Here is a 115,500-nt window from a genome sequence, read left to right on the forward strand (position 1 = left end):
TGCCTATCATGGTCATTTCCAGGCCTGGAATTTGGGGCCTGGTTAGTCTGCTCCCAGAAATTTATAGATTTGGTGCATCCCTACAGAAGAGTTTAAAAACCTTTTGATTTATAGTGAGAAGTCCTTTAATTATATGCAAAGCGGAAGGTATCCTGGAAAACAACTTCAAGTTTTACTCATTAGTAACCCAATTCTTTGGCAAATGATCAGCTGAAATGAAATGTTGTTGATGTTATGTCGCCATCTACAGTCTGATCATTGAAATGTAGCATCACTGTTGGTCAATGTCACTCAGTTTAAAATGGACATTATCTATGGGGGCTGTTCACTAACTGTCAGATTTTTTTTTTCCTGATTCAGATTTTTTTTTTAAACCTAAAAATGCCAAAAAAAAAGTTGCCACTTTTTTGACAATTACTATGCAAGATGATTCTGAATACATTAATAGCAGATGTCCCATCCCTTCCCTGGAAGATCTATCTTTGCTTCTAAACTTTGGATTATGACATTTTTGCAACTTTTATGCAACTTTTTCCTGCATGTGCATGTTCAAAATTTATAGTGCAATAACGTTTTATTCAGTGAATTAACTACAGACTTAGCATATTGAAATTAAATGACTGACATGTTTCGCATAGAAATACACCATGCTTTCTCAGGAACCAAATCAATCATATTCAAATAATTATAGGGATTTTTGACAGATCTGGTTCATACTTAAAATCATAGCAGCGATGCCCAGGACGATAAATAATGCCAAACGGTAGATTTTGCTGGATATCCCTACATGACCAGTTCTCTCTCTACAAGTCAGACATAGCTGGTCAGCGTCTCCTGGTGGTGCAGTATATAGAGACAAGTGGGCCAAATACGACTGAGATTTGGTGTTAATACTTATTTGCTGTGCTGGATAATGCTTGATATTTAGCAGGATAACATCTACGTTTCTTGTAACCATGACATGAGCAGGGACAGAGTAAGTTAGGCCACAAAGAAAAGATTTAACATAACTAAAAACCTCTAGTCTATGGAGTGATGAATTTTAAAGGAAAACCTAGACAGATACAGCATTAAAATATTTTCTTGTTTATTATTTTCATTATAGTGGTACTTCACTTTTAAATGAACCATTAGTATGATGTAGGGCAGGGTTGTCCATCTGGAGGCCCATGGGCTAGATATATGGCGCGCACACACACACACACACACACACACACACTCTCTCTCTCTCTCTCTCTCTCTCTCTCTCTCTCTCAAAGTTTAAACACAGATAAGCAGTCACAGCAGCTAGACAGGTGGGGAGGCCACACGTAGGGGGGAATGGGCCGTATATGGCCCGCTGTCCATCAGTTTGATAGCACTGTCATAGAGCAATAGTTTTTCGGCTGCTGAAGCTCAGTGACCCCAATTTAAAAGCTAGAAATAGACAGAAGAGGGCAATACTGTGTTTATGCTATTTTCTCTTTAACACTATATGTGCCATGGAGTCTATAGTCCACAGTGCTGATAAGTATTTATTGGATATTGCAGATGACAAGCATGAGAAGGATGTACAGGTATATTAGAAGGGCACCTGATTTTCCAGGTGATATAGTAAAATAACACAAGGGCAGGGGCAGTATAACCCCCCTAATCATCATAAATTCAGCGGACAGGGCTTGTGCTGAACATACTTTTAGCCTATTGTTTAAATTAAGAAGGAAACAAGGGCACTGACTTTATGCATTGTTTCCAGTTTCCTGGTTCATGAAAGGTAAATAATCAGATTATCAGTGCACCGACAAACTCCCTACATAGTGAACTTCTGCTTATCTGTAAGCCAAAACAGTGACAACAGAAGGGTGAAGGGAGGGGTTTGTTTATACGGAGTTGGTTACTCAGCTAATTACATGAGAAGTAGGAAGTATAAAAAAACAAAACAATTCTCCATTGCTGCTTTATAAAAAGAAATACAATAAACAAGAAAATGTTTAGTGTACAGGTATGGGTATGGGAAACCCGTTATCCAGGAAGCTCCATAGATGCCCTGTTAATCAAATAATTCTTTTTTTTTTTAATATTTCCTTTTCCTTTGTAATAATAAAACTGTATCTTGTATTTTATCCCAATTAATTTATCAAACCATAAAGTAATTTCTTGCCCAATAAAGAAAACATAATTCTAAGCAACTAAATGTATTTATTTGTTTTTTGAAAAATAGTGCTTTAAAATTTATTTGTAAATGTAATTGCTATTGAAAGCAGCATTTGCTTAACTCTTGGCTACGACTTTGTAAACAAGTCTGCTGCCTTGTGTTACATTGTTTCAGTCAGAGCCACCAGGGCAGAGAATAGAAAAGGACAGACTAACACTTTATACTTGAAATAGCAGCTATATATAGAAGTTACGTAAAATCCATTACAAATTTGTAAATACTGTATATTACAAAGTTGCTTAGAGTTACATTTTCTTTTATTAGGCAAAATTTTATTTTTGTGGTTGACATGTCCTTTAAAGTTTATTGGAAGCAAAATAATCCTATTGGGTTTATTTAATGTTTAAACGATTAATACCTCACTTTTCCAATTTTAATACAGTATCTGTTTCTTCAGGTTATCATCTTGGAGTTTTGGGGGGACCTAAAAAGGTTTACAGTAAGATCCAATAACTTCAAGTTGAGTAAGAGGCTTGTTAGGAATCCCTATGTATTATCGGTGGAAGAGTCAGATCTATTGCAGTGTGAGCAGTAGGAAATAGATTCTTTGCTGTCTGGCCACACTCTGCAAGCAAAGAACAGGCCTTGGGCAAAGATAAACAGGAGCCTGCTTACCCAGATGGAAGCACTGCTAAACTGCACCCATTACAGTACCTGCATAGCAGCTGGGAGGCTCGGCTATCTGTGCAAACATAATATCTTGGCAAGCGCATCAGCCAATAAAATTACTAAATGATAGCTATAATTTACCTTAAAGCTAACATCAACATGATCACTTTGTTCTTAACCCTTTCCCAGTAAGTTTCTCAGAAGCTGAATGATTGGAAAAAAGTAAAGAAGAGTTGCAGTGGATGTTAATGGAAATTGCTTCAAATAAAGCAAGAAAAAAGGCAGCTCCCACTTTAAAAATATAAAAGCAAATATTTTGTTTAGTGTATGAAATAAGATAGCCCTCATATTCTGCTACTTAAAGGTATGTCTATGAGCAGTACTAGTGATAAGAAAGATTTGGAATTGTTTTTAAAATAAAAGGTCTGAACAAGGATCCTATATTGCACAAGTGCAGTTGCCAATAGCAACAAGCAATCTAACTGCATATTATTGGCTGCCACTTTCAACAGCACTTGTGCAATTTAGCACAGATGGTAAGGCAACATGGATATCGGCACCAAAACGCTAGCTTAGGCATTTTGGGACTGTCACTATTTCAAATGCATCGAGCAGCACCCTTGTCATTCACTAGCATAAAGAGCAGTAACAAGCAAAAAGGTGAGGGGGCTTTTGTCCACCACTGTTTTATGCCCCATTTGCCAAATGGAGCTTCAAGATGCTGCAACTCAGGGCTGGAACTAGGAGGAGAAAGGGTAGGCACGGGCCTGATGAGCAGGATGGGGTGCAGTTCTCATTGGCAGACTGACTGATGAAAAAAGCAAACAATTGAGAGACAGATAGGGAACTGTGACTGTGTGGGCAGGGGGGGCTGCTTACAGGTGTGAATGGGTAAACTGCAGGCTGGCAGGGCACCGGACTTATTAGCAGTGCCATAAGCAGCAAAACTAAAAAAGGTATAGGATCTGTTATCCATCCAGGGGGTATTCCATAATTTGGTTCACCATACCTTATGCCTGCTTAAAATCATTTAAACATGAAATAGGATTGTTTTGCCACAAACATACTGTAGATTCATGCAGCTTAGTAACCATCAAAAACAAGGTGTTTTATTATTACAGAGAAAAAGGAAATAATTTATAAAAATTGGAATCATTTTATTTAGTTTTAAATCCCTCCTTCTTATACCTACCCCTACCTTTCCTTTCAAGTTCTTTTGTCACTTTATTTTCTCATATGTCTCTTGCCCCCCTCCCCAGGTTCTTACTACTAATAGCTTGAATTATGCTCTTTAATTCTGTTCAACTATAACTTGTCATCTACCGATTGTTAAGACTGCTGTTATCATAAGAACCTGTTATTGCCTGTATAAGTCACAAAAAAAGGACTCTGTGGGAGATAGCCCTCCCATAATCCAGAGCTTTGGCCCCGCTTTGCTGCAACTTCAGTCTAACCTGAAAAGTCTTATAAGTGATCTCTCCTCTTTTTATCTCTATGCAGACAAACGGGGCTCATTACAAAGATAGTGCAAGATTCCCAACCTGGTTCTTATTTCTCTAAATTTCGGCAGAGAATTCTTCATGGAATTCTTGCAAGTGATGCTTTTGGTTGCAGAAATGGCTTTAGAATGCAATTCGTAAGGTGCAAGTAAGTTTGATGTGTAGAGGTAGCATTGAGTAGGAGCCCTGGAAGTAACTGTTCAATGGGGTGTAGTGATGAGCGAATCTGTCCCGATTCGTGAAACAGCGAAAAATTTGCAAAACCCATTTGTTGCGCAATTTTACTTTGTCGCCCACGGCTTTTTTGTTGCCCACGCTTTTTTTTGTTGCCCACGCTTTTTCTTGTTGCTCACCCTTTTTTGATGTGACATGCCCTTTTTTGACGTGACTGCGCCAAATTTGACATGACCGCGCCCCTTTTGATGCGTGACAACATTTTTTTACGCAAGGCGAATTTTTCCACCGTGAAATTTCATGGAAGTTTTGCTACACAATTCGCTAATGGCGAAATGCGGATATTCGCTGCGAATCCACGCCTGGCGAAAAAATTCGCTCATCATTAATGGGTGTTATTTCCTGGTTGTTACACAGTACTCCTTATTCAGCAAGGTAAAAATAACTGGCATTTAGGCTCAAGATGCAAGTGAAGAAGCATGTATAGACATAAGAACATTTATAGTGTTTAAATAAATGTGATTTTGTGTGCAATTTTAGTCTTTGGACTTGTGCTTAAATTCATAATAGAGGCCCCATAGAGCCTTCTGAGGAGTGGGGAAATTACACCAAGCATATCAAAATGTCAGCTTTCTTCTGGCTTTGGACTCTTTTCCCCTGTTAAATACTGCTAGTTGCAGTTTAAAACAGCTGTAAGGCAACAAGCAGCAAGTTTGTAATGTATATTCTGAAAATATATATAGTCCTTTTCATAAAATATGCCCTTTGTACTGTTATGTTTACTAGCCCTGCTGTGTATGAGGCCTTAGGCATTTTACAAATATATTTAGCATTCCAAATGGATATAAACCAGATACAAATATGCATAGACCTATTTTAAGGATTCTGAGCTAATATTTCAGCATTTTGAATACCAATGAAGATCAAATATACTGGATAGTAATATAGTGAATACTATAGTAATATAATAAGCACTATAGTAAAATAGTAGGCATTCTACCAATATAGTAAATACTGTAGTCCATTGATTTAATGGATATACTATCCTATCCATTAAATCAAATATTAAGCGTTATAGCAACATAGTAAGTACTATAGTATTATACTAAGCACTATTGTATTCTTGTTAGCACTATAGCAATATAGTAAGTACTATATTAATATAGTAAGCAATGTAGTAAACAACTAATACATGTGCCCAATTATGGTTGCACATTTTTATGAATTAGATGCAATTAAGCTCAAATAGTTGGACAATGGTTGCATAATTTCAGGCACTCATCACAAGGAGCATGTTAAGGTGCAATGCCTTAATGAATGGCATCAATACTCACAATGATTGTGTCCATTTTTGTGTGACCCTTAAAATTTATTGCAGATAACACCTGGTCAGACACATTTCTTATGACAACTCCGCCTTCCAAAAGCCACAGACATGTCTGGTATTTATTAAATGCAAAAAAAACAAAAACACAAATGTAAAACTTCGCCATTTAAAAGCTTGCGAGTTTCTATAGAAGTCAATGGGAGCTGTCCTAGGCAAAGTCAAGCCATAAATAAGCGAGCATTCCATATGCGTTTAAGCATTTTGATAAATAAGCCCATAAACATAATGTCCCAGCTCTTGCATGTTATGCCCATAACACAACTCTGGTAGGGGAAACAATTTTTTGATGAAAGGTGCCCTTTAACTATGTAACTGCTAGAGGTGTAACTCACAAACACATGTGAAGCCATACATATGAAACTGGAGGAAAGTTTTGTTACACAGAGATGGGGGAACATAAAGCAATGGATTACTTAGGTCTTACAGTGCCAAGCACTAATAAAACAGTGACTTTTTGTATCACACTGGTAATCAGTAAATCAATCTGTCATTCCATACGATACTCTATTAGGGATCACAGGTGGTATTACTGGTTATTCCAGCCACCCACACACCCTTGGTTTTCAGCATCTGACGAGTGGCTGGTACATTTTATATTGGTTATATTGCATTTTATATTGGTGTAGAAAGAATGTGGCATATGCAGTTTGCACTGTTTTACTTTCTATACATTTTGCCAAGATGATGTTTCAAATTAAAGGGGGTTTTCACCTTTAAGTCAACTTTTTGTATGATGTAGAAAATAATATTGAGACCATTTGCAATTGTGGCTCATTTTTTACTATTTGTATTTTTTTAATTATTTGACTTTTTGTTCAGCAACTCTCCAACCTAGAATTTCAGCAGCTATACAGTTGATAGGGTCCAAATTACCTTAGCAACCAGGTAGTCATTTCAATGGGAGCCTTAATTATGAATAGAAGAGGGTATGAATAGAAAGATAAGTAATACAAATTAACAATAAAATTGTAGGCTCAAACAGCAATAGTTTTTTGGCTGCTGGGGTCAGTGCCCCCATCTGAAACAAGCTAGAAAAAGAAGGCATCTAATTCAAAAATGATACCAAATAATTTTCAAGACCAATTGAATTGACCATTCTATAACATACTTAAAATGACCTAAAGGTGAACCACCGCTTTAAAAATTTAACCCCACACAACCAGCCCCCCTTTTCCATGTGTGACAGATGATTAATGGTTGCTGATGAAGCCAGGAAAGCCCAGTATTACTTGTTTAATACAGCCCATCATCTATGGTTTACAGATCACCTGGAAAATCAGGGTTAACTAATGAATTGAAATTGTTGGAAGGCAATGATTGGAAGCTGCAGATGTATTAACTACAATCAGTGAAGCCCTCTTCATGATTTTTCATATGATCTTGTAACCTTACCATATGCTGCATTTCCATTATGACAGGACATGTAAAAAGGAAATCCAAGGTACAAAAATAATTGCTCTTCCAGCCAGTATTGTCATGGTGACCATTGTAGTGGCAGTGACCATCGCTGTTTCACAAACCTTCTACAATAAATTCTCATGTTTAAGTAAGCTTTTCTGGTGTCTTTGAACTGCTTTTTACTGCTCTAGGACCAGAGATTCCAAACCTATACCCAAAGTGTTCCAGGTACATCTTGGCCTTGCCCCTCTTCTGCCCTGGCCCCACCCTCCGCCACGTTCCCTAGTTCGGACAACAGTGGAGCACACTGGGTGATGATTTTATAAATTTCAATACTGCTGGTGAGTTAAAATTTGGGTGCAATTTACAGTTGGTGATGAACCTGTTACTGTGGGTGACTGGATAAGGGGGCATAAATCTGGATGACTCCTGAAAAATACAGGTGATTTGACATGTCTGCAGTACACACCTACACAAATATAAAAATGGCCATTTACACAAGTGCAAGGAGACCAAGGGGTGCAAACCACACCTACATGAAGCTACTGGGGGCATCTTTGTATTTACAGATCTTTACAGCTAATGGGCTGGGGTGGTCTATGGTTGGTGGAGAAACCCAAAACATAAAGCAGCATTTGTAGCCTGTTTATTGCTTTTTAGGTATACTTTGCTGTTTTCAGAGAATCCATGGTGTGTCAGTGGATCTTTTGTTATCAATTTACTGTTTGGAGTGCAACGCAGGAAATGCCAGAAAAGAGTTGATTAAACTCTCACCTCAATGACTTCAGTCATTTACACAGGAGAAAGGTGTGCTAAATATCTTATGCCCCCCAAGCCTTTAAAGAGACATTTCCATTGTATACAGTTCCACAACCAGCAGGCAGTTCTTCATGGTCTAACAGCTTCCCTGTTTTAGTTACAAGTCTATTAAAAGAGGCAAATAAACATTAAACCCACATCTCACTCTTACTTGCCTTCAGGCTTGGCTTCCAAACACCATAACAAGGTTATATAACAGAAATGTACAAGCATTGGGTTAATAATCACCCTGCTAAAGCTCCAGATCAATTAAACACTCACCCCGGATTTTACTCTCTGGTCTTTAGGCTGCCCCCCTTAGCTTAATAACAAGGTCCCACAAAAACTGGATGGCCTTAATTATTTTCATGATGGTGCACTATAGTGACAAATTATTATATTATGAGTATTATTATATTAAAGGAACAGTAACACCAAAAAAATTAAAAGTTTTTTAACATAAATATAATGTACTGTTGCCCTGCAGTTGTAAAACTGGTGTTTGCTACAGTAACACTACTATAGTTTATATAAATAAGCTGCTGTGTAACCACGGGGGCAGACGTTCAAGCTGATAAAAGAAAGAAAACGCACCGGTTACATAGCAGATAAGCTGTGTAGAATATAATGGGGGTTTATCTGTTATCTGCTAAGTAACCTGTGCCTTTTCTGCTTTGAATGGCTGCCCCCATGGCTACACAGCTGCATTCCTTATATAAACTATAGCAGTGTTTCTGGGGCAAACACACCAGTTGTACCAGTGCAGGGCAACAGTACATTATATTGGAAATGCTTTTATACAATGTTTTGGAATTTCTGTTTCTTGGGAGAGTGGGCATCTTAACATGAGTCTAGCCAAACTAACGTTAATTAAGTCAAAATCAATCTATTTCTTTAATATTGCATGTTTACTTGAAGCTACTTAGTAACCCTATCCATACACCTACGGTAGGTGTGACAAATTCGTTGTATGGCTAGGGTTCCCGGGTTCCAGACGGTACACATTAGTGTCTATATACGCATTACCACCTAAAGAAGCATAAGTGACGACAGGCGTTTTGTATATATACGGAACGCGTCAGCCTCCACGTACGAACTGCGCTCAGAGCGTCACATGACGTCACTTGTCAACGTTCCACGGATTACGTCGCTGTCGCCGGAGCCTGCGCAGCAATGTATGCGCGATGTAATAAAGTTTATTGAGACGAGGTAGGGCTGCGGCTTAGTGACAGCGCTCCGACCGGGGGTGGGAGGAAATGAATGGAAGGGGCGGGGCTGGGTATGGAAGGGCGGGGCTTGTTTGAACTCTCGCGACACACACCCCATTCCCAGGCTCCTCCCCTCGCCGGCCTTGCTGGGAAAGGGATGTTTGTCCGCCATCGCGGAGGAGTTTAGTCAGCGCTGGGTGTTAGGGCGTTCGTATAGTTTTAGACCCCCCTGCAGCCCCGGGGGCCGCATTGAAGGGAGACCAGACTGCCGTAAAGGAGCTCCCGCCGGGTCGCTGACAGGCCGGGCCCGGGGCCTCCTCACACCTACACCCGCCGGGGGGAGACAAGGAGGGGCCCCGGGGCCGAGTGTGAGCGAACAGCCGCCAACATGTCGAACCTAGGGAAAAGCACCGGCAGCCGGAAGGATACCAAGATGAGGATCCGAGCCTTCCCGGTGAGACTCATAGGATACTTGTGGGCAAATCCCCGGGGGCCACATATGGATGGCAGTGTAAATACAGGAGGCGGGCTATAAGTGTCACTAGCTGTGACATCCAACCTATCATCCTGTAGCTCCTCTTCTACCGGATATCCCAGCATCCTCTCCGAGCCAAGTGCAGAGCTGCTAGTGTTTGTGCACAGGTAGCACTGCATTGTAAACATTGGCTGCAATGTGCTTCCAATAAAGGCTCTGTGAGCTGTATGTATGGCATGGAAAGCCCATTGCCTCTGTACAGCTGTGCTAGCTGTGACTGGATCATTTCATCTAGCTGCCTGACATCTGTATGGCCATGAGTATGGGATGCCCAAATTCACACATTATTTATACTAAACTACTACTCCCAGTATCATCTGACAGCGAGCCCCATTGCAGTTTACCATATAGATGTGTATCATGAGCCCCCACTTAAATAAACTAGACAGGGATACCCAAGTAGCCATCCTATAGCCAATACATGGAGCATATCAATGCCAGCTGGAGTTGTGCTTCAGCAGGTGGGCTGCATTAGTTGCCCTGACCTGTACAAATGCATGAGGCCGCTTGCCAAAAGATATATAGACTTGAGTTAATAAAAAGCAGTTCCACCCCAAAACATATTAATAAATGAAGAAGTCATTGTTAGAAACTTGCCATTAGGGTGAAGACACATGGAGCAACTTAGTAGCAGCTACTAGTCATGGCTAATACATGTAAATGTAAATGATCAGCATTGTCTGTTTCTGTAGCCATGACAAGTGGCTGCTACTAGTAGGTCTGTGTGTCTTCACCCTTATAGTTTTCTGTTGTTTATAAGGGTGAAGACACATGGAGCTAATAGCTGTTACTTGTCACGGCTACAACAATAGACAATGCTGATTATTTACCGATACATGTCTCTACGTGTGGTTTAGCAGAGGCAATTCTCAGTATTGTCTATGGCAGAGTATTTTCTGGCATTTACTAGCCATGACAAGTAGCTGCTACTTAGTAACTCATTGTGTTTTCACCCTAAGCTTTTTTTAATCTTGGTTAAAAGTAGTATTTGTTAAGTCCTTTGTGTAGCCTAGTTCTGACTCTTGAACAATGTAGCAGAAGTCTGTTTTCCAGGTCTTTTAATCAACTACTTTCTGTTGAATTATTTCAGGTGTCCAGCAGAGGAAAGAATATAAACTGAAATAGAAAATACTTTACAAACGCAGAAAAAAATTTAATATTGGAAAGTTGCCTCAAAATATAGTTATACAAAAAGCTGTTTGTTTTTTTTTTGGGCATATTTCCACTTTAATAATGTGTACTTAGTTCAGGACTTATGCAGTATATAAACAAGTATTGTACATCCCAGGTAACAGCATATTACAAGTTAGTCATTTATTTCCCTGTTATGTTCTTCTTAAAACCAAAAATTGCTTGGATGAATATGTATATTCTAAGCATGTAAAATATATATGCATTATCCCAGCAGATCATCCACTGTTCTCTGACAGTGTTTCCACAGCTCCTTGTAGCTGCACTGATGGGCAGTGTAGCTACGGAGTGTAAATCAGACTGAGAAATGCAAAAGCCTACATTTTCAGGCTGTTCTTTGCTTGGTGTAGCTGCACTTGGTGGATACACTGGCTGTCACCATAACATTAGCAGTCAGTAAATAGACATTCAGGTTAGAAGATTTGTATGGAATGCAGTAGTGATTTCCTGCCATTTGTTGTTGGTCACTGATCTATGGTTTCGCCAAAGAGAGTGGAGTATTATCCAGTCTGGTGAATATCCCTACACATAAAGATATGCACAGTTATGTATAATGCCGCTTTACAGTCATTCTAATCAGAAGCCAAAACAATGCTGATGGTGGGAAACTGCAGTCCATGCATTTGGCACCTATTGCCTCACTCGCTGTGGACCCTTTACCTGGATAGTCAGGCAGTGAACTCCTTGGGGCATTTTTGTAATGGCCTTCCCAGCCCAATCTGTCCCTCAGATGTCACCTGGGGACACAGGTATAAAGGCATAACATTCTGAGTACATGCTTCCAGTGTTAACTTGGTGTGCAGAGACCTGAGAGTTTATATTGATTTCAGATTTGGAGCTGCTCTTATAGCAGCAAGGTTGTAAATTGGTTGTTAGATGAAGGAAAGGTATTTAATCCTGATCTGCTCATGAAGATATGGGAATGCCAGTGCACACTAAACTAGGCAGTGCACCTGTATGCATGCTTAAAAGAACATTGTACTGGCAGTTCTACAATTAGTGATTCATACACACAGTTGGCAGGCAGTCTCACTGAGCTAAGCAAGCAAGAGAGTTTCCATTCTAAATCTATATCTTGGTGAAGCCAGCCAATTACCTGTTGCCTGAACGTTCATTTACTGTTTATTTAAATGTTTATTTAACATTTAAATTATTTTTGGTATGACTTTGTAGCAGACCAAAGGTATGGTGATCCAAATTATGGAAGAACCTTATCCAGGAAACTCCAGATTCTGTGCAGGTTATATCTTGGTGAAGCCAACAAATTGCATTCTTCCTGTTGCCTGAAAGTTACAAACAGCATAATTTATAATCATGTATAATTTTATCAGTTGTTTATAACTTACAAATTCTATAATACTTTTGTTTTGCTTCCACCACTGATATAATGAAACTGATTGCCTTACTGTGCACTTTTTAGATTAAAGCTGCATGACTATGTCATTTGATTGGCCCAGTTTGTATTTTCTAGAATTGGTACTTAATAATTACATGTATATGACATCTGGAAACCAAATATAGACAGAAGAATCAGATCTTTGTGGACTAGGTAAACTAGAACTGTGCATAGGTTTTAAAGAGTAAGTCCAGGACAATTTTCTGCTTTAATCATTGCTTTATTCACATGTGCAGGAAAAGTTCATAACTCGCTTTATTGATGTCCACACTTGAGGCACATAAAAGTTTGTTTGCACAGCCAAGAGCAGTCTATCTGTATATATTTTATATTTCACATTCATAAGTAAACAGTGATATTTATGTGCTAATAGTGAACCCCTGCGCTTATGACTTTTGAGAAAATATGTTTAACATACAGTTATGATGATCCAGCTATTCAGCCATCTAACCAACCTGTTGGGCCAGAATCCCTTAAAATAGCTGATTGTGGCCTTAAGCTGGTTGTGCTTATGTATGTATATTAAAGGAACAGTAACACCAAAAAATGAAAGTGTATAAAATTAACTAAAATATAATGTGCTGCTGCCCTGCACTGGTAAAAGTTGTGTGTTTACTTCAGAAAGTCTACTATAATTTATATAAGTAAGCTGCTGTGTAGCCATGGGGGCAGCCATTCAAAGGAGAAAAGGCACAGGCACATAGCGGATAACAGATAAAACACTATTGTATTCTACAGAACTTATCTGTTATCTGCTATGTAACCTGTGCCTTTTATCCTTTTTTCCAGCTTGAATGGCTGCCCCCGTGGCTACACAGCAGCTTATTTATATAAATTATAGTAGTGTTACTGTAGCAAACACACCAGTTTTACCAGCGCAGGGCAACAGTGCATTATATTTTTATTACTTTAAAGCTCTTTCATTTTTTAGTGTTACTGTTCCTTTAAAGGGGTAGTACAGGTATTGGACCCGTTATCCAGAATGCTCAGGACCAAAGGTTATTCCAGAAAAGGTGTCTCTCTGTAATTTGGATCTCCATACCTTTGGTCTGCTACAAAGTCAACAAAACATTAATTAAACCCAATAGGGTTGTTTTGCATCCAGTGAGGATTAATTAAATCTTACTTGGGATCAAATACAAGATTCTGTTTTATTATTACAGGAAAAAAGTAAATAATGTTTAAAATTTGTAATTATTTCATTAAAGTGGAGTCTATGGGAGACAGGCTTTTAGTAATTCAGAACTTTCTGTATAACGGGGTTCCGGATTATGGATCCCACAACTGTACAATTTAAAATTATCTTGATATATTGTAGAAAATAGTATTCTAAGATCTACAGGTAATCACCATTAGTTTTTTTTGTGGTTTTCAGTTAATATTTTTTGACTGTGTAGCACTCAGGCTTTGAATTAAGACTTATATCTGATTCATTATCCTCACAACCAAGCATCAACATGAAAGTTGAATTGGAAGATAAAAAAGATAAGCAGTAAAATAAAAGAATAACAATAAATCTCAAGCCTTGTAGTCTTTTTGCTTTTTTCATTGTTGTGAGGTCAACTGACCCCAGCAGCAACCAGAAAGTATTTTCAGTTGCAGGCTGGAAAAAAGCAGGATATGGGTGCTAATAATTCAAAAGCCAAAAAAATCCTAGAACAGTTCTATCGATAACATGCTAAATTTAATTTGAAGGTGAATGTTCCCTTATACTAGACAGATTTAAATACCATTAATTTAGGTTTTGCTGCGGGAACTGAAATATAGGCAGTTGTTTTTTGATTTTTTTACAGCCATTGAAATGTTATAGTTGTTAGAATATAATTTGTCGCAGATTTAGTACATCTCTAACAGTTAAAATAACCTTAAGTACTACAGGTATGGGATCCATTATCCAGAAACCCCTTATCCAGAAAACTCTTAATTAAGGGAAGGCCATCTCCAACAGACTCCATTTAAATCAAATAATTTTCAATTTTTAAAAATGATTGCCTTTTTCTTTGTTATAATAAAACAGTGTGTTGCACTTTATTTCCAACTAAGATATAAATAATCCTTATTGGAGGCAAATAAAATCTGTTGGGTTTAATTTAATGTTTGAATTATATTTTTAGTAGACATTAGGTATGGAGATCCAAACAACCGAAAGATCCCTTATCCTGAAAACCCCAGGTCCCGAGCATTCTGGATAACAGGTCGTATACCTGTATTGGAATCAAACCGCTTAAGCTGGCCATACACGTGGCGATCTCACGATGTTTCGTACGACCGTCGGTCGCACGAAACATCGTCAGATCCGCCACACACCATTCAGGGCTGAATCGGCAGGTAAGGAGGTAGAAACAATAGGATTTCTACCTCCTTCTGCCGATTCAGCTCTGAAGGGAGAATTTTGGTCAGGCGCCTTCTATGGCGCCCGATCAAAATTTTCTAACTTGGCCGATCGGCGAGCCGACCGATTTCAGCAGCTTCCTGCGATATCGGTCGGCTCGCTGACATGCCATACACGCACCGATTATCGTACGAAACGAGGTTTCGTACGATAATATCGGTGCGTGTATGGCCACCTTTAGACCTTTTCAAGCCTAAGTTGTCTGACAAGCACTGAAACAAGCAGTGGGGTTGTAGTGTTTGGGTGTTTTGACTTTGTCTCCTGAACTACAGGTATTTAAAGTAGGGGATACTAGGGTACCTGTTATATACCCATGGCTGTTTGGGGTCTCATTGATTTGTTTCAAGTATTTTTTCACTAGTGATCAATAGTGGCAGACTGCTGCTTAGATATTGCCAATATAAGGCTAACTGGTGGAAGTAAAGGCTTCAGTCTTCTTCTTTGTGTTGATTTTATGCTTATTTTATGTTTGATATGTTTCTCAACCACCCATTAATAATATCCACCCTCCCAAATATCTAGCTCCTATGATTAACTGAAAAATAACATAAATGTACGTAGGTCAGCTGGACTTAAATGCCCCAACTGGCTTTTAGGCTAATGTCCAATGGGGAGATTAGTCGCCCCCGATAAATCTCTGCTCCCATTGGTTACTAATCTCCCCAAAAATAAATTACATTCGATGCCATGGGCAAATCACAGAATCGACTGATTACTTGATCCAAACTAAGCTGCATTAATCCATATTGGTGGCAAAACAATCCTATTGGGTTAATTTAAAGTTTAAGTGATTTTTGCCAGATTTTAAGGTTTGGAATCAAAATTATGGAAAAGACCCCTTATCCAGGAAACCCCAGGTTCCATGCATTCTGGATATTAACTCCTATATCTGTGCCTGTTGGTGGTGGTGGCATTGTATAGGAATGTAAAAGCAGCTAGTTGCTCATTTAGTTTGGCAAAGTTCGATAGAGCACCCGTAGCAGTTATTTTCAGGGACAACATGATCTGCCTGTGCCTGTACTTGGCACATAGCTGCCCAAGGGCTGCAGCTCTCAGATTTGTTTAGGTGGTACAAGTACTCAAAGTCTACCGGCCGGCTCCTCAGTTTGTCAAGATTTCATATCCATTAAAACATGGCACTGACTTCTATCCCTAGCTCTATTCACTGATGTCCCTAACTTGGAAAATAAGGCTTTATTTTTAATAAGTTTAAGCAATCAACGTTGTATCCGTAGTATAATTGCTTACATAAGGTCTGTAATGTAAAGGCACTTGGGTTCCATGCTTAGCAATGTGGAATAAAATAGCCTTATCTTGTTTGTTCTAGTAGAGCCCTTTAGCCTTGTTCACACAACAAACACAGGATTAATGCAGAACATTTGCCCACTGATCTGTTGTAAGATTCAAAGCATTTTTGCAAAGTGCACAGCAGCTTTGGTCAGAGCTGGAGATAGGTGCATTGGGATGGCAAGATGGTCAACCTTGCTGCCTTAAAGGAGAAGGAAAGGCTAAGTCACTGCGGGTGCCAAAATGTTAGGCACCCCCCAGTGACTTCAATCATTTACCTTTTACCTACCATTTGGCACCCCCCAGTGATTTTTACCTTTCCTTCTCTTTTAAGGTGGCCATACACAGGCCGATTTCAGCCGCCGATATCAGTCCTTTAGACCGATTCAGCAGCTTATCTGCCCGTGTATAGGCACCAACAACGAGCCTGAAATTGGCAAGATCTCGATCGGGCAGGTTTATTTTTTCTGTTGGATCAGGGACCGCATTGGCTCGTTGATGCGGTCCCCAAACCGATGACACCTATGTCCACTGTTTTAACTCTCCAAGCGATAAGGCCAGACGATTAGCCCGCTATCGCCCATCCGTACATGGGCATATCGGGAGAAGATCCGTTCACTCTGCGACATCACCAGTATATGCCCACCTTTTGAATTCTGGATCTTGGAACCAGGCCACTATATGTATGTATGTATATTTTTATATAAATGCAACACTGTAGAGTAGAACAATGTATCGTTAAAACTAGCCAGGGTAAATACAATAAATACAACATAAATACAAAATATAGCTACATTCATGCATAGGTGTTAGATTGTTAGCTCTATGGGGCAGGGAATTCCTTCCTCATCACTAAGTTTTTTGTGTTCTACCTGGGTTTATATTGGTTTCTATCTGTCTTTTCTTACAGACCATAAACATATATTGTCTTCACATAAAATTGACCAGATAATTACAACTAATCTCAGTTGCAACTTTTCCTGTAATTTTGTGTGTCTTTAAAAAAAAAAAAATGTAAAGCATTGTAAAAATAGCAGGTGAAGTCGCAATAACAGGTTTTTATGCATTTCAAGCCCATTGTGCAACAATCATTGCATTTTTGAAAAACAAAAATGGATTTTTTTTAAGATACTTTTATATGATTGAGTTAGCATCTTGACAGGTTAAAACTGGAGTGGTGTTTTTTTCTGTTAGGTGTGGGCTAATGGGGGTTTTCGAGAGTGCAGGCACGGCAAAACAATCTTTAGGTGATAGGTTAAGCATTCTCTGAAGTTCTGCGAAATGCATCGGCATTATAAATGATATAGTGGTAACTTCTGCCTATGGTATTCTGTTGCTATTGAAAATGTAACTTTATTGTCTTATGCTGAAAAAACTGAATACGTATTTAAATGATGCAGATTTCAAAGGGCAAAGCTTGATTTTCTACTGGTGTTCTCAAAAATGTACTTGCAGTTTTAAAAATCTAGTAGCGATTGGGTTGAATGAGTACTGGTAATCCATTATCCAGAAAGCTCTGAATTACAGGAAGGCCATATCCCATAGACTCCATTATAATCAAATTATTTAAAATGATTTCCTTTTTCTCTGTAATAATAAAACAGTACCTTGCCCTTGATCCCAACTAAGATATAATAAATCCTTATTGGAGGCAAAACAATCCTATTGGGTTTATTTAATGTTTAAATTATTTTTTAGCAGACTTAAGGTGTGGTGATCCAAATTACAAAAAAACTCCTTATCCGGAAAACTTCAGGTCCTGAATATTCTGGATAACAGGCCCCCTATGTGTGCTACACTTTTTGTTTTTATTCTGTTTTCTGTGCATACAGCAGTTTAGTGGAGAAGTGCCCAAAAGTTCCAGTGCGCACAACGCAGTAGTGCCAGATTGCTGAATTCCAGCACTTGTTATATTCTCTGGTCGTGTTTTGGAGTTGGTTACAAATATATCCTAGTACCGTAACTTCCGCAGCCTACATTTTATTATTAAAAATAAAAATGCAAATCTATTTTTTTTTTTCTTTTATTCTAGCATAATTATTATCAGCCATCTGTTGTCTAAACAAAGCCCTGTCCAGTCTGTGTTCAGTGAAGCCTTAATAATGGCTATTAAAGGGGTAGTGTACCCTTAAATTAACTGTTAGTATGATGTTGATGATCTTCATTTTTTATGTTTTGTGGTTTTTAGTCATTTAGCCTTTTGTTCATCAGCTCTAGTTTAGAATTTTAACCGTTATCTGGTTGCTAGGGTCTTGTTTACCTTAGCAACCAGGCAGTGTTTAAGTGAGGGCATGGGATATGAATAGGAGAGGGACTGAAAATAAATTTGTGAGATCACAGAGCAATAGTTTTTTGGCTGCTGGAGTCAGTGATCCTCATTTGAAAGTTGGAAAGATGTAGAAGTGGAAGGCAAATATTGTAAAAACTATAGTTAAAGTTAATCTAAAAGGTGAACAGATCTTGAGCTAAAGGCCTGTGGTAACCTCGTGCTGGCACAGAACGCCAAAATGTAATGTGCAGAATTCCAGCCTACCTTTTATTTATCCTTTATGGGTGAAGACACACAGAGTAATTAGTTGCTGCAACTTTTAATTAACTCAGTTGCGGCGACTAATCGCATTGACTAGCCGCCCATAGAGTATAAGTGTGTTGCCGCGACAAATCACAAGTGGATTAATCGCTGCAAATTTTCAAAAAGTCACGGCAACTAATCACCCTGAGTGTCTTCGCCTTAAAGGTCTGGTAATTCTAACTCTGTGTTCACTGCAGCTTACCTTCTGTACATCCTTCCCTTCATATATCAGCCATATTACCTGGTGCCTCCCTACTTCCTGGTACCCCTACTGCCAAAGTCTCTTAGTTCCTTCCTGGCATTAAGCACGGAATTATGGGAAAGGGCTGACATGTCAGGTACACTACTTTATAGCAGTTACTGCCATACACTTTTATGGTACCTCTGAGTACAGGCTATGAGCTAGCATAAAGAGGTTATGACTTGCTGCCACCTGTTTTCATCTGGGAAAATGCAGTCTTTTGTATGGACATGATAAATGGTTATAGGAGGAAATAAGGACTTAAATTTTAGTATATAAATATGAAAGAGCTATTGGTTATGTATTTTGCATTTAGCATAAGAAATGTCTGATGCCATAATTATTGTAAAGCAGATTAGTGTTTTAGCTGAATCCTTTAAATGGGTCCTGGTAAAGTTATTCCTGATTGCATATCAAACAATAACTTATTTATTGAGCACCTTATGTGTGTAAAAGGCAGGAGAGGAGAGGAGGTAGTTGTCACTGAATGGCATCAATGTAACGTCCAAATGGTGCTTATGCCTACTAAACTTTGTGAGACGGCAAGAAGTGGTAGGAGCTATAGTTCAGCAACCACTAGGGTTGTTATCTTTTCTGGTAAAAATACGGACCTTTCTATATATTTACTTTTTCTCTCAATAATAATGCTATGAAGCACCATTTTTTTACCAGCCAGGCCAGTAAAATTCCGTCCAGGTGGCAACCTTACTGACAGCCCTGCAGTGAAATAAGTGTTGACTTTACTTAGAAAAATTCACAGTATAGCTAGTGCCCAAGGACTTTTGTGCATTATATAAGCCCCTGCCTAAAACTGGATGGAAGGGGTAGCGGCACCTTTACCAACACATGTATTTGATTGGGAAGAGACAATATATTATCAAGCAGAAGCATATTTATATAGCACCAACCTATTCTGCAGTGCTTTACATAAATTATACACCCTGACCTCAGTCCCTGACTCAATGGCAGTTTTATCAGGAGCCAAGTAAACCTGCCTGTATGTTTCTGGACCCTGGGAGGAAACCGGAGTATTTAGTGAGAATTCATCAAGCGTGGCGAAAACATACAAACTCTTTGCAGATCTCTTTTGCAGTCATCTGATTTGAAATCAGACCTAGGCCCTGGGATGGGAAGGCAACATTGCTCACAGTTGTGCCACTGTGGTGCCCATATTATCAGTTGATATCTGGATATTACCTATTTAAATGACCAATACCCCCCCCCCCTATAAAATACATGTTTTATTTGTTATGGCACTCAGTTTTTCTAGTTAGCGCATGTCAAGTATTTTCTTTGAAGTAGTTGTGGTTCTTACTGCATTTGGGTGGAGACATGGGGCATTAAACCCTTTAAAATGAAGTGCAATACTAATTTATTATGAAATATGGACTGTTGTCCTTTAAAAGAATATTGTTCAAATATTTAGGGACAGATTTATAAAAATTTGAAAAGCAAATCAGATTGTTTTTGCCAAATATTTTAATTACCTATTTTTTAATTCATTTTTACTTTTGCAATTTTTTTAATATTTCTCTGACTTTTCTAATGATGTAACCGTAAAGAAAAAGTACTACACCCAACCAAGCTCTGTTGAAGCAGATTCCCCCACTGGTTGGAATAGATTTCAAAAAAGTTGATTTTCTGGTGAAAAATTATTATTGACTACTTTAAAAATAATGATAAATGAGAATTATTCTTTTCTTTAAGATCAAGTATTTGGCCCTATGTCTCCTTCAATTTCCTCTGGGCCTACAAGCACCAATGACGTATGGCTTACTTTCAGGGTCTGTACATTGATTATCTTTGGCTCTACCCTGACATGATGGCTTTATAAGACAATATTATTCAGCTTGCACCTCCTTAATCTCTAGCACATTTAGGAAAATATCATATGAAGCAACACTGTAGGCTGATAGGATTATATGGTGATGAGTAAGCAATTGCTGATTACTCAGCCTGTTTGTTATACTTTTCTTGGCTTTTTCCTTCTTGCAACTTGATGATTTTGCATGAAACCTTTACTTGTTGATGTTCACAAGCGAGTGTGTTGTTATTGCTAAGCCAAGCTTACTTGCATTAATGGAAGACTATTCACATTTTGGGAGAGCACTCTCGGCACTAAATCTTTAGTCTGCGCTCACTCGTTGGGTGTGCATGAACTGTCATTACACAACATACCCTAATATGTTTTTTCCATGGTATTTAAGGGCAAGGGGATTGTGCCAGTCCCACATGGGCCCGGGCAAGTCACAGTAACGAAACATAAAGTTGAATCCTGGCTGTTTGGGTTGAAACCTATAATCACAATCTGCTTGTAATCAAATTCATCTGATTGGATATTTCTGGTAAATCCCTGTTAACAAGTTTTTTGCTAATGACTGCCAAATGACTGGATCAGCACCTGAACCATCTTTTCTTTCTCTTTGCTCTTGAACTCAACTTTTCATTAGTGCATACCAGTCGCTACTGGGAGGTTTCAGCCAGCTCTTACTGGCTTGAGGGAAATGACCTGTATCAGATTATTACTCTGAGTGAAGTCTATGGATATGCTTTGCCTTCTAGCCTGCCTGGCCCGGGCCCTCAGTGACTGCAGGTGAAAATGCAGCATGTCCAGTTATGTCTGCCCATATTGTAGTACAAGTAAATAATCTGTTCAGGGCAAGATATATATTTTATAAATGCCAAATGTTGCATCTTGATGCACAAAAGGTTAATGGTGGTCATTTACCAATACTGAGCTAAATTGCCCATTGGCAGTAACCCTTGGCAACCATTAAAATTGTTGCATTCATTGTTCTACCTGCAGCTGACTAGAAAAAGCAAATCACTAATTGGTTGCTATGGGTTACTGCCCATTGGCAAATTTGCCCAGTGTTGATAAATTAGCCCCAGTGTTGATAAATTAGCCCCAGTGTTTATCATCTGTTCAAAAATAAATGCAAACCACTAACCCCCATATGTAGTAAAAGGCACTAAGTTTACCCAGTAGCAGTATCCCATAGCAACTAATAAGATGTGTGCTTTTAAACAGGTGACCAGTAAATGCTGCCTGCTTATTGGTTGTTATGGGTTACTGCTCTTGGGCAAACTTAGTGCCTTTTATTACATAACCCCACAAAGGTTACTGGTGTATTTGTTTTACTGCAGGTATGGGATCTAATATCCATAATGCTTCGGACCTGGGCATTTGGGATGCAGTTTTATTATTTTTTTTTTTTTTTTTTTACTTTAAAGCTGTGAAATCAGGCCACCGCATTTTTGTATGTATGTATATCTTTATTTATAAAGCGCTACTTATGTACGCAGCGCTGTACAGTAGAATTCATTAATACAGACAGGGGGGTTAAAGATAATGGATAAATACAAAGTACAACAATAAATACAAATAAATACAAGGTACAGTTGCAATAAGAGTCAGAAACACAAGATGAAGGAGGTCCCTGCCCCGTAGAGCTTACAATCTATATGGGAGGGTAACTAACAGACACAAATAGGCAAATATAAGTGCTATAGGTCACAGTGGGTGACATTACAGTATAGGTGCCAGTTTCCAGATCAGGTGCTGGGCGAGTGCTCCATAAGGTAGTCTTTAAGTTTAGTTTTAAAAAGACTGAGGGAGGATTCTCTCCGGAGGACATCAGGGAGGGAATTCCAAATGTAAGGGGCAGCCAGGCAGAAGGGTTTAAGGCGGGAAACAGCAGTAGTAGTGGGGGGCGCAACCAAACGGTTGCTCTGCGAGGAACGAAGGAGACGGCCAGGAACGTGCGGAGACACCAGGGAAGAGATGTAGTGAGGAGCAGAGGAATGGAGGGCTTTGAAGGTTAAGAGAAGGAGTTTTTAAGAAAATTTTTAATGAGTATGTAAAGCAGTGCTGATACCACCTTGTATTTCTCTTGGAAGCAGAGTTAGTATCTGTTTGCTGCTCAGGTTTATACCTTTTCTGGTGTTTCTTTCTTCATCCTTAATTTAAGCCGTTAGCAGGTGGTGATATATACAGTGCCTTGCAAATATAGTCACACCCATGACAAGTCCTTGTGTTTTACTCAATAACTACCCTTTTACAGAGAATTTTTTACATGACAGCTGAAATATGTTTAAGTATTTTGGCCTTGCACTTGAATATTTTTAGGGCCACCTTTTGCAGCAATAATAGAATTAAGTCTTTTAATATTAGTTTCAGCAGTATTTTTGGCTTATTAACCCAGGCAGATTTTGCTTGTGAATCTTAGTTGCTATCAAACTGATCTACCAAAAAAATATAAAGTGCCGAAGCTCTTTAACGCTTTATACTCTCTTTATACTAGATTAAATCTATTAAATTTTTCCCTTAATAAAAAACAAAAACACCTGACTGCTATAGAATTCCCATCTATTTGCTCTCTTCCTTTCTTCCTGGGTGTGCCTGATATAAGCATCATTTCCTCCTACATAATTATTTTGCCATATTCTCAAATTCTCATTTTCATATTTTTAAGTTTGCCTTTTCTCTCTAATAGCAAGAATAACAAGAAGATGAAAATGAAGCGAGCATAAGTCCACATTAATGCCAAATTCATTTTTGGGGTTTTTAATACCCAGTTGTAGAAAACTTCAGATTCTGTGTTCTGGTTAATTAATCCCATGCCTGTACAGGTTTTTGACCCATTATCTAGAATGTTCGGGACCTGGGGTTTTCTGGACAAGGGATCTTTTTTCGTAATTTGGGTCTGCATACCTTAAGTCTACTAAAAAGTAGTTTAAACATACACTGCTCAAAAAAATAAAGGGAACATTTAAACAACACAATGTAACTCCAAGTCAATCACACTTCTGTGAAATCAAACTGTCCACTTAGGTAGCAACACTGATTGCCAATCAATTTCACATGCTGTTGTGCAAATGGAATAGAAATGGAAATTATAGGCAATTAGCAAGACATCCCCATTAAAGGAGTGGTTCTGCAGGTGCTGACCACAGACCACTTCTTAGTTCCTATGCTTTCTGGCTGATGTTTTGGTCACTTTTGAATGCTGACGGTGCTTTCACTCTAGTGGTAGCATGAGACAGAGTCTACAACCCACGCAAATGGCTCAGGTAGTGCAGCTCATCCAGGATGGCACATCAATGCGAGCTGTGGCAAGAAGGTTTGCTGTGTCTGTCAGCGTAGTGTCCAGAGCATGGAGGCGCTACCAGGAGACAGGCCAGTACATCAGGAGACGTGAAGGAGGCCGTAGGAGGGCAACAACCCAGCAGCAGGACCGCTACCTCCGCCTTTGTGCAAGGAGGAAGAGGAGCACTGCCAGAGCCCTGCAAAATGACCTCCAGCAGGCCACAAATGTGCATGTGTCTGCTCAAACGGTCAGAAACAGACTCCATGAGGGTGGTATGAGGGCCCGACGTCCACAGGTGGGGGTTGTGCTTACAGCCCAACACTGTGCAGGACGTTTGGCATTTGCCAGAGAACACCAAGATTGGAAAATTTGCCACTGGCGCCCTGTGCTCTTCACAGATGAAAGCAGGTTCACACTGAGCACATGTGACAGACGTGACAGAGTCTGGAGACACCGTGGAGAACGTTCTGCTGCCTGCAACATCCTCCAGCATGACCGGTTTGGCAGTGGGTCAGTAATGATGTGGGGTGGCATCTTTGGGGGGCCACAGAGCCCTCCATGTGCTTGCCAGAGGTAGCCTGACTGCCATTAGGTACCGAGATGAGATCCTCAGACCCCTTGTGTGACCATATGCTGGTGCGGTTGGCCCTGGGTTCCTCCTAATGCAAGACAATGCTAGACCTCATGTGGCTGAAGTGTGTCAGCAGTTCCTGCAAGACGAAGGCATTGATGCTATGGACTGGCCCTCCCGTTCCCCAGACCTGAATCCAGTTGAGCACATCTGGGACATCATGTCTCGCTCCATCCACCAACGCCACGTTGCACCACAGACTGTTCAGGAGTTGGTGGATGCTTTAGTCCAGGTCTGGGAGGAGATCCCTCAGGAGACCATCCGCCACCTCATCAGGAGCATGCTCAGGCATTGTAGGGAGGCCATACAGGCACGTGGAGGCCACACACTACTGAGCCTCATTTTGACTTGTTTTAAGGACATTACATCAAAGTTGGATCAGCCTGTAGTGTTTTTTTTCCACTTTAATTTTGAGTGTGACTCCAAATCCAGACCTCCATGGGTTGATAAATTTGATTTCCATTGATAATGTTTGTGTGATTTTGTTGTCAGCACATTCAACTATGTAAAGAACGAAGTATTTAATAAGAATATTTCATTCATTCAGATCTAGGATGTCTTATTTTTGTGTTCTCTTTATTTTTTTAAACAGTGTATAATAAACCCAATAAGATTGTTTTGTCTCCAGTAAGGATTAATTATATTTTAATTGAGTCTATGGGAGATGGCCTTCTCGTAATTCTGAACCTTCTGGATAACGGGTTTCCGGATAAGGGATCCCATACCTGTACTTATTTTGACTGTGACTTATGCACTGTAAATGTATTCTACAGAATTCCAGATGTAAACTAGAGAACTTGAACTTTCCCTTCAGAGGAATTTTCTTTTTACTAGCTATTTGTGTATGTGTGTTTTAGAAAGAGGCATTCTTATTTTAAAAAGTTTCTTTCCCCTAACCTGTGTGGTACCACTCCCTGGTTTGCCTGCTTTAACCAGCACCTTACTAGTACATGTATGGTATCCCTTATCCAGAAACCCATTATCCAAAAAGCTTTGAATTACAGCATGGCCATTTTCTGTAGACTGCATTTTAAGCAAATATTTTCACTTTTTAAAAATGATTTCATTTTTTCTCTCTAATAATAAAACAATACCTTGTATTGTACTTGATCCAGCTATGGTGCATGAATCCATATTGGTGATAAAAACAATCCTATTGGGTTTAATGTTTAAATTATTTCTTACAGAAAGATACATTGTCTTGAAAACCCCAGGTCTCACGCATGTTGAATAATAGATCCTATATACATGTAGTACTTCTCTCAAAATCACTTGCCATCACCTTGTGAATATGGCATTTCCATTAATAAGTAACAGAGAATCATAGAAGTAAAAGCAGGTAATATGTGCCCTATGCTTTTCCTGCTGTATTATATTCAGAGTACCAGACTTTGCAATTAGCTTCCAAAAAAAGTTAGAAAAAATTTAGGGAGTGGTTCTTCATTTTCTTGAACCAACATAAAAAATAAAGTGCAAAATGATTTACCAAGGATAGATTTCCTTGAGGTTTAAGAGTTGAGTTCCTTGGCAGTGCATTATGCACAGTTGGTTCCCTGGCATTTGATTGAAAGCATGGTTGCGGGTCACATTTATAGCCGGTAGCTGTTAGAATGATTCCCCCGTAATGTTTTGCTCGTGACCTGCTATTACTTATTTAGTCGTTTTGCTTTGCAAATGTTGATGTCTTACCCCAGGGGCCACATTCCTGCATTATTAACATGATCTCAGATTAACAGCTTGATTTGGAAACTGAAATGTGCTGTCTTTGCCCTCTTTCTTTATTTTGGCAGCTTCTCTTTTGCTTTTTGTTCACATGCATTTAAAAATGTGAGATACATTACTGTCTAGTGCTAGGAGGGGGGCATAGTGGAGCAGTGGCAGGCAGTCCTAGCCAGGGGGTTAATTTAGGCTAGATTTGTGGAGAATGTCTATTTGTTCTCCGAGATACACCTGAAAGTCTAGCTTGAAGATCAAAAAGACCACAATTTGGGCCAAACAGTTTTATACTCTCCTACACTTATCACCATCCTATAGCAACCTATCAGCGGGTAGCATTTACTGATCATCTTTTTAAAAGCAAGCCTCCCATTGGTTACTGCTCCTGGGCGAGCTTTGTGCCTTTTATTACATATGGCGGTTAGTCTTTTGCTCATCACTCCATTGCACAAGTCCTGAAATGGCATTATATTGGTTTAGTATGCCTGAAAGCATTGGCTTTCCAACTCTAACACGAGACTACAAGGCTGTTTCTTGTGTAGTAGTGGAGTCAGGTGCTGGTGGTCCAGTAGTTGCATAGCAGATAACTGATTCTGTTTTTAGAATACAGGGGTACCTAGCGACAGTCAAAAGTTGTTCATGGCTCTCAACACAAATGTAAAGGCTTGTATACCTTTGTTACAGAAAGTAAGACCTATTGGCAGTAAATGTATGCAATTGCTGAACAGTATAAGCGAGAGAAAGTAATTTGACATTAAGAATTTTGTCTTTTTGGAACTGATTTATTTGGTTTTGCTTTTGTGTTTGCTGCAGGAGATTACAATGTGCGTGGTGTCTGTTGAGAACATGCTAGGTAGCATTGAGCTGAGCGCTGATTTGGGTTTGAAAGCACGGCTGTATGTGGGCTTAGGGTTGCCACCTGTCCTGTTTTGACCCAGACAGCCCAGTTTTTGGAAAGGCTGTCTCCAGGTCAAAACCTCCTTCCTGGTTTTCCAAATTAGGAAAAACGGGGCAGGACTCGCAGGCATTGACAGCCTCATCTCTGTGATGTCACGGCCCACCTCTTCCCCACTCCCATGATGCCACAGTCCCACCTTTTCCCCGCCCCCCACCTGGCGAAGAAAGCCAGCAGAGGTGGCAACCCTACGTGGACCTTAGCTGCTACGCAGTCTGGAGCAGTGCAAACCCTAGCCTATAGCTACTATTTTAAAGATTTAGGGGGTTATCTAATAAAAGGCACCAAGTTTGCCCAGGAGAAGGAAGCATTTATAGATCTTGTTTAAAAGCAAACATCTTATTGGTTGCTGTAGGTTACTGCTCCTGGGCAAACTTAGTGCCTTTTATTACAGGCACTAAGTTTGCCTCTAATACAGGACAAGTGGATTTTGTCCACAGGACAAGTGGATTTTTGCTTTATGCAGCCTCCCAGGTATTGGATTAAAACTGCTAAACCAAGGGATCATTAGTTGAAAAAACCCCTACATCTGAGCAAAAGTTATTCACCCATGCTGATCTTAACAAATAGCTTAACTTTTCATACAAAGCAGTAAAACCCCTCTTGCAGCAGCCCATGTGTGCTCACACAATAATGATTGTGAGAATTTGACAAAAGCAGATACCACACAGGAAATAACAAGGTTGCTTCTAAGGCCAGGGGTGCAACTCTGTGTTTTCTCTGATGGCGAACGTATGCCTACAAGATGGCTCTGGTTTGATTTTGGAAGAATAGAAATATAGTGGTAAAAGGCCATTATTTCTTAACTTTTTTTTCATGAATTGGTTCACAGGTAACATTGTAATCATGCATGTTTCTTTTGCAGCATGCCATTGTCTCTGGCTGGCAGGGTAGAGCCTTACTTATTCCATTGCCATACTGTTATAATCCTTCTGTTGGCTGGAATATTGTTTCCACTTATAGTGCACTTTGTAGGATGGTAGTGCCCACCCAAGCTCAGCATTATTTGCAAATCTAATGGTGGCCATACATGGTCTCTTAATATCCAGCTAATTTGATTGTTTGGACTTAGGAACAAATGTTCAATTTAAAATGGCGGGTATATGGGCCGTCACTGATGCAGTCCCTGATCCAACTGGAAAATCAAACCTACCCGATTGAGACCTGGGCAATTTTAGACCAGATATCGGTTGGGTGGGCCCATCGGTAGTGCCCATACACAGGCAGATAACCTGCCGAATCGGTCATTTAAATCGTCAGTTGAAATATGTTTGTGTATGGCCCCCTTTACTCTTCGTAAACTCCTGAGTTTAGTATGTTCAAATGTTAGTGCTGTGCTGGGAGGTTGTTTTGGGGGGTATAAAAAAAGGTGCAAGAAAAAAAAACTGGGTGCATGTTTGATACTAATACTGAAATTATTCCTTTTGTCGTTTCCTTTTTTCACAGATGACTATGGATGAAAAATATGTGAATAGCATTTGGGATCTCCTAAAGAATGCCATTCAAGAGATTCAGCGTAAAAATAACAGCGGGTTAAGCTTTGAAGAACTTTATAGGAATGCATATACTATGGTGCTCCATAAACATGGGGAGAAGCTGTACACAGGACTGAGAGAAGTTGTAACTGAACATCTCATAAATAAGGTAACTATTCCTATAATTCACAAGTAACTACACACCGGTATCAGAAGTTAAAACTAAACCTGTATGAGATCATTGTTTCTTAGGGCCATAGAACAGCGAAACTTATAAACTGACGGCATTTAAAAAAACGATGTTTATCAGAAATAAAAAGTCTCTTAGGGAGTTGGTGCAGCGCTCTGTTTATTTGCATTGTGGGCTTTGCGGGAGGGCTAAATGTTTGTGCACCTTCAGTTGATTAATGGTGCTGGCCATGACAAGGCACACAGCAGCTAGAAAGATACTAAAAAAATCAAAAAACTTTTGTGCCATTAGTATGACAACCATAGACATACATTACAACTAGTGTACTGTATTGTGTGTTCTTTTTGGTGAAGAGCTGTGCAACTTGTATTGCGTATACCTCAAAATTAAACAAGTGGTTTGAAACTTTACGAGATGGCAATCGTACATTCCCTCTCTCTTTCAACCAACATTTTAGCTCTTAGGTTAAAATGATTTTAATATTGTTTTACAAGATCATTTTAAATATTTAGGAAGGCTAAAATGCATTTGCTGGACTGTGCTGTACCCAAAATGCATTTATCACCTTTAAATTTAATCATTTATTTAGCTCCATCTCCCACAGGACTTGCAGTGTAAGACATTACAGTTCTCACATACACACTGATACACATTTACACATTGTTGCAGTGGTATAAGGGCTCTGGCACACAGGGAGATTAGTTGCCCGCAACAAAACTCCCTGTTCGCGGGCGACTAATCTCCCCGAGTTGCCATCACCTGCCATCCCACCGGCGAAAATGTAAGTCGCTGGTGGGATGGCACACGCGGCGGCGCGATTTCGGCAAATCGCCGAAGTTGCCTCGCGAGGCTTTTTCGGCGATTTCCCGAAATCGCGCCCTAATGAGCTTCAAGTTACTGTATAAAAAAGTAATCCATAATACTCGTGATAGCTGCAATAATTGACATTAAATGCTTCTCATAAGTTTGTGTTCATCTTTCACATGGGTGTTGATGAATGTTAGTCCTTTTTTCATCATTGAACTGCTTTAAGTCAGACATATTGGCTTTTGTGCATGACCTACTCGTTTTAAAATGCTGCCACAGGAGCTCTGGTTGAGATCAGGAATTTAAATAGTCCAGTCCCAAAATGTAATTTTGTTTCAGCTGGACCATTCAGATGTAGACTTGATTTTGGATCATTATCTTGTTGCATAACATGTTTAGGTTCTGCTAACAGACAAAAAACAGTTGTTCTCCTTAAAAAAAAAAATACTTAAAAATGTTATTTTAATATCCTTAAGATTTAAGACAGCCCCCAAAATGATATACCTCTTGCAACATTAAGTCTGATATCTTTCTTAGAAAATCAGTCACTTTCTCTTCTATGGTGAAGCTCCTCCCCTTTAGTATACTGAGCCAGCCTTCTCTGTTGAATAGAAGGACTGTCTACTGCACATGCCTGATTGATTTCCATTGGAGCCGGAGGCAGCAAACATGTGCACTAAACATCTCTTTGGCTAAATTCCTTTTTAAAGGGGAAGGAAGGCTCAATGTACTAAAGGGGGTAGAGCTTTACACTAGGTAAGGGCAATGGCGACAGATTTGTTGCCTGTGGTTAAATCTTTGCTACCATGGGCCACAAATCTAATGTAAATGCCATCCCCTGTACTGGCAATTAGTAAAATACATTATAATTATATGCGTTATACTTTCATTATAATTACAGGTAAGTCACAGTGCTGAACTGTGCTGTGTTTCAACTGTAAAGGAGCTGCACACACAAACATATGCAGTCGGGGAGCTTACCCCATTTATTATGACCAGTTTGAAATCATTGTAATATGCCACATTGCCACATATACCTAAGTGATTTTATTGAAACCATTTTTTGTAAAACATTTTTTTCTTTAAATGCCACAGGTGCGAGAAGATGTTTTAAATTCTTTAAATAACAACTTTTTGCAAACTCTCAATCAAGCTTGGAATGACCATCAGACTGCTATGGTAATGATTAGAGATATCCTCATGTATATGGTAAGTGTTTTATTAATTGAAAACTCTATAAAAATAATTTTATAATGCTTGTGCAACACTGTAAAAAATGCTTTTTTATCCTATCCTGATATAGTGAACAGATGATGTGCAGCCTATTTTTGCCAGAGGCAGATTAACTTAATTTAGCCTTAGCCTGTGCTGTCGACATGTACCCTTCTGCCCGTAGTGTTCCTGGCACATTAAATGCCACACGGGCATATTTTCAGCAAGCTGAAAAAACGTTTGCAGAGAATACGCCCTGCTACTGTCTATTTGACTTACCTTGTGCCTGCATCCGAATAAATGGAATATGCTCGGGTGCAGGCACATGTAGCCGATATCCGCCAAAAAACTCATATTTTCAGCGGATATCGTCTACATGTGCCTGCACTTGAGCGTATTTCATTCATTCCGGTTCAGGCACAGGTAGAAGCATATGGTGCTATTTTTATGGTGCTTGCTAAAGATATACCCAATACGCTAAGGGGCACATTTACTAACCCACGAATCCGAATTGGAAAAATTCAGATTGGAAAACGTACATTTTTTTTGTATTTTTTGCAATTTTTTTCGTCGCCTTTACGACTTTTCGGAAATTGTCGCGACTTTTTCGTTACCAATACGATTTGCACGAAAAAAAACGAGTTTTTCGTAGCCGTTACGATTCGCTCGTATCTTGTCGCAACTTTTTCATATTGAGTGCTCGTAAGCGGCGGCGAAACTTTCAGACTTAGCATGATTTTGGAAGCCTCCCATAGGACTCAATGGCACCCTGCAGCTCCAACCCGGCCCAAGGAAAGTCTCCCATAGGGCTCACTGGCACCCTGCAGCTCCAACCCGGCCCAAGGAAAGTCTCCCATAGGGCTCAATGGCACTCTGCAGCTCCAACCCGGCCCAAGGAAAGTCTCCCATAGGGCTCAATGGCACTCTGCAGCTCCAACCTGGCCCAAGGAAAGTCTCCCATAGGGCTCAATGGCACGCTGCAGCTCCAACCTGGCCCAAGGATGTCTCCCATAGGGCTCAATGGCACTCTGCAGCTCCAACCCGGCCCAAGGAAAGTCTCCCATAGGGCTCACTGGCACCCTGCAGCTCCAACCTGGCCCAAGAAAAGTCACCATACTGAAGCTTGAATGAATCCGAATGTTTCGTACTCGGCGCGAAAGCTGCGAAAAAGGCGCGACTTTTTGCGCAAGTAGTAACGCTACGAAAATATCGCAACATTCGGAATGGCTACGAAAAAGTCGCTACAATTTTCCGAAAAATCGCCAAATACTGATCATTACGAAAAAAACGCAATCGGGCGCATTCGGCCCGTTCGTGAGTAAGTAAATGTGCCCCCAAGTGTGGCATTAGCCTAAGATTTGGTTTAGAGTGTTAAATGGCTTTCACATGCTAAAATTCACCTTTAAATTTTTGGTGCTGATTATGGCTTTCCCTTAAAGGAACAGTAACACCAAAAAATGTATATATTTCAAAGAAATTAAACTATATTGTACTGCTGCCCTGCACTGGTAAAAGTTTTGTGTTTGCTTCAGAAACATTACTAGAGTTTATATAAACCCTGGTGTGTAGCCATGGGGGCAGCCATTCAAAAGAAGAAAAGCCACAGGTTATATAGCAGCTAACAGATAAACCCTGTAGAATGCTTGAATGGCTGCCCCCATGGCTACACAGCAGCTTATTTATATAAACTATAGTAGTGTTCCTGAAGCAAACACCCCAGTTTTACCAGTGCAGGGCAACAGTATGTTATATTTCAATTCCTTTAAAACACTTTCATTTTTGGTGTTACTGTTCCTTTAAGAAAGCAACATTTTTGTGTGGAAAAGTCTACCTAATCTTTTTAACTGTTTTTCCTCATTTTCCAGGATAGGGTTTATGTTCAGCAGAACAACGTTGAAAATGTCTATAATTTGGGGTTAATAATATTTCGCGATCAAGTGGTGCGCTATGGCTGCATAAGAGACCACCTACGGCAGACGTTGCTCGATATGATCGCAAGAGAGCGAAAGGGAGAAGTGGTGGACAGGTGGGTATATAGTGCTTATGTGGCAGTTCACCTTCACAGAACTTATTTTCAAATATTATATATTTTTTAATTGGTTTCTTTTCTACCTTTTGTTTTGGTTTTCTATAATGTAAATTTTAAAAAGAAAATGTTTTTGGGCCTTTATTTCAGCCTGGTTGCTCACTAAGGGTTGAAGCTGCTGTTGCTGCTGAGTATTGGTTTAACTACTGGATGACATTGTAACAAACAGTATACATGGGGGCAGGGGTTGCCATTTTTTTTTTTTTTGTTTGGACTAAAAAACTTGAGTTAAATACTAAGGACCATGTACAAGTTGCATGCTCTTGTTTGGCAGTTATTTATTTTTGGTTACTATCCTCAGATGCAAATATCTAGGTAATGGGTTTTAATGATAGAAGAGTACAAATAATAATTCAGTCAGTTGGCCTCTTTTACAGTACCCATATTAACCAGTTAGTCATAAGGCTTTTTTTCTGGCCCACATGTAGAACAGTTAATGGCAAAAAATTTTATTGGTAGTCACAGATTGCCTAGGTGCAAGTTCGCCAATTGATTAAAGGGACTGTACTGGTTAGGACAAAAGCTTATTTGGGGAGAAGCTGCGAAGAAAGTTATTCATTTTTCTTGTCTGCTCTATTGTTTGTCAGAGGTGCCATCAGAAACGCTTGTCAGATGTTAATGATTCTTGGTCTGGAAGGAAGGTCTGTCTATGAGGAGGATTTTGAGGCTCCGTTTTTGGAAATGTCTGCAGAATTTTTCCAGGTAAAAGTCATTATTTTTAAAATTACGTGTTTGTGAAAAATATGTAAGTAACTAGCTTTTCTATGGGACCCCTGTTTATCTCCACGTCCGTATTAAACTCATTCATTTTCCTTTACTAGTACTGTGCAAATTTGCCTCCTTGCAGTAAACTCAAATGTCACATTTGGCATTTTCTTCTCCGTGTGCAAGTACTGCTCACATGCACAGATTTTGGCTTGCAAAACACACTAATATGCATATTTGGACCATAATTTGCCCTGTGCATGAACTGATAGGCAGATATGTTCGACTGTGTTCCTGGAACACAGGATGGCAGTGGATTTGTGTTTACTACACCAGTGTATTTACACTGCTAGAGAAAATGCCATGTGTAACAATAAATTTAGCCTCTCAGAGAGGTTTGCTTTCAGTACTCTGCCAACCCCAGACTGCTAAAAATGAATTGCTTACTTTTTGCGCTAGCACAAAACAAAAACTGTAGTACCGTGTTAGCCAGTGTCAAAAATAATAATAAAAAAACAACAAAACACAAATACAAGAGTATTGTAGAAATGATACCTATATTGGCTAACAATAAAAATACATTGCAAGCTTTCGGAGCTCTAAGGCCCCTTCATCAGGCAAAATACAAATGAGAACTGAAATGGCACAACATTTATACTGATAGATCAGAGAGAAGTGTTCACAAGCAATAAATTAGAAAATTACAGAGATAACTTGTGAAGATAGTAAAAGTAATTAAGGTTTATTAGGGTGGGTAGTAAATAGTCCAGGGGTCTGGATTCAGTCTTGTTCAGGATTCATTCAGGATTGTTGCTCTAGGTAACTGCACAGGGAAAATGTGCCCAGTGCTAAGATGGCCATTCGACATATAAAAGGTTTCACTATAATGACAAATATAATTGCAAAGCTAGACATGATTTGTTACTGCAGTTGGACAGGTTTAGAAATTCTGTTGTAGCCTTTAATTTGTACAACATGATCTGTACTTGTGCTGCCAATCTTGTTTTAACAGTAGCATAATCTTTCCAGATGATTATTATATAGTGAAGTCTATGGAGCCTCTGTGCAGACTGGGAGCCCTAAAAATCTTTTGGAGGGCCACATCTGGCCAGCGGGTCTCCAGTTGAACAAAGATCCAGCTGCTATTTTTGTATACATGACTTGTCAAACAGCGAGTGTTTATTTATTTTTATTTTTTTTAATTCTTCGCTCTAGCTCTTAAGGGCTCTGGCACAAGGGGAGATTAGTCGCCCGCAACAAATCTACCTGTTCGTGGGCGACTAATCTCCCCGAAATGCCATCCCACCGGCAAAAATGTCGGTCTTTGGACTGTTCATCTGGTGAATGACTATATTTGTATGTGCATTGCCAGCTTTAGTAAATGAGCCCCACTGTGTTCTACATAGCTCGAATGGCAGTCCCCTTTTGCAGCAAACTGTTTTTACCAACGAGGGCTAACAGTGCATAATATTTAAATATATGCAAAATCATTATTTTACTTTGCAGTTACTGTGCTTTTCAATATTATTTAACATCTAGTTTAGTGGATGTGAATGTAAACTGGGCTGCTGAGTCTTCCAGTAAATGAGGCTTCTGTGTCAAACTGTACACACTGTATTGAATTATAAACATTACAGATATTTGGCTGTATTGCTGCTGGAAATGCATTGTTCCCTGTATCTCTCTTATGGGGTGAAATACAGAGCTGTTAAAGCAGCACTTTGAGCTGTCCTTGAATGTACTGTTCATATTTGTTAATGTGCATTAAAAACATGAATGCTAACTTAACTTTTTTTTTTTCCCAAGATGGAAAGCCAGAAATTTTTAGCTGAAAACAGTGCGTCGGTGTACATTAAAAAAGTAGAGGCTAGGATAAATGAAGAAATTGAGAGAGTCATGCACTGTTTAGACAAATCGACAGAAGAGCCTATTGTGAAAGTTGTGGAGAGGGAGCTCATTTCTAAGCACATGAAGACCATTGTGGAGATGGAGAACTCAGGGCTAGTTCATATGCTAAAGAATGGCAAGACTGAAGGTAGACTAACTGTCCAACTACCCACATTCATACTGTTTGTTGTTTTTGCTGATATTTTCTAAATATAACATTCAGTTTAGCCGTGTGCTAAACTTTACCCATGACAATAAATCTTATGGATAGTATAATATTTTCAATTATACTGCCTGTGTGAGGAGAAAAACAATTATCCTTGCTCTGTCTTCTCAAGAAAAATGTGTATTAGGATTTCCTATTACAAGATCACAGCTTATTTTATTGGTGTATACTATGTAACCATTACTACAGTAGGGTAGAATATAACTCCATTACACTGTAAGGGATATGTCATTTCTCCCAGTGAAGCCTTTAACTACCAAGACTTTAGGTCGCTTGGGCAGGTAACCGTTCTCATTAAGAATCACAGCCGCTGGTTCTGATTCTAAACCGACCATCCTTGCCAGACCATTGGGCGTTTCTGTTCCCGCTTTAGTGCAGTTTATCATTATGAGCTACATGAGCCCAGAAATTGATCATTATAGTCAGCTACTTTGCTTGTTTTACATGAGGCTATTTTGACTTCACTACCTGGTTGGCATAACCCACACACATGGCAATTGGAACACTGCCCAATACCAAATATGGTTTCTAAAAATTGGCTAGAGATCTTCATTTAATCGTCAAGTGCCATTGACACTAATTAAGAGAAGACAGTTTAAAGTCCATTCGTTATAAAACGTTTTAATTTGCAGCCCTTTGGTGTGCACTTGCTTTGAAATAAATGGAAGGTTAAGAGAGCTGTGTGCTATTTGTTATACTTTGTATTTTAAGCACAGGGTTAAAAAATAAGGGCATATTGCACTTAAATAACAGTGTTTTTTTTTCCTTTCAGATCTTGCATGTATGTACAAGTTGTTTAGCAGAGTTCCAAATGGCTTGAAAACCATGTGTGAATGTATGAGTCTGTACCTGAGGGAACAAGGGAAAGCTCTTGTATCTGAAGAGGGAGAAGGAAAGAACCCAGTTGATTATATCCAGGTAGGCATAATGATCAAAATGACTGAAACTCTACCATTGCCAGGTTACGAGATAATAGAATTTATATTTTTAAGTTTTTTAAAAAGTTTTAGAGTTTTAGAACAGAATATTGCAACCTTAAAGCATTTGTCAGTCTAATGAAGGCATAGAAAGTTGTCACTTGAGAACTTGAATCCCAGAATCCATAACTTTGCAATAAAACAAGGTGCAGGAGGGGGATGCAAGGCACAAAGGGTCATTTACATCCACAAGAGCAGTGAGCAAAGAGCACTTTTGAGCATGGTTGACATGTTTTTCCCAGAATTCAAGCGTCATTGCTGTTGCAGGGGGTTGTTGCATTTGGTGCGAATGCGATGGATTTACAATTGATTCACTAACATTACCGCTACTGCACATGCATTTTGTTGGAAATTGGATGCAATAGTGCTGAAGTCCATCTAGTGTCATTTCTGCACCCAGTTCTTTAGGCACAAGTGCCCTGAGCCTGTTGACACTTGGAGCTAAAGGAACCCTGGAGTTACCGCCTGGTAAGGAGGTGGGTGGCAGCTCCAGAAGGCAGGAAGAACTGATTGGCGTTGTGTGCAACTACACAGGAATGCAAAGCGCACATTTTAATTTATGTACCTTGGGGTTTAATGCGCAACTGATTATGGGAAAATTGCAGGAGCGCAACTGTGCTTGTAAATGACCCCTACTGTCTGGGTAATGGTTTATACAAGACTATTATTTTTTCCGTTGCTTCTGTGAAATAGGAAATCTGAAAAAACACCTTTTTAACGAGCGGGAATTTTGTGCTCATAGTAAGTTATACATTTTGGCTTGGTCCCCTGGATAATAATGGGGTATGACCATGTGAATAGGCAAAAAATCATGTGTTTATTCATGTTTTCTAAATGTCTGCTTCTCTAAAAACATGCCAGATTTCTCAGGATTTATGCTGACATCTGCCAGTGGTGTTTTGCTATGAGCCCCAGGAGATACTTTTACAAAATGCGGCAAAAATGTCTTAAACTGGTTATGCTGCTTGTGCAATAGTTTTGTTTGCCTGGCATATCAGATAATTAAAGCAGTGAAGGGAACCACTTTTATTTGAAATTGTGATATAAATGGCAAACATAAGTGTAATTTATGAACATAAACATTCTCAACTGTATTTTTCAGGGGCTTCTTGACTTGAAGAGCCGGTTTGATCGCTTCCTCCAAGAATCTTTCAGTAATGACCGTCTTTTTAAACAAACCATTGCTGGAGACTTTGAGTATTTCCTCAATCTCAACTCCAGATCCCCAGAGTACCTCTCCTTATTTATTGATGACAAACTGAAAAAAGGAGTTAAAGGAGTAAGTACTGCATCCAGTGTGCAAGTAATTTTACATTATACTTGGTTACTCACCTTTTATTTTCTGTTTTTAATCCATATGCCTATTTAAGACTATCATTCAGGGTTTTGAAAAAATGAGCTTTAAAATTAAGCAGGCCTTTACTCATCGGCGTATGGTTTCACAAGAAGCTGCTTTAGGGACATAAATCTGCCCTGCAGAAATGGCAGAAATAAAAGGATACCAACATCATTTTGAAATTTCTTCTTTGCCTGTCCTAGGACCCAATATCTAAGTAATGGCCCTTTTTAAAAATGTTTTCCCCAAAATCGTACAATTTCTGTGGCTACAGAAGCACACAATTTTTAATCCAGCGGTCCCCAACCTTTTACACCAGTGATCCACATTTAAACCTAAAAAAGTAATTGAAAGCCACATAAAGGTAGAAAAAGTTCCAAAGGATTGCCCAATAAGTTCTGTGATTGGCTGTTGCTTTGTCACTTGTGGGCTACCTATAGTAGCCTCTGATTAGCTGTAGACTTGTTTCTTTGTGCATTTCAACAGGATAAATTCTTCTGTTCAAGGTAGGGCAAAAAGAAATATATGCTGTGAGGCCTTTAGGAGTAACATGAAATAGGGTGCCGAGCATCATGGTGCTTGTCTAGCTTAACCCAACTGCCTAAGAAGTATTAATGAAGTTATTTTGGGTTAGCAGAAATTTCATAACGGTGTAGGTATCCTACCCTGGGGCTTGCCCCACTGTCTCATTTGATTAAAGGTGCGGTTCACCTTTAATTCTTGGGCCGATTCACTAAAGGTTGATAACACATATCGCATAGTTTTTTTTTTGTTAAAAAGCATGCAGTAATTAAGTACCGATTCATCAAAGTCATTTCACATGCGTTAATCCGCATATCGTATGTGCAAAAAACCGCATCATCGCAAAGCGTTATTTCTAACTTATTGCGTTAATTAACTAATAAAAATAGTACTAACGCATGATTCAAAAACACATATGAAGCGTTAAATGCACAAAATATCGAGTTAATCTGTGCAAAGATTAACACCTACTTGGGGCAGGCGGTACTTAAAGAAAATTGCTGTTCGTGAGCTTTTGGCAGCTCAACATGGAGTTTGCAGTCGTATTTTTTCAAGTATGTTTTGGCCCTAGAGTGATGCATCCTGCAGTTTTCATCGCTTCTTAATTATGACAAGTGTCCTTTTAGTGAATTGATCGTTATCAATAAGAATTGATAAAATTTTTAACGCATGCTATAAATAGCACTCGTTTTATGGACCTTTAGTGAATCTGCCCCTTAGTGTGTTATAGAATGGCTGATTCAAAGCAAATTTTCAATTGTTTTTTTTATTTGACTCCCAACTGTGACTCTTTACAGGAGATTGACCCCAGCAGCTGTTAGCTTTTTATTACTTATTTTTCTCTTATTTTTCTAGGCCCTCTTCTATTCATATACCAGTCTCTATTAAACCACTCCCTAGTTGCTGCAGTAATTTGAACCCTAGTAACTAGATAACTACTGAAATTATAAATTGGAAAGCTGCTGAACAAAAAGTTAAATAATGAAAAAGCCACAAATAAAAAATGACCAATTGTAGATTCTCTCCGGATACTACTCTCTACATCATAGTTAAAGTTAACTCAAAGGTGAACAACCAGTTTAATTGTGCTAACACAATAACCAGTGGCATCAATACTTGTTACAGCATGGCTACAGAATGGACAGAGCTCTGTCTTTTATTTGTGCACATCTTCATGTTACAGCCCGTAATAGGTATATTAAGATGCATTTATTTAAATCACCATGCTTATGATTTCTTTGTCTTTCTTTTAAGCTAACAGAACAGGAAGTAGAGTCAATTTTGGACAAGGCAATGGTTCTCTTTAGATTCATGCAAGAGAAAGATGTGTTTGAGCGTTACTATAAACAACATTTGGCCAGAAGGCTCCTCACCAACAAGAGTGTTTCTGATGACTCTGAAAAAAATATGATTTCAAAGTTAAAGGTAGGTTGGGAATTTTTTTTTTCCTCATGTAAAATTCCTTCATACAAAAACTCAAAAAAAAAAAAAAAAAAAAAAAAGTTGAATTGTAAGGCTATAGAACAGAAACAACAACAAAAAAAAACCCACAAAAATAATTGAAAATGTTCATTGACTCTATATTGGAAAGGCTCTGTCTGTGTCAGATTTGAATTTTAAACTCTCAAGACCTGTGGCGTGTCTTGTTTTGACTGTGCAATTAATTATATATAAAGCTTAATTCAAGCTCAACAAAAAGAAATGTGATTAAGTTTATGTATTGGGCTTCTGCCGTGCTCAGTACCTCTACAGCACTTTAGCAGTGAAAATACATGCTTCAAAGCACCTAAGGCAGCAGCAGTCCCAGATGTACCCTTACTGATTCTCATTCCAGCAATTCCCTTGGTTCCCCCAGCAGGTCTAAACATGTAATTAAGGAACTTGATACTATATACTGTTTTTGGTAGCAATTGTGTTTACAGATAACCTTTGAAATCATTACACATTTATAAATAATGTATATTGGGAAGTTGCTTAAAATTATTGTGTCTTTAGGCAAAATTTTATTTTTTGGGTTCTAACACCCCCTTTAACTACACAAAATATAATTATATGATCAAGTTGCATGGTTTTTAGTTTTTTGACATTTCTTGGTAGACCACTGCTTTACAAAGTGAAGGGATGTCAGCTCAATTATACTTAATTTAACCCTTTGCTTGCTCTTCGGCCTTGTCCCACCATTTGTTACCAGACAACCTAGATTAGAAAAACCGACGGTGCTAGCAATCAGGTCCCTGACAGCCAGTAAATGTTATGATTTAATCTTGGAATGGAAAGTAAGCTTCTATTTTATATCTTTAGTTCCAAGATGTTTTTTTTACAGTTCAGGATAACTTGTCCAATAAAACAAATGCCATTTATCTTTCAGACCGAATGTGGTTGTCAGTTCACGTCCAAGCTGGAAGGCATGTTCAGAGACATGAGCATCTCAAACACAACCATGGATGAATTCAGGCAACATTTGCAGACTACAGGGGTACGATGTAACTTTGTTTTCCAGACCAGTTATTTCATAAGAATTATTGTTAATTGGCAGCCTGCATGAGTCCTTGTGATATAATTCGGATATGGGGGGGGGGGAGGGGGGTAGCTTAAGAAAAGTTTCACTCCTTATTAACATAATACAATATAAAAAATAAAATTAATGGGTAACTACAATCACTGTGAGCAGTACATCTGGTCCAGACAGCCTATACCCTGAATGGTGTGATGTGTGTCCCTGATTAACAAATCAGGCAGCTCCATCTGTATATATTTTTCAAGCTGTCTCTAAGCTGTTTCCAAGTGGCTTCCGCTAAATCAAAGGCATTTGCAGTAAGTCTCTGTTACAAACTGTAGATACCATTTGTCTTCCATATTGTCTTTTGGTTTCTGTTTATTGCATCTCTTATGTTCTGTCTTTTATTTCAGGTCTCTTTAGGAGGCGTAGATCTCACAGTAAGAGTGCTTACCACTGGCTATTGGCCTACACAGTCTGCCACACCAAAGTGTAATATCCCACCTGCCCCCAGACACGCTTTTGAAATCTTTAGAAGGTATAGTAATTGTTTTGATACATACATCCTGTATTTATTGATTTAAGTGTCTGTTCCTCCAACCTATTATGTTATAGGATTTACTAGTGCTACTTACTGATCCCTCCCCTTTTGAACCCACGGATATATGGGAGACCCCCCGCAAAAAAAAAAACATTTTGGGGTAGCCTTTGATTTATTTATGGCATTACTCCTGTACAGGATATCCTCAGACTCCTACAAATTAACCCCGTGACATATAAATGTATCCAATTTCCCAGCAAGACTTATCACAGTGTTAGGTTAGGCATTTAGTGTTTAGTGTTTAATCATATTTATACTTGAACATTATGTGATTAACTATGGTAAGCATTGAAAGCAGCAACTAAGGCCAGTGTCCTGTGTTGGGACTGCATTGAATTTTTGAGGAAGAGTATAGTTCCAGCTCTAAAATAACTGGAAGCTAATTTGCTTGAAGCCACTGGGGTATGTTATAAGTTTAAATGTGGGCCGTCTTTAATTTCATATTTTTGTACATTGCCCATAGGTTTTATCTTGCAAAACACAGTGGTCGTCAACTTACATTGCAACATCACATGGGGTCTGCAGATCTTAATGCTACATTTTATGGACCTGTGAAAAAGGTAAATTAAATGGACTGTTCTTAGACAGACTTAAATTCTATTTCTGTAGGATTCTAAAGTTTATCATAGTGTGAAGGGAGCAGTTAAACCTATAAAAAACACAAACCTTTACACAAGCTCTAACTAATGTTCCCATATAGGGGCATTTATACATTTAATACATAACAGAGTGAAAGAGTATAATAAAATGACATTTAAAGAGTTCAGCGGAGTTCTCAAGCAGGCTGTGGGCCGTTAAAATTGTAGTGGGCCACAGCCAGCTTGCAAGCCACCAGTTGGGCAGCTCTTCTTTAGATGATGATTTAATGCATTTCTTTCTGAAAAAACTTTGATGCTTGGCAGTTGAGTTTTTTAAATAACAAGCTTCATATATTTGTGTATTTATAAAATCTTGTACCCTATTGGAACAGTCTAAGAAATGTTTCCATTATGTGCACATTTAGTATGCAGCAGTTCAGTCAATCTCAGAATTATAATTTTTTACTTTTTTGCTGAATGAAAATCATTTGATTTCCTTGACTAGGAGGATGGTTCTGAAGTTGGTGTTGGAGGTGCCCAAGTCACTGGTTCTAACACTCGAAAGCACATCTTGCAAGTCTCTACCTTCCAAATGACCATACTCATGCTGTTCAACAACAGGGAAAAATACACTTTTGAAGTAAGGAAATTTTGCTGCTTCTCAATTGTACATAATTTGCTATTTCTGTTAATCATGAGAGGATATACAGTAATTATACAATTATAGGATAAATAAATGTATATCATTTTGGTGATATGCTTCCTGATTCCAAGAGGGTTTCTCAGTCCTCTCAGGAGTAATATTGTACTTTTGGGACACTCCTAGGAAATACAGCAGGAGACAGACATCCCAGAACGAGAGCTTGTGAGGGCATTGCAGTCTCTGGCTTGCGGGAAGCCCACCCAACGTGTTCTTACAAAGGAGCCTAAATCAAAAGAGATTGAAAGTGGCCACATGTTCACAGTCAATGATCAGTTCACTTCCAAATTGCACAGAGTTAAGATCCAGACAGGTACGTAGCGTAATTGGTCTTTAGTCGCTTTTCGTCAGTTTTTAAACTGCATATGTTTTGACATCCCTTAGTAAATATTCATATTTCGAAAGAACGTAAGATGGAAAATATGCAGGAGCAGAAATAAAATCTAAATTGTGCCGCTACCATATTTCCCCAGCCTCACTGGTGTATGCACAGTGCAGAACATTTTATGTACTGTGCATGTGCCAAGTTTGACTGAGGTGCAGGGGTTACCTAGGAAGAAGACACCACCCTGTGGAAACTTACCCCTGACTCGTGCACTTTTTAAAGGATGTGTCAACAGTCTTTTACCATGAAGTGTGTGTGGGTAGAGCACCTTTCCACCACCCAAAATGCATTTTTCCTCATGCCCCAAATCTCGTCCCATGTCCTGCACTGATGCCTTTGTCTCTACTGTAGTAAGCAGTTCACCCGACGGCCATTTTCTCCAGCTGACGTTGTCATGGTCGCGCTTCCTAGGCGCTCCTAGGTGCACATGTGCGCATTGCCCCTCCTGCCTGATCTCTCCGTGTAGTTTCATTATAAACGTTGTCTGCCTGCAGACCAACAAAATTCTTTCTATTGCACATGCTCAAAAAATTGCTTTAAACTGTGACTGCTCCCCTAGCCAAGCACAAAGCCTTATTCTGAAGGAAAGGGGGCTAAGCAAGCAAGGAGATAAGCACAGCAAGATTAAAAGAATGAAGTAGCCTCAGTGTTTATTATTCAGCGACCTGGAGTGGCAGTATTTAAAGAGAAATTGTGCTATGTAGGCTTGTGGTCCTCGATCCGACAAAAATATAAAACCTTGCCCTATCAATATCTGTCCGAATTTCAGGCAATTATAGAAAAATGTCTGTACATCAGTCATTCAGCCATAGATCAAGAATATCTAGGCCAGTGGTTCTCAACCTTCCTAATGCCGCGACCCTTTAATACATTTCCTCATGTTGTGGTGACCCCCACAAAAAGACCTGACGCGCACAGCAAATTTTTTGACCACGCCCACTTTGTGGCCACGCCCCAATTGCCACACCCCATTTTTAAAATAGTTAAAATAGTACCCACGATGGCCCAATAGACAGCACCCCCATACAGTGCCCCCCATACACAGTGCCTCATTTGCCCACATAAACAGTACCCCCCCATAGACCATGCCCTCAATTGCCCCACAGACAGTAGCCCCCATAGAAAGTACCCTCCATACACAATGCCCCCATACAGTGCCCCCCATACACAGTAGCCCTCCATACACAGAGCCCCCCCATACACAGTAGCCCTCCTTACAGTACCCCCCCATACACAGTACCCCCCCATACAGAGCCCCCCCATACACAGAGCCCCCCCATACACAGAGCCCCCCCATACACAGAGCCCCCCCATACACAGAGCCCCCCATACACAGAGCCCCCCATACACAGAGCCCCCCCATACACAGAGCCCCCCCATACACAGAGCCCCCCCATACACAGTAGCCCCCCCCATACACAGAAGCCCTCCTTACAGTGTCCCCCCATACAGTGCCCCCCATACACAGAGCCCCCCAATTGCCCCCATAGAGAGTACCTGCAATAGAAAATTCCCCCATACATGGCAGCCCCCATAGACTTCTTGGGCTCCCGCTCCTTATTCGGCTCCTCGTACGGCGGCGACAGGTCCTTTTAAAAGGTTGCGCCCGTGTGTACGTGTGACGTCACACCCACAGGCGCAACCTTATAAAAAGGACCTGTCGCCGCCGTACGAGGAGCCGAATAAGGAGCGGGAGCCCAAGAAGAAGGAGCCGGAGCGGTAGGCTGCAGCCAGCGCGTCCCGCTGGCCTGGATTGTTTAATGAATGTTCTGCATTTCCTTAATGCGGGACATTCATTGAACAATCCGGGACAGCGGGACGCGCTGTAAAAACCGGGACTGTCGCGACCCCTGTGAAAGGGTCATTCGACCCCCAAAGGGGTCGCGACCCCCAGGTTGAGAACCGCTGATCTAGGCTGTTAAAAAAAAAAAAAAGTTTTCACTTCAAATCTCAACTCAATGTTTCCAGCTTGCCTTTCTGGGTGTATCAAGGACACTAATGGTCATTCAGGCTGAGCCCCCCATACCACTTTTACAAGCTACCCCCCCCTTCTTGGGTGGCCAGCCATAGAGAACCATAGTTTCAGACACATGTCTGTTTACCCTGACAAGGCTGTAATTTACGAAAATAAAATCTGTTTATGTGGAGATAACAAAAAGGATTTGACATTGGGAACCATATGGGCTGTGGCCCACTACAATTTTATATATATGAGTGTGTGTGTTTGTAAAAAGCTCCGGAAGTAATCTTTACATTTTGTCTTATCTTCTGCTGATACAGTGGCTGCTAAGCAAGGGGAATCTGACCCTGAACGCAAAGAGACGAGGCAAAAAGTTGATGATGACAGAAAGCACGAGATAGAAGCTGCCATAGTTCGGATAATGAAATCTAGAAAGAAAATGCAACACAATGTCTTAGTAGCAGAGGTAATGCCACTATACTTTTTCCTAAATCTTTTCTTGTTGAATTTTTTTTGTTATTTTTAAGAATATTGAGTCACTTAGAGATTGTAAACCCCAAAATAAAAGTTTGCCCAATGAAAGAAAATGTAATTCTAAGTAAATTTCCCAGTTGTAAGCAGTACAGGTAATTAGAAACATTTTTCAGAAAGTTCTAAATCACGGGAAGGCCATTTCTCATAGATTACATTTTAATCAAATAATTTTAAATTTTTTTAAAATGATATCCGATTTCTCTGTAATAATAAAATAGTACCTTGTACTTGATCTTAACTAAGATATAATTAACGCTTATTGGGGGCAAAACATTCCTATTGGGTTTATTTAATGGTTGAATCATTATGTAGTAGGAGATCCAAATGACAGAAAAACTCATTATCCGGAAAACCCCAGGTCCCTGGCATTCTGGATAAAAGGTTCCATACCTGTATTTGTTAAGCAGCCAGACCTGCTTGCTGTTTCACAGCTCTAAGCACCTGGGTTCTGTAACATTATTTCAAAAGTCAAAACCACCAGTGCTGAGGGACAGACTGATACTGTTTTTATTACAATTGTAGTGCTGTTTACAAATAACTTTAAAAATATATTGCATGGAATGGACAAGCTCATATGTAAAACCCTGCTTCATCTAAATAAACCATTTTCATAAAAATACATTTCTTAAGTAGTATGTGCTATTGGGTAATCCTAAATAAAAAAACCATTTTAAGAATTAAGGGCCGCCTCCTGGGATCATAGGATTCACAGTGCACACAAACAAGCCAAGGCACACATACATCCTAGGCCCCATCAGCCAATTAATGGACAGAGTTTTGCCTTTTGCTCCCACACTACTTCCTGTTACAGTTAGAGCTGCATTATTTCAGGTGATCTCTGAGGGAGCACACAGCCCATCACCAAATGGAAGGGAAGGATGTAAAATGGCAATATTTACTGATAAATTCCAGTTTGACAAGATACTTTAATTGGAGAAGGCGAGAGGGTGACTGAAAAAAAAGTTAAATGATGGGCAGGCACATCTTGTAAAGGGAATATTATTGCTGAAAAATCATAAATTAATATCAGTGGGTGTTTAAACTTTCTTATAATTCGTAAAGGCTCATTGCTTCCAAAATACTACTGCTTGTTTGGTGGGTCAGGTCCCCCAGGCCAACAGTTGTCACACATGCAGACCCATCAGAAATAGAACAAATTCTCAGCCTGGTGCCACTGCTGCGCTCAGGGCCTTCCCAATCACTACTGATGCAGCCCTGATCAGATGTTAGTCCATTTATGTACATAGGTCAGTAAGCCACTGATTTGGTCAGTTGTAGAAAGAGACTAAAGATACACCTGGCTGTGAATAGCAATTTCACTTGTTAACCCTGTATTTCTTTCTTTTCATTTAAGGTAACACAGCAGCTGAAAGCACGATTCCTTCCAAGCCCAGTTGTTATTAAAAAACGCATTGAAGGACTTATTGAACGAGAATATTTAGCAAGAACGCCTGAAGATCGCAAAGTATACACCTATGTAGCATAGAAAAAATGCGTCCTATTAATTGATTTATTCTTGGACTACATACCCCTTCGCATGAACTGGGAAGTTCTTTTAAAAAACAAAAAAACATCAAAACAAAAAACGTTACACGTTTACAAACGCCATCTCCTATATAATTACAGTACGTGTTCTAAAACATGCACAGGAAGCCTACGCGAATTCTCAACGTTAAACTCCCTTGGGGCCTTTGAACCATTACTCTTGTAGATAATCCTTCACACAGTTCTTTTGGGGAATTGTGAACATCCATCTTTTTTTTTTTTTTTTTTTCTTTCTTCCCCCTTCTGTATAATACTGTATGGAAACACCAAGAAACAACATGAGAAAATGAAACTTAATTTAGAAGTGAAGTTAATAAAATTGTTGGGATTTTATTCCCTCCCCCAAAGTAAGTGGTGTAAGTCTGTTTGTAAATTTGCCAGGGGCTGCATACATTGTTGGGGGAATAATGTTTTAAATGCCGTTGCAGATTTTTTCCTTTTGCCTTTTTTTTTTTTTTCTCCCCCCCCCTTTCCTTGAAGAGGTTATATCTATGCGGGGGCAATTTGTTTTGGCTCCATCACGTTATCTCTGTGAATTGCACACAGTCAGTCTAGTTTTACTTAATCCAACTTTGCTAAAGAGGGTATTGATATGAGTGCAACTCAGCTGTTGTTTTAATATTTAAACATAAAGGTATACTATGGCTATATTACAAGCTGCTCTTATGAATATGTTTAGCATTGACGTATAACTTATTTTGGTTTTTATTGAATAAACGTTTGTGTTTAAAGCTGGGTTCTTGGAAAGGAATGTGATTTTTCTACTGTTGTACAGCATCTGCTTCTGGCCTCCTGTTTGGCTGCGATTATAAACAAAACCTTTGCCTCCTATGTACTATGTACAATGTTAACCCACTGAATTTGTTCTGAACAGCATGTGGACCTCTCGCATAAGAGCAACGTGTAATTTAGCTATAGCTTTCCTTTCCAATCACAAAGGGACAGCCCATGCAAAGGGACAGCCCTTGCAATTAATAGCTGATGGATGGATGAAAATAGTTCTACACTTTGTATCTCAAAGGATATACATACCCTATTTATCATTTTTGTCTGTCCTTCCATAGATTGTAAAGTTTTTGTGTAATATTCCTTCTCTGCATATTTTCATTTAAAATAAAATATATATTGAGTGTCTTGGGAGAGGCCATCTGTTAAGACCTCATGAGAATGGCTTCATCCTGCAAATATAGCATCTGTATCTGGTGCTGTCTATAGAGAATTCTACCTGAGCCCAGCAATATGGCTGCTTTGAATTCATGTCAATGTGAAGAGAACAAATATATATATATATATATATATATATATATATATATATATATATATATATATATATATATTTTGATGAAAACAAAATTTACTGAAGTGACACTGTGCTAAGGTTTTGCAGTTAAAAGAATCGCTGTTATTTCTCCAAGTTTATCAGGAGACAGTAGAACCCCAGTCTATATGATATGGTATAGAGAAAACTGGCCCCTTAAGTGGAATAACATTTAAATGAAGCATCTCATGATAAATTTGTATGAGTAATTTGAAAATGCTCTGCAGCCTTTCTTCCACCCTTCAGTTAAGTTGTACTGTCCAATAAGGTATGTGTTCCCTTTAAGTATGTGAATAACTCCACTTTGGGCTTTAAGTAATGAATGTTTCAAGATTGACTGGAAATCCATATGAAAGCAGCAGGAATTGGCGCTACATTGCAAAGCTAAAAAGTGAGCCCTTAGCGTCATACTGCTTATTGTTCAGCTTTGTTGTCCCAACATCAATAGCTTGCTAGTCGGCTCTCTACAGCTCAGTAGAATGTTCTGAGACAGTAATTAGGTTTGTGCAGGTATCTTGTGATATTATTCTGTAAGTTCTTGTACTTATAAGATTTAGCCTGAGAGTCCAATAGCCACCAGGGTTACCAATTGCAGTGAATTGAGTAGAAAACAAGCAAGAACTATTCTAATTTGCGGTCTTTCAATACAATTGTTTTGGGATTTTTTTTTTTTGTTTATACCATATGTCTGAAGGGTGTAGCACTGAACTTGTAATATTTTAACTATTAAGATAATAAAGTACACAATGAATGGCCCCCTTTTAGTACTTCATGTTTGCATTGCAACATAACAGGTTAGCACAACTTGTAAATCATGTCTTTTTGCATTGTATTTTATAGCAAAAACGGAATTTTATGTTTGGCCAGAACATTTTGCTGACCCTTTGATGTTGTCGGGCTCTTTGATCCATTGTTGGCAACGTGCAGCAATGTTGACCCTACAGTACAAGAAATATAGTCTCTTCATGCTGACACCATAGATTCTGTGTTTGGTGGCACATTAAGGGTACTTATTTTGAATATGCCTTTTATTATATTTTATTTAGTTGACCTGGTAAACTTCATCTTGAAATCAAACACATGAGAAATTTCTGTAACTGCAGTCATTTAATGTTCATTTGCCCTGTTTTCTTCAAGTAAAATATATCTCTAACCACTTGTTTTTTCCTTTTATGAGGCTCTTGTCAAACAGGAACTGCCATGCAAGAGAAGACTGAGTGAGTCATTGGGATAGTGGCACATTTAAGATTTTAATATATGTAACCCTGCCCAGCACTAATAGCTTGTTGCATAGGTGACCCCTTCTGTCATTGAGCCCCCTTACTATCCTGTATTGGTCACTGACTCATCATCAAGCATTTTTAAGTGTCCCTGTGAGTGATGTTGTGTTTGGGGGGGTAGGGAATAGTGCTGATATGTTGAAATTGAAATATTGCTGCCCCTGAAATTTGATTTCCCCCAAAGCCTAGCATTTTTCACAGAGCTGCTGTACTGCTGACATGGGTTAGTAACCAGGGAACTGGAAAGGAGGCAGGGGTGGTCACCAGTGCAAGGAGATATTAGCTCCTGGCAGTTTTATATAGTCCTAGGGACATTTTCCTAATTAAGCCTAGAACAGATCTCTATCCCTTAAAGCTGCATGTAAAGACTGATAGATGTAACTACACATTCAGTGTCAAACATTTGAGCTTTATAATTAACAAAACTGTAAATCCATACAATAAACTGTGTTTGTGACACATATGGCCATGTTATGGCAATAGAAATATCTATTGTTCCACAGAACACGTATTGTAATTTCCTTCTGATTTTAGTGTCTTGCTTCTTGCTTTGTTTCTCCCCCTCTAGTTTAGCTGTCTTTATTTTGTCATTTCAGATGGTTCAGATTTTTATATGGCCTTTAAAAGTAAAATAAATAAAAAATAATAATAAAGTTACCCATCTATGTGAACTGTGAAAGGTTTCATGTTTGTTTGTTGTTTTTCTTTAAAATGGGGGTTAGTTTACTCCCACGTTCCTGTGCAGTGAAACACAAAAAAAAAGCTTTTAAGAGTTCTAAGCTGTCTAAGAGTCCTAAAGAACTTTTTTTAAATGAAGTGCCAAGGTATTTGTCACAGGAAGCTCTTTTCTCACAGGGCTTGAAGGATAAATAAATTAGTGGGAGGGGGAGTGCCAAATTCCCTCAGTGATTATAATCACTTACCTGATACCCTGGGGTACTTCTATGCAAGCATCATGGAGCGGTCTTCCTGACTGCTGGGGCCATTAAAGAATGAAGAAGTGGAAGTAATTAGCTCTGTGGTGCTTGGTCACAAGTACCCCAAACCAGTGCAGTTTCTCCTTACAGGAGCACTGGGGGTATCAGGTAAGTGATTATAATCCGGGATGTAACTAGCGGTAGGCAGGTAAGGCCTGTGCCTAGGGTACATATACGTATTGCCTACTCCTAGTCCGGGCACTTGTTCATGTGCTCATTCATTTCATCACCACAGAAACAAGTGGGGGGGAAGGGGGGTTGGCAAGGTGGCCAGCTGGGTTGCCTATGGCCAGTACTGATTACAATCACTAGTGGGTGCCTAACATTTGGTACGGCCAGTGATTTCACCTTTCCTTTTCTGTGCGCTATGGGCACATGTGCATGTGTGCTGCCCTAAATCTGCAGTACTCCCTTGCGCCAGTATGTCTGCACAAACCAAGAGCTGGTATTCGGCAATATCTTTCTTGGAGGTACCAGTTAACATGGTTTGTCCCCAGCTGGAGAGGGGCTGTATAAAGTCCTAGCTCTGGTGGGTGAAACAGTTTTGGGCAATAACATTCAAACTTCATTACATTGGAGGCAGTGTTAGTTACATACATATAGATATATACGTAAGAAAAACATATAGTGATGCCCTTTAGAAAAAAATCAAGATTCAGCTGGAGAATTTGGGTAAGTGTTTGCCATCCCCAAAAGAAAGATACTGCCTTCTGGTGCACAAGAACCTTGTTCCAGATTGAAACACGGATAGGACTTTTGCTTGAATATTCTGTTACTAAATTATTCCTTTCTCAGAGGCTAATTCAGAACAAAGGGTCCACATCATGTCCAAAGAAAGCCAGTTACATCTTTCAGAACATATATGCTTTCCTTATTATTATTACTAGAAATGTACCTCGTATTTGGGTTCAGGCCAAACACCAAAATCTTCACAAAAGATTTGGGTGAATCCAAAACCAAATCTTAACCATAATATACATATTAAAATGTAAGCAAAATCCAAAATAACTTGGGGGTTTAGATCTGGGTCAGCCAGGTATTCACAATTCAGTTCTTACTAAATCGTAGCTAGGATTGTGGATAAATTATGCTGAAGTGAGGATAAGTGATGCATGGGTCGGGAAAAACTCAACCCCTGTACGACCTTAACAAGCAAAATGTTAATTTTGTAGGACTTGTACCTGTGTCTTTCCGCTCTGTGTGCTACTACTGCGTGTGCCTAATGTTCCAGGACAGGGAAACATGGGGAGCAGAGGAACAGAGCACTTCCACAGTCTGACCCCACTTCCAGCCTAACACCACAGACTTTGCCCAAATTTTAACCTTAATCCATCTGACCTAAGTGTAAAGCTGTGGGTAATGAGTCAACACGCACATCACTAGTGAGGATATCCTCTACAAATGAAGGTTTTGCCCTGTGCTTCCAGATGCTCTCCTTGTGGCTGTTATGGCACCAGATACTTGGTGATGAGCATTTAGAATGTGTGGAGAAAAGAGATTGGGAAAACTCCAGATGGGATGCCAAGGAATAAGAGATTTGATTCTTTGCCATTTTGATAAGGCATGTATTCATAAACTGGGCCAAAAAAAAAAAAAAAAAAAAAAACTCTATTCAGGAAGGATAAAAATAGAAAATAAAAGTTTCTCAATCAGCACTCCCTCAACTCTCAGAGCGATCATAGTCTGAGGGTTGATGCTTTCTAGAACCATCAACATTCATGGCGCTATTCCTTTCAAAGTTCAATACATGTCACTTATTGTACAGCGCTGCGGAATATTTTGGCGCTTTATAAATGAATGGTAATAATGTTAGAAATATAATAGTTTATTTTTGAATAGGGGGCACATTATTATCTGTGCAACCCAGTGTAAAATAGCCAAATAGTTAAAGGGAACCTATTACCCACACATAAAAACTGTGAAAAAAAGTTCTCCGCAAATTAAACACGAAACCCAAAGTCTTTTTTTTATTAACTCATCCATACTTCTAATCAATGTATTTTAAAATCTCATCTGTCAGTCATGTATTGCTTGCCCCGCCTCTATGCCTGAGGCAGAGCAGGCAATATATGATTAAGTGATCAGATATTTAATTACAATTACTTTCATTTTACATTCAGGTCTTCCTAGATGTTGCCTAGATGGCACATACACATGATTTGGGGATTATACAAAACTTTTCCTCAATAATAGTATTGACTAAATGGCACCTGCCTGCTTGCCCTGATTGTAAATTTCAAGACTGAATGAAACAAAATGTAAATAATTTATATAGTGTAATAACTTTACCTTTATGATAGAAAAGGATTTGGAATTATTTCTAATGGTGACAGGTCCCCTTCAAGGCTATTTATAAAACAGATCTATCAATCATCCTCTACAATGTAATAATTATCTGTAACCAGGGCCGCCATCAGGGGAGCACAGGGGGGACAGTTGTCCCGGGCCCGGACGATGGTTGCTTTAAAGGGGGCCCGGCTGTGATACAGTTTTTTTTTTAGCTCGGGCCCCCTTTAAAGAACTCCGGGCCCCATTGGTTCATTGGTGGCCAGCGGGAAATTTTATTGGTTGCGCCCCGTGCGTGCCTCTGTACGCACGGGGTGCAACCTTTTAAAAATGTTAAGATACAGCGGGGAGCCGGCACATATGAAAAGGATGCAGAAGAAGAAAGTTGCCGGTGGGGAAGCTGGAGGATTCCGGAGGAAGCCGCAGGGGAGCAGGAGTAAGTAGCTGGGGTGGAGGGCTGGGAGCCGGAGTAAGTAGCTGGGGGTTGAGCTGGGGGAAGCGACAGGCGGACTGGGGGGGGGGGGGGGGTGCTGTGCAAATGCAGCAGGCAGCAGGGAGCTGGAGGATTCTGGTGGGAGCTGGGGGGAAGCCGGAGGATGCTTGGGGGGTTTTGGGAGCTGGAGGACGCTGGGAAGGACTCTGGTGGGGGAGCTGGAGGTTTCTGGGTTGGAGCTGGAGGATGCTGGGAAGGACTCTGGGGGGAAGCTGGAGGTTTCTGGTGGGAGCTGGGGGGGAGCTGGAGGATGCTGGAAAGGACTGTGGGGGGGGGGAGCTGGAGGACTGGGGGAGGGGGGTAACTGGAGGATGCTGGGGGGCCCTGGCTACCAATGTTTTAGGAGGCCCTGGCTACCAATGTCTGTGTGTCATTTGTACTGATGGGAGGGGCCATTGCGGCGCAGGGCGTGGGAGGAGGGGGGCCCAGAAAATTGTGTTGTGAGGGGCCCTGTGATTTCTGATGGCGGCCCTGTCTGTAACAGCAACATTATATAACGCAGCGTCTCACAGTCCCTGCTCTATAGTTTGCAACTTTTTTCCCACAGTAAGGCGTCGGGTTATTCACACAGGGTCTAATAAGAGAACCAGAGCTGGAGTAGGGAACGTTCTCAGCTGGGTACACATGGCAAGGGCCCGGCAACTGTATACAGTAACCGTGCTTAAGTTAAAAGAGCTTGGCTGCTCTACACTGCTCAGGTAGAATGTCAGTGGCATTCACGCTTCAGCAAGTTCCTTTAACAATTGTCTGTCACTCTGCCCGCTAGTGCGCTCTCCCATCCCATTAAATAAAACCGCCGCATGACGTCGCCTCCTCTGATTGGTTTCCGCGGAGGGTTACCTGTTCTGCGGAGCCAATAGGGCTAGCTCGATGGACGACCTAGTCTAAGTATAGAGCCCAGGGTTGCTAGGCGGTGACGTCACTGTATTCTTGGCACAGATGGCAGAGGTTTCCGTGCAGCCCTCCGCTGGCTTCCTCCTACACTGTGGGGCAATAAGCTGGACACCGTGGGACAACTGGGGAGCCCGCCTGCTGCCATGAGGATGCTCTGTGTAAGGTCTGAGAGCGTCGTACAAACTTCGTAGTTATTTTTTACATCAGATGTTTAATACATAGCCATACGCTTGGGAGTGGAAACAGAGTTGTTTTAATGAGGGTAAGGAGTGGAAGTAAGTGCCCAGGTTACACTGTCGGTGCGACCAGTTGTATGTATGTTGGGAAACATTGCGCTGCAATTTACATACGTATTCTTTTGTAGAACAGGGGGAGTGGCTAGAGATGGGCACAGTTGTGTGAGTGGGGCTCATTTATGTACCAAGCAGCAGCCAGTCACTGATCAGCAATTGGAACCAGCTGGGGGTGGAAAAATGAAAACAAACATTTAATTAGGTTTGCCATGTAATCCTGGCCAGGTGAACTCTTTTAAGCTGATGTCCCATGGAGAGATTACTCGGCCGCAATACATTTCTGCTACCTCGGGCGACTTATTTCTCCTTAATGCCTTTCCACTGGCAACAAAGGGAAGTGTCGCTGGGAAGGCCTATGCATTGATCCAGCTTTTCAAAATGGCACAAAGTTGCTTGCAGGAGGAAACTTCGCACAACTTGGGAAAACCAAGCAGAAATGGGCGACTTATCTCTACGTGGGACATCAGCCTTAGAGTGAAGTCTTCCCACACACTTCACAGTGGTGACTTGGTGGTAATGTTGAGTTCCCTGGATACCTGGCGTGGTATCTATAGCCGATCGATCAGCTACACTGGAACTGCACACACTGGTATAAGTGAAAGGGTGTTTACCCAATCTTTATGCGGCCACACGTTTCGTGCAGTCAAACCACTCTTCATCATCTGACTTGACTGCCCAAAACATTACTACTTTGTACGCACTCGGTGGCCTAGTAAAGACTGGGTAAACCCCTTTTCACATATACCAGTGTGAGCAGTTCCTGGTTTGCTGGTTCCTGCCCAGGGGCCAATTTGGCAGTTATTGATAAAGTGAGATTTGGGCACCTTAGTTACAATCAGCTTATACCTCATCATCTATAAGAACAAATATGTGTAAAGACTATTTATTAAATGTTGCAGTTCAGTTTGGGTGCAGTTTACAGCTATGAAAGCGTATTATCTACTTGGTCTCTACGTCTCCTTTAATGAAAACGACCTGTTTTCGATGCAACCTAAAAGCGTTTTCTGCTTTTCAGGACCCATTGGTCACAGTGTGCTCTCAGGTTTCTAAAGTGTTGTGTGATACTTGCTGCAGATCAGCTTCCACACAGGTGGCTTCTAGCACACACAGCTTTTACCTGGGAAAGCATGCTAGCTATGTTAGAATTAGCCTATCACCCAGGATATAGTCTCTGCCCCTCTTAACAAAGATGTGTATAGATAATTGGAAAAAAATTATCTTTATTTAGAAAAAAGAAAATGATCTGTTTAAGGTACCCAGATACCTGATGGGAGTGTGTTTAGTGTCCCTTAACTTTATTCCGAGGCTGGCACATTCTTCTTTAGAAAGTGCACCAGCCTGTCATAGTTCCCTAGGTATTCTCTGTGCCTTAGACATATGATAAGGTGCATGGCATACCTGGGAGAGTGGGGAAAGGAGTCATCTTGCAGAAAACTACTCATGCACCGTGTGCTTTTAAAGACGAGGGGACTTGCAAAGGGTAAGAGGTAAGTAATTAGATTCACTGGGGGAGTGCCTAACGAATTGGTACCATCAGTAACTAAGGTTTTTATTGTCTTCAACTAAAAACTACACATTGTGGTAGAATACAGCTGTCTGCAGCATATGATATATTCATTGATACGTGTATTAGAAACAAGGCAACAGCAGCACCTTTAATAAACTTCTGATTTTCCATTCATATACAGGGGCCTGGGATGTGAATGCACGTGCAAGTTGTGTGCAAACAAAAAAATTCTATGAGAAAATAAATACATTCACATAGAAAAACTGTAAAGATAAGGCATAAAAAGCAATTGAGAATAAGTCAGTATGTTGTAATAAACGATAAACAGGGACTGCCTTTTAATAAATTATTGTCTTCCAGTAACAAACTGTTTCTGTTATGAAAAGACATGGAGCATCCTTCACAGCGAACAGTGTGAACTGTTCCTTGGTTTTGTAGCTTTGTGGGTATTTGCCACCATGTCTAATGAAAATGCATCCTATTTGGAATGCCAGGAATGCAGCCTATTGATGGACTTTTATTTGATGAACTCTTTTGTGCTCATACCCATGGGGAGTAAATACTGGGCTTCATGGCTCCAGTTTGTCCCTAAAACAATCCAGCTTATGTGAGAATTTCAATGAAAGTAGCATTCGTAACATTTCCTTGCTTTGACCATACATGCCACTAGCAAGGGGAATTTTGACAGTCAGTGCACTTTGCGTGTCTGACAATTAGGGATACAAATATAATTATGTGGTAGAACTGCTGAGCAGCCATATGTACTAGTAACCATTGAAAATGAATGTGTTTGCTTGCAAAGAATCCTTCTGGATTCCCCAGATTGAACTGTAACAAATCAGCCCTCTTATCTGAAGAAAAAATATATAGCGGAGCACCACGAGGATAAAAATAAAAATCAGTCTTTATTCCATCAACAGTAAAAGGTACATCCATTGGGATGTACATGTGCCTTTTACTGTTGATGGAATAAAGACTGATTTTTATTTTTATCCTCATGGTGCTCCGCTATATATTTTTTCTTTATATTCTATTTCCAGGACCCATCTGGGAGCGGGTCTACATGTAGCACACTTGGGCTGTGTGGTAAGTGCTCCTGTGTATCATTGTTCTTTTTGTGCTCTTATCTGAAGGATCTGTATTCAAGTACTAGCTACTAACATCAGTACTGTTTGCAAGATGCTACCCAATCTGTTGTTAAAAGGAGAAGGTAAGGTATAATCACAGGGGGTGCAAAATGTTAGACACCCCAAGTGATAATAAATACCTGAGCCCCTGGGTTAGTGCTAATGTTTGGTGAAACTGCACCTGCCCAGGGGACTTCTGTAAGAGCATCTCATCATGAGCAGCCCCAGCCAGGGTACATATGTGCAGTAGAATGAAAAGCTTTTTGCTTCTAATTTTATTTGTGTGTGAAAGGGGAGATCAAGAATAGAGAAAAAGATGATAGCATGGCTGTACCACGTGCCGGTGCAGTTTTTCGGTGAGCAAGAGCACCAGCCTGTGGTATAATGTTAGCAATTACAATCACTGGGGGGGGGGGGCAGAATCACTGGCTTTGCATTAGAACAAAGTATTACAAATTGGAGCACCTTTTCCACATTAATGCAGCTGACATAGACAGGCATATAAAGGCACAAAGTGCAAAGGACTATATATATATTTGTAACAAACATACTTTTTTTTTGTTAGGGCTGTTACACACAAGGATAGTGTAAAGGGGAAGCAGACCTTGCAACTGCTGGGGACCAGGATGGTAGAGGGCCCAGCGGGGCTCTGATTGAAAAGCAGTTTCAGTATAAGTTTATGAAGATTTTATGTATTACCAAAGTTTAGTGGGAAAGGGGGTGCAAGTAACTTCTAGTTAAGCCAGTGTTACAGAGAAACAAAAGATTTTCCTAAAATGTTACCAAGTCTTCAACTCTATTGTGAATCCTTTATAGTGTAGATGAGTGGGAGGGAAGAACAGTGTGGCAGCCCATGCCATAAATTACTATCTCACAATTGCTCAGACTCTGCTTTAGTTGCTGCTGGAAATGGTGGGCTTCTTCCCAGGAGAAGTAGTACTGAGAAAAGGTCAGGGCATTCATTCTCCTTCTGAGTACAAGTACAGCAGCACAGAAACGTTCCTCTTCAAGCAGCAGCCAGCAGCCAGCCATCACACAGAGCAGGTTAGTAAAGATTTACATCAGGCTCTAAGTTTCCCAACAAGAACAGTCAAAATCTGGGGAATAGGCAAGATTGTGTATGCTTAACATCTGTGGGCTTTTTATGCTTAAGCAATTCACCCTATTTCCAGTTATGAAACTTACTTGTAAACTAATCTAAATATAGAGAATTGTATGCTAATGCAGAATCTCTAGCCTCAGCACTCCCTGTGTTTATACGGTGGGTTATGGGAGTTAAAGTTTATACTACGCAGTCTGGACATCCATCCTCCTAAACAGTAACTGATTTTAGGGTTCACAGTGTCACTGATGCAGTTTATATAATTTGTTCATATATAGATGGCAACTGTCAGTCATTGGACAGCAGCACAGTTTTACCTAGAATTTTTTAGACTGGCTAATACGGTACAAAACATTTCCCTTCTCTAGTAATACACTGCCACTTTGGGATCTCATAACAACAAAAGAACGGGTGGTATTATTTACTCAAGCCAATCTCCCCAGACTACAGTTCAGACTTGCAATTAAAGCTACAGGCAGCCGTATTAAAGTAGATGTGGAGATGAGAAGCAGAATTCAAAACCTTATGAAGAAATTCTGTGATCATTGTGATTGTTTGTATGATCAGATCAACAGTTTTATTCCAGGGCAGCAGCAATAAATAGTTAATGCAATGAAAATATGTTAATTTTTAGAACTATCTGCTTTTTTGGAAGATTGTGAGCAGACAGTTAGGGACTCTAGTAAAACAGCACCTTCTTATGGCTAATCTTTAATATGTATTATTCAAACCCCACCATCCCTTTTTTTGTAGTACCAAGAAATAATGTTTTAGCCAGATACCTCAGAACTGGGAATTATACTTGTTTTTCTCCAGGAAAAAAAAACTATCATCATTTAGTAAATCTTTTACATTTTGAAATGCTCTGAAGTTCACATTTACTGATGGGTGTAGACACAGATTTAGTCAGTCGCGTACAGCATACAATCAAAGGAAGAGGACTTTTCCTGAACAAGTAGAAACATTTTCCGGAAAGGCTGATTTTCCATTTATAAGTGCATTGAGTTGATGAGTTTGTGCAGATATTAAATCCCCATTCTTTATTATTTTTTAGAGCCACCTTTAGCTGTAATAGTGGTCTCATCATGATGTGGGGATGCTTTTTTGCTAGCAGGGACTGGACATTTTGAAAGAAAAGAAGAAACAATGGCTACTGCAAAAAACTGAACCTGTTTCATTCTGCTAATAAACTAAAGTGACAGTTCATCTTTCTGCAGGATAGTGATCCAAAGCATAAGGCTCCAAGAACTCCAACATGACCCAAGAACAAGATGGTCGACTCAAGGCCAGAACTAGCGGTAGGAAGGATAGGCACATTCTTAGGGTGTGATTGTGGGGGGTGCAGGCTGAGCATTGTTGGCGACTGGTGGAAGGGGAGTGACTGGCAGGTAGGATGTAAGGAAGCCAGTGAGTGACATCCGGGGGTGTGCATGGTGATGGTTGGGTGTGTGTTGCAAGGCAGGCTGACATTGCACCAGGCCATGTAGAAGTAGAACTATGGATAAGAGTGTTTCTGTTTTTACCAGTCACTTGGAGACACATAAGACAAGGTAGTCTGTAAAAAGGAAAAATGATATGTACATTTTTAAAACCTGTCCCTAAGGACCACTTGCAGCTCTCGAGAACTTTATCTAGAAGTATGAAAGCAATATTTATTTATTGAATATACCTTCTTTGCATGCAGAGGAAATTTTATATACTCCACCCATTTTATACATCTGTGCACAGGAGAAAAATATAAGGCACATTGATATCAGCCTAGGAGTTATTGATATAAATAACTGTGATCATTTCTTAAATAGTAATATACATGCAGCAATACTTTAATTTCTAAATTAACAAATGGGTTTACAAACTATAAGTGTAGATCAAATGGAGGGCTATGATCTGTATGGTATGTATTATGTACTAAGGGAGGAGACCACTCAAGCCTATAGGAAACATAGAGCTCCACATTTTGAGTCAGTGTTTTCAGTTGGCTCATACCATGCATATCCTGACATGCAACAGGAGGTCTAAAACATGCCACTTTTTTACATGTATTAATTGGTGCATTTACCTCCTGCAGCAGTCAGTATTTGTATGTAACACCCTTCCGTTTGTATAGGGCTGCAGAATATGTTTGTGCTTTATAATTAAATACTTTCTCTGTTTTTTTTTAACTCAGGAACATTTAAATGGATGAAAGACAAACAGTTTTGCCTCTCACTGTTCATCTTCTTGCCAGCTCGGGTGATTCGCTTGCCTTTCAACTTGCAGTTGACCGTCTTCTCCACAGGATATGTCCAGATGTCCGGTTGTTTCTTGTGTCGGAACGGGCTGCTCCCATTAAGCTGTATGAGTGCCAAACGAAAAGGCCTGAATTCCCAGGGATATCAGTGACACTCTTCCTGCGTGAGGACTTGGGAGAGGAAAGGATTGATCTCCTGCAAAGTTTTTTCCAGCTACCTCCATGGACTCATGTTATCGCAGACTTCCAGCAAGGAAGATCCTGCCCCTTTAAACTGCCGCTTTGTGATTATTATAGTCTTGATTCCCACATGCCTGTGTGGGAAATGAGACATGTCCATTATGGCACAGAAATTGTGAGACTCACTGTGTATTGTAGCTGTGATAACTATGAAGATGCAGTGAGACTCTATGAAACAATCCTGCAAAAGGAGGCAACTACCCAAAAAGCTGGATTTTGTTTCTTTGTATTGTATTCTACAACACATGTGTCTGTCCAACTTTCCATAAAGCAGCTGCACCCTGGGATATCTGTGCAAGTTAAGGATGCGTGTGCTCTGCAGTTTGCCATTCATGCAGTAGGACAATTGGTTCCTTTGCTGCCCTATCCTTGTGTGCCCATCAGCGATGCCAGATGGCAAACTCAAGATTATGATGGGAACAAAATCCTTCTTCTGGTAATTTAATATTTATTATATGCTACACACATATACATTAAATGTTGTATGAATATACTCTACTTCATTCTTGTTATGATACGTCTACTGAATTACTTAATTTACTATTTAAAACATTCCATACACATTGCACTACATGCCACTGTATATGGTGTAACCATTAGTTTACTAATTCCATCAATATCAATATATCATATTTAAGGCCTTTTGATGATCACTAAATGTAAGTGTGTGAAAATAAAGCAAAATGAAAACTAATATACATTGAGCTCTAAATATTTATATTAGTCAGTTTTATTATTATTAGTAGTAAAAGTTTAAAATGTAGGTAAAATTGGCCTTTGATTTTTTTAATAATTTTATACTTCTTAAGTAAAAGCTCTGGCAAAGAGGCCAAGAGACAGATGGGCCCAGCACATGCAGGCATCTCTAGAAAAACAAAATTGCAAGTTGTCAAAGGGTTTAAAGTACATCACTAATCTTGTCTAAAATGCTTTCATTTTTATTCATGAGAAACAAAAATCAAAACCAACTTATTAACATAGTAAACAAGCTAGATATTATTCCTTAAAAGTGTGTTTAAGTTGTATTTTTAATTCAAAATAATAGGGCTCATGTACCAAGTGGAAGGCAAGGTGCAGAGTGTCTAATAGGGTGCAGTATGACATATTCTGTCATTTTGCACCCTCTGTGGGTTTGAGCATTCGGTTTCATAGCACAATATACTTACAACTGCTTCCATGAATACAGAGCTGCCTGTGTTCAGCAGCACTGTATTCATGAGGGTCTGGGGGCGGCATGTTGGTGTGTCCCCCCAGCCTATCCTTCAACTTGCATGTCATTAAGAAAAATTAGGGAGTGCTGGCAGGTGGAGGCTATACCGGAGCCCTGTACCCCACCTGCCCTATGGCAGTCTGTAAGGGCAGTAACAGTGCACTTATTGGCGAGTACAGCCAGACCTTGTTCTAAAGTCCTCAGCACATGAGAACTAAGGGACTTGCTCTTGCCACCTTTAACTGATACTGACACAAAAAACTAGACTTCAAAATATTAACATAACAGGGCTGCTTTTGTAAGTAATTGTTACTTGAAGTTCCTAAACCTGACTGCTTTGCCAACCTGATTGCCCCTTCCCAACCTGTCAGTTACAGCTTCTAATGCTAACGGCTTACTTGCTGTACAAATATGACAGCCCCCTCATAGAGGAACATGGGGGATCAGATAGTTAATATAAAAGCATTGGAAAAATACTTCTATGGGAAAATTATAAATAACATGAAAAGATAGTGTTAGAATAGATGTAAAAAAGGTTTTGTTTCTGGTGTCAGTATCTCTTTAAAGCTACTGCCACACCTGGTTGATTCTTAGACTGTGGATAAACAGAGGCCAAGAATCAGCTCCTGCACTGGCACCAGCCTATCCTTGTGACTGCATCTAGAGCCACTGCGTCAGCCCAAGCGCAGGCACACAAAGTGGATACCAACACCAGAATGCATACTGCTTTTCGGCACTGAAATTTGCTCCATGTGCCTGCACCAGGGCTGACACATTGGGTGGGGGGTTACCACCTCCCGTTTACAGCAGCGATGTTCTCATGTCAATGTGAATATTCTCCAGTGTTGTTCAGTTTTTTTTCTTGCTATTTTTTGTCCTTTTATTGCTCTGTCAAAACAATTGCCTGTTATATATATATATATATATATATATATATATATAATGTACAGGTTTGTATTTTGATTATTTTTGCATCTATTTTCTGAATTAGGTTGTTGACCATACTACAGCAACACAACGCAAGGCTGAAAGCAAAGCCGCCAGCACACTAATGGTGATTCCCGATAACCCATCATTACCATTCACGTCTTTAAACAGAAGTATGGAAGCCAAAGTTCAGAATGCAAAAGACACCATTAACCCTAAAAATATCTCTGTGTCCTCCAACTACTTGGATCAAAGTGAAACAATATACAACAACACCAATCCATCTCAGAAACTGCTGGCGCCACATGGTATTCAAATGAAAGAAACTGAAAGCAATGTGGATACGGGATATACAGTTGTCAGCCTGACAAGTCAGCAGGCTTATATCTGTGAGCTTTCAGAGAATCAGCAGAGTGCTCCTGCTTTTGAAGATATATACTTTTCTACTTCACAGAGAAAAAGCCCTCAGAATTTGCCCTTTAAACTAGAAGAATCTTCATCCTCTGATGTGGTCGAAGGTAGTAAAGCACTTGGTATGACTGGAAGCATGTTTCATAGTGAGAGATACCAGATACACAACAGCAACATCAGTGAAGAAGAAGAGTTTTTTATTTGACTTAATCTCATGTGGAATTAAATTTGTTCTTGGGAAATAAATGTTGCATGTTCATACTAGGCCATTATTCACATAGGGATGCCCCCTGTATATGTTTTATTGCAGAAATACAATGCTAAGCCTCAGTGCCTAAAGGAGGGCATCACAGTTGGTGCCACTAGAAGTGCCCTGTATTCGATTGGGGATACCCCACAGATACCTGTAAAGGAGAATTTCTATTTAACTTCACTAGATAAATAAATAAGGCCGATTAATTTAATAAAGTATTTCTGTCACATACAAATTTGTCCCTTGTGGCATACTTTTCAAAAACACTGATGTGTGTGCAGCTGTCACAAGAGATGACCAAGAGCTTCTAATAGATCAGGACAAAGAGACCATCAAAGTCAAAAACAGGAAAGGCCATGATCCTGCAGTTAGACAGAATGCATACAAAAACAGAACTGAGTCAGGACAAATATGACTATTGAGGGTAGAATACAAAACAGGCCTAGATACAAGAATATAGTGTTCTAGTATGTAGGCAGCATGGATGGCATATGGTGCTGAATATGTACTAGTAATTTCCATGTATTACTTTATCAGTAAAAAGCTACTAGAAATATGAAATCTCAGCTCCGTATCCTCGGAAAGTTTTATATACTGTACATATATTTGTTAATGGCTGGAAAAAGAGGTTTGTTGTTTTAGTCCTGCTGCTGATTTTAGTGTAAGGCTAAGCTGCATCCTTTTATGATGTACTGCAGTTGCAAATGTAGTTTCTGGAATGTATGAGACATGAGATGTATAGGCCATGTCTCGAGCTTGTGATATAATACACACCACAGGCTGATTTTGTTCTGATTAAATCCAGCCCCCCCAAACTGGTTCTGTGACCCTTTGGAACATATAGAAGAACATTATGTTTGGACTGCTCTCGGGTAATGTAGTTTACCTGAAAAGGATTACATTGAAAGTACAGCACACCATACAGGATTTAACAGGAGATATAAAAAGCAGCTTGAGCCAAGATTGCACTGTTAAGGTTCAGATCCACACAGGAGACCACAGTGTCAGCATTACTGTGAGCTAGAGGATCCCAAGTAGAGTGCATAAGAGACATGAATGCACTGGATTAGGAGTACAAGAACCAGATAAACGCAGCCTCTGATCAAGGTGTGCCACTATACCTGCCACATACCACAAGTGTTTCTCTTTACAACATTTTGATTGCATATAACATAAACTTAATTAAATGTGCAGTCTATATAGGGACACCCTCCCTAATTCCATGGTAGCTAGATGAGCGCATAAACAGCTGGTACAGAGTAAGGGCTAAACTCCATGGTAGATTTTGTGGGTCAGTTTTTATCTGATCTTGTCATGCAACACCACGAGACAACACAAGATTTTGTAGGATCCTACAAAGTCTGATATAGGCTGTTAAAGGAACAGTAACACCAAAAAATGAAAGTGTTTTAAAGTAATTAAAATATAATGTACAGTTGCCCTGCGCTGGTAAAACTGGTAAGTTTGCAACAGAAACGCTACTATAATTTATATAAATGAGCTGCTATGTCAACACGGGGGCAGCCATTGAAGCTGGGAAAAGGAGAAAAGGCACAGGCACATAGCAGATAACAGATAAGCTTTGTAGAATATCATGGGGTTTTATCTGTTATCTGCTAAGTAACCTGTGCCTTTTCTCCTGTAAATGGCTGCCCCCGTGGCTACACAGAAGCTTTATTATATAAACTATAGTAGTCTTTCTGAGGAAAACACACCAGTTGTACCAGTACAGGGTAGCATTACATTATATAGTAATTACTTTTATACACTTTCATTTTTTGGTGTTACTGTCCCTTTAAGTAAAATAGGCTTAAACATCCAACAGTCAATGTATTTCAATGAGAAAAAAGTCTGTTAGACACCATCAGATTTTATCTCATCGGATGAAGATGCAGCATGCAGTGTTCCCTTCCAACAGGCACATCTTGTCAGATGGCAATCCTTTCATGTAGTTATCAGATCTGATTTTTGTATCAGTTCCATTATATTTTAACCCATTCAACTATATCAGACTTGTGAGATGCCTTTTTGTTGATCCGATACTGTCCTACAAAATCTGCTGTGGAGTTTAGCCCTTAGAGTAAGTTGCAGAGCTGTATCCTGTATTGGGAGTCTCACAAAAAATCCTGTCCACACCTCGCAATAACCTTTTAGAGCTCCCAAATGCTCGCTGTGCAGCAAAAGGTATCAGTACAGAGATTAACTGGCCCCTGCATTGCTTACACCCCAGACTCAGACTGTAAGCCTTTATATTCCAAATGAACAGATAGGTTAATTCCTTATTCCTTTAACAAGCTCAATGCTGGTCAGCTAATTCAGTTAGTTCTTCAGTTATATGCTGCATGGCTACAAACAATGGCATTCTGCAACTTGCATTGCAGCCATGCAGCATCTGGATTCCCTGTGTCCAGTCTTCACAGAGAAACTTGCAGCCTTACCTAAAGCGTAAGAAACCAGAGTAAGCTGGGGACCTTTTAAAAAATAAATAATAAGCATATGGTTACTGCTATACTGAACTCATTTCTCTGCAGACTGTAGTTGCTTAGAATGACATTTACTTGTAATGCAAAATGAAAATGTTCAGCTGCTTTTACATTTTATTGCCCCAGCAGATGGAGACTAATAAAATACATCTGATATTGGACTGATAGGTTTCAGCATACTGTGCATAATATAAATACATAAGTGTGTGTGTACTGCTTCTTTAATGAACAGTTTTGCAGAGTTGTTATATTATGAGCGATTGCAAAAGAAGGCAGCCAATCACGTGAGGCAGTCACTTGATCCAGAGTCATGTGACTGAGGAAAGAGCAGCAGCAGAACTCCCTGCTCAGGACAATCATGTTTAGGCTGCCGGTGTTGTTGTTGTTGTTGGTGTGTCTGGGGGCCTCCCCCTGCTATGGCTTCCTGGCTAAGGCTCACAAGAGGCAGCCGACTGCCAGCTCCCCTTCTGTTCCGGAATATTGGTTTGAACAAAGACTCAATCATTTCAGTGGAGCTGATACCCGAGTGTGGCAGCAGGCAAGTTACATTTATGGGGTCATTTTGTAGCTGCTAATATAACTGTTCTAGGGTTGCCGCCTCACCCCTCAAATACCAGCTACATATTAAATCCATATCCTTCATGGCTAGTAAGCAATTAATTTATATTCATGCTGCAGACTGAACTGATTTATGTGCAGCCATGCAGCATGCATTTAAATGTATTGCTAATTAGCCATGCAGGATGTGAGTTCAATATGTGGCTGGTATTAAAGGAGTGAGGTGGCAACCCTATCTACTCTCCACATGCTGCTTTGCAAAATACTGTGAGTTTTAACCATTCCTTGGATTTCTGGTACCCTCTAGTGGTGTCTCTCATTCCCTGCAATAATGCAAATATTTAGCTGACTGCACTGCAGATGATGTGGAACTAGCAAACTATAACTCCCAAATGCCCTGACGTTTTGAGACTGTAGTTCAATGACAACTGTAGTTGCACATTGTATTTTAAATGCAGGATATCAGTTTTAAACATGCACCATATGACTAAGGGCTCTGGCACACAAGGGAGTTTAGTCGCCCGCAACAAATCTCCCTTGTTGCGGGAGACTAAACTCCCCGATATGGGCGACTAATCTCCCCGTGTACCAGAGCCCTAAGGGTGAAGACACACAGAGCTACTAGTAGCAACTACTTGTCACAGCTACAAAAATAGACTGCTGATAATTTGCTGATAATTGTCTCTATGTGTCTTTTAGCAGAAGCATTTCTCAGTATTGTCTATGGCAGGGTATTTTCTGGCGTTTAGTAGCTGTGACAAATAGCTGCTACTAAGTAGCTACATGTGTCTTCACCCTAAGCGTGAAGACACACTGGGCTACTAATAGCAGCTACTTTTTCATTGCAGGCGACTAATGTCCCCTTGTGCCACTGCTGCTACAGAATCTGATTGGGAGCAGTCGGGGGTTCAGGGGTTGCATCTGCGCCCAGGACTCATATGTGCAAATCATTTCACCACACAAGGGTCAATGTACATTGCCATAATGAATATTTTAAGAATACAAACTAAATACTAAAATTAATAGATTCATAGATTTTTGGTTGCCATTTGAAAGCTGCAAAAAGGCAAAAGAGGAAGGCAAATACTTCAAATAAAACCATAAGAAAAGAAAGACCAACTGAAAAAAGATGCTACAAAGTTCATTGTATTATGTACTAGTAGTGATGTGTAGGCCCGTCTGATACCCCCAGGTCGGGCGGGTTCGGGCCAACCTCAGCACATCACATGCGGGTTGTGGTCGGGTTTGAGCGTGCACCCGAAAAGCCCCGCCCCTGTGAAGTCATTGCGGGCGCAGGTCTATAAATGGAGGGAGGGAGCCAGGTCGTATTGGGAGAGGGAGGGTTAGGGTTGGGTGCGGGTTGAGATTTTCTCGACCCGCACATCACTAGTACTAAGCATTAAAGGGAAGTACCCCTTTAATCAACCCTTGCAATGAATAAAGCCCAACTCTTCTATCTATCTCTAAACCCCCCAAATAGCACATAGTTAACCACATTTGAATGCATTGACAGAGAGTTGTAGTTTGTTGCAATGTATTTTGATACAATATACTGTATGCAGCTGTACTAAAACCAATATATCATGCAACTGATAATAACCAGTCATATAACTGGCTTACTGTCTCTTCCTGCACAGAGATATTTTATGAATGACACGTACAGGCAGAGCGGTGGCCCTGTATTTCTGATGATTGGAGGGGAAGGACCGGCCAATCCAGCGTGGATGACTTCAGGTGCTTGGTTAACATATGCAGAGAAACTGGGTGCGCTATGCCTAATGCTGGAACACCGCTTTTATGGCAAGAGTCATCCAACTCAGTAAGTTCATTGAGATATTTTAAGATGCAGATCTTATTACATTAAAACTTTGTTTCACCCTAAAAAAAATCTAAATCCATTTGGGTACCTTAATACAGCTTTATACTATTCTGTAGCAGAATAGTACCAGAATCCTGAATTCTGGTTTGGCTCACCTAGGGAGCTTAGGTAGTGAATGGGGGCCCAGCATGATGGTATGATTTGGTTCATTTAAGTTTATAGATAGCCCTGAACTAAAGAAGTATAACAATATATTCACATTTTAGTTGTCATCTGTAACCTTGTCATGAAGGGGAAGGGGTCTCACCATATGTTCTATGGTGAAACAGGAGCTTGACCCTAAATGAATTCTAAAGTAATTAATTCTAGATGGTTGCTTTAATTAATGGGTAAAAGGGGCATTTGTCCAAAACCACAAGCTCAGGGAAGGCACCACCACCCTGTTCATTAGCAATAACTGAAGGACACATCTCCCAGACTCTTATAACTCTCAGTCAGCTGGAAAGATCTACTATATTACGCTTTATAGAACATGCATATCTCAGGTGTTTTCTTTATTGCACACAATGCCTGCAGTCCCCCTAGAGTCCCCCTAGAGTTGAAATGGCATACTCCCAGTTGTAGCAAATGCACACAATACTTTTCTTATTAAAGATTTGTAAGTCTCTCCACCACAAACACATCTTTGCATCATGGTTTAGGATTCTTTAATAACAACAAAAATATTAATTCACAAAGGCTCTTTGGATGTTCCTTTTAGTGAAGTTTTGGATTTTATAGAAGATTGCCCTAATATAAACAACTGTCTGTTTTTGATTGGGTTAGTAATGACACAAATTGTCAAAAGTTGGGGCAGGGGCCCTCTGACCGTTATCTACCCATACCTGATGATTTAGTGCATCAGTAAATGTAAATAATTGGAAATTCTCATGATCGCCAAAAGATGGCAGTCATTTCTAAATACTGATTTGCAGATTCTGTACTCCCTGTGTGAGACCAGTTTACTGTGTTTAGGTTACCAGATCATGTGGAAAACCTAAAAATCCAAATACAAGGGCATCCCTAATTGCATTAAATGGATACTTGAATATTATTTATATTGGCATATTATATGTTCGTGTTATTTTAATATGATTTTGTCCTATATGGATAGTTCATATTTTGCAAGTCATTGTATTCAATTCAATACAAAATAAAAATAATTAAAAAAAAAAAACTAATTGTATTTAATGTAAATACTTCCAGTTTGAAATCCCTGCAGCCCAGCAGTATGATTTATGCACACTCGTTGGCTAATGGTCATTTATATTGGGCTGCTGATTGTACTGGGGAGCCTTTGCTTCATGTCCAAATATCTTTTCATTTGTTTCCAAAGAGCTCATCTATTCTTTATTCCTGGCATTGGATTCTTGAGTAATATTCCATATTAAATGCACGAGTTAAATGGCAAGTAAAAATTGCCCAAACATATGGATATGGGTAAAAGAGCACTCCCAGGTCTTAGAGTTAGATTATTGATCATTCTAAGCAAGCATTATACCACTTTTGCAGAAAAATGACAATAACCATTAGAGTGACACAATTTCAACAATTACCAGGTTATGTACCTATGCTGGGGTAATGTTATATTGATTAAATCACTACAGAGAGGTATGGAAGGGTCATTCACAAACACAGCAACAATTGAAGCAAATTTTGCATTTATTGATACCATTCATAAAAGATACTTGAGTCCAAATATGCTTCTTGCACTTCCAGGGGAAATTCTGCACTATGGGGTGATTCTGCACTATGTGCCACCAAGGGGTCCATGGTGGCCATCATTGCTAGTGCAAAGAGCACAATTGTGGAAGAGCAGAATAACCAGTTCAATAACCAGAATTTAATCTCTTAAAGTTACCAGGAGTGGCTTTTTGCCTTGGTATCTGGTGGGGGTAACTGGTTCTCACCTTGACTCACAGCAGGTGTGCCCTTGTGCACTTCTGTATAGTTGTATTAAGCGCCATCCCATTGTGTCTGTCATGCCTCTTTTCCTGAATAGTGTGCAAGTTTACCTACTTGCACTGGGTAACCCTGGAGCGGATGCCACACTGGTTCACACAGCAGGTTGCGTCAATAGGTGCAGCATACCTGTGCCAAAATAATCACTTGTTAGCAAGTGTATTTGCATTGACTTCTACTAGTGGTTACCGACATGAGGCATATTTATAAACATATAAGCAACTGACATTTCTGCCTTATTAATGGTTTGTGTGGTTAGATTTGTTTAGAATGAAGAGCACACATGTTCTACTGTAAATTAATGATAAGGAACTAATACTCAATGACAGACCTAACACTTTTGAAAGGTCACCTAATTATTAATTCCTTCCTTAGGGATATTAGTACAGACAATCTTCACTATCTGAGCAGCCAACAAGCCCTGGCGGACATAGCCCACTTCCAGACAGTGATGAAAGAGAAATTGGGATTGGCCGATAGTAAATGGGTGGTATTCGGTGGCTCCTACCCTGGTTCCCTATCAGCCTGGTATCGAATGAAGTATCCTCACCTGGCCCATATGGCTGTAGCCAGCAGCGCCCCGGTGAAGGTTCAGGTGAATTTCAGTGGTAAGATATATACAACAAGATATATTAAACAATATTTACTCATGAAGGGTCTTCAGCATTTCAGTTCAGATTGAAAATACTAATTTTGTAAACTACAAACAACAAATTATAAACAGTAAATGCCTTTGAGTAAGAAACTGTACACACTGCAGTACCAAGATTTATGGAACCTGTAGCCTTTCAGATGGAGTACTTCAGGGAAATGGCTTCATATCAGTGACAGGAGGGGCTGTTGGGGGTATTGGTGGTTTCGCTGATAAAATACCATAGAAATATGGTGGTAGAGAAATGTCATATCTGGAGCAAGAAGGGGTTTGAACCCTTTGTATCAGATGAAGGTTATTTAGTTGAGAAGAAGAGGGAAAAAGCAAAAGATTTTGAACTGTTATTTTTATTGTTTATTTTTCTACGCACACAACTGAGAAACCAGCTAACAAAGGCTTTGTTTTTAATTTAACCAATTCTGTTAATATATCTAGTGATGCATGAGTGACTCAGGAAGAAATTCAAAAGAGACTAGAACATGTGAAGGCAAACAAAGGCCAAGGACCGGATGGTATTTATCCCAGGGTTCTAAAAGAGCTTAGCTCTGTCAAACCACTTTACTTAATCTTTTAGGATTCTTTGAGGTTTGGCATAGTGCTAAGAGATTGGTGAATCATCACAAAAGAGGATCCTGTTCTCAGCCTGAAAACTGTAGGCCTACTACACTGACATCAGTGGCAGGAAAGCTTTTATAAGGGTTAATAAGGGATAAGATATTTGAATACATTCAATTCACAATATTATGAGTTTGTGACAGCACAGTTTTATGCTTTATAGATCTTGCCTGACTAATCTAATTGCCATCTATGAGGAGGTGCACAGAAACCTTGACTCTGCGGTGGCAGTGGATATGATCTATGGAATATTGGCCTGAAACTTGATATATATACTTGGATAGAGAACTGGCTGAAGCATAGATTACAGAGTGTTGATACATGGAACATATTCTAATTGGAACAGAGTTGTTAGTGTACAAAGGGGGTCTGTCATTGGGCCTTTGCTTTTTAAACTTGTTTATTAATGATCTGAAGGTGGGCATCAAAAGTACTATCTATATATTTGTTGATAATATTTAATTCCACAAAACTGTAAGTTCCATTAAGAATGCTACCACTTTGCAGACAGACCTGACAAAACTGGAAAACTGGGCTGCAAACAGGCAAATTTTGATCAATGTTGCAAGGTTATGAACTTTGGTCAAAATAACATAAATGCAAGTTATATACAGTATACTAATGTGTTGGGAACATCCTTAACCGAGAGGGATTTTTCTGGATAACAAGCTGTGGAACTCTAGGCAATGTCACTGGGTGGCTACTAACAAAGTACTGTCTAGCATTAACTCAAGGGGTAAAATTTGCTTCTTTATAGGTCCCTGGTAAGGCCTCATGCAGTATTGTTTTGGGCTCCAGTTCCTGAGAAGGATATTAATAATCTGGAAAAGTGCACTGATATACAACTAAACTGGTAAAAGGGATGGAAGACTTAAACTATGAGGTTAGACTGCCATGGTTGGGGTTGTTTTCTCTGGACAAAAGGCGCTTGAGAGGGCATGATTGCTTTGTACAAGTAGGTTAGAGGGGATTATAGACAGATAGCAGGGGGTCTTATCTACCTTATAAAAATCAGTGCACCAAAGGCCCTCAGATTTGAGGAAATTAATTTTAACTTGGAGCAGTGTAGGGGGTTCTTCATGGCGAGGGCACTTAAATTATGGAATGCTCTGCCCGCTGATTTTATGATGCATTGGTATAAACATATGCGTGTTTGTGTGTGATAATAGTCCATCAAGTCCAGTGAATTTGTATTACATGTATTTCGTTTTAACCCAAATGAACTATGTAACAAACAAAATAACTATGCACACAGTCAGGGAAAGGGACATGGCTTCCATTTCAGTTTTATTGCATTACACACACTAGCTTAGAAGAAGCTATACGATAACACAAAGAACTCCCTACTGTATGGCTGTAGGTATATGCCCTTATGTAGAAAACAGGACCTATATATTCTTCTGTACATGCCTGTGTTTCACTTTTTGTGCAACCAGCCTTTCCATATGCTAAACCCCATGTGTATAGTGCCCAGTGAAGGCTTTCTCTCAGAGGACACTGAGAAAACATAATATATTCTAATGTCAGTATAGAGGGTAATCATATCAACTATTTGTAGGACATGCTGAAAAAAACTGCAATTATCAGAGCAGCACTGATTGCAAATTAATTGCATTTTAACAGCACTGCTTGTCATTCACTGTTACGACATGTTTTCATAATGTGTCTTTCCATTTATTTTTAATTAGTAATTAGACATTAGGACAGCTCAGGTGCACAGACAATAGGATAGAATCAGTGGGATGTACAACTAGGCAAGAGGGGGCAGCTTGTTCCTATAGGGAGCAGTACAAACAGTAGCTATTCCCAAGGAGATCATTGTTCCGTCCAGGTGTAAATAATACACTGTCCATATTGCAGAGTATTGTGTCTATAAAGCTGTAATCAACAAAGCTGCACAGCCAAATTTGGAATAGAAGAGGAGGAAAACCCCTGAAATTTTAGGGGGAAGTGTAATAACAGGAGGAAAGTTTGCTCTAGTTCTAACTGCCAATCAGATATTTGCTTGCAGACAGATGACTAGTAAATGCTATCTACGCAGTAGATGCTATGGGTTACTAGATCTTAGTAAATGGAGTGTTTCTACCAGTGTAAAACACCCATTGGTATCTGGTGCCTCTAGGTTTAATGCCCCAAACTGCCAAGGTCCAAAACCACTGTAAAAGCAGAACACCAATGACACTACTGATGCTGTGAAGCCAGTGCAAAGTGTTGTATTAGCTCCCAGCTCTTTCCCAGTCTGAAACTAACCCCAACCCAACTAACTAACCATGGTCACCCAAATTTTGTCCCTTACCCGACTAACCCCCAGGTAAACCCACACAGCGGGTATTGAGTCAGCCTGCACATTACTAGTACAGATACCAGTTTCATAAAATTGGCTTTGTTATATAAAAGGATCTGTATTCTAAGGTCCAAAGATAACAGGCACTGAGGGAGTCTTAGTTCATGCACATGTCCGACATATCAAGCATGTTCCACCTTTGTTAACCAAACTCTATAATGGATGCCAGAGGGGGATAGCCTGTCGGAATCCATGAGAGAGACTCTAATATCCTTGATTTTTAACCAGGAAAGGATATCCTTGATTGTTCAACGCCTGAATTCACATGCACTTATATCTCCCGATCAAAGGGTTTTATACCAGGTCACTCTGCTGATATTACAACTGTCCCGATTTTAAAGGACATGCCAACCCCAAAAATAATTTTTTGCCTACTAAAAGAAAACTTAATTCTAAGACTTAATAAACTGCCACACACTGTACTCAAGTCTAAAAAAATGAATTGGAGCAAGTCAGCCATATTTCCAATTGATGACTTTAAAATGGACCTTTATAGACTCCCAGTCTCACTACAGCAGGTACACACCTTATATACGGTATATTTGGCAATGGTTATTCATAAAGACCTATCTAAGTTCTCTGAACATAATTTGACTCCCCTGATGCACACACTAGAGTCAAAAATTTCAGTCTGGTCCTCGCTACCAATGACTAGTTCTAGGCCATATAAATTTGTGTAAAATGCTTATATTACCAAAATTTTAATATTTCTTTCGACAAATACCTCTTATACTACCCTCTTTTTTTTCCTTTTTCAGGAAAATGAACTCCATACAATCTTCTTTATACTGGGCATCTGGAGTACCCAGAGTCTCCATGTCCACTTGGCAGCTCCTTTCTGATGTAGTGGGTCTAGTCCCCTCACCCTCCCCAAATGTAACTTTTTCATATTTAGCAGCTAAACTGATACATGCTGCATGGTGGGCTCCCTTGCAGGGAAATGCATCTGATGTGTACCTGACATCACCCCAGATTAGTCCCCCCATACGAGATCTCATCTCTTGTACAGTATACACAATCTCTTTCTAGCTGGTTGACAGAACAAATATTAGAAATACTTCAGTTAATTAATATTATAGTAGCAATGTACAGCACAGGACTGCCAGTTGCACTATGTAACCATCATATTTGACATGTTTTGTGCATTGTTTTTAAACTCTGTGAAAGCTGTAACCTCCTATTTGTTTTGATTAATTGGATTTTTTTTTCTTTTCCCTTTCTTTGCTCCTTGTTTCACAAGAATGGATTCTTATTTTCTTTATTAGAGGGAAGGGGGTGAAGCAGAGAACATGGTGCCCAAACTTGACGCATGTTAAACCATTTACTGAATGATACTTCACAGAATACATTGGCAACTGTTGTCTGCCTTTAAGAAGCTAAAATTCTTAATAATTTATGGTTATAGTAACACTTCATTGGTACATTTTCTAGCAGAGATTGAAGGCCCAGGGTAAATGCCTCCCCTCTCCTGCCCTGAAAGTGTCCTTGCCTTTATGCATGTTCACTACATTATGGGAGTTTTTTTGGCAAAAAAAGATTTCGTAAAACTTTTTTGGTTAGTAGTTTTATGTAATCTGTATTTTGATGTGTACAAGCTGTAATATTTCTCACTAATAACAATAAAAATTATGATGATTTATCTTAGAATCTATCTCTTCATTGTAGAATACCTGGAAGTAGTGCAGTTGGCTTTGTCCCTAAATCACTCTGACTGTCCTGAAGCAATCAAAATGGCTTCTGAAGAGGTGTCTAAACTGCTAGTGCTCTCCAGCTTCCAGAAGCTTACAGATGATTTCAGGTAAGCACCATTGCTGTATGTAGTGTTCATGTAAGTCACTTGTCAGCATGTGCAGTGTATGTGGTATTTGTAATTGTATGTATTGCCAACTAGAACTGTGGTGTAATTGGGATAGCATCTGATTCTGGATAGCTTTGGGTATCTGTCATGACCACAAAATGTAAATATATGCAGGTGCGCATCCTTGCTGGTGCAACTAGAAACTTCTACACACACAAAGTCAGATGAACAAAAATACAATGATACACACAAAGAGTCTAAAGCAGGGATCCCCAACCTTTTGGACCCGTGAGCCACATTTAAATGTAAAAAGAGCTGGAGAGCAACACTAGCATTCAAAAATTTCCTGGGAGTGCCAGATAAGGGCTGTGATTGGCTATTTGGTAGCCCCTATGTGGACTGGCAGCCTACAAGAGACAGTTTGGCAGTACACCTGGTTTTTATGCAACCAGAAGCCAGGAATTCAAAAATAAGCTTTGAGGCCACTGGGAGCAACATCCAAGGGGTTGGTGAGCAACATGTTACTTACGAGCCACTGGTTGGGGATCACTGGTCTAGAGGCTTCTGACTGGAGAGACTAAATTTATGGAAGCGACACTGGCACTGCTGAGTCCGGCGTGTTCTACACTAACTGCTATTAAAAGAAAGCCGTGTATAAAACTCTGAATTTTAGGCAAGTGTTTGTAGAGTCAACAAAATAAAGCACAACTACAGTGGTCCAAACCATATAATCCTAGGGTCATTTCCCTTATTCCCAAATCTCGCTATACCGGGCTTCCAAGATGGTCTCATATCTTCTATGTAAATAAAGGTATCTAAATAAAAGTGGAAGGTTTATATTAATCCTACTAACCACTTGTTATTCCATGGGTCTCAAATTATGCCTCAGAGCTTAATATTTTATACATTTTCAGTGACATCAAGGAAACAATTATTAGGAGTAAAACTCATTGTTATTGACAAAGTTTACATTGTTGACAGCTTGGATGGCAATGCAAGCCTTTAAGTTGTGGCTGTGCAGGCAAAAAGCTTGGTGGGCCTCATAGTATTAGTTCCCACTGTCCTTGCTACCCTAAATCTCATATTTTCACTTTAAATAGGGTCCTAGTGTGTGCATATTGTATCGGAATAGTATACACCTTTTGATATCTTGCCTTAATTCATGCAAGTAAGATATGCTACCAATGAACAGATATGTATGTATAACTTTTATTTGTATGTATAACTTTATTTATAAAGCGCCACAAGGGTATGCAATAAATTCAATAAATATATATATATATATATATAAGTGCCATGTGGTATGAGACACAGTAGGAAGGAGGTCCCTGCCCCATAGAGCTTACAATCTAAGTGATATGCCTAATAGAGCTGTTTCAGTGTTAACATTTGAGATCTTTTCTTATTCTGGCCAAATTTTTGAATACACTCAATATGATGAATCATTGCAAAGTGCTCTAAAAAGAACATTGCTCACCAAACATTGTCCAGAGACGGCTATATACAGTCATTTTCTGACAGCACTCTTAATGAACCCGTCTTATACCTCCTACTCTTCCACTTAATTGGCCTTTGCCATGTCAGACTACCGTATATACTCGAGTATAAGCCGATCCGAATATAAGCCGAGGTACCTAATTTTACCTAAGAAAACTGGTAAAACTTATTGACTCAAGTATAAGCCTAGGGTGTTTGTTTTTTTTAACTGTCAGGCAAGTTTGGGAAGGCTAAGGAAGCTGCCTTACTAAGTATCAAGTACTTGCCATCCTGCTGTGTGCACTTTGCTTATACCTATATAACCTGGCTATAACAGTTAACTTATACCTTGTACTTCAGCCTGCTGTAAAGTCCATAGGAGCTCTTCACATATGAGCTTCCTTAAAAGAACAGTAACACCAAAATATGAAAGTTTTTTAAAGTAATTGAAATATAATGTACTGTGGCCCTGCACTGGTAAAACTGGGGTGTAGCCGTGGCTACCCCCATGGCTACACACCAGGGTTTATATAAACTCTAGTAATGTTTCTGAAGCAAACACAAAACTTTTACCAGTGCAGTGCACTTTTATTTTTCCCCAAATTGTATAATCTGTTGAGCAAATTACACGTGTCAGTGTTTTCTTATGATGTTTTAACATATAAGAACTATATATAAGTATATGCCTGGACCATTGTTACTAAAGTACAATAACTTTTTTTATAGAAAGGTACCTCAGAGTAAATTGATGTAGAACTTTGCAAGCAGACTTCCCCCCAGCAACACCCACTTTCCTCCAGTGAGCTCCAAAGTCATGTATGACTCTGCCCTCTATTAATGGTGTTTGTGTGCATTTTATTTGGTAAAAGTAAAAATAGGGAAGCATTCAAAAGGGCACACATACTGGTATTTAGACCGACATCGGTGTGAGTAATTAGCAAGGAGCATACCTCTCAACTAAGGATGGTCCCTCAGACAGAGGGAGGAAAGTAAGGACCCAGGGCGGGGGTGTTCTGGGATGCTGCAGTTTATGAGCGCGCCCGAATGACAGGCTGCTTCCGGCCCCGGGACGGCTGCGGTGCTGCCGTATATACATACAAACAGTGTATACTCATAAGCGCGCCCGTGCTGCAGTTTGAGAGCGCCGGAATGACAGTCCCATTCCGGCCCTGGGACGGCTGCGGTGCTGCCGTATACACACGCGAACAGTGTATACTCAGTAGCGCGCCTGCGTGCGTCGGCCGTCCACAGAGCATGCTGCCGTATTGACTCACCTATAGGTGCCCAGTTCCCCGTGCTCCTCATATTCTATTGAGCGAAGCCATGCACCCGCCGGCCGGGTAAGTCCGTCCACGGGGGAAGGGGGGGATGGTGCTACCGTATATACTCGAGTATAAGCCGAGGCTGTCTTTTTCAGCACATTTTGGGGGCTGAAAAACTCGGCTTATACTCGAGTATATACGGTAGTTATTTAGAATTCTTTTTATCAAGTGTATGAAGATTTTTAAAGATATCCATAGAAGGAATTGTGCACTGCATTAAGCTATTATGGGATATGTAAAGAACTGTTAATGGTTGAACTGGAGTTGCTTATTTTAAGTTATTGACATATTATAAATACTCTAAGAAAACTCCTGCCTTTAATATTAGGGACATTGCTTTTACCAACAAATATAAGAAGGTTCTACCAGCATTGGTGCACCCGATAAAAGGATGGAAACTTAACCTTTGCTAGTCCCTATAATAAAGTTACTGGAGCTAGTCATGGCCCCCAAGAAATTGGAAATAGAAAGCATCACGGCAAAAAAGGAGCAGCCAATTTGTAGGGAAAAAAAACCCATTGGCAATGGTTTCTTTCTTCTTTAAAGCTAGCTTACATTTAGGCTCCAGCATAAATAATCACATTATAATAAATGGTTGAAAATATCACTTTCCAAGTTATATTTAATATCCACTGGGGCTTCTGAAATTTCCTATTTGGACAAATTGCTTCGATCTCATGAAGTTAGTCTTTGTGGCTGTTTACCACGGCTGGGATATTTCCCAACTAAATAGAAATTAGATCATAAAGACTGTGAGTCAAAGCATTTATTTTACTACCCCTGCTCAACAAAACCACAGCATTGTTGCATCACGGACTAAGCATGTTGGCCTGCTGTTTCTAATATTGCGTTTACAAGCGTAAAATCCATGTCTTATCCACTATATATTTTAGGTAGAATGTAGGGAATACTGTCAAATGTCTCAGTTACCCTTGAATACAGCTGTGCTGAAATCCTGTATTTTGGCAAGGGAGTGGCAGAAATACACACTGGTAATGTCTCCATTGAATCTGCCGTCTGGAAATGAGCAATCACAAGCTTTTCAATATGGCAGGAAATGAAAAGTGATGTCATTGGGTAGCCAAGTTTATCATGTAATAAATCATTACATACGAGGTAGCATTATTTCAACACCCTTTAAGGATAATATTACATTTTGTAACTGGTTAAGTCCATTTGACTTTATATTATTTGAGAAATAAGAAAACCATTTGGTTGTTTACTTTCCAACTAATGTTTTTTATGCCCTTTTTTATAGTGCTTCTGGTCTAGACGCAGCCACACATATTGCTCTAGTGATATCATGACAACAGGGAGGGCATCATTTCAAAAGAATTTATGGTAGTGATAAACTAAAAGAAGAGGGAACGGCTGAGGGCTGGGAAGAGATGCAGAATCAAGTTCATGTATCACAACATGAAAAACTAGAGAACAAAAGCATGTTGAAGCCCTTTACACAAGGAAACTAGACAGAAGAAATATGAAGGTGAAATAGGCATAAGGTACTTTAGACAAAAGACAGATCTTAGCTCAATTGTCAGACAGTACCCTGACTGCAGTAAAACATTTATTTTCCAAAAGGGCATAGCAAAAGAAAATAAGTGACAAGTGAAATAAGGGCCGTGACACACAGAGAGATTAGTCGTGTCGTGACAAATCTCCGTTGTCGCAGGCAACTAATCTCCCCGCAATGCCCTCCCACCGGCTAGAATGTAATTCGCCAGTGGGATGGCACACATGGCGCCGCAATTTGCCGCAGTTGGCGAAGTTGCCTTCAGCATATGTCATCCCCCTGGTGATTTTACATTCTAGGCGGTGGGATGGCATTGCGGGGAGATTTGTTGCGGCCCTAAGTGATCAAACCACATTTCCAACCTTGGGGATAGCTTGTGTGTTATATGTCAGATTTAAGGATTGGGCATATTAGAGGGCTGTTAATATTTAATTTAATACATTTTAAGTGTGATTACTTCATGAATGTTTTTACATGGGTGCCTCTGTGAAAAGGTATTTACAATAAGCATGGGCTTCTGCAATGGGATGTATAGCATTATGTATGCTTGAGAAACATGAACAGTACCATCCCCGGGCAGACTGGATGAATTGGCTCTCGGTTGTTGCTGTATGCCTTTATCAGTCTTTGCCATAGGCGGATTTTCAATAAGGCTTCGGCAGGCTAAGCCTCCCCAAACCTGCTTGGCACCTTAAAAAAACAAACCAAAAAAAACCTCACTCCCTTACTGCACTGTCCGGAATAATAAAAAAAGCACAAATACAAGAGTATTGTATAAATGATACCTATATTGGCTAACAATTAAAATATATTGCAGGCCTTTGGAGCTCTAAAGCCCCTTCGTAAGGCAAAATACTAAAATATTTTGCCTGATGAAGGGGCCTTAGAGCTCTGAAAGCTTGCAATGTACTTTTATTGTTAGCCAATATAGGTATCATTTATACAATACTCTTGTATTTGGCTAACACGGCACTACAGTTTTTGTTTTGCATACCTCCTAACATTTGAAAAATGAAAAGAGGGACAAAAAGAGTTGGCGCGCTCAGCGTGGCAATTTTTTTGACCACACCCACTTTTGTGGCCAAGCCCCAATTACCACATCCCATTTTTTTTTCAAAAAATACTCCTTTTATATAGTTGAAATGGTGGGATCAGACGCAAAATGTGCTATACCCTCATACTGTACTACTTAAGGAAAACAATATAGCAACTCCTACATATAAAATACAAATATAGAGAGAAGGAAGTGAGTTATAACTATGTACCAGTTTTTCCCCCCATACACAGTGCCCACAATGCCCAATAGACAGTACCCCCCATACACAGTGCCCCAATAGACAGTACCCCCCATACACAGTGCCCCAATAGACAGTACCCCCATAGACAGTACCCCTCATACACAGTGCCCCCACAGAAAGTGCCCCCAATTGCCCCCATAGACAGTGCCCCCATTTGCCCCATACACAGTAGCCCCCATACACAGTGCCCCCATAGAAAGTGCCAACTTTGCACTCTGTCACACATTTTTTTATAGTTCTTGAATAATTTGCCTTTCTCTTCTGCCTCTTTCCAGCTTTCAAATGGGGGTCACTGCGAGGCTACAATTTTATTATTGTAATTTTTTATTACTTATTTATCCATGCAGGCCCTTAACTAATAATATTCCCAACTTTTGTTTAAACCACTACCTGGTTGCTAGGGTAAATAAGACCCTAGCAACCAGTTGCCGAAATACCAAATGGAGAGCTGCTGAACAAAAAGTTTAATAACTAAAAAACATTAAAAATAAGAGGACCAATTGCAAATTGTCTCAGAATATCAATGTCTACATTATATTAAAAGTTAATTTAAAGGTGACCTACCCCTTTAAAGGAACAGTAACACCAAAAAATGAAAGTGTATAAAAGTAACTAAAATATAATGTGCTGCTGCCCTGCACTGGTAAAAGTTGTGTGTTTACTTCAGAAAGTCTACTATAATTTATATAAATAAGCTGCTATGTAGCCATGGGGGCAGCCATTCAAAGGAGAAAAGGCACAGGCACATAGCAGATAACAGATAAAACACTATTGTATTCTACAGAACTTGTCTGTTATCTGCTATGTAACCTGTGCCTTTTCTCCTTTTTTTCAGCTTGAATGGCTGCCCCCGTGGCTACACAGCAGCTTATTATATAAATTATAGTAGTGTTTTTGTAGCAAACACACCAGTTTTACCAGTGCAGGGCAACAGTGCATTATATGTTTATTACTTTAAAGTACTTTTATTTTTTGGTGTTACTGTTCCTTTAAGCTAACTGATCAGAAACACAAATGGATGGAGAACCCCTCACAGAAGTGCCTGTATGAATACTTTTATATCCTAAGCATTGTAGGGTAAAAAAAACCCTCCCACCCGCAGTATCCCTGGGAGTATCTTTAGCCTCCCCAAACAAAAAAGTCACCCTCCGCCTGTGGTCTTTGCCTGTAACAGTTGACTGTAAGTACCTGTAAGCCTGCAGGGGTGATAGGGGACAGGATTAATACTGACCCTCAACACTTACCTGGTTATATCAGCTGTTCTTTTGAGGCCATAAAGCTATCGGGAAGAGCCTAATTATACAGCCTGTCTCTTACATACCCCCTGATGACATGGAGGCACCCATATTTTATAAGCAGGCATAAAATAATTCCACTAATGCTAATTTCAGGTTTCATGTTAATTAAAAATACATATATGTAGATACTTTAAATACAAAAACTTCACAGGCTTCTTATTACCAATCCACAATGGCTGTCAGCTTGCTTTAAAGGAGAAGGAAAGGTAAAAACTAAATAAGCTTTATCAGAAAGGTCTATGTAAATACAGCCATAAGCACTTACAGAAACACTGCGCTGAGTCCTCTGTCAAAAGAAACAGGATTTGTTGTCTCTCTGTTTTGCTGTGCCAGAGGCAGGCAGCTCTCTCTTCTCTCCCCTCTTCTGCTCCCCCCTCCCTCAAGAATGCTAAGAACTCCCTCCCCCCCTTAGGAATGTGGATCTGAGCCAATCAGCAGGAAGCTTACTCATAGGGGCACATTTACTAACCCACGAACGGGCTGAATGCGTCCGAATGCGTTTTTTTCGTAATGATCGGTATTTTGCGATTTTTCGCAAAATTTTCGCGACTTTTTCGTAGCCATTCCGAATGTTTCGCAAAATGTCGCGACTTTTTCATAGCGTTACGACTTGCGTGAATTGTCGCGAATTTTCGCAGCTTTCGCGCCGAGTACGAAAGTTTCGGATTCATTCAAGCTTCAGTATGGTGACTTTTCTTGGGCCAGGTTGGAGCTGCAGAGTGCCATTGAGCCCTATGGGAGGCTTTCCTTGGGCCGGGTTGGAGCTGCAGAGTGCCATTGAGCCCTATGGGAGACTTTCCTTGGGCCAGGTTAGAGCTGCAGAGTGCCATTGAGCCCTATGGGAGACTTTCCTTGGGCCGGGTTGGAGCTGCAGAGTGCCATTGAGCCCTATGGGAGACTTTCCTTGGGCCAGGTTGGAGCTGCAGAGTGCCATTGAGCCCTATGGGAGACTTTCCTTGGGCCGGGTTGGAGCTGCAGAGTGCCATTGAGCCCTATGGGAGACTTTCCTTGGGCCAGGTTGGAGCTGCAGAGTGCCATTGAGCCCTATGGGAGACTTTCCTTGGGCCGGGTTGGAGCTGCAGAGTGCCATTGAGCCCTATGGGAGACTTTCCTTGGGCCAGGTTGGAGCTGCAGGGTGCCATTGAGCCCTATGGGAGACTTTCCTTGGGCCGGGTTGGAGCTGCAGAGTGCCATTGAGCCCTATGGGAGACTTTCCTTGGGCCGGGTAGGAGCTGCAGAGTGCCATTGAGCCCTATGGGAGACTTTCCTTTGCCAGGTTGGAGCTGCAGAGTGCCATTGAGCCCTATGGGAGACTTTCCTTGGGCCAGGTTGGAGCTGCAGAGTGCCATTGAGCCCTATGGGAGACTTTCCTTGGGCCAGGTTGGAGCTGCAGAGTGCCATTGAGCCCTATGGGAGACTTTCCTTGGGCCAGGTTGGAGCTGCAGAGTGCCATTGAGCCCTATGGGAGGCTTTCCTTGGGCCGGGTTGGAGCTGCAGAGTGCCATTGAGCCCTATGGGAGACTTTCCTTGGGCCAGGTTAGAGCTGCAGAGTGCCATTGAGCCCTATGGGAGACTTTCCTTGGGCCGGGTTGGAGCTGCAGAGTGCCATTGAGCCCTATGGGAGACTTTCCTTGGGCCAGGTTGGAGCTGCAGGGTGCCATTGAGCCCTATGGGAGACTTTCCTTGGGCCGGGTTGGAGCTGCAGAGTGCCATTGAGCCCTATGGGAGACTTTCCTTGGGCCAGGTTGGAGCTGCAGAGTGCCATTGAGCCCTATGGGAGACTTTCCTTGGGCCGGGTTGGATCTGCAGAGTGCCATTGAGCCCTATGGGAGACTTTCCTTGGGCCAGGTTGGAGCTGCAGAGTGCCATTGAGCCCTATGGGAGACTTTCCTTGGGCCAGGTTGGAGCTGCAGAGTGCCATTGAGCCCTATGGGAGACTTTCCTTGGGCCAGGTTGGAGCTGCAGAGTGCCATTGAGCCCTATGGGAGACTTTCCTTGGGCCAGTTTGGAGCTGCAGAGTGCCATTGAGCCCTATGGGAGACTTTTCTTGGGCCAGGTTGGAGCTGCAGAGTGCCATTGAGCCCTATGGGAGACTTTCCTTGGGCCGGGTTGGAGCTGCAGGGTGCCATTGAGCCCTATGGGAGACTTTCCTTGGGCCGGGTTGGAGCTGCAGAGTGCCATTGAGCCCTATGGGAGACTTTTCTTGGGCCAGGTTGGAGCTGCAGAGTGCCATTGAGTCCTATGGGAGGCTTCCAAAATCATGCTAAGTCTGAAAGTTTCGCCCGCCGCTTACGAGCTCTCAATACGAAAAAGTCGCAACAAGATACGAGCAAATCGTAACGGTTACGAAAAAGTCACGACTTTTCGCGCAAATTGTAATGGTTACGAAAAGTCGCGTCAATTTACAAAAAGTCATAACGACGACAAAAAAGTCGCAAAATGTTCGTTTTTCCAATCGGAATTTTTCCAATTCGAATTCGTGTCTTAGTAAATCAGCCCCATAGTCTTACACACTGAGCATGTACACCAGTCTTGGTCTTGGTGCAGGAGCGTGGCATTATGGGAGCTTTCTTTACAGAGCTCAGAGTTTTTTTTCTCCTATGAAGCTTCTGATTATCTGAACGGGAGAAATATGGGGAGACTTAAGGGCACTATTGAGAGAACTGAAGGTATGCCTGCAGCTTGAGATTAACTCTTTATTAGCCTTTCCTTCTCCTTTAAACTTTGCATGACCCTTTATCAATATGATTACACATGTCATAAGGCAACTGGATTGCTGTGTGGGTCTTATAGGAGCTATGTTAAACAAGTCCCATGGGTTTCAGTTGTATTAAAAAAAACAAAAAAAAAAACCAGGAAACGGAGACAGTTTCAATGAGTTGAACCCACTGATTTATCATCAGTCCCCCTCTTAGTTCTTACTGGAGAACAGAGGCTTACGGATCCCAATATTAGAGACTAAACATTTTATTCTGGGGGCTTTTCTCATATAATGATTCATGTTTAACTGTCTGTACATTTATGGCGGTTCTGCAAAAGTTCTTTACCTGTATACAACAATATATACTGTAATGTTAGGCAATGGGATTATAAAATTCTGTGGAATGGGCCACACCTGTATATATGGCAAATTTCTACACTTTTTCCAGAAACTGTGTTTCCTTTCTCCATGATTCTGTTTACATTCTAGTGCCAACACAGGCCAGTGTATATTGTGTAGTTTAAGAACTTATGTTCATTTTGTTGATTTCATAGTCCTACTTAGGGAAGTAACCTCAAATGAATGATTGAGACATCAAACTGAAACTTTTTTTTCCAACTCCTAATCTATTGCTTAGTCTACTGCTGGTATTTGGTTGAAATATATGTTACTCAATGAATATGAACAATTTAAAAAATGTAGAACATTTCAATTCAGCTGAACTATATATAACTACCTACTGTTCTTATGAACCAGTTCAGCTCAGAATTGTCTGGCTCTGCTAAGGCTACACAGACCAACTAAAGAGCGTCACATGCCCTGTGTAATAGGGACAGGGGCGGGCCGAGGCGCCCGGGCGCCCTAGGCAACTCAGTCGGCTACCTCGCCCCTGCACCGCTACATCGCACCCTCCCCCCGTGTGTTTTTACACGCATGCGCAGTTCGATTGCGGGGGGGCGCGGCACGGTGTGCGACGCAAACTGTACTAGGGGTAGGCAGGAGAGGCTGCTGCCTGGCGCCCCCCAATCGTTGCGCCCTAGGCAGCTGCCTCTTCTGCCTACCCCTAGTTCCAGCCCTGAATACGGAGCATTCCGGGAAAGGAAGAGGCAACATTACACAGGAACTTCCACATTTAGATACATATTTGAGCTTACAAATATATTTTCCTTTTTTTTAAGATACTTTATCAACCTATGTAATAGAGAGGGCTCAAATGAAAAAATTGTGAGTTACCTGTTCACTTTTAAAAAATCTATAGTTTTATGATTTTTGTTTTCACACATTATTTTGGTAGATGTACAAAGCTGACGGTGTGAGAGGGTTATTATTTAGTATCAGTCTCTTTCATGGTGAAAGGAAGGATAACCATCTATGCTGTCTAGTTTCTATTCTCAAGTGAATAAAGTAGGGAGTACAAAAGACCCTATGTGCCATTACTATAAAAGGTACTGAGTCATAAAAGGAATTATGTAAGAAACCTGAATGTTCCAGCCTCAAATCATTCCTGGACATGGGGTCAGGAAGCACAACAACTGGCATTTTGCTACAACACTTATTTCAGTTAATTACATTGTCTTACATTGCAGAGTTGTGCTTTAAAGGATTTTAACCTACATATCCAGACTCAGAAATATCCATTTAATATCTGTATTTCTTAAATCAGTTTTAGCATTCTATATATTGTAATAGTTTGCATTTAGAGGGCAGGGGTCCCCAAGCTTTTTTTTACCTGTGAGCCAAAATCAAATGTCAAAAGAGTTGGAGAGCAATACAAGTATGAAAAATGTTCCTAGGTGGTGCCAAAAAATGACTGTAGTAGGCTGTTTGGTAGCCCCTATGTGGACTGGCAGCCTACAGGAGGCTGTTTGGCAGTACTCTGGTTTTTATATAGCAAGCCAATGGGAGTAACATTCACAGGGTTGGTGAGCACCATGTTGCTCATAGGCCACTGGTTGGGGATCACTGTGTTAGGGGTTAATCCACCCTACTGTGAGGAAACCTCCTATTGGCTCAGGGGTGTCATGTATTGCTTAACATAGAAAAGAGAGGGAATACCAGATTTAAGATCCCTGGACTTGACTCTTCACCCAATAAATGTCATCTCTTGGTTTGGGAAACATATTCTATGTATGTTTGCATTCTAATGGTTGCAACAAAAGTTTCCTTGCACACGCTGGTCATCTACAGGAACTAATACATTAAGATTTGTAGGGAAAGCCAGGGGAAGCATTTCCCATACTTATTCTTAAAATCCGAGAAAACAATCCTATTTATCTCCTCAGCAGAAATTGATAATTATTCTTCTTTTCTCCAAGAAGCAGGACTGGGTTCTAATTTACAGCTGACAAGGACTTTCATTCATAGCACTGACAGTGAGTACCCTAAGAGGAGGGTAACGTCTCTTAACACCTGCTCTCACCATGTTGTTCTCTGGGGTGCTAATAATCCTTACTCTCATCCTAGGATCATTCAGAGCAGCTCTTGGACTTTACCATCAAAGAATATTTACACTCTGAAATTCTCTTTCTTTTCAGACATGCAGAAATGCCTGCAGCAACAAATGATTTTCTTCTTACTGTGTAATAACTGGCTGTAAGATAAAGTGGCAGTTCAAGGATGTACAGTACATACCAAAATAGTGGAACTGTCAGCAAGGTTAATTTAAGGATGGCATCCTGGGGAAAATCTGAAATTAATGCCATTTCTCATAGTCTAAGAATTTATCTGACTCTCCAGTGAATACAGACATTTAAACTTGAATGGATTCCACAGTGCATTTAAGTGTTTTCAGAAATCTAGAAATGGTCAGTCTGGAACACTGTATAACTGAACCTTGAATGGCAAATAGCATCAGCAGGACGCCAATTGCTATTTGGTGCTGGCTACCTGCCACTGGCACCCGACTTCTCTTAATTGTATTATTTCATGTGAGTGACATGACTAGCCACAACTTCTATCTTTATCTTAAACTGCTTCTCAATTGGAAACAGGCCGGACTGGGATTCCCAATAGGCCCTGGCATTTCCAGTACACAGAGGGCCAAACTGCCCCCCACCAGCCCTCTGAATAGTGATTGTCTATGGCATCTTACAGCAGCCCCTCTGGCATTTGCCAGAATAAACAGATTGCCAGTCTAGTGGGAATGGGGAATCTTGAGGGACACAATGATGAAAATGTTAAGGCTGAGGAGACCTGTTGTTTTTTTTTTAAGAGGGAAGAGACTAAGGGACAGATTAATCAAAATGTTCGAACATAATACATAAAAACTCACTCACCTTCTATTCATTTATATGGGATTTTTAGAAATGTACTTATCAACTGGCGAGTTCTAACTTTCACCCATTGATAAATATACTTTTAAAAATCCCATAGGAATGAATAAAATGTGTAGTTTTTATGTATTAAGCTCTAAAATCACATTTTGATAAATCTGCCGCAGAGAATTCTGTAAATCTGACTAAATTGCCCTAAAGCAGGAGTGAGACAGATGTCCCTTACCACCAGCGTAATCTGCCATGAAGCTGCCTCCGGCAGTGTAGGAACTTAAACTCCTAAAGTGGTGCTTAGGGTAGATCCTTTAGATTGATGGCTAGAGTCCCCGAGTTATAGGGATAAAGCTAGGACCCTAAACTTGAAATTGGAGATAAAGCGAAGCCTGTTTAAACCTATAGTTAATAACAAGACATGTCGACACAACAAAACTATCTTGTAGGATGCTATTCCATTAGAACTTGTACGATACCATAGTACAGGTATTGTAAAATTTGACAGCAATGCAATATGCTATATATGCACGTGTATTGGATTAAGCCTTTCAGTGCACTTTATTATTTTTTTAGATTGTGTGAGCTGCTACAAATAAATTCTTGGATGGACACTGCCTACTTGCTGGATACCCTTGCTGAAAATATCATGAATGTCGTTCAATATAACAAGGACAACCGAGAATTTGAGGTCAGTAAAAGCACTAAAATGTAGCTGTATTCTTCTTTAGGCAGATAAAAGAAAAAAAAATGTTCTTTTAGAAATTTCTATCTGGGGTGAAGATAGTTATTTGTTATCTCAAGTATAGTATAGCAAATAGTAAACTTTTTTAGTCATCATCTGGATTTTTTTACTGGTCATTGACTAGTATGGTGGTTGAAATTTCTAATCCTGCCTATGAACATTTCTCCTGCAGAGTCATTATTGTGTGGACATGGAAAGATCCGTATCTGAGGGCAGTATAAATACACAGATGTTTATACTCACGTCTTGTGATATGAAACACATTTTATTGTGTGTTTGTACTGTGACCCTATGAATGACATTGAAAATTCAAATTAAAGGGTAAATCTGGAGAGTAGATATCTGCATTCACTTTATATCATTTAAATTTATATCAATGTGAGCAAAATATAATATATTTTATGTATCTGCATATTTGTGTTCTTTATCATTAAAAAGGAGGTTCCAAACTAGTTACTCTAGTGAAATGCTCCCCAGTTGCCAAATTGTCAGTAAGATTTTAAAGTCCAATGATACCAAAGTATAATGTCCCTCCCTTGAAATTATACAAGTGCTTTATATTCCCTATACCTTTTTATAATGCCTAGTAAAACAAGTCAGTCTGCTACTTGCAGCTTACCTCCATATTGTGTTTATTCCTGTTAATGGGAGCAAACATACTTGTTACTTTGATTCTAGTGTCCACAAGGGCTTAATCATCTTATTTATCAACACTTGCCCTGTGCAATAACCCATAGCAACCAATTAGCACATACCGTAGCTTTAATCGGCCAACCACAAGACAATAATGAAAGCAAATCTGTCATTGGTTGATATGGGTTACTGCACTGAGAAAGTTTGCCTGGTATTAGTAAATTAACCCTATAGACTTTAAAGTAACATAGTGGCCAAATAGCTTTAGAATATTAAAGAAACACTGTCATCACATAGTTATCACCTCTTATTATAACATTTAATTTATATTTTCCATCACATTAGAGGATCCAATTTCATATATTTATATAGTTTTAAAGTTCAATTCATACTCCTAAGCCTCCTTATTTATTTTACCCTTTCAGTTTAATCAGTCTTAAGCTTTCCAAGCAGTATTGTAGTAAAAGTTAATAAGCCATTCATATAAATAGTAAATGGTATTCATTTGTCTTATAGAGAAGTGGCTCTTATATATACTAAGGATCTTTGCCATAAAGCAAGGCAGGACACGTGAGGTTAGCCAGGCAGGACTATAAGATCATGGATCTCTTTGTACAGGAAAAAATGTTTCCAGCAGTAATGTAAGATTTTTTTTCCATGTGTAGCTTGGCTCACTTTGTATTTGTGAGACTTCCTATTGCTGTCAAATTGAAAGCCCTTTGTGATCTTTGCCATTGTACCCCTAACTAGTGATCAAAACATTATTATTCTGCCAGATCTAAATTCAGTTTAGAGAGATAGGGTCCAGAATTTGGTTCAGCATCCAGCCATATCCCAGTTTTTTTGCAGGAATTCAGGTTTGAGGAAATCCTAATTGTTTAGGGCTGTAAAATGACATGATTAAAGGATGGACAACTAATTATGACAATTGTTTTGTTTACAAAATTTCTTAGAATATCAATATGCACATTATGGTTTACATTTGTTCTACAGTCTATGGTTTAGTTGCCTCCCTAGTCTAGTAATGCATGTCAACTATGGTTGATTTTTTAAAATTCTAACTGCATTAGACTAGATTTTGTAATGGTTCCCACTGGACTAGTAGAATTTGCTGATGCATGCCAAGCAACTGTAGCGCACAAAACACATTTATTAACATTGGAGGTGATGTTGCCCATAGCAGCCAGTCAGATCTTTGCTTTTGTTTTCTAACTTGTAGGTGACCGTTCAAATCTAATTGCTGGTTGGTTGCTATGGGCAGCATCACCGGTGATGTTTGTCTCCAATGTTAATAAATACATCCCTCAATTTGTAGCCTAACCGAATCCTTCTCTAATTTTCCCCTATTCCATGGTAAATACTAGAGGCCTGAAAAGGTGAATTTAATGCAAAAGCATATCCAGTTTGTACTCATTTGTGCAGTGTCTCTTTCTGCTGCTGTTAGTAGAATTCTCCACAAAGTCTGTGCTAGTCTGTGCCCTAGGTTTATTGTACCACGTAAAGGATGTACCGTACACTATGTCTCTGTTTTATATTTCTAAAACTCTTGCACAAATTGCATGTAGCTACCAAAATAAAGAAACACCCCAATATAGCATTCCCAGTCTGTGTTAAAAGGTCAAAAACATTAAAATAATTTGTTCTTAGACTATTTAAAATGTTTGTTTGGCACAGAAAGCCCCGTTTTTATTGCAGTGTTCTTGCTATTAGCTTTGGTGTCTGCAGATATAGTTTATCTGATGTCTAAACAAATCCGTTCAGTGGAACTTTAGATAATAGGTTTTTTTTTAATAACATTGGGCCAAAAGCCATTCATAATTCAATAAAAGAAAAAGCAAAGTTTAATCAGGAAAAATGCAACCCCCCCAGGATGGCTCTGCTCCCCAGTAATGATAGTGAAAATGCAAAGTTGGGTAACAGGGTTAGCGGCTGCCATGACTGACTGTTCTTGGGCACAATCACCGGCCAGGGGCACACACATGTTTAAGCAAGAAGCATATTTGCTGTAAGTACATGTGCTTGATCACTGCCCGAGAGCAGGGAAAGTCATGTGGCTGCAATCCTGCTGCTCAATTCTGCATTTTTTTTATCCTGGATGGTGTCTTTGCTGCATTGGGAATAGGTGAGGGGGGCCCAGGGCAGGCACCCTAGATAAACTTTGTCTTTTGTACTCCTTTAAATTGTTAAAAAGGTACAGACTATAGGCGAAGTTAGGGGCCCCAGTTTGTACCTTAGCTTTGTTGTACCGCATGAAGCATGTAGTGTATAATAAGTAAGGACCCAATAGGCCTTCTTGGTTGTTCTTTTTCAAACGACAAATCAAAAGTAGTTGTATCCTTAGGCCGTTGGGCTATATCCCTAATTCTAATCCTAGTGGATATAGTCATGGCATAGTGGGAGGAAGAAAAGAAGGGCTATGCATATAAATGAACTCTTTTCTTCTGATGTAGCCACTGGATAAATACAGAGGAAAGAAGAAATGGTATCACGCATGCTGCCACTCATTGAGCTGCGCTATACACAAGAGTGAAATGTCATGAACACAGATCATTCTGAATCATCCTGTCAACATTGCATCAGATGGGTGATGTTAGTTTTTAAAGTGCCTTTCCAGACTGAGCCCTTGTGGTTTGCTTCCCCTTCCAACTGTCTATCCCAGAATAAAATGAATTGTATTCTTCCCATGAAGGAAGGGCTCTTGTGCCAGATTTGTACTGCTTTGTTTGTACTGGAACAAACAGCTCAGAAGCATTTAAGAAGGCTTGACGTCGGTGTATGTCAACTTGAATAAAACTTGTAGCTGAGACTGCAATGCAGATTAACAAATCATTATTATGGGTTGGTCAATTCTGCGATTTAATATGGGTTGAATATAATGAAACTGGGTTCAAGTCACAATGAATCCATCTCATTCTAACTGATCATCAAGGAAAGAGCATTTGATATTTAGCCATAAAAAATACATTTTTCTCTTCAGTTGTTCTGAAATATTGAATCCCTGAAGGCTACAGCCATTGATAAATACTTAATTTGACTGAATCACTCAAACTGGTCTATCAAATAGATCAATTCTGTTTGATCAGTCTTTCTTCAATGTTGAATTTTCTGCAGGATTTTCTATTAAGTCTTTTATAAATCTGCACCTATCAGGGCTGGAACTAGGGGACTAAGGGTAGGCAGGTTCTGGGGCACAATTAAACAAACTTAACTGTATTGTCACTACACTCCCGCCCAACCTATCTTGCTCAGAGCTCCAAGAAGGGGGAACAGGGGCAGTCCAGGGGTCCAGAGGTGATGGTATTGGGTTGCAGCTGCTTGCAAGGGGGTTGGCATTGCCGCTGTGGTGGACAGGCAGTCGGAGGGTCCCTGTGTGGGCCACGAGTGGGTGCTAAGTGAGACAAGAAGTACTTGCTTTGAATGCAAGTAATGGTCAGGCACTGGCTCCTACAAATTTTCAAAGACTTCAATTAAGTGTAGCTAATGGCACAGAAGGTACGTTTTCTCCACTGTTCACTGTGTATTTCAGAAACATCTAAAACTTTTTATGTTGTCAGCTATTGACTATTTAATGGCAATTGCTTGTCACTGCTGTAACTGGTAGATTAGACACAAAAAGTGCATTTGTGGGATGTGGATATTCACAGTGAAAGGCTTTTGCTCTTAAAATCAATGGCAGGTGTCATGGGCAGTTTTAGGTGTTTCTTCACTGTTGGAGAAATTTCCCTTAAGCCTTCAGCCGAAGAGCATTTTCTTAATTCCCTGCCTGTGATCATACTGACAAACTCAACACTTGCCCCACATTGGAACCAAAGGCAAGGGGTTCTGTTTGCTGCCCATGATCCAAACAGCCTATTACCCTGGTCTGGAAGAGTAAGTGTTGGACACAGACCAGACACAGATGTGCTCCTTTTTGTGCCTAGCACTGCACCATTCTTTGTAAATGATGTGTTATGTATTCAGAATGACTGTCATTTGCTCTGTTCATGTCTGTTCCTGAGTAAACAATGTGCCTCTCCTGATGTTATTGACTGTGCTTTAGGCAACATTGGTGAAGTCCTTCTCAGTCCTCTCATCTGCTTTGAGTATTATTTGATTTTCAGCTTCTCAGTTTCCCACGTTTCCTTAATAGATAAAACCTTTTGGACAGCTCGAACTATGAGTTTTCCAGCCAAGCAGAACTATAACTGGCCAGGAACAGAAACAATGGATACCTCTGGGGAGGTGGATTAGGTTCTTGGCTTTAGAGCAGTGCTGTCCAACTGGCGGCCCGCGGGCCGCATGCGGCCCGCGACCCCCCTCTGTGTGGCCCCCCACCTGTCTGGCTGCTTTGATGGCTTACCTTTGAGTAAGCATTAAATGGTATCAGTACTGAGATTAACTGGCCCCCTGCATGGTTCCCACCTCAGATTCAGGCTGTAATCCCCCTGTATTGTTTAAAAATGTAATCCCCTGTGTTTTTCACACCTTTTAGTTTCTGCATTGTTCAACCCCTGCAGTGTTCACACCTCAGGCTCAGACTGTAGTCACTCCCATTGTTCACTTCTTCACACCTCAGACATAGGTACTGTAGGCAGAGTATGGCACATACAGCCAGCATAGGGCAGGTAGAGTATGGCACATACAGGCAGCATAGGTCAGGGTGGGTATGGCACACAGGAAGGGTAGGGCAGGCAGAGTATGGCACACACAGTCAGGGTAGGGCAGGCAGAGTATGGCACACACAGGCAGCATAGGGCAGGCAGAGTATGGCACACACAGGAAGGGTAGGGCAGGCAGAGTATGGCACACACAGTAAGGGTAGGGCAGGCAGAGTATGGCACACACAGTAAGGGTAGGGCAGGCAGAGTATGGCACACACAGTAAGGGTAGGGCAAGCAGAGTATGGCACACACAGGAAGAGTAGGGCAGGCAGAGTATGGCACACACAGGCAGGTTAGGACAGGCAGAGTATGGCACACACAGACAGCATAGGACAGGCAGAGTGCTGCCTGTGTGTGCCATACTCTGCTTGCCCCATGCTGCTTGTGGGAGGTGAACCTGGCAGGGGTTTGTTGTGGGAGTTTGTTAGCAGTTGGAAATAGCCATTAAATGGTCCCAAAGGTGTGTAATTATGTACTGGGGGTTGCTCTGCTATCCACAGGGGAGGAGGAGGCATATGGAATTTAAGGGTATATCTTAATATGACATAATTCTTTCACATATGAATGCTGGTTGATATCCCCACAGTAAGGACCAAGCATTTGGGATTTTGCTGTGCTACCACCATTGTGATAAAATGGGTGTGGTTTGAAGTGGGTGTGGTTTCAAAAAGGGGAGTGGTCAAAACTGGCTTCCATTAGCGGCCCTCCACCATGTATGCTAGAGAAATTTCGGCCCTCGGCACCGTAGAAGTTGGACAGCACTGCTTTAGAGTATTCATAGACTTCCAATTTCCAAGACATAACAGACAAGCAACATATGGACCATCTGAAGCAGTGCTTAACATGTGTCACTCAGATGATTATTGTATCAATATCTCGGGTTTATTCACACAGTAACCTTTAGCATAATTTAGCTTATTTGATTGGTGTGTACAGATATTAAGAAGCTGTTTAAATGAAAAAGCAAAAACATATACCGTCACTGAATGATTTGATGATTTTCATGGAAAACATCTAAACTGCATGCTAATTTGGAGGGGTCGTAAATTTCCATTTTTTCCAACCTACTGTTATATATTCCCCTTACAACACTGACATATTTATACAGATTGGACATCATGACCTGAATGTATGTGCTTTTGTGGTTCAACCCATAAATTAAGCATTTCCTTCCTCTTTCTCTCAGGGTGTAAAGGACACCAGCATTACCATCCAGGTTGTGTGCGATATTATGGCTAATAAGTCACTTGGCACTCCATATTACCGATACGCCAATGTTATCCGCACAATCTTGGAAGTTAATGGAGAAAAGTGCATGGATGCAAGTTATAAGAAATTTATCCAAGATATGAGGAACATCACTTGGGCATCAGTTTCACTCGGAGGTAAGAAGTGTAGGTATTGAACTAGACACAAGCACAGCATTCCTGTACAGTGCTGCAGTAATTCAGTATCTTGCCAGCTGATAAGTAGGCCTTGGGGCATATTTATGATGGATGCACTGCATCCAGATGATAAAATGTTTTACATTTTTTTCCAGTTTAAATATACAAATTATATTCTGTATTCAGATAAATATTTTGTAAAGGATTTGGTGAAAACAAGGTTTACCACATTGCACCAGAGGGAGCTCCCTAGCTCTTTCTTTACTTATATATGGTTGTTAGGGGTCTATATATAAAAGTCTTCATTCTGTTAAGAGTTGACCATTTGAATTCTCTATAAACACCACACTGACAATTTTGAGTATCCTATGAATTTCAGTGGTTTTTCATCAACAAGACAAGATTTGTGAGACGAGCATAGAGATCATGGCAATCTAGCTATCTCGTTTCCCTTCCTGTGTTACTGGATATCTTCATTCTGTCGCTTAACAAACCTAGGAAAAAGCGGCTATAAATATCTATAAATATCTGCTTGCACTTAACCACTTTTTTATTCCCTTTTTTCCAAGAGATTGAGGAAGTGCCAAAAATATAAATCTTAACATTTTAGACATTGACTCAACACTGCAGAAAATTTGATCTCCAACTCTTGGCATTAAGGAAGACTGAGAGGGAATTAATTGAAAGGGCTAAAAATAAGATTCTCTAACAGAAGAGGCCAGTTACATTGCTTAGCATAGAGCAAACTTCCTGCGTGTCTTCTGGTTATTTCCAAATGTATTTAACCGTAACAGACACAAATTCCCTTGTCTCTGCATTGCATAGTCATGGAAACTTTTTTTTTTTTTTTTTAAACCAAAAGGTTATGTTTTTGTGGTTCATCATAAACTGAAATGGAAGGAGATTACTGAATCAGTGGGTTACAGGGCTCATTTACATTGCTAGGCACTGCACAAAACTGGATACAGAATTGCACCTATTCGAATGTAATGGCATTGCACATGTGCCTACTTGCACAACACTGCTTTGTGGAAACTCAGTCACATCCACTTGAAGGGTACCTAGCTCTGTATCTGGGTGCTATACATCATTTTAAGGGAAATTATTCAAATAAGATTAGTGTTTTGCCATTTTCCACCATATACAGTGCTTAACCTGCATATCTATTAACAGTACCCAATAAAAAATTTAATTAATGGGCATATATATATTATCATAAATTAAAGCTTATATTGAACTTACATATTAATGTATTATTTTTATCTTAAAGACCAAAGAAAGACTAATTTACCAGGAGGTGACAAAATTAGGCATTCGAACATTCTATGACCGCTTCCGTCTTACTTGAACCTTACGGGCATCCCTTGCTTGTGCTTAGGGTTGGGATATCACAGTAAGCAGCACAAGTAAAGCAGCAGTGCAGCTCTGTATGTTTTCCCTGGGCCAATGCATTTTTATCCAGCAAAGGAGTGCTGATATGGGGGGAATAAAACTGGATACCCAAAGGGATACCTAACATTTTGGTTGTTATTCCTAAAATCCACATGATTGAGGACATGATTGGCTGGACCACATTTATGTACTCGAACAGTGTAAATATGCCCCCTTTCCCAGAGGGAGGAGTAAAGGAACTGCTGCCTGATTATTAGTAACACCAAAATGACTTGGGAAATAATTTGGGAAAGTGCTTCTTTTGCAAACTCTCCCACTTTGGCAGCACTTTGCAAAAGGAGAGCATCCTCTTTAATGAAAATGATGTTGGCATTAATTAACTTTCTATTTTGGTGCAACTTGTTTATTATCTATCAGGTAGGCAGTGGATGTACCAGACATGTACTGAATTTGGATTTTTCCAGTCTACAGATTCTGCTGCTCAACCTTTCTCTGGCATCCCTCTCAGGTAGTTTCATTTATACTTTTTCAAGTTTGAATCAATGTTCTTGAATGTAAAGGGTCAATAAGAGCAACAAATGGTGCCATGGTACTGTGCTTCTCCCCCTGCCTATTTTGGTGTATTTTTCCCCCCTCCTTTTGGTACGACAACTCTCCTTATTGACACTATCTATGTTTTGGCACATGCGTTTACAAGCCTGCTCTTTATAGTCAGTGGACAGGATTACTGCTATAATCTATAGCCATTGTGTTAGAATTTAATGTACATTTATAGTTGTATATTTTCTTTTCAGAAAGCCTGAAGTCTGAGCCTCTGTAAGGGAGTTTTGTGTTACCTTTTAAAAAGTCCCACAACTTTTATGTGCAACCAGTTAAGCAGAGCTGGAAGGAACCTGGACTGATATCTGATTTTCAGACTGCTATGGTTCAGAGAACAACAAATATATAAGGAATAACATTCCAACGCAATCTGGAATCAGATATCTTGGTTAGAGAAATTAAATCTCACTTGTGTTGCTGGCAATGGTGGATAGTGAATAACATTCCCATTGTGTCCATGCATTGGTATGTAGCAGCCAGCCTGTCTAAAAGCCACTCTTCATCCAGAAAACCTTATTAGGCAATCTGGACTTTACATGGGGCCAGCGATAGCCCCAAAAACCCTGTGCCACTCTAAAGGATTAATCACTTGCCCATTAACACATCCTTGTAATTGTTAACAATTCTCAGTATACCTTTCTTGGCAATACAGAATAATATCCAAAATTGAAAGTAAAGTCACATTCTACTTCAAGTTCATCCAAGTGCAATGAAAACAAATTAGCAGTCAACTGAGAGACCCTCTGTATAAACAAACCTCTCCCTTATCCAGCTGCAGCTTGTTAGGATTTCAGGTAATAGCTGTACATTAGTGGACTAAGTGATTTTGTTTCCTTGTGCTTGTATGAACCTGAAGTAGAATGTGACCACTTTCAGAATTCACCCTGTGCAATAACAAAAAAACACAAATTTCTTAATTAAAAGATAGACAAAAATTGTTTGGCTCAAGCCTATCTATTAAACTAATGCTGAAGATAAGGCATTGAACCCCTTTAAATCTGTGTTTCATCTGTACTGCTTTTGGATTATTTTGGTGTATATATACAATAAAAGTTGCTGAATTTATCAGAAATATTTTTTCTTATTTTCTTTGCAGCTACCATGTCCAGCAATGCTCTGATATTTTTGGTCCAGAATACAATTTATCCATGGTCACAGATTCTGTCCAGCAAACAAATGAATATTATGGCGGACTTGATATAAAGGGCAGCCGTATCATTTTCCCAAATGGCTTAATTGACCCATGGCATCGCTTGGGAATTAATGCAGATCTCAGTGGTGACCTAATAGCCATTCAGATGGAAGGTAACTTCTTTTATCCTTATAAACCAGGTTAAACTTCCAATATGTAAAGGTCATGTCACTGCTAAATATTGGTGCTGGGATGTATGATTCCTGCCAGTTTGCAATGTAGAGGACTGTTTCTGCAATGTAGAGGACTGATTTCCTTTTTCTCCGTAATAATAAAACAGTACAGTAAACCTTGTACTTGATATAAATAAGATATAATTAATCCTTATTGGATGCAACACAATCCTATCGGATTTACTTAAAGTTTCAATGATTTTTTTAGTAGGCTGAAGGTATGGAGACCCAATTTAAGGAATCCAGAATACCCCAGGTCCTGAGCATTCTGGATAACAGGTCCCGTACCTGTAAAACTAGTAATAACTACCCCATCCTAAAAGTGACCGTCGGTCACAATTGAAAGGAAGTGGCACAAAGAGATTTTATTGTGGCTGTAGCCTATAAGTCAAGAGCTGTAGTGTAAAAGTATAGAATATTAGCAGACATATTCATTGTAAGATAAATGCCTGCATTAGATAGGGTAGAAATTAGATAAGTAGATATTTTACTCATGTCCTGCACTATACATATTTTGTAAACCTACAAAGCACATCAGCACGTCAGAGTTATTACTGCCATGTGTTCCTGGATTCCTATTTCAAACTATAATAACGACTTGCTTGTAAACACACTTCCCCGTTGTGGGTTGTTGAGAAATAAGCTTTCCCGAACAAATCATTGCGGAATCGTACGAACATCCAAACAAAGCAAAAGCGTTATATATGCAGAGTTAATTATTTCCTAGAAGGGAAGAATAGGCAATAGACACAGCTCACAAAGTTTAGAAAAAAAATAAATGAGCATACATGTGTAATTATATCTCAGTACAATGGTATAAAAGCTGATTACAAAAGGAACATTTTTGTTTTAAATCAAGCTAAAATTAGCGAGGAATTTGTTTTCTATACAAAATAAATGCCAGGATTCCAAGGTTGGTACATTGATAATTAAAATGAGCTACCTAACATGATTAACAAATTGTGTACAGCTTTGTTGCGCATAATTAAACCTATGCCTCACCAAACTGTGTTACTGCTGCAGGACTTGGAAATGCCTCCTTACTTTGTCTTTCCATGTAGCAATATTTTATATGCCTTGGAATGCAAAGTGTCAACTGTCTATTTGCCTGCAGACAGAGATATCGGTATAACAAGCATAGATAAGGGGAAATAAGTGATTTGGTACTGTCCGAAACTAAAAAACAGGTATTCAGAGAAATACATTTTAAATGTGTTTTGGTGCCAAAACTGTTTATACGATTATATCACAACAATGTCAGGACACGTGGGATGATGTGACAACATAATGAATCAACACTACAAAACCATAACTTAGTTGCTGCAATGCATTTTATGAACACTGTGATACACTGGTATGTGCATATGCCAAAGAGGAGAGGACCGGGCAGTTCCATCATTGCATATAGTCATAGTACCCCCATTTTTAAGGGAGGCCTCAGTACTCACATACCTCTCAACCCGATTTTTGTGGGACAGTCCTGATTTTAATGGCTCAGCCTGCAGTCCCAGATTCTTATTGAAAAGTCCCTCATTTCCCTTTGATCTCCTGCACTGAACGCCAAAAAAGATGGCAGAGAGCCCAAAATACTCAAGTTTAAACTTTACATAACCTGACAAATTTTGTAAAATGAGAGTGGTATTTAGGGGGTGCAGTCAAAAATTTTAGTTGCTCTATGCGCTGCATTTATTTTTGTCCCTCTTTACATTTTTCAAATGATAGGAGGTATGTAGTCATACTGTCATTCTGTCATTTTTAGAAGGAAATCTTCATTAAAAAGCCTGAATGAGCTGAAAGGCTGGATGTAAGAGTGTTTAGCCCAAGAATGTCTTTTTTTTTTTTTTTTTGCCAAAACCCTAGTAGTGGGTGAGATACTGAAGCAGGATGAGGCCCTTATGCTGGGTAACAAGGGGGTTGGTGGAATTGTGGCATAAGGACCCCTTAATAGAAGGGTTTGATGTAAGTCCACGGCCAGGACCATTTAAAAAAAAAAAATACTTAGGCCAATGTGGAAGGCCAAATGTCTAGACAGATGGCAGGATAGGAGATAGTGTCCTTGTCTAGAGCAGGTGGCAAGCTAAAGGCAAATTCGTTGTACATGCCTAACATCAGTAACAAGTCCAGAATGCAATCTGGGGGTCAGGCACTCAGGGAAAGTAGCAGACTACATTGCACCTACATTACCAAGCTCCGGAGACAGACTTGCTGTATAAAGCTGCCTGACTGCTGGATTACTTGCAACTTACATTAATGTGATTGAAGATGGAAACAGTGGAGATAGAGGCTGAAGTGGTAACTAATGAAATCTATTTACAAATCCAAATACATAATTCAGATTCTGGCAGATCCTGACATTTCTGCCCTTACCTTTAATATCAATATTTATGTGATCCCAAAGTCAGGTGGGTAAGCCTTTAGAGAACTGTCACACCAGAGGAACTTTTTAAAGGGACTGACTAAGATTTAATGATGAAGCTTTAATGGAATAAGAATGATATGCAGAAGACAGCTGAAATTTAACCCAAAAGGACTTGCTGAGGCATCTCCAGAATAAAGAAAATCTCTATATGAGACGATCATCAGAGGCAGATCAACAACAGAAGAGACTTTTCCAAAAGGAGAGAAATAAGCCATCTTGCTAAAACGGTCAAAGGCCACCCAATAGACTGTTACTTTCAGAGGTTGCCAGTTCAATGATAAAGTCAATTGACCAAATGAGTCCAAGGATGGGACACTTGGGGCAAGTGACCACATGACAGAGATAGTGAGACTAAGCACAAGTGTTAGAATAAAAGGTAACCCTACAGACCTGCAGCAGAATGGCAAGGCGGAGATCAGGAGGAACATTACCAGCTGCTGCATCACTTGGGAAGTAAAAAAATAAATTTACCAGCTTTGCACTGCTCCTAGATTGGGTATAAGTTCTGAATTGTATAGGCTCTTATTTCAGATCAAATCTCATGCTAATTGCAGCCTTCTTATGTTACAGGCGCTGCTCATTGTGCGAACATGTATCCTGCGCGATTGGAAGATCCTCCCAGTGTTCCTAGTGCAAGGCAATACATCTTTCAGTTACTAACCAAATGGTTAAACACATAGCATCAAGTAACTTCCACATGTTCCTATTTTGGGCTTACTGGGGGGTAACTATTTGTCTTTAAAGGGGGATCTATTGCAAAAAATAAAACTTAAAATGCTTTATCTGACTGAAATAAGAAATGTCCTAACATAATCAGCTAAAAATGACTGATTATATTAGGATTATATTCTGAGATAACCAAGTTACTCTTCACTCTCTCCCTCTCATCATCTGTCTCTCTTCATTCTTTCTTCATGCAGTAGGTGGGGTTAGGTTTTGATTGACAGTTAGGCCTAATACATCCTTTGGGGGGTTGCACCCTTTGCCTAAAAGAAGTATAAAAGCAACTCTTGCAAAATAAGCAGCTTTAGAAGTAATCCTGTTTCTCTACATGCAGGGTTTGTGCCCAAGTCAGCTATTTTGTATGTACTGGAGTCAGTTATTTGAGTTAGCTCTAACACATCTGCTAGGAAGCCCCCCCCCCAAAAAAAAGATGTATTAGACCTACTTGTTAATCAAAATCTGACCCCAACTTCTTCATGTAGAGAGACTGAAGAAAAGTGCTGAGAGAGTGAAGTAGTGAAGAGTTGCTTGTTTATTTCAGAAATGGTACAGAATTTTTAATTGATTATATTTAGAAAGTTTCATATTTCCATGAGATAAAGATTATATTATATTTAAATTTTCCTGATATTTCCCCTTTAACAAACCATATTTTTAAAAGAAAAGAAGGTATTTGAAATAATTTGATTGGCTTTGCATTGTCAGCTTTGTTCCACTTATAATGTATTTTCAGATAAACTTATAGTACGTTGCTGGAGATTGTGTATTTTTGTGATCAGAGCATGAATGACCTCCCTGTGTGTGTATGGCTTGTTATTGAGTATGACCATAGTCAGACACAGACTGGTATTCAAAATAGGCCAAAAAACGCACACCCACTTACTTCACTTACCATACTGGTGATGCAGGCTTTCTCACAACTGGCACACTAAGCCTTGTGGTGGATTGGACACTGGGGGACTCTGGGGAGGGGAGGTGGATTGAGTTTGTCTTTCCAGGTATATATGCAATATTGTGTATATCCTGATGAAGGGATAGTTGCGCCCCCCCAAACCTTGATGGACAGGTTGCCGCAATAAGTGGGGTAAGCATAAAAGTTTTAGTGCGGTTCCTTGAAGTTTTAACAATTGAAGTAGGCCCCCAGCATTTAAAATACACATTCCAAATAGCCCCGTGCAGGCCCACTAACTAGTGACTGTCTATGGCAGCTTACACCAGCCCCTCTGGAAATTGACAGAATCCACAGATTGCCAGCCTGGATGTGCCAGTAGTTCAAAAACTAAGGGCAGTAATTGGCTTTGGATGAAACTAGCCAAAGTGGGTGCTTGTGATAGAGAGACTGAACTGTAAGCTCCACTGGGGCAGGAACTGTTTTACTGAACATCCTGAATGGAAATCTGCACAAGAGCAAAATACAGAAACACATTTTCTGTTAGAAAAAATAAGTCCTTGTTGACAAATCCATCTAACTCCCAGAACACTAACAGACATGTCTGAGACCTGAGGGCTGTCAGCAGTGTTATGTAGAATGGATTTATGAGCTGCTGATGTACGGCTATGGCTGAAAGTGTTAGGCTGGGTTAATTAGACATATTTATGAGGGTTGTTAACTTTATAGCTGTACTGTATGTCTTGCTCTCTCTCTATATATTATTGTTTATATACATAAAACATGCCTTCAAGACAGGTGCTCTCATATAAGCAAGGATACTTACTGCCATGGACAAGGTTGTTATTCAAAAACAAACAACAAACTGTTGGGTGAATACATTGCATACAAAGAAAACATATTTATTACCCTGAGGCCTAGCAAGCCATCTCAAGGTTCTAGCTCTCAGGCACAGCACACTGCACTGCCAAGTATTCCATCTTTAACAAAGGGGACATGGAAAGTGGAACTATAACTCTCCACTTCTCACAAAAAAAGCTCCCCACAACCCTATAACTAAAAAGGGTACATATTTAAAATATTAAGAAAGAAGAGAGAAAGACAACCCTTTTCTTGGTTACTTATCTTATATATGCTTGATCAAATCACTCATTCACCACATGATTCCATTCATCAAACACATGACTGCAATAAATGTAAAGTGACTAGTGCTTATTAAGATTTGATCACTACATAAATAATCAGAAAGATAAAATTATCTCTGCTTTATAACCACACCCTACAAATCCTGCCTTGATATAAAACACACTTAGTGAATTGATCTTAATAATTATTTGGTGAATGATTTGATCAAGCATATATCAGATAAGTAACTAAGAAAAGGGTTTTCTTTCTCTCTACTTTATTAATAAGTATTCCATCTTTGGCAAAAACATACAAGTTGGTTCACTGGCTCTTGTTAAAAATGGAATACCAGGAGGAAACACATGCAGACACACAAACCCCTTGCAGGTAGTGCCCTGGTTAGAACAGAACTCTGTACCATCTCTCACTAGGCAGTAGTGCTAACCACTGATATTAGCTCCTCTCTCCTCTGTTGTTGCGTCCAATATGGCAGCACCCTTGGGCGCCACTTGGGACACAGTGTCAAGCAGATGCGTGATGTTGTCATGTTGTGCCTGCCACTGAGATCCAAATAAATAGATGCTAAAGACCCAGGTTCAGTGCCCAAATATAGATCTTTCTTTGTAAAGTTCCTGGGTGCCCCTGAAGTGCTGTTGTGACTTGCTCTTCCCCTTGCCTGACCTGCTCTGATTCTGACTACGATTGATTGCTGCCTGCCCTGACTTTTGCCTGAATACAGACTTGAGCTTTTAGCTCAGAGCTTTTAGCTCATTTGGATACCTCTGTCTGTTTGAACTCAGCTTCTCCATTGTTCCAGACTTCTAAACTAGTATGGGCCAATAGGCCTTGACACTGAGCCTTCCTTCTGATAACTGAATTATAACTTGTGATATTCATGGTTTCTTTAATATAACTTTTGTTGATGAAGTCATTGGTGCCCTGTACATTATATATAAGTTATGCATTTTACATATTTTGTAATAAAACCCTTCTTTCTTCTATTTTTAACAGTCCATATGCTTCTTTATTTTCTATTAATACTTTCCTGTTCAGGCACATTAATTTGTCACTTTGTAGTTCATGAACCAATTAACCTGCAAATACATTTTTGAACAAAACACACTTGATAATAGCCAAACTTCATGTAAATAGTGCCCTGGTGGGGAACCAGACCTGGACCCCAACAACTACAAGGTAACACCAATAACCGCTGTGTTATACATAACCTGCTTGGTAGAGTTTTCTCTTGCAACTCTCATTCTCAGACTGTGCTTAGCAATACTGATTTCTAGTTAAAAAATGCACAACACAGGACTGTATGTTAGCTTCATGTCGTGCTGGAACTCAATTATATCCCTAAATCCCAGTGTTCTTCTGGCAAACAAAGGTTTAAACCAAGAATGATTTCTATGTAGATGAATTTCTCACATTAGCACTTTCCCTTTAGCCTTCCGCTATGAGTGAATGGCGGCTGTTATGCTACTGGAAAGGTTGACAGTTCATTTACCTAATTAGCTTCATCCAAAAGGCAGAAAAATGACTAATGTTGATGAGCCAACTGTGAACAGCTTCAGCCTTGCCGTGCAAATGAATTGGGCTGTCACGCTTAATTACAGGTCTTCTCGACACAATTAGCACTGTGGAAATGGGACCTGAATTCACTTTTATGACTGTAACAGAACAGAGCAAAAGCCTGCTGTTCTATTATGTCTAATGGATCATTAGCTGATATATACAAACTTAGCATCACATTCTGGATTATTATTTCTTTATAATGTCCAATGGCAGACTTTTGGCATTTATTGGGTGGTAACTACGGGGTGGAAAGAAGCTGAACAAAAAGATAGAGATGTCTTCTTTGCAGATATCTATTAGAGAAATAATCCTGACACACAGTGCAAAGCAAGGAGTTAAGAATGGGAAGTTCCGATGGGCGGGTGTCAGTTACAAACTGGATTCCTTTGCAGGTTAGTTGGGTAAAGAGTGTGAATTTCATCTTATGGATAAAGCCCAACCAGTTCTATTGTAAGAAAAATAATCTGTGAGACTACACAAAAAGCCAGTTGTGTAAAATGAGTCCTTCAGTGGAAGTAGACAACCTCCAGTGCCCAAATCCAACAGTATATCCCATTCAACCTGCATCTTGCAACGAGATGGATTAGCTAAAGATCTTTCACCACAAATATTAGCAATAACTTTTACTGTAATTGTACAGGTATGGCACCTTTTATTCAGAATGCTCACGACCTTTCTGTAATTTCTCCATCCCTGAAGCCTGCTAAAAAAATCATTTAAAAATTAATAAACCCAATGGGATTTTTTGCCTTCTATAAGGATTAATTATATCTTAGTTGGGATCAAATACAAGGTACTGTTTTATTATTACAGAGAAAAAGGAAATCTGTTTTAAAATACTTTATTATTTGATTAAAATAGAATCTATGGGATATGCCCTTCCTGTAACTCAGAACTTTCTGGAAAATTGGTTTCCCGATAACAGATCCCATACCTGTACATACTATACTATATATTAGAGCAGCATATATCAATCTGTACTGAGATGTGGGTGAACAATGGTTCTTTGACTTACAGTTACAGTGAAAAGAATCGGTGAATGAAAATATATATATAAGTAGGAGAAAGAAACTCACCACACATGTCTGTATTGGATTCTGTAATATTAACATTAAAGCTATGTATTCTGTTATATATAATATGGGTCTGGTGTTATTAAATACCTTACAGTATATTTATTTGATATGTTTTTATTCCTTTGTTATTAATACAAGTAGTTAAGTTATTTAGCCATATATAAAGCCAAACTGCCAGTATGGGATGGATGCTTGTAGTTTGAATGCATCAGATACACAATGAACTGGTGCACCCATATGTAATTATACACAATAACTAGGGAGAGAAAGCCCACACACTATTACCAGGTTCCTCCACCCAAAAAGGGCCAAACAATCAAATTAGTATTGGGAGAAGATAAGCTCACTTGGTGACCTTGCCAAATGAGAGAATCTTCCAGTGTATGGCCACCCTTATGGCTGTGACAGACAAGGAGATTAGTCGCCGCGCGTAAAATCTCCCTTGTCGCGGGCAAATAATCTCCCCGATATGCCATCCCACCGGCTAGAATGTAAATGACCGGTGGGATGGCAAACGCGGCACCGAAATCGCCGAAGTTTCCTCTCAAGGCAACTTTGGCAATTTTGGAAAATTTACATTCTAGCCAGTGGCATGGCATATCGGGGAGATTAGTCACCCGCGACGGGAGATTTGTTGCACGGCCCTTAAGCTGGCCATACACGCACCGATAATATCGTACAAAACCTCGTTTCGTACAATATTCGGTGCGTGTATGGCAAGTCGGTGAGTCGACCGGTATCGCAGGAAGCTGCTGATATCGGACGACTCGCCAATCGGCCAGGTCAGAAAATTTTGATCGGGCGCCATAGAAGGCGCCTGAGCAAAATCTGCCGTCAGGGCTGAATCGGCAGAAGGAGGTAGAAATCCTATTGTTTCTACCTCCTTTTCTGCTGTTTCAGCCCTGACGGTGTGTGGCGGATCTGACGATGTTTCGTGCGACCGATGGTCGCACGAAACATCGCCAGATCACCACGTGTGTGGCCACCTTTACACAGCAGATGACAGAAAAATGGCATAGATTCCCATTGTATTCTACAGAGCTTATCTGTTATTGGCTTATGTAACCTGTGCCTTTTCTTCTTTTTGTTCAGCTTCAATGGCTGCCCCTGTGGCTACACAGCAAGTTATTTATATAAACTATAGTAGTCCTCCTGAAGCAAACACACAACCTTTGCCAGTGCAGGGCAGTAGTACATTATATTTTAATTACTTTAAAACATTTTTATTTTTTGATGTTAGTTTATTTAATTTGGATCAAAATCACTACACAAGCCATCAGCATTGCTATAATAACTACATATACACAGAATACTGAAGCATGTCTTTAGAGATATACTTCTACTGGCTACTAATATACAGTACACTCGGCACATAAGACCATCAATTCAATAACATACAATAACAACCTTATTTCAATAAACATTACTTTGGCACAGGGATAACAACCTTCAATAGGAAGCAACCTAGTTAACAGAAAGCTAGACATGGTTTTGGTTCAGTACAAACATAAAGACAGAACAACTGAATGTGAAATACTTTGATTACTTTTTTATTTATATAAGATTGGCTATGAAACATCTAAATGCTATGCCACTATGCAGATGCACTCATTCTTTCCATGGGAATATGCACAGCATCACCTTATTTTCCCTTTAGGAGCAGAAGGGCAAAATATGTACTTATTTCACACTTTGACTAAGAAACACCATCTGCTCACTTTCTTGTGCTGCTTTCATTTCTGACTCTTGAAATATGCTGATTTTTTTCTCTATGCAAGGGATTTATTTTCAGACTAGAGGAAAGCTAGGTCACACTTTGGTAGCTTAGAACTTTAATGAGAAATTCTTCTTTTGAAATGTTTTATTTTTGTAAAATGCAACAGAATATGTTGACGCTATATACATAAAGAATAATAATCTTATACAGCAGATGGGGAAATAATATTAAAAGAAACATAAACAAATTAATGTAGACTTGCTTACTGAGCCCCTTATTAGCAACTTACATGTTTTTTTCTCTAGTTTTCAAGATGTTGGAAGTTTATACACTGCTACTATAAGGAATGTGAAGCAACAGTGCCACCTGCTGTTCAATGTAACTTCCAATTGCAGCTGGTTGGCAGAACCAAATTGCAGGTGGGGCTGTTTTAGATTCATTATAGCAATGGTGCAATAATAATGATGTTTTTTTTAATTACAGAGAAAAAGAAAAAAAAAAAGAATTGTGGACTTAGTTGCGTGGGGGGGGGGGGGAATAATAAACAAATGCCGCATTCTCACTCTTTGCAATGGCTGAATAACAAGGCTCAGTTCGAAAGGAAATCATTTAGCTTTGCTCATATATTTCTGTAATTATTATATAAATAAGTGGTAAATGGTTGACTATAGTTTTCTGTGTCATGTATGCACTTTACTAGTGTGTGTATTATTCATTGTTGAATGTTCATATACTTCTTCCCTTTCAGGATGTCCTTTTTTAGTATAATAATGTATTCTAGGCTGCTTTAATTTAAATTAAACACAATATGCTTTGGGGGGGGGGGGGGGGGGTTAAAGGAAACGTATAGCCACCCCCCCTCCCCAAGTCTTTTAGACCATAATGAATAATATGTGTCACTCTGGGCTAAAAATTATCATTATCTTTAAAAATGGCCCCTTAATTGGAGCTCTTTATATAACTCATGCTTTCCCTGTCCTTGTTTCAAATAAGTGGTGGGTGTGTCCCTGCCAGAGGCACAGTAGGAGGGGATAGCCAATCACAGCACTACATGCACGCAAGCAAAAACAGGCTTCAGTTCCCTTTCAGGTCAGGCTAGTTGCTTATTGGTTCCTAACATAAAGTGCTGTGTGCTGATGGCTCCCCCGCACAGCCTGGGAAAGGAGGCAGTGGGAAGTGAAACAGATGGGTGGTACAAGTAGGGTTTTTGGAGAAATATTCAATAATTAGCCTGAAAAACAACTTTTCACAGCATATTCCTTCTGTATTTAGAGGAGTATAGTGCACTGGCACAATCTTGTTTCATGTCCTCTTTTCTAAAAATATATAGCAAATTGGATACTGTTCATCCATGAACTTCAGGAGTAGCCACACATCTCTGAATGTCTGGAGAAGGCTTTTCACAGTGTATATAATTAACCCTTATACATACAAACTTCAAGTGTACATTGAATCAACTTGACTTCTAAAAATATAAATAATGCACACAATTGTCAGTCTTTGCAAACATCAGGTTGCTGCAGTTCTTCTTTCATTCTACGGTTTGTTCTTTCTTTAGGGAACCGCATGTGAAAGATATGAAAGAACAAAGTTACCAATAATATGGTTTAAGGGGGCTCTGTACTGAGCAGATATAGATTTCGGGAACACTCCATTTTGCAGGGTGTTTCCTGTTGAGTGGAACAGTGAATCTCCTGTGCTTGAGAGATGGTTTGTTCCAGTGTTATTTCTTCTGATAAAACAAGAAGCTTTTTAGCTATTTTTAAGAACATATTCCCAGCAGAGGGCACTGATCCATTACAGGCAGAGGGGGACTATATGCCTAAGCTCCAGCATGGTAGTAGTGCACAAGGCTCTCCAGAAATATGGTTAAAGGGTTAAGAGCTGTCCAGTGAGAATGGCTACTGGTATTCATGTTATCAGATGCAGCCATGTGTAGACCAGTTTAGCTCCCTTGTTTCTATGACTCATTTCCCTTCAATAGTTGGAAAGTTCACCCCACAGTGCTTATTTGTGTATCCCCTTAGTAAAGGTCAGGAAGGCTGGAAATGTTAACCAGGAGATTGTGTCAATGCCGTGGCTGTCTATATGTCTGTCATGTCATTCAGCCCATGTTCTGTATCTCTAACCATGCATCCAGTCTGAACTGTAAGGATGTACAGTATTGATGTTGTTACATATGTTCCATATTCAGAAGATTGATTCTTGTTGCCTTCCAAAAGATGAACAGGATTACCTTTGGCTACATAAAGGCTGCATAGCAATATTTACATTTTACATAAATAAATAATAAAAATGCAATTTCATTGTGCTGCAGGAATATAGGGAAGGCCTCTTACACTACCTTAGGGCCAAGTAACAAAAACAAAAAGACCCATGTGGTACAAAAGTTATTAGAAAACCCTTTCAAAGGGTCAGTAGAATGGGTTATACTTTGTACATTTATAGACTGCCTCAAATAAAAGAAATTGTTTGCCTTAAATTGAAATGTTATCATTTAGACATTGAATTTGAATTGAAAATGTGATCAAAAAATGGGTTGCCATGCTATTCTGCATGAATTACCATGGCCTGACAAGGCTCTTCGGTCTTGATTAACCATCTGGAGGCTCACTTACCAACATTTGCACTCACACATAAGGCTAATGTCAGACGAGGTGTCTGGTGTATATTTTCGGCAAGCTGAGAATCACGCTCAGGTGCAGGCACATGTAGCCGATATCCGCCAAAAAACGCAAGACTTCATATCTCCGGATATCGGCTACATGTGCCTGCACCTGAGCGTATTCCATTCATTCAGATGCAGGCAGATGGCGCTGTTTTCGGCAAGCGATTTTCAGCTTGCCGAAAATATATGCCAGACGCCTCGTCTGACATTAGCCTTAACTCATGGCAACCAATCAATTATTCTTTCTGCAACCTGTGGAGCATAGTTAATCATTGATTGGTTGCTATGTGTTACTGCCCCAGTGCAAACTCCATGAACTATATGACTATATATGAACCAGGAAATATATGATCCAAAGCAGGCAAGTACAGCAGTGACATTTCTAATTACAACAATGCAATCTATTTAATATGTAACACATAGTAGTGAAAAGAAGCTTCATTATTGGACACCAATCGATTTTTCATTGGTTGGATCAAAATCCTGGGTCCCAAAAAAGTTTCAAAATGATGATGTAGCAGCTACATTGTGCATTGCAGAGTCCTGTAGTAACAAAATGCTCACTGAACTAACAAAATTGATTACTTTATGTAGCAGCCTGGTGCCTGCTCTGGCTTCAACACCTTTATTGGTGCAGGGCCATACTCTCTGCATAGGTACCCAAGGGAACACTATCGCAGCTTCAGAGGGCCTATACAGAAATTTTTTTTCCCTTTATGTTTTTTCAATATCCCAGCCCGACACCAGCCCCTAATCCAGGAGCGGGGCACCCCTTTCCCATCTGACCTACTGCACACAGACTGTATTGCACACATGCCAATTGGGTAGGAGAGGGGGTGGCTGGGGGGGCATACATAGGGCAGGGTATTAATCTGATGCTGCATTAGGGTTGCCTGTCGTAAGTAGAAGATAGTAAGAGAGGGAGTTTTTCCACAGAATGGGATTATTTTGCCATTTTCTCATGGCTATTTACTTTTACATTTCGTCTTTTTCTGTGGTTTCAGGGAACAGCTGTTCTGCTCTCTGTTTCCGTTACATCAATGTTACTTTTTTTATTTGGCACAGGTTAACCATGTATGGTTGCATAGAACTTACGGGTTACTTTTAATATCCTCACATTGTAAAGTAGCGGATACATTATTTCTTTTAATGGTTACGGTTCAGTGAGTTATGTGACACCACTAAGCACCTGTTATAAGAATGCCCTTTGTGTATATGATTTTCTGCCAGATGTTGCCCAATAAAAGAAGTACTAATCAGAATTGCCAGTAACCTACTTGTGTTGCATAATAATTTCTGCTATCATAAGTTATTTTTCATTTTATATGGCGATGTCACAAAGTGTGTTGTGATTGCTGGTAGGGACAGTCATATTACTGTTACTCCAGCTTGATTTCCACTGGTATAAATGCAGCCCAGCATGGCCCTTAATGACCCATTGATATCAATGTGAAGCAATTTAATGATTGTAGCAGGCATTTAGATGCAATTGCAAGTAGTTTAGATCAAAATGCCCCATGTGACATTGGCCTGAACTGATTATAGCTGTAATCTTTATGCCTTATTTACTGTAAACACTCATTTTTTTATTTTACAAATTTGAATAAACTAATGTCCACGAATGTCTGACAATTACTAAAATGTTTTAACTGAAAAAGTATGTGCAGGAAAAAAGTCATAATTGTCAAAAAAAATCCAAATCTGGAAAAAAAAATTCCAATCCAATCCAGTTCCATAGACAAGACCATAGAAGTCCCTTTCCTGCAGAGCTTCCAATCTAATCATACAATTTTAGAGTGAATTGGAGAGTTATATCTATAACTATATTAGGGAAGTCTGTAGTGACCAATAGCTGGTGTAAAGTACAGGGCCACCTTGTGCCTCATTTAGATTAGCAGGTGCAATGAGCATATTAGCAATAAGCGCAAGTTCCTTTTCCGCCTATATTAGTGAATAAGGCCCAAAATGTCATAACTCGCTGGAAATGGTGTATCAAATGAAATATTATTCCCCCATTTTATTATCATTCCCCCAAATTTGATCACATTAGAGTCATTGGCTGTATTTTCATATGTTATCTCTATATTTAGTATATGCAAGTATTTATTGTGCAGCACAGTGTTGTATGTTGATTAGGGTTGCCACCTCTGCCGGCTTCTATCTCTGGGCAAAGGGTGGGTGGTGACCAGTGATATCATGGGGTAGGGGCGGGTTGGTGACATCATGGGACGGTGCTTTGACATTGCGGTTTAGCAACTGGCCCATCACCTTGTAAATCACAGCTTGTCCTTTCCTAATTTGGAAAGCCGTGCATGCAGTTTTGACCTGACACCAAACAGGGAAACCCTAATGTTAATGCTATATATATATATAAATATATATTTTAGGGATGCATGAAACTGGCACAATGGCATAGTATTTATCTTTTCATGAGTTCTGGGGTATTATAAATATGAAACTAACGTTACATTTATCCTGCAAGCAGAACTTAGCCAGGTGGTATTGCTATCCAAGGCATCACTACTGCTGCCCACTAACATGCACAATTGTCCACCCCCCCCGCCATCGCCATGAAGTTCCCCCATCACTGACACACTCACTCACTTCTTTTGTCACTCACTCACATTTGCACTCACATTAAAAGAGTATTATCTAAAGAAGCAACTGTTTTTCTATGGGGCAAATGAATGGGTGCTGCTAGTGAGTCTGAAATGACTAATGACTGCCACACACTGTTTTAAAAAAAGCTGAGGTAAACTAGTAAAAAGTTTGGCAAGACCTAGTAACTCATAGCAACCAATCAGTAAGGAACATTTATAGGTCCCTGGTAAGGCCTCACCTTGAGTATGGGGGCAGTTTTGGGCTCCAGTCCTTAAGAAGGATATTAATGAGCTGGAGAGAGTGCAGAGACTGCAACTAAACTGGTAAAGGGGATGGAAGATTTAAACTATGAGGTGAGACTGTCGAGGTTGGGGTTGTTTTCTCTGGAAAAGAGGCGCTTGCGAGGGGACATGATTACTCTGTACAAGTACATTAGAGGGGATTATAGGCAGATGGGGGGGGGGGGTGTTCTTTTTTCCCATAAAAACAATCAACGCACCAGAGGTCACCCCTTTAGATTAGAGGAATGGAGCTTCCATTTGAAGCAGAGTAGGGGGTTTTTCACGGTGAGGGCAGTGAGGTTGGGGAATGCCCTTCCTAGAGATGTGGTAATGGCAGATTCTGTTAATGCCTTTAAGAGGGGCCTGGATGAGTTCTTGAACAATCAGAATATCCAAGGCTATTGTGATACTAATATCTACAGTTAGTATTACTGGTTGTATATATAGTTCATGTATGTGAGTGTATAGATTGGTAGGTGTG

The 115,500-nt window shown here is 39.9% G+C and overlaps 3 protein-coding genes across 9 annotated transcripts; all 3 read left to right on the plus strand.

The window, feature by feature from the left end:
* Positions 1-9,471: 9,471 nt before the first annotated feature.
* cul3 (cullin 3) lies at positions 9,472-47,843 on the plus strand. The gene is made up of 16 exons (NM_001015975.3): positions 9,472-9,721; positions 28,720-28,917; positions 30,841-30,954; positions 32,823-32,983; positions 33,631-33,745; positions 35,555-35,783; positions 36,634-36,779; positions 37,941-38,117; positions 39,951-40,121; positions 41,065-41,172; positions 41,607-41,731; positions 42,258-42,354; positions 42,878-43,012; positions 43,199-43,385; positions 45,738-45,883; positions 47,306-47,843. The coding sequence occupies exons 1-16, from the start codon at positions 9,656-9,658 to the stop codon at positions 47,435-47,437; spliced, it is 2,307 nt and encodes a 768-aa protein (NP_001015975.2). The 5' UTR covers positions 9,472-9,655; the 3' UTR covers positions 47,438-47,843.
* Positions 47,844-54,727: 6,884 nt separating this feature from the next.
* On the plus strand, positions 54,728-64,859 carry fam124b (family with sequence similarity 124 member B). Of its 7 annotated transcripts, none has more exons than XM_012970337.3 (4): positions 54,728-54,907; positions 59,991-60,071; positions 60,941-61,679; positions 63,445-64,859. In XM_012970337.3, exons 3-4 carry the CDS (start codon positions 60,951-60,953, stop codon positions 63,994-63,996), a joined length of 1,281 nt encoding a protein of 426 aa, XP_012825791.1. In that variant the 5' UTR covers positions 54,728-54,907; positions 59,991-60,071; positions 60,941-60,950; the 3' UTR covers positions 63,997-64,859. The 7 variants fall into 7 exon arrangements, with proteins under 7 accessions (XP_012825791.1, XP_017949349.1, XP_012825793.1 ...); XM_018093860.2 differs by having other exon boundaries at positions 54,728-54,902; NM_001008106.1 differs by lacking the exon at positions 54,728-54,907 and adding an exon at positions 58,559-58,715 and having other exon boundaries at positions 63,445-64,050.
* Positions 64,860-66,807: 1,948 nt separating this feature from the next.
* Positions 66,808-106,102, plus strand: LOC100145763 (putative serine protease K12H4.7). The gene is made up of 9 exons (XM_002941295.5): positions 66,808-67,065; positions 68,723-68,904; positions 71,281-71,513; positions 76,182-76,314; positions 89,762-89,876; positions 96,390-96,588; positions 98,398-98,488; positions 99,677-99,885; positions 102,935-106,102. Exons 1-9 carry the CDS (start codon positions 66,886-66,888, stop codon positions 103,042-103,044), a joined length of 1,452 nt encoding a protein of 483 aa, XP_002941341.2. The 5' UTR covers positions 66,808-66,885; the 3' UTR covers positions 103,045-106,102.
* Positions 106,103-115,500: the final 9,398 nt, after the last annotated feature.

The sequence above is a fragment of the Xenopus tropicalis genome, chromosome 5, assembly GCF_000004195.4.
Source record: "Xenopus tropicalis strain Nigerian chromosome 5, UCB_Xtro_10.0, whole genome shotgun sequence".
In the NCBI taxonomy this organism is placed as follows: Eukaryota; Metazoa; Chordata; class Amphibia; order Anura; family Pipidae; genus Xenopus; species Xenopus tropicalis.

Excerpts from the sequence above, each read along its gene's own strand:
- cul3 (NM_001015975.3), top strand. The coding sequence starts at position 9,656 with ATGTCGAACCTAGGGAAAAGCACCGGCAGCCGGAAGGATACCAAGATG. Across the intron at positions 28,918-30,840 it reads CTGAACATCTCATAAATAAG|GTGCGAGAAGATGTTTTAAA; the intron begins GTAACTATTCCT and ends TAAATGCCACAG. Across the intron at positions 43,013-43,198 it reads GGGAAAAATACACTTTTGAA|GAAATACAGCAGGAGACAGA; the intron begins GTAAGGAAATTT and ends GGACACTCCTAG.
- fam124b (XM_012970337.3), top strand. The coding sequence starts at position 60,951 with ATGGATGAAAGACAAACAGTTTTGCCTCTCACTGTTCATCTTCTTGCC. Across the intron at positions 61,680-63,444 it reads GGAACAAAATCCTTCTTCTG|GTTGTTGACCATACTACAGC; the intron begins GTAATTTAATAT and ends TTTCTGAATTAG.
- LOC100145763 (XM_002941295.5), top strand. The coding sequence starts at position 66,886 with ATGTTTAGGCTGCCGGTGTTGTTGTTGTTGTTGGTGTGTCTGGGGGCC. Across the intron at positions 68,905-71,280 it reads GGCAAGAGTCATCCAACTCA|GGATATTAGTACAGACAATC; the intron begins GTAAGTTCATTG and ends TTCCTTCCTTAG. Across the intron at positions 71,514-76,181 it reads GGTTCAGGTGAATTTCAGTG|AATACCTGGAAGTAGTGCAG; the intron begins GTAAGATATATA and ends TCTTCATTGTAG.